The sequence below is a fragment of the Antechinus flavipes genome, chromosome 2, assembly GCF_016432865.1.
Source record: "Antechinus flavipes isolate AdamAnt ecotype Samford, QLD, Australia chromosome 2, AdamAnt_v2, whole genome shotgun sequence".
Classification (NCBI taxonomy): domain Eukaryota; kingdom Metazoa; phylum Chordata; class Mammalia; order Dasyuromorphia; family Dasyuridae; genus Antechinus; species Antechinus flavipes.
Window position 1 is genome coordinate 599,802,367 of NC_067399.1, and position 135,529 is coordinate 599,937,895.

At 34.8% G+C, this 135,529-nt stretch overlaps 2 protein-coding genes across 10 annotated transcripts; both read right to left on the reverse strand.

Moving 5' to 3' along the window:
- Positions 1-16,266: 16,266 nt before the first annotated feature.
- Positions 16,267-80,889, reverse strand: RGS10 (regulator of G protein signaling 10). Of its 3 annotated transcripts, XR_007951142.1 has the most exons (6): positions 67,054-67,159; positions 62,768-62,886; positions 60,476-60,562; positions 41,985-42,128; positions 34,828-34,920; positions 17,324-17,417 (listed from the first exon to the last, which is right to left on the reverse strand). XR_007951142.1 is itself a non-coding variant. In XM_051981536.1 (5 exons), the coding sequence occupies exons 1-5, from the start codon at positions 80,189-80,191 to the stop codon at positions 17,271-17,273; spliced, it is 546 nt and encodes a 181-aa protein (XP_051837496.1). In that variant the 5' UTR covers positions 80,192-80,889; the 3' UTR covers positions 16,267-17,270. The 3 variants fall into 3 exon arrangements, 2 of the variants coding, with proteins under 2 accessions (XP_051837496.1, XP_051837495.1); XM_051981536.1 differs by lacking the exons at positions 34,828-34,920; positions 67,054-67,159 and adding an exon at positions 80,143-80,889 and having other exon boundaries at positions 16,267-17,417; XM_051981535.1 differs by lacking the exon at positions 34,828-34,920 and having other exon boundaries at positions 16,267-17,417.
- A 22,375-nt stretch (positions 80,890-103,264) lies between these two features.
- Positions 103,265-123,431, reverse strand: TIAL1 (TIA1 cytotoxic granule associated RNA binding protein like 1). 7 transcript variants are annotated; one of them, XM_051981539.1, is made up of 13 exons: positions 122,853-122,877; positions 120,207-120,267; positions 116,042-116,138; positions 113,019-113,168; positions 112,714-112,768; positions 112,480-112,567; positions 110,525-110,600; positions 109,143-109,251; positions 108,610-108,705; positions 108,377-108,461; positions 107,935-108,058; positions 107,496-107,635; positions 103,265-106,118 (listed from the first exon to the last, which is right to left on the reverse strand). In XM_051981539.1, the coding sequence occupies exons 2-13, from the start codon at positions 120,245-120,247 to the stop codon at positions 106,001-106,003; spliced, it is 1,179 nt and encodes a 392-aa protein (XP_051837499.1). In that variant the 5' UTR covers positions 120,248-120,267; positions 122,853-122,877; the 3' UTR covers positions 103,265-106,000. The 7 variants fall into 7 exon arrangements, with proteins under 7 accessions (XP_051837499.1, XP_051837501.1, XP_051837500.1 ...); XM_051981541.1 differs by having other exon boundaries at positions 113,019-113,117; positions 122,853-122,872; XM_051981540.1 differs by lacking the exon at positions 120,207-120,267 and having other exon boundaries at positions 122,853-123,431.
- Between the last annotated feature and the right edge of the window lie 12,098 nt (positions 123,432-135,529).

The following is a 135,529-nucleotide window of genomic DNA, read 5'->3' on the forward strand; positions in this document are numbered from 1 at the left end:
ATCTAAGGAATTTGTTGTTACAATGCCTGTAAACACATAGTGCCTACTATGTGCCAGGCATTATTCCAGGGGCATAAAACCAAAAAATGAACAAGTCTGCTCTTGAAAAGCTTACGTCTTACTGGCGGAGACAACACATATGTATACATTTGTATGCCCAATGCTAGGCTTCCTCCCGGTTGCCCTCAACTCCTGTATAATCCCAGTTGATTTGACTATGGATGTGATACAACAGAAGTAATCCAGAACTCAGGTGATTTCCAACTTCTTGCCAGAGAGGCAGCTATCGTCATCCCCTGTGGGGTTGGTTACCAGCTTATCTAGCAAGACAGGAGCAACTACTATTAGTCCCACTCTTGGACAACTAGGGCAGGAGGCTGGAAAAATATGTTAAGAAAAGAAATTTTCTGCTTTTCTCCCTACAGCCTGGAGTGATAAGGTTTTATCTTGAGCACTAGGGATTGAGATTTGGTGCAGTTTCTGTTCCTAGAGACTATTTTTAATGATTTTAATGGGCTCTTACTAGTCTAATTAAACCCTTTAGGTATGAGCCTTATGTTTAAGTGAATGCTAATGGCATGTATTTATCTGAAGGAGGGTATGACCAGTGAGATGAGGGCTAGTAGAGCTGGAGGACTGGGCAACAACATAAATCCAAAAGATAGTTTCTCTCCCCATCTTGATAAAGTTCTAAATGTACTGACCTCAGCCAAGCTTGCCCATCTATACTTCCTGGTATGAACTATATTTCTCATTTCTGTTTTGAATCATAATTATATTGTATGTGATTTTCCCCTCTAGTAGACTGTAAGATCTCTGAAAGCAAGGACTTTATGTTATTCATATTTGAATCTCTTCCAGGGGCTGAGCATAGTGCCCAGTCCTTGGACTACCTTGGAGGGCGTCCAAGAGGAGAAATGCTTCTGAGTTAATATCCTTATATGCCCCAGTTGGAGAAATGAGGAATATTTAACTGGAGATAAGAAAACTCAAGAGGAACCTACTAGTTGTCTTCAAAGATTTGAAGGGCTATCACTTGAGGGAGAAATTAAACCAATCCCATTTGGTTCCAGAGAGAATTTACAATTAAAGAGAAAAACTAGAGGCAGCAGGCAGAAATTTCAAAGTAGCAAATCGAGACTTGATGTCAGAAAACTTTTCAATTAGAGGTGTCAAAAAAGGGAGCGAGTTATCCAGGGAGGTGAACTCTTTGGGGTCTCAAGGAGAAATTGTATGACCACTTGTAAACTATGTTATGGTAGGGATGCCTTTAGAGAGTGTATTGGATTAGATGGTCACTGAGGTCTTTCCCAACTCTGAAATTCTGTGATTCTGCTCTGCACACATTAGATACTTTAATGAATGAACAAATGCTATGACAGTCATTATTGCCAGTGTAAATAAAAAAGATCAATTTCCCTCCCCCTTGTCTCCAACCAAGTCACCATTTGTATTTTGAGTTCTAGCACATCATTGAGGGGAGTCTGGGAGTGTGTGTGGGGAAGCTGGAGAGTACATCAGATGAGAGGTATATAATTAACAGCATCATTTCTTTGTATGCACAGAATACAGAACAGAGCACTACCACCCATTTGATAAATTGCCAAATGCACCATTCATTTTCCTGTGAAATTTCAAAGGGTATTTAAAATGTGCCTACAGCAAGCAAAGAATAGATGCAGAAAAACAAACCATCAGCTCAATGTGCCTTGTGTTCCAAAAGTTACTTCTCATTTGTTCTACAAAAGGTTTCTAAGTAAAGTTAAGAAAACACCATCTCAACTTACATAACTTTCAAGTCAAAGAAGAGTTGATTAAGCAGAGATCTTGCCTCTTTCCCCAAGTGATAATCTAGCTTCAATATCTTAATCATCTAATCTCACATGACACTCCATCACATATTCTAGACTCCAGTGTCATTGACCTATTTACTATAGTTCCTGGGTAGTATTCCATTTTCTCTTTCCTTCCATGCCTTCTCACTATTTACTTTGTAAATATTTACCCAAAAATCATTTTGTAAATGACTTATCTGAATATACATGGTTTCTACCTCAGTGGAATATGACTTCTTTGTGTGCAAGAACCTTTGTTTTTGTTTTTGTTTTTGTTTTTTTGTCTTTGTGTTCATGGCACAAAGAAAGCACTTACCGAATAATTGTTGAATGAATAAGTGAAATTATGTTTTAGTTCTGGTTAAAAGAGGGATAAATGAAATATCTCATTGGTTCCGACCAATTCTTTCACAATATCCTTAGCTCCATTATTTCCATACTTAAACTATAGAATACAGAAGACTTCAACCATGCTCATGCAATAGTAGTAATGGCTCTTTCTTACTAAAAAATAGTAGCTCCTGACAACATTCCTGTGTGTATCAATATCCCCATTTTATAAATAAGGATCAGAGAAATTGGTGCTGTATTGATAAGGACATAAATTCATCAAGGGTACAAAATACAAATATATTTTATCTCTAAGGTAATGTAGCTCCACTAAAAGTTTTTTTTTTTTTGAGCAAGAAAGTGTCATAGTCAAATTTGTGCCCTAGGAAGATTATTTAGGTAGCTGTATGAAAGAAAAACTGAAGAAGGAAAAAGCGGAAAGCAGAGAAATCTGGAAATTAAAGACATGACATAAAATACAGGTCATTTGAATGAAAAATATGGCACAGATGCAAAAGATGTTGTGTAGGCAGGATAGAAAGGGCTTGGAATCTGGATAGAAGAGGGAGGGAGGATGAATAAAAGATATCTTTGAAATTTCAAACTTGTAACATGAAGTATGATGAAATCTTTGACAGAAATTTTAGAGGAGAAATGGTTTTAGGGGGATAATAACTTCCATTTTATATGAGTTGACTGAAATACTGACAAAACTGGGGTGTCTAAAGAGACATCTGTTTGAATATCAAAATCACTAAGAATAAAGACAGGTATTGGAATTGAGAAGAAAATAAAACTAGGTATTAGAAAGAAAGTGATTCAGTATTGGAGCAATGATAATAACAAGGATCTGAACTCAAGGAAGGAAGAATAAAAGATACCTTTGAAGTTTCAAATTTGTAACATGAAGTATGATGAAATCTTTGACAAAAATTTTAGAGGAGAAATGGGTTTTGAGAGAAAGATAATAACTTCCATTTTACATGAGTTGACTTTGAGGTACTGACAAGACTAGGGTGTCTAAAGAAATATTTGTGTGAATATTGAAGTCACTAAGAATAAAGCCAGATATTGGAACAGAGAAGAAAATAAAACTACATATTAGAAAGAAAGTGATTCAGTTTTGGGTCAACGACAATAGCAAGGATCTGAACTCAAAAGAGATAAAGTTGCTGAGTGATAGTGACTGGGGATAAGATGGATGTGGCAATAGAATGGAAGAGAAGAGAGTATGATACCTCATTCTCCTTGACTACCGTATCAAAGCAGTGAGCACTGAAAAATATTCAAGAATCGATGCCAGAGGACAGATGATAACATGTATATCCTTTCTCTTAGCAAAGAAGTGGTGGACCTTGGATACAAAATGAGGCATATATTGACAGACCTAGTCAACCCATCAGTTTTATTTTGTTTTGTTTACAACTTGGAGATTGTATTGGGAATAGTATTGGGAAATACCTGCATTTTTTAAAGAGAATATCAATAATTTTTTCCCCTTAAAGAATGGCAAAGGACACAATCACTTGAAGACATGTACTTCTGAAAGAACTGGAGGCAACTTACAGATCATGTAGCATATGATAATCCAGGATAAAACTGAATAGAGATCTGAAATGTTTTCAGACGGTTAGCTGGAACAGAATACATCTCTTGGACAACAAATCTAGCTTTGTGTCTTCCTTCAGCTGAAACAAAAATGGGTGAATTAAAGTGGCAATCTATCTTCAGAAATAAAATGTTTCCTAGAATTTAATGCAAGAGGGAATAAATAAAGTGGGTACTTGTATGAAGGATCTTGAAGACAGAGGATGCAATCTTCACAATACATTTTATAAAAGGATGAAAAGTCCTATTCCATTGAGTGATCTTAAAAATCCTCTCCTACAAACAAAGGGCATAGCATGAGACGGGAACCACATGAGACACTTCTGCAATCAGCTGAGACAATGTGGTTTGGGTACCCAGTTCTACCTCTTGGCTCTGCCACTAGCATACTTATTCAGGTCACTAAATCTCTATTTCTCTGAGTCTCAGTTCCCCATGTATAAAATAAAATCATTACAAAATGTCTTCCTTTCCTGTATGATTGTTCATCTTTTTTTTTTTTTTAAATTTTCTGAGCTTGAAAAATTTGTGGGTTGAATTGATGTAGTTTTGCTGGACAGTTAGGGCAAAATAGTGTTTCATTTATAAGTATCTACTCTAATTCAGACACTGTGCTAGATGCTGGGGATACAGAGACCAAAATGAAACATGTGTTGCCCCCAAAGAGTTTATGTTATATCAGAGGGAGAGAAACAACTTGAAACTGAGTAATACGATTTTTATTTGAGAGAAGAGGAAATGAAGTCAACAAAAATAAACAACTTTTTCTCAGAATTTAACTATGAAAGTGAGGAGAGCGACAGACCAATCACTTGAGGAATTAGGGAAAACATGCTCTTGCTGAGTCACTCTTCACTGCTCCTGACTGGGATCTGACAGTCCAGCTACTAACCTTGAACCCTGAACTCAGACCTAGACTCAGTACATTGCTCTCCCACTATCTTCATGTTCCCTCCCTGACTTTCAACTTCTGCTCTATTTCTACTTCTATTACAGAAATCTGAGCGCAGTTTTATGAAATCTGACCCGAAGCATGCAGTCTTAGGAAGCAGCAAGATGGTACAGGGAATAGAACACCAAGTCTGGAATCTAAAAGATCAGAATTCAATCTAGCCTTAGGCTCTTACTAGCTGCATGACCTTTTTGTACCTCAGTTTCCTCATGTATAAAATGGAAGTAATAATAGCACCTATCTCCCAGGATTGTTGTGAAGATCAAAGGAGATAATAATTGTTAAGTATTAGCAAAGTGCCTGGCACATAACGATCACTGTATAAATGTTAGTTATTGTTATTATTAGGGTGGTCAAGTATAAGTAAGTACTTTTTTATACATACAAGGGTATGTATTATAACAAGATTAAACTGCTAAATAGCTAATGGGCTAAATAAAATTATGCCCATTTTATAGATTTTAGATTACTATTTAGATTGCTATTAAATGGAAGAGCTAATATTCAAGTTCAGGCCTTCCAGTTCCAAGTCTACTGCTCTTTCCATTACACTGTACTTTCTGAGAAGGGATCTATGACATGTTCAAGATGTCAGAATCATAGATTTTAGAACTGGAAGAGGTCTCAGAATCCACCAAGTCCAAGAATCAACTCTATGACCTAACCCAAAAAAACCATGGCCTTCTTTCACTATGGAGCTACTTTTATTTTATATATATATATATATATGTGTGTGTGTGTGTGTGTGTGTGTGTGTGTGTGTGGTGTGTGTGTATGTATGTATATACATACATACACACACACCACACACACACCTTTTTGTGACGAGGAAAAAGAAGCCACTCTGTGCCTCATTTCTCACCTTACCTTAATCACTGAATGGGCACTTGCTTCAGTCAAACCAAAACTTGTGAAAGACCTTGGCTTAGGCCAAGATCTTCCACTGTACCCAGAGTCATCTCTGGTCATTCTGATCTATATCTGGCCACTGGACCCAGATGACTCTGGAGGGGAAAGTGAGGCAGGTGACCTTGCCCAGCCCTCCCTCACTAAAATCCAATTCATTTGCATGTCATGACATCCCCTCCCTGATGACATGGTCCTCTTAAACAAAGGGCAAAACAACAGTTTTGTTTTGTTTTGTTTTCCAGTGAGCTGACTGGTTGTAGTTTCTAGGAACACACTTCCATTCTCTTTTTAATCCTCTATCACCATGGTATCTAGACTCTCAGAGAGAAGCCCACGAGCATATCTTTACAAGAGGAGGAGTTTATGAACAACTTGTTCATATTGAGGTGTACATAATGGAAACTGTGGTGGGTGGAGGAGAGAGGGACTCAGAGACTTTAAATAAGTACTCTGCTGATGAGGCCCCTCCCCTCTGCAGCTGGCAAGCAGAATTCCCTCCAAAGCTCACCAGTGCCCCTCCGAGCATCAGCTGGAAAATTCAGGAAGAAATTTCTCTCTGTCTGGGCCCTCCTCTGGCTTGGTCATGAGAAAAAGAAAGAGAGGAATATGGACATCCCATAAATTATTCATCAGAACAGATTTTCTCTCTGGAGAATATATTCCTTAAATGACCAGAGAGAGATCTGGTCCCTTCTCACAAAGGACAGTTACAGACAGTTCTACCATCAAATCGATCCAATTGGAAGGGAAGTTGGAGTCAGAAAGAGCTTAATGTATGATCTTGAACCTCTCTGGTCTTGATTTTTCTCCAACACTAAATGAAAGGGCTAGATTGAAATCTGTTATAAAGAACTAGATTTAGTTCAAGGTTGTTATTGTTTAGTTATGACTCTTCGGGAACCTATTGGGGGTTTTCTGTAAAAGATACTAGAGTAGTTTGACATTACCTTCTCTAGTTCATTTTACAGATGAGGAAACTGAGGCAAATAAGATTAAGTAGCTTGCCCAGGATCACACAGCCAATAAGTGTCTGAGGCTGGATTTGAACTCGGGTTTTCCTGACTCCAGGCTGTGTGCCAGCTAGCTTCTTCTCAGTCAGAGGATCTGGGTTCAACTCTGCTATTTAGAATCATAAGTTCCAGATTGAGTTCAAACAGGCCTTAGAGATCATCTAGTCCAATTCCCCCATTTTACAGATAAGGAAACTGAGTTCTGGAGAGAATAAGTGACTGTGCAAGGACATACATTAAGTGAGAGAAGCAGGGTCCGAAATTAGGATCTCCAAATCTAGTGTTCCATCCATTATTCCATCTGCTTCTCCCTTATTATCTAAATAACCTTGGTCAAAATGTTTAATCTTTCTGAGATTTAGCTTCCCCAAATCTAAAATAAAAGGGTTGGACTAGGTAAGGTCAAAGTTCCAATTTTAGGGGCAGCTAAATGGCATAAAGGACTCAAGTTCAAATCCAACCACAGACACTTAACACTTAATAGATGTGTGACCCTGGGCAAGTCACTTAACCCCAATTGCCTTGCCAAAAAAAAAAAAAAAAAAGTAAGTCCTGAATAGATCCTTGATAACTTCTAATAAAGACCCTTTGACTTATACTACTCCTGATGTGTGGAGAATGTGCTCTGGAGACGTAGGTTACAATTCCCAGTCTTATCATTACTAACTATGGGGCCATAAACATGATCTTTGGCATCTCTGTGTCTGTTATCTCATCTCATGTCATATCATCATAAATATGTTTACTTTATAAAGGAAGCAGAACTAAGAAAAGATCCACAATGACTACAACAATGAAAATGGAAAGAACATGAAACAAAAAAAATTAAAAATGAATGTTGCAAAATTACACAAATCAAGCAGGCCTCAAAAGGAGAAATATGAGTAGATACCCCCAACCCATCTCTTTCTGAAGGTGGGAAACCATCAGATGTTGCACATTACATGTTTTCCATATATTTATGGATTATGCTGATTTCCCCCTCTTTTTTTTCTTTTTCTTTAAAAATTATTTTTTGAGAAGATCTAATTCAGTTCCAATTGATCAATGATGGACAGAATCAGCTACACCCAGAGAAGGAACACTGGGAAATGAGTGTGAACTGTTTGCATTTTTGTTTTTTCTTCCCAGGTTATTTTTACCTTCTGAATCCAATTCTTCCTGTGCAACAACTGTTCGGTTTTGCACACATGTATTATATCTAGGACAAACTGTGACATATTTAACATGTATAAGACTGCCTACCATCTAGGGAGGAAATGAAGAGAGGGAAAAGTTGGAACAGAAGTGAGTGCAAGGGATAATGCTGTAAAAAATGACCCAGGCATATGTTCTGTCAATAAAAATTTATAATAAAAAATATTCTTTGTTATATCCTGAGGAATGTACTGATGATGTAAAAAGTATCAATAGACACTTGAAAAAAATAACATTTGCGTTGTCAACTTCAAGGGATTGTTCAAAAGACACTTTTGAAATATTAAAGCACCGTAGAAATTGAATTATTAGATTTCTCAATAACATGTCAGATTTCTCTATATTTCCTTGAATTTTGAGGAAAAGGTAAATACTGTTTTGTATCATTTCCCCCAACTAACAGTCTATTCTTTTCCAACCTGGGAAAATTCAATAAGGTTCTTTATTTTTCTTTGTTCCTTAAATACAACATCATCCAGGTAAGTGCTGCGCATATTTCTATCTACTGAAGTTTTCTTTTTATCATTTCACCATGACCATATATATAAAAAAAAGATTAGAGATATTTATAAGGTAGCAAGTAATATTATATTTCTTCTCCAGTTCTCTTTCAAAGTGACAGAGGGAAGACTTTTGGGACAAAAGACAAATATTTGCAAATGGCATCTTCCTCTAGAGACCAATAAGAAGAGAAATTCTTTTTCTGGGGGGAAAAAAAAACAGCAAATCCATTAAGGGAACATCTGTTGCTCTTCAGCAATAGCAACTCCATAACAGTTTAAAAAACAAATTTGCAATGCTTAAATAAAAAGAAAACATCATGCCTGAATTACAAAATAGTATATAAATTATGCTGAAATTAGCACAAGGAAAACATTCATCTTCCTTAAATAATCTTGAAAATACAAACAATGTGGGCAATAGGACAGAGGTGAGAGCTGTCATCTCCCCAAATAAATGATCTTAAAGGGAATCTGGTATGGATGGGATCTCTGGATATTATGTTGAGACTCACAGACACACACAGAAGAACCCTTGGGCATAATACAAGTTTAAAATTATAATTCACTTTGTAATTGGAAAGCACTTCACAGAATCTCACAATTGGAAGGAGCTTCAGAAGTCAACCAGTCCAGACTCCTGACTGACCAAAAATCTCTCTGCCCAACAAGTGATTGTCCAACCTTCACTTGAAGATCTGTCAAAAGAAGGAGCCCATTACCTCCCAATGCAACCCATTCGATGTGTGCTCAAATTAATCGTGATGAAATTTTTCTTTATCCTGAACTTAGTTGTGTTTTTCTGCATCTTTCACTTGGTCATCCCAGTTCTTCCCTCTGGGGTCAAGTCTAATCTCTGTTTTTCATGTAATAGTTTTCTTAAAATTAAAGATGAGTTTCATTTGTCCCAAGTCTTCTCTTCTTCAGGCTAAATATATCCCTTTATTGCTGGCTCCAATCCCTTCATCATACTGGTCATACAAAATTTGGAACCCACCATCTTACAAAAATGAATATTGAAAACTAGCTTTACATGTAATTGGAAAAACAAAATCCTTTTGAGAATATATATATATATATATATATATATATATATATATATATCCAAAGCCAAGGAGACTGACCAAATGACCTATTGTTTGAAGACTTTAACCTCTTCCCTTTAGTGAAAATCAGAACTTCCTTTCTCTCATCTTGAGGTATCGCTTCCATTCTTTCTGATTTTCCAAAGATTACTCCAATTCAACAACCAACTGAGCAATTCAGTAACTCACTTTTTTTTTTTTTTTTTTTTTGGTACCCAGGAATAGTGTTTATCCCTTAGTGACAAATTCATTAGATTGTCTTTTTTATAAACTCCTTACTTATATTTTACTTTCTGTTTCTTTTCAAAGATCATTCTTTGGAAGAAAGGAAAAAAATCAGAATTCTACTGCACCTCCATTATCTATTTTTATCACCCAATCCATTTTGAGTAGCAGTTTTGCCCTTGTTAGATTTTCCTCGAGTTCTTTAACATTACTTTGAAAATATATTCTGTTGCTCTATGCATTAATACTTTCCCTCCCCCCAGGACCATGCCTTTCTCCCATGCTTTCATGTCTTATCATATATCTGCCCTTGCTTTCATTTTTTGTAAGTAGCTTAAAAATCATGGTTGATTGATGAGTTCCTTGTGCATCCACTTGATTTTTTTTTTGATGTATGGAATAAAGTAAGCATTTCTGTAACATAATATATTTTTTAAAAAGTGATTGAATATGATTTCTTTAACTAACTTCTCTTTTTCTTTCTCATTGAAATAATGTGTCTAAATGATTAGTATCTTATTCCCAGAAGCTTCCCATAAATCTTGAGCTGATTTCTCCAGTATAATACAAATCATAAAATATAACATGCTCTAGATTCTGAAATCTGCACTTCCCAAATTTAGAGTGCATACTAGCCTAAACCTGCCTTTTCTTTCCTTTTTTATCATCAGTGATCACTTTTTCCCAAATGGCCCTTCATTTCAACTTTTGCAACAGTCACCTCTTGTGGAACTACAAAAACATGGCCCATCTCTTTTCTACTTCCAAATTCTATGACTCTATCCAATTTCTGTCCTTCATGACAGCTCTGCCTTCATGATAGAAAAAGCATCCCTAATATGGTAGATAAAATAATGACTTAAAACTGGGAAAAATTCTAATCCTTCCTCTGCCACCACATTCACTCTGTGATCTTGAACAAAGCCTTTTATGACATTGGTTTCTTCGTGTGCCAAAAGAGAAGATTAGATTAGGTGATCTCCAAGGTCTCTTCCTTTTAGCTCTAACATTCTATGGTTCTGCAATTCTATAGTCTTTGTGCTTTATAAGTATTCTCAAAAATCATACTACAAGACACAGAATTGACTTCATAGAGAGAGACAATTTTAAAATAATGGAATCTTAACATGGAAGGGATCTAAGGTCATCTAAGTCAACCCTTAAATGAAACATGTTCCTTCAACTATGTCCCCTATATATATGTTCATCTAGCCTCTGCTTAAAACACCTCCAGTAAGGGGGGGGGGGGGGGGGCAAGAAGGTAAGAGAGAGGGAAAAAAATTGACAACCAATTATGCAAGATTATTTAATACTTACGAAGATACAAGCAGAAGAATCTTGGCAGCTCAGATAAGAGTAAACAATGACAGAATGTGAGTCACAGTTCTAATTTGCCTATACTTTGGAAAGCTTGTAAATAAAACATTTTTTTCCTCAATTTAAAAACAGAATTTGGCAGCCTGGACTTAAGTGAATCCACTTTAAAATCCATAACACATCAAAAAACATATGCTATAAAAAGTATTTTCTTTCAAAAGATTGTCTTGCTGGTGAAATTTCCCATTTTGCTTTCTCCTAGTCAGTTGGTATCTTTTTTATTTCATGAAAGTAGCAAGATTCACGCAATAGTTCATCATTTCAAACACAAGACTAATTTTCATTGTATTTTTTAATAATATCATCATATTGAATGGTCTGCTTAAAAAATCTGGGACCCTGTTTCTGTAGGAAGAGAAAACAAATCCTAGGTAAAAATGTACTCAAATGGCTAGCTATATGCTTTGTAGTGACAACATAAAATGTTGGAAAGAACAGACTTTGGAGTTGGAAAACTTGGGTTCAAATATAGCTTCTGGCCCTTTTTGACCAAAAAGAAATCACTTTAATTCTTTGTAGCTCAGTTTCTTCATCTATAAAATAGCAATATTCTCCACACATCTTCTCAACAAGTACTTTGTCATGGAACAAAAGTCCATATTCTGGAGGACTTAATTTTAAATCCAGAATTCCAGTATTAGCTCCTCTTCCCCTAGACTGTCCTGAAGGGTGACATGACCTATGATATATAGCAAATTCCAGCCACATTTTTACTACCTATCTCTTCATCAACCTTTCTGAAACCGTACAAATAGCTTCTATTGATCCCTTTTCAATTCTGAAACCATAATCAAATCAGTATTGTCATTGCTTCTGGAAAGGATATGTCTCTTCCCCTATGTTTGTCCACACTGTGCCTGTGTCTTTAGGAAGCCCCTCATTGAGGGGAAGGAAAGAGAAAGAAGTGAGATTGGGGAAAGGGAAACAAGGAGAGAAAGAGAGGGAAGTAGGGAGGGAGAGAAAGAAAGGGAGGCAGAGAGGGAGATAGAGACAAAGAGAGGGACAGAGATAGAGAAAGAGACAGAGACAGAGAGACTGAGATATAGAGAAACTTGTTTGTTCTTCATTCTGGAAGACAAAATACATTAAAAAAGTAAAGGCAACAAATAAATAAGACTTAAAAGGGGTGAGGGAAGTGAATACCCAAGGGTAGGCAATATCAGTTTGCTGGGAAGCAGTGAGGCAAAGAAGGGGGAGGAAATAGAGAGATGTCACCAGATTGCAAGAGCAAATTCTCCTCAGATCATTCAGGAGGGTCATGTGGCCAGAGCAGGCTCCAACAACTTATGATTATATTGCTTGTGATAGTTGTACCCTTCCCTTACAATCAGCTGGCCAAAAGCTTAGTGTAAGCCCCAAATTCTTGAGCTGCTCACTTTCCTTTTTCCCCTTCTCCTAATACTTGTCTCCCATGATTCTTTACTCTTCCTTTCAGCTGAGATAACTGCACTTCCCACTATCCTTTATTTTACTTTTCCAAAACAAACTCCCCTATCCTGAACACAGCTTCCCTGTGTTGTCTTCACCTTTTAGAATGAAAGTTAAGAATAGATACTGTCTTTGAATTTGTATTTACATATTCAGCACTTACCACATAATCATAATTTGTTGTTGTTAGTCAATTAGTCGTGTCTGACTCTTTGTGAGTGATTTCCATTTGGGTTTTCTTGGCAAAGATAGTGGAATGCTTTGCCATTTCCTTCTCCAGCTCATTTTACAGATGAGGAAACTGAAGCAAACAGGTTTAAGTAACTTGCCTAGGATCATAAAGCTAGGAACTATCTGGCAAGACTTGAGTCTTCCTAACTTCAGATCCAGCATTCTACCTACTTTATCACCTGACTGGCCCAATCACAATTAATAAATGCTTTCTTATGCCAGACACATTGTGATGGTGAATAAATGCTTACTAGCCCTACTGACTCACTTTACTATGTATCTCACAGGTTGAAATGGCAGTGCTTTATACATATAATTTTAGGACAAGGCCAATCAAGAATTTGTTTTGCTTAACTATCCATAAGAGTTTTTTTTTTCTTTTCTCAACTGGGGAGGAAAAAGTTGAAATGAAGAGAAAATAGGTTTTTAAGTAAAAAAATAAAATTAAAAAAAAAGTGTTTCATAAATCTTCATTTCAACAAATTTAATTCAATAAATATTTATTAAATACAACATATGTAAGGTTCTGTGCTATATTCTTTAAACATTATGAAAACATCAATTATTGTTTTGGGGTCAGAGCCCATAATTTCATTGTTTTAGAGAATTCCCTATAAGGAAATTCCTGCTAATTCAGATGTGACCAATTCTAAAAATCTCAATTTTAAAAACTTGCTTTTACAGATTTCTTATTAACAAATTACATTTACATTCACATTGCTTATTAATGTTTCTGTAGTACTTGAAGGCTTATAAAACACTGGGAAATGAATGTCAATTGCTTGCATTTTTGTTTTTCTTCCCAGGTTATTTTTACCTTTCTAAATCTGATTTTTCTTGTGCGACAAGAGAACTGTATATTTATACACATATATCGTATTTAAGATTTATTTTAACATGTTTAACATGTATGAGACTGCCTGCCATTTAGGAGAGCGGGTAGAGCAAGAGAAGGGAAAAGTTGGAACAGAAGTAATTGCAAGGGACAATGTTGAAAAATTACTCATGCATATGTTCGGTCAATAAAAAACTATAATAAAAAATAAAAATAAAAAGCTATTATCATACAAAATGTTAATTTAAAATAAAATAAAAAACAAAATTCTCTCTTTCCCAGTGAAAAAGAAGTAATAGCTAGAAAACTACCTGAAAGTTCTTCAATTAACTTTTAATCACCTGGTGGTTTCAGGAGATAAAATGTTGCTTCAATTTGCTACTTAACATTTGTTATAATTGCAACTTTGTTGAAGTGTTTGTGAGAATTACTTTATTTGGAATGACCATCCCAGCCCAGGTTACTTCATTTTCTATGAGCCTTGGAATTCTTCCTGAGGCTTCATTAGGCAGAACCATGGTATAATAGGAAGTGCATGGGCTCAGAAGCCAGCAGATTTGGATCCAAGTCTCTGCCATTTGTTTGTAATATCTTTGTTGTTGTTCAATTACTTTTGACTCTTCATGACCCCATTTGGGGCTTTCTTGGCAAAGATAATGGAGTGGTTTGCCATCTCTTTTCCAGCTCATTTTATATAGGAGGAAACTGAGACAAACAATATTAAGTGACACACAGCTGGTGAATGTTTGAGAAAGAGTTAAACTGAGGAAGTCTTTCAGCTCCTGGGTGCTCTATGCATTATGGCGCCACCTAGCTAACCAATAAGTCTGACCTTCAATTTCTGAATAATTCATTTACTAAAGCATAGGCTTTGGACTAGATGAACTACATGGTCCTTTTTAACTGTAATGTTTTCTATGATCATGAAAAATTTCTGCATATGGATTATGGTGTTTGTACTAAAAAAAATGGCAGCTGAAATTAAAGATGGATGCAAAAAGGACAAAATAGCAAAAAATTTCAGAAAAGTTGTGATATATTCATGCATTTCAACATGCTTCTATTTTTTTAACTACCAAGGTCTTTACTATTTTTAGCCAAGATTTATATCTTTGATAGTCTCATTCATCCACTCATCAGAAATTTATTGAATACCTACTATGTATAAAATTCTATAAATTCAATTGTTTATTAAAAATCATGTCATGAGAAAGCTTTTATGTTTACTCAAACACACAAGAACTAAAAATATTAAATTGAGAAACTAAAAGTTTTTTCTGTGATCCTAGAACTGTTGTAGAGCATGCTCCTTATGAGTAAGAATTCATCTGTTGGATCACTTCTTATTGATGATTCTTATTCCTATGCAATAGCCAACATCATCATTCTCAAACCATCACTGATATAATGGGAATGAGCTGTTCACCTAATTGTTGAATGAATTGTTTACCTAATTTTTCTTCTCATTCAATCATTCAACAAATAATCAATAAGTATCTTAGGTATGAAAAGATCAATGAGAAATAATTCCTGCCCTCAAAGAAATTATCTTCAAGAACTTTCTGTCCTACACCTTGCTTTTCTAAATGCATTAGTATCCTCTCTTGACTTTGTAATTACATCTTTCTTCCATGAGTGGAGATCTTGCACTCTTTAAGAATCATCATTCTAATGAGAAAGAAAAACAAATCATCATTCTAGAATTTGAAATATCTCCTTTCAGTGCAGGATAGATTCAGAAATGTTGAGTTTGGTTTAAATATGTAAAGACCACAGCACACTCTAAAAAAAATTTTTTTAAGGTAGGGTAGCCTGCCAACTTGTGTCGCTGGCACTTAAACTCTGATGAAATAGAGAGCAGACCACATAAATGAGAATTTTGGTTAACTGAAAGTTAGTCATAAGTGCTTTTATGATAATCTTCCATTTATGCAGTAGAAAAAGGGGCTTTTAACCAGGAAACAAATAAAAGTTTCAAACTTACCTAATTCATTTCCTGCCAGTAGAACCTTTTTTCTCTCTATATAAATATAACTTTTATCTTCAAGATCCCTTCTAGCTCTGAAAGTCTATGATTTTATACCTAGATTCTTTTGTGTGTGTGTGTGTGTGTGTGTGTGTGTGTGTGTATGTGTGTGTGTTTTCAGTCCTTGAGATATAATAAGTCACATTAAAGTAATTATACTACTGGAATTAGGAAATTATAAATGTTAGGTTGGAAAGCCCATAGTATGGTTTATTCTTTGTTTCTAAACACATGGATTTAAGGCTGGCAAGTGTGCTTAAAAAAAAAAAATCCATCCATACCATTCTGAATTAGAGAATTATTTGGGAACTATATGCATGTCCAGAAAGGAAGGTGACAAACACCCACTCACCTCCTAATTCTATTGCTTTGTCCTAAATAAGGGAGAACAGCTGGTGTGGCTAGTCCTGGTTTGGCCTGGCTTTGCTGGGCTCCACGCCAAAGCCTCTCCCCAAGTCTCTCAGTCTGATGTTAGGAGGTTGTAGGATGTGCTGGCCCCTCCTCCTTTGTTGAATTCCCTTTTCCAGTGTGAGGTCTTTCAAAAAACCATCATCTGACCTCTTGTACTGAAAAAACCTATCACTTTAAGGGAAAAAGTCTCTTTTGGGTAGGGCGGAGGGAGGAAGTTGAAGAGAGAAGAGATAGAGAAAGTAGGTAGAATTGAAGAGCATAATTTTGGAGAACCATCCACAGAGGAACAGAAAGAACCAAAAGTCACTTTTAAGTTGAGTTTGAGCATGCATTTAATATTATTCTTTCATTACACTATAGCTTATGTTGCTACGGGGACCCTGCAGTGTTTTCCATGTATATATTTATTGTTCACAATTGAGATCTTATTTCTGTCAAGATGGGCTATATGGCTAGATTTCTCAGAAAGGCTAATAGCCTATTGCATGAAATGTCATGAAACATGGAAGGGAAAAGCAGAAGAAATAATAACCCACTGATTACACACATAAATCCAGACAGAAGAAATAATAACTCTTTGATTACACAGACATATACAGCTCCCCAAATCTTTACAAGCTGTTGACAATTCATTTCTTTTCATTAATATACTTGCATTCAAGAAGCATTTAGACCCAAAAAGCATGGCTGCATGATTGATAAGCTCTATGATGACCAATAAATAAACCATCTAAACAACTAATTCCTGGACTAATTAGCAAGACAAATATGGAAAAATGTCCCAAATATCCTCCTGAGGGTATCTGGATAAAAAATGAAAAAGCAAAGTCTATCTATTTTCCATAAGCATATTATGTGGCATTAACTAGCTGTGCGACCTTAAATAAGTTCCTTCTTTTCCCTTCCCTGGGCCTTAGTGCCCCATTCTGTTTAAAAATAATAGAGAAGAAAGTATTTAATAAAAAAGATCTCTAAGGTGTCTTCCAGCTCTAATATTCTGTTATCCTAAGTAAAAACAAACTTTTTTGGAAGCATCTTAATCCATTCAAATATTGAATATGTTCAAACATCAAAGAGTCTCTCAGTCATTTGAGAAAAGCCGGAAAAGCTTTTTTTTCAAGGACACTGGGCAAGATTAGCTTTCATGCAAAACTAATGGTTCAAGCAATTAGTAAGGTACACACAATACCACAAATAGGTTTCATAATTCTTAGTCCATATATAGATAATTAAGCAGTTCTACATGCCACATGGTTCCTGAGAGTTCAAAAAAAAAAAAAAATCAGTTGCCAGTTCTCACTCTTCTCCAGATCATGTGTTATAAATTCTTGAAGCTCTTTTGGCTACAGTTTGGGAATCAGATGCATCCTCTTCCTCTTCCTCAGTTCGTTTGTGTTTTAAAAATAAATCTGATTTTAAGAAGCGGCTGTAGCTGTCATATTTCATGAGATTAAAAATCTGAGGAGTGAAAGAAAAAAAATTGATAACTATAGGTGATTGAGTCAACACATGAATCAACAACTATTTAATCTATCATTACAGTTATATTTGTTCATACATTCATTTTTTGCCTCAGTTCTTAGCTAGCCTTAATCCCTGATGGGATATCGCTCAGTCAAATTGAGACCTGTTAAAGACCTTACCTTAAGGAGGCAAGATCTCCCGCTACATCTAGGACCATCTCCAGTTGCTTGTTCCATACCTTGTTCCTGAACCCAGACAGCCCCAAAGAAGAGAATGAGGCTGGAGACTTTGCACAGCCCACCCTCACTTAAATCCAACTCACTTGCATGACCTCCCAGATGCTGTGGTCCTCTTTAAGAACAAAGAAGACAAACTACAGAAACCCATTTAAAACCTGCAAGCTCAGGAAGGCAGGGGCAAAGTCTTCACTAAGTTTATATCTTCCCCAGTGCTAAATACAAAACTTTGTTTATCATGGATACTTGAGAGATGCTTGGTCAACTGAACTCAGCATCTCTCATCTGCCTTGTTTGCGAGATACTCAGACTTTTACATGACTAATGCCATCTTCAATTCAGATAGCAGATTCATGTTTTTAGTTGGTATTCACTATCTACTTTAATGGTCACAACTACCCTGAAAGGTGGCAGGACAGATATCCCCAGCCATCTGAAAGATGGGAAAACAGGTCCAGAGAGATCAAGTGATAAGGGTGGTTACTCAGTTACTCAGCATCTAAAGCAGCCAGTGGGACAGTGTTCTAGGCCAGAAATCAGAAGACTTGAATTCAAATTCTGCTTCAGACATTTACTAGTCATGTGAATCTGAGCAAATAAGTCACTTAACCTCTGTTTACCTCATTTTCCTCACCTATAAAATGGCAGTAATAATAGCACTGACCTAACAGGATTCATGTGCAGATCAAATGAGATAATAAAGCACTTAGCACAATGCCTAGCACATAGTCTGTGCAATATAAATGCTTACTCCCTTTCCTTTTTTTTTAATCTTATAAAGGCCAGAGCCAAGATCTCAAGATATACTTTCTGACCCCAAGTTCAATGTTCTTTCTGTAAAACCCTACTTTATCAGGATATACCATTTCTACTTCTAATAAGCTTATGGCCTTTATGGAGAGAAAAGATATACACAGAGTAAAAGAAAATTGATACTCTAAGGTAATAAATAGCTTGTGCCAGAGTAAGCAGCTTCCCTGAATGCTTTTGATCGCTATGAATACATGTACCAGAATATAAAGTATTTTTTGTTGTTATTCAATCTTGTCTGTTATCCTAGTTGGGGTTTTCTTAAAAAGGATACTGCAGTGATTTGCCATTTTCTTCTCATTTCGTAGAGAAGGAAACTGAGGTAAACAGGATGAAGTGACTTGCCCAGGATCACAAAGCTAGGAAGTATCTGAGGCCGAATTTGAACTCATGAAGATGAGTCTTTCTGGCTCCTGGCTTGGAGATTTATGTACCACCTACCTCCTCACTCTAAAACTTAGTGGTTTGTAAACTTGGGCAAGCCTTTTAGCCTGTCTGAGCAAGTCTTAGTTTCTGATGTTAAAATAGGGACACTTGTACCACTTGCCTCATAGAGGTGTTATAATCAAATAAAATAATTTATAAAGCATTAAAGAACTGAAAACAAAAAGGGTATCTCAGTGGAGATTTAAAAAAGTGAAAGGCTTTGCAAATTTGAAAGCATTGTGTCTATGTCAGATATTATTACAGCTTTATTTTCATCCAACACTGATTTATAACATAGTATCAAAAAATCTTATAATACTTTCTAATTTACCTGGAAAGATAATAGAGGTCTTATTTCGCTAAATTTCTGAAAGGGTTAGAGCATTTTAGAATAAAAATCAAGGCTGTAGAAATGCTGGTCATCGTATTATTATTATGGTATCACATGACATAATGATTCCAATACTATGATGATGTCTGAGATTCCAAACATAGCTAAGATTTTTGCCAAGAAACAAGACAGTTGCATATTCAGGGCAGGAAAGCAGCATTCTGGCCAAGGAGAAACTCTCAGGAGGAATTCATTTAAAAGAAAACATGAACAGGCCTTAAACAACAAAAAACTAAGGGGTAAGACTGACTGTGTCATACATCTCCATGATGGAAATCATTCAAATCAATCATTCCATGAAAAACTAAAAGGATCTTGAATAAACAGTGAATAGATTGTCTGAGCACTGAGCTCCAGTGGAAAGTGCTGGGCTCAAGTTGGAAGATTGGAGTTCCAGGTTCATTTCTGCCACTCAGTAAATGCATCAATTCTCATTAATATAAGCTTCACTTTATAAAAAAGGGGAACGGTAACAGTTGCATTAGTTGCATCACAAGCTTGTCCAACAAAAAAAGACAGAGATTTTAAGAGGACAAGTAGAAAGAAACATTTTCAGATGATAAAGGAATGTGCCCCATGCAGGGAAAACCCCTTTTTGAGTGATATCTATCATATACCTTTAAACATGGCTTTTGGCACATTCAATGAGAAGATAACAAAGTTAAATTATCATGATGATGGAGGTAATCAAAGCCAGTTCTCTGGTTGCATCAGGTCACACACAACAAATTGAAATGCTGTCTAGCTTCTCAAAATCATAGGATCGTAAGGACATTAGAGACCATCTAGTCTGACATCAGGGCTTCTGAATGTTTTTTGTCTCATGGATCCCTTTGGCAATCTGGTAAAAACTTACAATTCCCTTCTCAGAATAATGAGGGTCTTTTTAAAAAGTATGAAATAAAACAAGATTTTCCATAACAGTAGAATATTTTAAAATGATTGCACACAAAAAAATGCAAATCTATTATGTACAAGTATCTTCCTTCATAGGTTCTTTGTAGTAAATTGTATATTTTTGTAGCCAAAATGACTCAGAATAATATTTTAAATGCTTATTATTACAAAGGAAACTGTATATTGAGTTATCAAAATATTTCTTAAAAGCCACAACTTCATGAACCTGATATTAAGACTTCTATCCCTGCATGAAGCATGAGCCATGAGCCATCCCCTAACATTTCTAACAAATAGATATCCAATTTCTTCCAGAACCCCTGCACAGGAAAGCTAGAGGAAGGAGGGGAGAGAAAATTGGTTGTCCTGAAAAATGGAACAGGACACTTTTCTAATACCCTGAATATTTATCAAATGTATGTTATTTTAAAAAAGCACAACTCTCTAAAAGTGATTATCTTAAGCATTTCCAAAGCATTTATTTTTACCATAAGATAATTCATGAAACAAGGGAGGATTGTTGTTCTTATTTTTTAAATTCCCATGTGTGTATCCTTTAGATTCCTTTCAAACCTTTCCTAACATCTCTAATAATCCTATTCAAAAGCTAGTTCCCCAATTGAAGTCCTCTTTTCATTTCCCTACCTCTTAACAGCAATTTTATCTTTGACCTTTGATAAGATTTCTTGGGATGAGAGGTAAGCCTGCAATAGTTTAATATATAATTAGACTTTGCCTAGATTGAGAGAAATGTGGGGGTAAAAATTCTTGTCAAAAAGATAAAAATCAAATGCTTGGGGAAAAAATAACCCACCACAAAAGTCTCCTCTTGCTTCAGCTCTGGGTTCTAGACTAATCACCAACTTAGCCATGAGCCACTGTTGACTACATTTCATACTTTTCCAGGTCACTAGAGCCTCCAAGAATCTGTGGATATTTGGCTGACTTAATAAATAGGATATGCCAAGTGTGACAAATGAAAACAATTTATAATGGGACAGAGAAAAAAAATTTACACACACAGAAAGAGAGAGAGGGAAGAGAGAGAGAACGAGAGAGAGAGAGAGAGAGAAAGAGAGAGAGAGAGAGAGAGCGAGAGAGAGCACGCATTCCTGTTTATACAGAAAAAGAGACAAATTTAAATTGAAGACACACAAATCAGAGAAAGATTAAGTACAACTCAAATGTTTTATAGGAACTTTCCATGTGTGTGGGTGTAACATCCTGTTTGCCTAAGGTAGATGCTGCAAAGCAACTCCCTCAGTTTAAAAAAAAAAAAAAAAAAAAAACTTTACTTGGAGCCATAACAGGTGGGCAGAAGTATGGTAAAAGGTAAAAGAGATAAAGTTTATCTTGTTTTAGTGAAAACTAGAAAAACCAGGCTAAAATGTATAAATGTTTTGAAAAAAGATACTAATGGACCAACACGACTTATTACAGCAACCAAGAGATGGAAGCTTCAAGTGGGTGTGGACCAGGGAACACAAGGATGAGATATTTCAGTCAATACTTTCTTGTGTCATCAAACACCATTTTGTCGGGCAGCTCTGGTGTACCCCAAATATTTCACAAGATAACATAAAAAACCTTGCCCGCCCTGTTTAGATGTGAAATGTTTCACTGGCTAAAAAAAAGAAAGTTTTATTAAATTAGACCTGGAGTTCTCTTCAATGCCAAATAATGTATGCGTTAATGAATCTATTATGTACATAACATTAGGCTAAGACTGCAGATAGAAAAGAAAAATATGACTATTCTTATTTTAAAAAAGAGAGAAAATACAAAAAAAGAAATGTTAGCTGCATGTCAGATGGAAAAACCCAGTGGTTGCTTAGCCCAATAGCAAAGAAGAATGTACCTTCTTTGGTGCCATTTTCATCAGCAGTAAAATTTATCTGTTTCTCATGCAGAAATAATTAAAGATGTCAGGGACTTTGGTGGTGACAAGATTCCTTTCTAGAGATTCAATAGCTGTGTCTTCTGAGAACAGAAGAGCTATAATATCTATAGAGGCATCCCCCAGAGGTAGCATGTCCACAAAGAATTGCATCCCTGGATGATGGGAGAAATGAGCTGGGACAAGACAGATGATATGGTAAAACTCTGCTGTTTCACGGCTTTGGGGATCATCCATATGAAGTAGTTGCAGTTGGTGTAGGAAAAGGAATGGTAGGGCCCTTCTCCTGGATGCTAGCTGCAAGGATTAGCTTGGAAAAAAGAGCAGGTGATCTAGTATGCACCAGTGTTGCTGCTCTTCCAAGAGTTCACAGGCTCTTGGACTTTCTCTACTAGGGTTTAAGAGAAGTTGGGGGAAGTTGAGTTTGACCCAACTGGCATGTCCTCTGTCTCCTGTCCTCTCCTCTGGTTGCCTTGCCACTTCTTTAGTTTCTATAATTCAATTATATTAAATCATTTTGCTATCAGTCTAAGACCCATATAACGTTGAAAGGAAAGATGTATTTTTATAAATAAAGCTGAACAAAAATGGAACAAGATGCTTTGGGAAGACAACAGATTTTCCTCACTTGAGGTTTTAAAGCAAAGACTAGAAAACCATTTGGAGTATGTTCTAAAGGAGATTCTTATTCAAGTAAGTCAGACTTAACTCTGAATTAACCTTTTGAATCAAAGATTCTAGGATTCTCTAAGTGTCTTCATCTTCTTGGGTTATAAGATGCCTGTTACATTCATTATTCAATAGGATCCCAAAGATCCAAAACTTCCCACTACATTTCAAAAGTTCTTCTAACCAAAGAGTTCAGTGCCTAAGCCAGCCTTGCCTGCAGGCAATATTGACAGTAAATAAGTTTCTTTTTAATGGATCTCAGAAATCCTAGATTATCTCCTGGTCTCTAATAAGGGTTAGGGCCAAGATGATGGAAAATGAATAAGTGAAGATAGCTAAAGGAGGACTGATTGGGTTGAATGCAGTTCTATCCAAGGCATCATGCTGATGGATAAGCTGAACTGATATAGTCTAAGAGCTAGAAAGAAACTAAAAGATCATATACTGACAATAGCTAAGCCCTGGACACTGAATAGCTGTGTGATCCTGAGCAAGTCACTTGCTGCTTATCTCAGTTTCCTTACCAGTAACACAGAGATAATAATAGTAACTACCTCCCAGAGTTGTTGTGAGGATCAAATAAGATTATATTTGTAAAGCTTCTGGCAAAGTTTAAAGAGCTGTTAGCATTTAGCTACTATTTATGTAGTGATTTAAGTTTTGTCATCTCATTTGATTCTTACAACAATCTTGTGAAATAGGTGCTTTAAGATGAAGAATCTGAGAGATGCAAGAGGCGAGGTTATTTTTTTCAGGGCCAAGTTTATTTTTTTCAGGATTTGAGACAGAATTTGAACACATTTCCTGACTTCTAAGTCTAGCATTATTGATTGTGCCAGTTTCCTCACGTTACAGATGGTGAAACTGAAGCCTAGAAAGGTTATACAACTAATGAGAGGTCAAGCAGCAAAACTAAGAAATGATAGGCAGATAGATAGATAGATAGATAGAAAAAGTGCATGCATGTATGTATGTAATAAAATCAGACATATATATGTATATATAATGTGTATATGGATATGTGTGTATTTATATGTGTATAAAGACATATACACACACACATATATATAGATATATATCTACAAATATAGATGTATCTATAAATATATATATCAATCCCATATAACCTAAAGATATTAGGAGTCTCTGGGTACATTGGCTAGTTCATCATTAATTCTGAACTATACCATGATTACACTGGGAAGAATGAACCTAAGAGTCAATTTACTGATTGTTGGAGGGAAAACAGAAAATAATGGGAAAGATCAAAAGGAGTAACTTGTCAAGCTCACACTAGGAGACAAAGTAGAAATATAAAATCAAAAGAAAGAGAATAGAGAAAAAAAATGAAAAAAAAATTAGGCTGAATGTAAATTGTGGTCAGGTGCCCTTTTTTTGCCAGATAGTTGTGGCCCAGAAGGGCTTTGGGTTTTGGCACATATACTACAGGCTGTTAGTGAGCTATGGGCCTGGAATGTAAATTGTTGAACATTGCTGCACTGGAATTTAGCCCTATAAGCAGCTGGAGGTTGGATGCCCTCTGCAAAATGAGAAATGATCCTTGATGTAGACATGCAACTTCTCACAACCATTGCACATCAAAAAGTGAGCAGCATATTTTATAACCCGTAGCTTTCCCCACCACCCTCAGTTTCCCTTCCCATTCTCAGCTCTGGTATTTCCCCATGGCTTGCTGCAAAATTAAAATGACATTTGAAAATATTCCTTCTCCTCCCTCCCATAATTTTTGAATACTACCTCATTTATTGTAAGAAAGAAAAATCTAAAAGTTAAATTTAAACCTTTTAAAATTCATTACTTAGTAAATAATCTTTTATAGAGATATAATCATAGCATATGGAAAATGAGAAGACTAAACTGAATGGTCCATAAACACTTAATAAAGCCCCTTGAAAAGCTCTAAGCCAAATTCACCACTATTACTTCACTTGGTTTCCTTGTTTGTAAAATCTCTAATATTCCTTCTAGCTCTAAACCTTATTTTCTGGGCAAGTTATATTCTAAGATTAATAAGAATTTAAAACTTAAAAAAAAAACTACAACGAAGAAGTTAATGAATCCTCTCTTCAAGCAACTTGTTTCCCTTTCTCTGGCGGGGGTGGGGGAGTGGGGTGGGGAGGAGATTCCTATCTGTCAAAATCCTTCACTATATTTATTTCAGGGAGATATAAGCAAGAAATGAGAGGGAGAAAAAAATTAGTAACTGAATGAGTATAATATAAACGTATTTTAACATGATTGTTTATAACTTGCACAAAAAATGTGATTGTTTATAGTTTAAGAGTAGATTGGAGCATACCTACAGGTGTCATATTTTCCAAATAAAAAATCAGGACATAAGGTTCTATAAATCATATTCTTTTTGCAGAGTACTTTCTGAAGAAAAAAAAAGAAGAAAAAAACAGCCAACACTTTCTTTTCTTAAAGTTGAGACTGTCTCAAAAGAAAAAGAAAAGAAAAATACAGGATGTGTAGTCACTATCTTTGCACTCAGCAAAGTCTTCTGACATTTGAATTGCAGTTTGAAAACTCCCAACAAACATACGTGCTTTAAGCCAAGGGGGGAAGGGAAGAAAAAGGAGAGGAACATTTCCACATAATAAAGTGATTATAGGATTGGCAGAACATGAAGGGTGCTGGTTTTGTGAAATGTAAAATGGTAACATCCCAAGATTCAGATTGCTTTGCATTTTTCTGATGTCAGGACCAAGGTTTGCTCTGGAGAATGAGGAAAAAGTGAAGCTAAGAACAGGAATTAAAATAACAAAAGCTCTTAATTCAAATTCTCTCGTGAAGTTTCCTGAATAGATCTTGTGATGGACTAAAGCAGAGATACCCAGGCTTTTTTTTTTTCCCCTGAGAGCAATTGGGGTTAAATGACTTGCCCAGAGTCACACAGTCAGGACATGTTAAGTGTCTGAGGTCAGATTTGAACCCCAAGTTCAGGGCTAGTACTCTATCTACTGCACCACCTAGCTGCACCCCACCCAGGCTCTTTTAAAACTGAACTTTCAATGTTCTTCCAAAGCGAACTGAAATCCCAATGCAAGACTTTATAAAAGCTTGTACAGAAATATTAACATGTACTGACAAAGTCTGGACAATTTTAACCTATAAAGGTAGATGCTAGAATTTACTTTGCTAATTCAGAAATCACCCCTAAGGCTGGTTGTTTTTTAAAATGCTTTCTTGTCTAGAAGAAGATAATGCTGCTTTTAAGAGGAAGATAACCAGCTTGATGTTGGAGGCCTAAGATAGCCAGATTCAACATCCACTGGTTTTCAACTTGAATCACCAAAGCAAAGGCAGAGAGATTGGTTTTAATTTGCTTCCTTTCCCCACTTTCTGTCCTAAGCTATTTATTTTCTTTCCTTTTTAAAAATACACTCTTAAAATAAAATTTAAAATTTAAAAAAAATAATAAATAAATAAATAAAGATAAATAAAAATACTCTTCTAGTCCTTTCAGCCAAGTTTTTTTTTTTTTTTTTTTAAAGGATAATTTAGCATCTGACCCTCCCCCACTGATACCCAATATTATTTTTGGTCTATAAAAAAAATTTTTTTTTTTTTGATTCTCAGTTAAGATGGCATTGGGAATAGAAAATCATAGAAAATCCTGGCTCTCCCATAGAAAATACTTGAAAACATATTCAGAAAAGCTGATGAAAGCCCAAAAAATCCTAAAAGAAGTGGAAAATCCTCCTTATAGTCCAGAACTGTCCAAAAGAATGGCCAGACACAGAAAGAGGAAGATAAAAGGGTAAAAGCTATTCAAGACAATGAGAGGAGGAGAATCAGTGAAAACTCCCACAAATGGGTCTGAAAACCAGTGGTATTCAGGCAAAAGGATATTAAAAGCCAGTGCAGCTCCAGTAACTGGGCAGATGAAAATAAATCCCAGTTCCAGTCTTTCAGAACATAAATAGGTGACAGAATCATTCCCAACAGGTCAGTGAGCAGGGAGAAAATGTCAGTCAGCAAACTCCTTGGAGTAATGAAATTCACAACAGGAGACAATATCAATTCAGCACCTAGATGCCAGCAGCACCTGAGACCAAAGCAATATCCAACAACCCACTGAGGCTTCAAAAAGCCAGAGAAAAAGAACTCTTTTCTCTTAATTGAGAGAAAACTCAACTCTTAATTGAAGATCATGCAAAGAGAAGAAGACTAACTAAGGCCTGAATCTGCACTGGGCCACCAGAAAACTGAGACCCAAGCCAAGGACTGAGGCATAAAATGAGTCCTAATGCCCACTACTCCACCCAATTCAGCAAAGCAGCAGCATCTAAACAACAGTGGGCAGGGCAAAACAAGGCCTATCCAATTGATCCAACAGTTTGATTTTAGTACAAAAACCCCAAACTATGAACCAAGGCTGCAAATATGAGTAAATAAACCAAAACACTGGCATAAATAAGAAGTAAATTGGGTTAGGAAAACTCTTGAGGTAAATCTAGAAGAGGAGAGTAATTCCATATCAATTATAAGCAAAGCCACAGAAGGGTGGATTAAGTTTGGCCTTAAGGATTTACAAGGGGATGTGGGGGGGTGGGGGGAGGATGAAAAGATAAAAAAATGAAATGAGAGTTTAGGAGGAAAACATTCAAAAAAGAATAAATAACATAGAAAAGAAGGTGGAAAACTTCATCCAAGTAGCAGACTCTATAAAAAACAGAAAACGGATAAAGAGAATTTAATGGCTAAATAAGACAAGAAGAAATATTACAATAAAATTTTAAAAATAAAAGAAAATATAAGATTGAATTTCAAAACTCCTGGAATATAGGTCAAGGGGAAATAATTCAAGAATCACTGCACTTCCTAAAAACTATGATTAAACAAAAAAATCTGGATACCATATTTCAAGTTGTCATACTTTATAATTGCCCAGAGCTCTTAGAACTAGAGAGCAAAGTGAAAATAGAAAGATTCCAACAATAATCTTCTGAAAGAAACTCAACCTGAAAACCCCAAAAGAATGTTACAGCTAAAATTCAGAGGGTCTAAGTCAAAGAAAATTAATGTAATAATCCAGTAAGAAAGAATTCAAGGACCAATGGGGTAAAATAAGAATCAACCAATACTTGGTAATTTACTACAAAAGAGAGAAAACCTGGGAAAAGATATTCCAAAAGGCAAACAAAGACTTACGACCAAGAATAACTTAACCTCCATAAACTGAATATAATTCTATTGGAAAGAGAAAGAATCTAGAATACATTTTAACACAATCTTTCAAGAGACTTTGAAATGGAAGCACAGGAGTCAACAGAAAGCCAGAAATTGAACAATTAGAAAGGGCTAAACAATGATAAAGTATTAACATGCTTCCCCACTCCCACTTAATAGTACTTTCCCCAATTGCAAATAAAAGATATTTTTCAACATTCATATTTTTTTGTTGTAGCTTTTTATTTACAAGACATATGCATAGGTAATTTTTCATCATTGACCCTTGCAAAACCTTCAGTTCCTTTCTCCTCCTTCCCCCCACCCCTCCAGAGATGGCAAGTAAACGCATACATGTTAAATATTCAACATTTATTTTTGTAAGATTTTAAGTTCCAAATTTTTATCTCCAATTCAGCAAGCAATCTTATATAAGTTATATATGTACAATCATGTTAAATATATTTCCATATGAAGTACTTACATTCTAATGGAAGAAGGAGATCAAAGTTCCTTCAGAATCTCACTGTCTTCATAGGTCACAGAGAGGGGTTAAATAAGACAAGCACCAGACCTAGGTGTGCTTTTGTTGTCTTATTGGTTTAAAGAGAGGAACGAAAGAGAGAGAAAGGGAATATACTGGAAAAGAACTAAGGAAGAATGGGAAAACTCCTATTTCATGAATGCCAGAATACAGAATTAAATATTCAAAATGTTGAGGTAAGGAGACTGAAGTTCCCACCCACCCACTCAAAATACAATATCAAAGTATTGAGGTTTTTCTCCCATCAGATAAGCATTAATGAATGGAGAACTGAATTTGCCTTCTTAGCCTCAGTTCAGGTTCAAATCCTTTACCTGCCATGCTGGAGAAGACTGGAGATTGTCTAACATTAAATGAGACAGTTGTCTGGAACAGATAGCTGCAATCTCTAAAGTAAAAAATATTTATTCTTAGTTTAGGGACACTATGACTTGACTTTTGTTAACAAAGCAAAGTGGCTATGACTGAAACCTATCATCCTGCCCTTATCATTCCAGGGTTCTAGCTATACTCTCACAGTCTAGAGCTGAGATAATTGGCAATTATAGCCTTGAAAAGGTGAAACCCTAAGGTTGGTAACAAAGAACTACTCCCAGCAGACAATTCACCCAAGAGTTAGTAGACATCACAAAACCAACAGAAACGAATAGGACAACCTATCCAGCAAACACACTGTACTCATCAAGAAGTAAGTCATTGAGAACTGTGCAACAAAATCCCCAGGTGATTCTATATTATTAGAGGGAGGAGTTTCCTGACTGCATATGTCCTCCATTCATGATCTCTCTCATGACCAACATCACTATTTCTAGTAGACATCTGTGAAAGAGATGCTGTAAGTGTGGGGAGAGGTATATTCTATCACAACTTTTCTTACCATGCTATTTCATTAAATGCCTTTGATGTTTAGCTAATTGAATTCTCTGAATAATTATAGAGAAAAAAACACAAACATATTGGTGGTAGATTCTGGACAGCAGTTGTGAGTAGACATGGGTAAACAGAGTACCTTGCATCTGGAACAGCTATTTTAGAGGAAGGTTCCAAGTACAATACTACATTATTTCAATAACTATTGTTCATTATTTCAATAATTGACTCGCATCCCTCTTCTCCCTCTAGGGTGCAATGTATTATAGCTTTGGACCCTAGAAATTATCTAGTCCAATTCTCTCATTTTCCAATTTCACATAATAAAATATTGAAGTGACTTTCTAAGATCACAGATAACAAGAGGGAGAGCCTGAACTTGAACTTACATCCTCTGCCTTCTAATCTAACATTCTACTGTTCCATGCTGCCTCTTCAATTTTCCTTCTATTTGAGTTTAAAATCTGCTTTTCACCTTTCTATCCTGATAATGCTGGAGAAAAATTGTATATAACTTGGCATTTATCCCTTTTGAATTTCATATTATTATTTAATACATATTTATTAAACACCTACTATATTCCAGGCAAAAAATAGTCCCTGGCTTCAAGGAACTCTCAGCAAACAAATATGTACAAATAAGCTATATGTAGAATAAGGCTGGAAGAAATAAATAATACAGTGGACACCAGAATCAGGATGCAAAAGAATCTTAATAGAATACTGTTTCTTAACTGGGATCTAAAGATAGATTTTAGCAGGTCCAGGAGTTTAATGTTTTAAAAATTGCATCTTATTTTCACTGATTCCTTTTTTACTTAAGAAATTATCTGAAAAGAGATCCATAGGTTTCACCAGACTGCAAAAGAATAAAGAAAGCTAAAAACTCCTTGACTAGAGCACTGGCCTGAATTTAATAATAACTATTTAATAATAATTTCTGCCTTTCTAGGATTTTTATACCTTCCTTCCCACTATATACTGTGATCCAATATTGTCTTCCTTGCTGTCCCAAGAATAAGACATTCCATCTCTTGCCTCACATTTTCTCTGACTGTCCTTCAGGTCTGGAATGCTCTAATAGGCTCATCTTCTACTGGAAGTCTATCCCAAACCCTCTCAATTTATTTTCTATTTATTCTATTTTATATATATCTGGAGACAATCTTTTGCCTCTTTTTGTATCTGTGGCACTTAGCACAGTGTCTGAAATACAGTAGGTGCTTGCTTAATAAATATTTACTAAATAATAATATGAAATTCAAAAGGGATAAATGTAAAGTTATATACTTGGGTATAAAAAATCAACTTCACAAATACAAGCTGAGGGTGATAGTGTTAGTAGATTACAAGCTCAATGTGCATCAGCAAAATGATATGGTAGCCAAAAAAACTAATACAAAAGACATAATTTCTAAAACTTGGAAGGAAATTTTCTCACTATACTTTGCTCTGGTCACTCACTTATTAAAGTATGATCTAAGTCCTTAGACCCCTTCAGAGGATATAAGAAGGCAAGAATATTTTCATAATAATATTAAGATGCATGAATTTCTATTATGGTAAATATTGATAGATACAATTCACATTTTAAAAAAGCTCTTTGGCATGCCCTTGAAAAAATTTTTAAAGAGTAAAGAGTTCCTGAGATTCAAAGGTTTTAAGGACCTTTGTTCTAGAGTGCTCAAGCCTGGGGACTGATGCAATGTCTTTTAAGAAGGTGAAGTATATCCAGAGGAAGACAACCAAGATCTTGGTTTGATGTCATAATGGGATTTATTGAAGGAACTAGACATATATGTAGCTTAGAGAAGACAGGAGTTGAGGCAGGAGAGAAGTAGGAAAAGTCATGAGGACTGGTTGCAATTGCTCTCTTGAAATATTTGAAGGACTATCATGAAGATGATGATCCCAAAGAACAGAAACAGGAACAAAGGAGCAAGTTGCAAAGAGACAAATTTAGGGAAACTTAGGAAAACTTGCTATATATTAGAGGTGTCAAAGCACTGGGCTTCTCTCCTTAAGATTTCTCGAAGCAGAGAACCATTCGTTGAGTGTTATAATAGGTATTCTTTTCCTGAATAAGTTGGACCAGATGGCCACTGAGATCTCGTTCAATTCTACGATTCTACAGCTCGTTCTTCTCTCATAACACCCAACACCCAACTTCCTAAAAGGAAGAGTTGGCAGATTTATTGATTCCTCCTGCCACTCTTGGGTCTTCTCCCTTCACCATCACTCAACATCCATCCTTCTTTCTTTGAAGTTCACACAATCACCAAACATTTATTAAGTGCCTGATTTTTGTGCTAAAGATAAAAATGAACTATTATTTACACAATGATTTGGGAGAGGGAGAGAGGTACTAAGAGCTGGAAGAGCCGGGAAAGTTTTCTTGAAGAGAATAGCCTCTGAGTTGGGTTTTGGAGGAAATTAGGGATTCTAGGAAATATAAGTGAGGGGAGTACATTCTGAAAGGAAGGGAAGGGTGTTAAGGACCATGTCTAAGTGAAAGGGCAGGTCAATTCTCCGAGAGCCTCCACAGCTGTGAATCATAACATTTGAAGGAGTTGCAAAGCAGCCTTCGCAGATGTTCCTTGTGGATTGGGAATGAAATAAATTGGAGGCAAGAGGGAAGAGAAGAAAGGGCAGAGAACAGCAACTGCCTCTCAGTCTCCTTGTATCATCATCATCCTCTCACATAAAGAGATCCATTCTACAGGTCTGAGTTAGACCTGCAGCAGCCACTGGCAGGTGGCTCCCGTATCATAACAAAAGGAAGTCTTGCCTGTGCCAGCAAGGAGATAGAAGACGGCACCGTGTGTGTGAAAAATAGCAATGTCAGACTGGCTGAATTGTAGAATACATGAAGGGAAACAAGCAATAATAAAGCTGGAAAAGTATGTTGGAGCCTACTCAAAAGGTTTTAAATGCCAAATAGGGGAGTTGGTTTGACCTTATGGGTAACTGAGGACCTCTAGAATTTATTGCATCTGTCCAGATCCTTATTGCTGTCAATTATAGTCCTTCAAGTCACCACCATTAGTCCCAGATAATTACAATACCTGAATTTGAGCTGTTTTCCATTCTCACACCCTTAGCTTTCAGTATCTCTCTCTGTTCAATCTCCATGACCTCTGTCTCCAGTTTGTATCAATAATATCTAGGCACACTAATCTCTTAAAAGGATGCTTCCTCCTTCCCAAACCCCATTCAAATGAATTGCTCCAGATGCTAAATTTCTGATTGTGAAGAAGGAAAGTTAGGAAATGATTGGTCCAGCTCATAAGGTAAGAAACAAGCTCTTTAACAAACACACAAACATACACATACATGAATATATACACATACACATATATCCTCATACACATAAACACATGTGTCTATATATGTGTTCCTACATATACATACATATACATATGTCTGTGAGTATGAACCTTCTCTTCTGTCTCTGGATTGTTGCTGATAGCAGACTCTGCAGAGGAGAAACTGAGGTTCTCTCTATCCCTTAAAAAATTGTGTGCATATCTCGATCTCTATAAAAGGGTTTATGCAAAGAAATCACCAATTATAAGCCTATTTTACAACAACAGCACTGGCAAAAATCTCTTCCTTATTCCAGAGGAAATAGTGATAGGGTTCCCTTACAGTACAAAAAGTACTGGCAAGAAAGGGGCAGAATTGGTGTTAAGTTGAGTTGCTAGTTGGACCAGGGCATTTTAAGAAAAAAGAAAAAAAAAAAAGGAGGAAAAAAAGTCTTTCACTTTTAATTCTTTACACGCATGTCACAATGAAAGCTATTTCATTTTAAAAATCCAGCATCTTGAGTGACAGACACTTACTTGGGAGACATATCTACCACCCATAATTTTGTCATATATATGCTTATTAGTAATAGTTACTTATTAGGATGAACCTCCCAAGAAAAGTCATGGAATCTTCTTCCAGTAGATTTTTGTAGCCCCTTCAATTCTTGTCATTCTACATTCTAGGCAGTAACATGCTCAAACATGCTGACCCAAGAGCAAATGGCAGTGTAAACTGACCTTCACATTTTCTTTTCCAAAGAAAACGGTTTCTTAGACTGCCTGTGACTAATTGGTCTCCTCACATCATAAAATGAACTTTCAAAATTTCCATTAGTAACAAAGGGAAATGCTTCAGAACCAGCCATAGGGAGAAATAAATTGAACAGGCTCTTTAATGCCAAATAACAACTAAAACAATCATCAGAAATTTGATGTACATATTTGCTGTATGAATATATGTTCATATAATAATGATAACAATAATAATAATTAGCATTTACATAGTGCTTTAAAGTTTGCAAAATGATTTACAAATATTTCATTTTTAATATTTTTAAAGAAATAATTGAGAAGGAATTTCACAACAGGCTAGAAGGAGAGGAACTTAAGAATGTTTACATGCATCAAAGAGAAATGGAGGTGCAAGTAGACTTTTTGTTAGCGTTAGTTCATAAATATCATCAAATTCAATAAGGATTTGATGATGCATACACATATTATTTATTGTATTTTAAAGCAAAGAAACTGAGGAACACTCAAGGTGAGTCATTTGAACCATGCCAGAATTATACTCAGAAAGCTAGTCAACTGGGGGCTGGATTTTATCTTCCTTGTTGACAATGTTGTTAGGTCTTCTCAGCTGTGTCTAACTCTTCGTGACTCCATTTGGACTTTTCTTGGCAGAAATATATTGGAGTGGTTTCCCATTTCCTTCTCTGATCCATTTTACAGATGAGGAAAGAGAGGCAAAGTGACTTGCCCAGGGTCATACAGTAAGTGACTGAAGCTGGATTTGAATTCAGGAAGATAAGGCTTCCCGATTCCAAGTCTAGCACTCTATCCACTGGGCCATCTAAGTGTCTATCCTCCTATCATATCACAAAGATCAAGGGAGTGTAAAGGATATGTAAAGGGAAAAAATAAGGATATGATTCCAAGAAAATGTGATTATCATGATTTATTTGGGAAAAGAGACATAATAATCAGACATGAGCAGGCAGTTCCATGGGCACAGTGCTTTGGGTTGTTACCAGCCTGTCTCCATCCTATTCCACATCACTCCCCTGCACCCAATCCATATTGCAAAGACACTAGACCACCTGCTATTTCTAGTCTCAGTACCTTTGACTAATTCACCTTATTTTAATTCTGAATTCTTTAGAAGTTCAGTTCAAGTGCCATCCCTTAACAGATGACTGTCTTGACTTCCCCTAATTGTCAGTGCTCTCACCCTCCTCCAATTATGTGGCATTTTCTTATCTGGATGCATGTTCTATTTCATAGGAGAAGGTAAGCTCCTTGAGAGAAGAGATTGGTTCTCATTTGTTTCGGTTTGGTTTTTGTCTCTCTAAAGTCGCCCATGTTGGCACACTTTAAATAAATATTGAATTCAGTTGAATCTATAGTTCCATGAGCTATGATAGCAAGTTAGACACTTACTGGAAAAACAGGTGATTAGCTGAGGGTCATGCAGACTCCTGACTGCCAGCTCATAAAGTCCATTTATCTTTTTAATAATAATGATGGTTCAGGCTGATGATGAGATGACAGATGAATCAGACTTTAGTATCCAAGAAGAAATGAGGAGAAAGGAGTATTTGGTTTTTTTTTTTTTTAAGGTGCCATCCTTAGTATACAAAGATGACCTAACCAAATACTTAGCGTTTTTTTCCCAGTAAAAGAGATATATTTACACTGAGATAATTACCCCTATTGAACAAAAACACATTTGCAAATCAGCTGACCAGAATAAGACCAGAGAACTGAGAAAAGTAAACTGGGCCAGGCAGTAATCAAATCCAGGATCTTGACTTCACTAACATCATTTTCTAACTGACTGAACTAAGCAAACTGGATATGTGTATAAGAGTTGCTGAAATGGCCATTGAAATAAGTGATTCTTTTAAAAAATGAAGAAAATGCTAATTGACTGTTGCTTTGGAGCTACAAAGCACAATAGATAGGTTACCAGGTCTGGTGTCTTAGTTCAAATCCTGCTTCAGGATTATTGTATGCCAGACTATGTGATAATGGCTAAGTCATTTAATCCTGTTTGCCTCAGTTTCCTCATCGATAAAATGTGCTGGAAAAGAAAGTGGCAAATCATTTCAGTATCTTCGCAAAGAAAATGCCAAGTGAGGTCACAAAGAGTTGGACACACCTGAAAAACTACTGAACAATGACAAAAGCAGGAGCTGATAAAAAATGAAATAAAGAAATAATATCACCATGAAAGTATTGGATTTAGAGTCAGAGGAAAAGTATTCAAATCCCTACTTTGCTTCTTACTACTTATCAGTTCTTGGCAAGTCCCTCAGTTTTTCTTAATCTCAATTTGCTCATGTATAAAATGAGGGAACTAGATTATGTAATTGCTAAGGTCCCTTGAAATTCTAAATTTATGATCTCATAAGCATAATTCTAATGTAGCTGGAGAACATTCAAAGAGCAACCAGGATAGTAAAGGGCCTTGAGAATTGTGCCATATGAAAATCAATTAAAGGATATTTAGAATTGGGGCTATTTAATCCTTAAGAGGACATGTCAGCCAGCTACAAAAACCCAGATGGCAAAGAGATTAGACTTCTTCTGGTTGGTCAGTAGAAGTTGCAAAGAAGGAAATTTATGTTTGAGAAATGGGGGGGCTTTATCTTTTATCAAACTATGTTGTCAAGAAAACCTCAGTTGCATTAAAAAGAAAGGACCTAAAGATTTCTGAAATCTCTTTATCAAACTATGTTGTCAAGAGAAATGGGGGGCAATATATTTCCTATCAACTAGAGCAATCCCAAAAGGAAACAGACTGCCTACACACACACACACAGTCAGAGAGAGAGAAAAAAAACTAGTTGACCATTTGTGTTCTATGTAATGGAGAGAGTTGTTATTTAGTTATGGCTTGGACTGGATGACTTCTGAGGAGCCAATTCAGAGCTTGGATAATGATGAACATCAATTAACATATGATTCTATAATTTGGTGATGCTCTCAGGGACTATTGAGCTGTGTAGGGATATTGATCGCTAATGCTAGCTAAATGACCCTGACCACTATGATTAACTCATTTATAGATCTGCTTTTTATCATTTTCCTGTCTTACATCAAAATCAGGTAGTCAGTAATCATATATTACTATTGTCAGTATTCAGTTCAATTCAACAAATACTTAGTTATCTATTAACTAGATGGAAATTGAATAAACAGGAATTAAGGAATTAGGGTATTTGAGAGGATATCAATATATATGAAAGGAATTGTAGAGGTTATTCAGTATCAACAATATAACTTTGGGCCACACACAAACAGTGGACCTCAAACTGGGGGCCAGGAAAACATACCGTTTGAATCATTCTTACTAAAATGTATGCCTACATAATAAATAGCCTCTCTCAGTCTCAGTTCCCTTATCTGCAAGATGGGGATAATCATATCCGTGATACCTCTCTTATAGAGTTGTGGGGATCAAAAGAGATAATGCTTATTAAATGCTATTAAAAGCCCTCTAAGATTTACATGCTGACTGAGCCCATTACAATTTATGTTACCGAAACTCAACTGGGTTCTCACTGCAGAAAGGCAAGCAATTCCTAACTGATTCATGAACCCACTCTCCATAGAGCTGTTACAAATCTCATCTCTCTTCAACCCGCTCTTGGCATATACTTTTCCTACCCTTTCAAGCTGAGAATTTTGCTTCATATTTCACTAAGACTTCTTCCTTCTCTCCACCTCCTAATCTTATATCATTCAAGCATTTCCCCCCTACTATCTCTTCACTCTAGTCTTAGATCACATTCCCTTCCCAATTCTCTTACAAATTTCTACCACTATTTTCCCCACTGTCTATTTTATATTCAATCTCTCCTATTAAATTGGATCCTTCCCTCCTGCTTACAAATACATCCATGAAAAAAAAACAAAAAAAAATCACTTATTCCAATTCTCTGTTGACTATAATTCTATGTCTCCTACCCTTTAAGGCTAAACTCCATTAGAAAGGCATCTATATTATATTCCATCTCTCTCACTCTCTTCTAAACCCACCACAATCTGGTTTCTGTCTCCTTCATTCAGCCAAAACTGCTCTCAAAAGTTATCGACTATCTCTTAATTACTAAACATAACAGCCTTTTCTCAATTCTTACTCTTTGCAGCTGACATCATAGATCTCCTTTTTCTCCTCCTCCTGGTTACTATGTCCTCTCTAGGGTTTCATGACACTACTCTGTTTTGCTTCTCCTTCATCTTTTGTTACTTGTCATTCTCTTTTGTTGAGTCACATCATGTCCACTAACTAAATTCTGCCTTGGGTACTCTTTTCATTCTATATTATTTTACTTAGTGATTTCATCAGCTCCAATGGGTTCAAATATCATCTTTATGTAGGTGATTCATGTGTGTGTGTGTGTGTGTGTGTGTGTGTGTGTGTGTGTGTGTAGAGATAAAAAGAGAGAGAGAGACAGAACGAACCCTAGTCTCTCACTTGAGCTATAGTAATATATCTCCAATTGTCTCTTGGATCTCTCAAAATGGATATCTTACAGATATCTCAAACTTAACATGTAATAAACAGTTCTCATTATTTCTTCCCTCAAAACTTCTTCTTCTTTGCTATTATTGTTGAGGGCACCATCACCCTTCCAGTCACCTAGAATCATGACAGTGGTATCATCCTCAGCTCCTTATTCTAATTTACCCCATATGTCCAATCTATCTCCAATTTTATTATTTCTATCTTAATAGCATCAATTCCATATGTCCCCTTATCAACACTCACATAGACATTACCCAAGTCTAAACCTTCTGCACCTTTCACCTGGACTATAAGCTTTACGATGGGTCTTTCTGCTTCAAATTTCTTTCTACTCCAATCAGTCCTCTACTCAAAATTCTAAAGTAATTTTTCCTAAAATTCAGTCTGATTTCATCACCATCATTATCAGCAATCTTCCCATGCTGCTTACTCAGCAAACTTCATTGGCTCCCCATCATCAATTGGATCAGATATGACATCCTCTGCTTGGTATTCAAAGCCCTTCACAACCTGGCCCCACTCTACCTTTCCTTATACTTATATCTTATTCCCTTTCATTCTATGATTCAACTACACTGGCCCTGCTATCCATGAAGCACAATACTCAACATCCATGTCTTTTCACTGGCTGTCATCCAGGTCCATAATGCTGTCTCTCTTCATCTCTGACTCTTGGCTTCCTTCAGGACTCAGCTCAAAATCCATCTTCTGCAGGAGAAATTTTCCACTTCTAAAACATCACACCACACATCCATCCCTGCCTAATGCTAGTGTCTTTCCTCTGGCATTACCTTCATCCACACTGTATATATCTTGTATGTATGTAATTAACTACATGTTGTCTTCCCTGTTCCTTGAGAGTTCCGGCAATTTTTTTGCCTTTTGATATATTTTTAAACTATTGTACAATGTCTGGCATACAATAAGCACTTAATAACAATAAGCATTTCAGAAGTGTCCAACTCTGTGACCCCATTGGGGGTTTTCTCGGCAAAGATACTAGAGTGGTCTGCCATTTCCTTCTCCAGCTCATTTTACAGAGGAGAAACGGAGGCAAACAGAGTTAAATGACTAGCCCAGAATCATACAGCTAGTAAGTGTCAGAGGTCAGATCTGAACTTGGGAAGATAAATCTTTTTGACTCCAGTCCCAGAATTCTATCCACTGTGCTACCTATCTCCCAGATGTGTATGTCTATGTCTTAAATAATACAGGGTGAATAAGCGGAAGCAGTCAATTTAGATGTCTCTTCATATCTGCCTTTATAAGTCTCACACTCAGTATATTTTGCTGTTTCTAATCAGATATGGGCTAAGAAATTATTTACCTACATTTGTTAAAATTCTGTTTTTTAAGAAAACAAATAGGCAATGAAAGATTTTTTTAAATCTTATGAAATTTGTGATCTCTATTTTAGCTACCAGAGAGATTTTCTTTTTATTTCAAGTTCTTAGCCACGTTCTGGATAGTTGAGGCTGTCATATAAGTAAAGTGCTTCTGTACTTGGACACCAAACTAAAGATAACCTAAATTTTCCCTGATGAGTATGTTTTGGGAGAACTGAAAGTGCAGAACACTCTATTCTGATGGCTCTAATACAAAGCCAAGAGGCCCCATGCAAAGCCAAATCTGCTGAGATTTGGTTTTATTTTAAACTACATGAAACCCATTAGTTTGAAACATGTCCCTGCTTAGTTTCTCTCTTTTACTTATGAAAACAGGACTTGTGTAGGAGGCTCTTAGGGAAAGAAAGAGAACTAGAGACCATTCTAAAAGTATATTTTGGTGGTTGCCAACAAAACTTCTCCAGAGCCAGAATTTTAGGGAAGTGATATGGGAACTCAAAGTGTCTTAGGAATCTTTGTTTTAGAAATAGATTTTAGAATTCTGATTTTTAAAGAGGGGTGCTTTTATTCATATATCCCTTTGTATTCACTGAACTTTTTCATTTCCTTAAACAAAAGGTTTTAATAAAGGAACTTAGAAATCACTTTTAGTCACTCAAAATTCCCTCCTTTGCCACTTGTATTCCACATTGCTGTATATGGCTCAATCCCATAGCGTGGGACTGAAACAAACCATCTGTTTCTTCACTTGTGCCAATATTATTATGATTATTTCAGTCTCAGTTTTGATGCCTTTTTGTATATGCATCTAGAAAAAATTTTTATCCTTCAAAATCTGCTACTCGGTCAACTGTTTAGCAACATGGGATCAGATTTTCACAGATTTTCTCATTTTTCTTTAGAATCACATAAAACAATAGCACTCTCTCTTATAATAAACATATTAGTGAGGGATACAAAGTTCTGCCCTCAGATTAAAAAAAACCCAATCATTTGTACACGTCCAGAGAGGGAGATGGAACTAGGAAATAGAATGTGTAAAGATTTCCATGGACTTCCAAGCTCAAAATGTGAATCACAAAGATCACTCAGTTGCCAATACATTGTTAAGTTCCATTAGGAAAAATATGGTAGCCAGAAAAAAGAGGCACTTATCTTACTGTGATCTGCCTTGATCTGACCACCTCTAGAATATAGTGATCACAATGGAATGCCACTTGTAAAACAAGCAGTTGGACAAGATGACTTTTAAAGTCCTTTGCAGATCTGAAATGGAAACTAAGCCAAAGGCCAGTCTTCGGAGACTGTAATGCTCTTTACACTCACACATGATGATACCATTATTAGCTGACTCTTCAAATGGGACATCACTGCTGTATTTACTTCATGCTGTATTTAGAATATAGTATAATTAATGCAATATTCTGGTAACCCATGCCTATAAGTTTAGCCTAAAATTTGTAATTTTAATTACCTCATTTATCAAGCATCAATGAGAGAATGATTTATTGCAAATATGTTTTTTCCCCAAAACCAGAAATATGAAGTCTTTTATAATGAAAAGAACACTGAACCCTGAGTCAGGAGACTTGAGTGAACACAGTGCCCTCATCTGTAAATGATGAATGTAAAAATATTTGTACTTTCCACTACATACTGTTGTTATGAGGAAAGTGCTCAGTAAATTTTGTATCAATTTACATTTTACAGCTTTAAGTTTTAAAATGTACAACTGTCCTAAGACTTTTGAGACACCATCTATGCATGGATGGATGTTACAGACATGTGGCTTTAATACTTTAGGGATATGGATGCAAATTCTAACTCTGCTTCTTATCCTCCATGTGACTTTGGGTTACGTCTAACCTGGGTTTCAGTTTCCCTATCCATGAAATGATTGCCTCTAAGGTCCACTCCTATGATTATCTTATGACTATAAGCGTTGTGCAACTTGAAGTACAAAATGTGGTCTATAATTTCTGGAGACTCCCAATGCAGGATTTTGCTTTGCTTGACTAGAATTTGTTAGAGGGTAACAAATTCCCTTCCATGGGAAGAAAAGAGGGAAAGAAAATAGATCTTTGGGGTTTTTTAAGTTTTAATTGATATGTTTTGCTTTTTTATTACAAACATTTAAAGATTAGTGCAACTTTCTTATAGGTCTCTTGTAACTAAGTAAAATTAAGTAATTTTAAGTAAAATTTAAATATTTATTAAGTAAATTTAAGTAATTTTAAAGTAAAAATTAAATAATATTAAGTATTACTTAAAGTAATATTAAATATACCAAAAAGTCATAGTTAAAGTAAAATTAAGTATACCATGTATAATTAAGTAATTTTAAGTAAAATTAAGAATATTGTGACCTCATGTGAAAATGTATGCAATATTTCATATCTTAGGAACCCCCTTAACTTCTTAATTTTTAAAAATTCACAGAAATCTCTCCCTCCCATCTCTACCCCATTAGAGAAAGAAAAAAAAATTCCTTGTAGCAAATATTCATTCAAAAAGAACAAATTACCTCAGTGGTTTTATACACACACACACACACACACACACACACAATATACACACCCCATTCTGTTTACTAAATTTGTCACATCTCTGTAAAACGTATTTCATCATTGATCCTCTATAATTATGAATGGCATCATAGATTTTTGTAAAATGAAAGAAAAAACATTTTTAAGAGTCAGTTGAAAGAACCCCAATACCTGGTCCTGCAGCTTCTGAAACATCAGAGGATGAGGTTCCTCTAGGATCTTCTCATTTAGGCGAGACTGTCCTTCCACATTAACTTGTGAGGAGGCTTTACTGGACAAAAAGGTCATGTAAATGTCTTTTGCTTTTTCCTGCATCTACAAGAAAACAAAATAAAAATCCACTTATTATCATCTGCCTACACACACACACATATACACACACACACACACCTATATCTATATATCTATATAAATATATATATTTAATTTATTAATTTATAAATATAAATAAATATCTATATAAAGATATATAAAGAGCCTATGGTTCTTTCTACAATACTTTCAGGCTTGTCAACATCTCCTAATGCTATGCATGTGGCAACCAGAAGAAACAGCCACATGAAAGAACATAATGCATCTCACCCTGCTTCTTCCCTCAGACTTAGACCCATTAATCTATACTTGTAACAGCAACTTTTAACCCTCATTTTCTTTCTGAATGACAGCTTAAAAGGGACTGACATTACTTGGCTTTTTTACTGAATACTCTTATTGATGTGGATGAGAACAGAAATAATGCCTCTAATAAATACAAGGTTTCAGGGTTAAGACACTGTCCAAATGAAGCAATGAAACATCAGATCCATGATATGATAATTAGTGAATTAGGCTAGTAGGAAATTCTACAACATTCAAAAACAAAAATTCAACAAAAACTTTATTGACTACTACATATACGGCATGGGTACTACATGCTAAAGATACCAGTGTAAATGATAAATAAATGCTCAGTACATTAGCCCCAAATGTTCATACCATTCATGAGATATTGTTGCTACATTACCAAGACCAATCTATATTTTATTTTTAGGCCAATAGGTTAAACAGTGAAAAATACAACATTTTTTTTTAAAGAGCTTTTTATTTACAAGTTATATGTATGGGTAATTTTACAGCATTGACAATTGCCAAACCTTCTGTTCCAATTTTTCCCCTCCTTCTCCCCACCCCCTCCCTTAGATGGCAGGATGACCAGTGGATGTTAAATATATTAAAGTATAAATTAGATACACAATAAGTATACATGACCAAACCATTATTTTGCTGTACAAAAAGAATCGGACTCTGAAATAGTGTACAATTAGCCTGTGAAGGAAATCCAAAATGCTGGCAGGCAAAAATATAGGGATTGGGAATTCAATGTAATGGTTCTTAGTCATCTCCCAGAGTTCTTTCACTGGGTGTAGCTGATTCAGTTCATTACTGCTCCATTGGAACTGATTTGGTTCATCTTATTGTTGAAGATGGCCACGTCCATCAGAATTGATCATCATATAATATTATTGTTGAAGTATATAATGATCTCCTGGCCCTGCTTGTTTCACTCAGCATCAGTTCGTGTAAGTCTCTCCAGTCCTTTCTGAAATCATCCTGTACAACATGCTTTTAAAAATAAAATGAAAATCTAGGAATATCCTGGGGGGGAGGGGGGAACTGTGGAATCAAATGGGAATGCTCTGATGAAGGGTTTTTCCATCTAAAAATTAAACAAGGATATTTAAAAACTGAAGTTACAGATGAATGATTTGCACACATAAAATACTTTTCAATCTTTAAAGTGCAATACAAATGTCAACTATTATTATTACTAAAAGTCACAACAGCTATTGTCATATAGTCTTTGTAACAATGAATCTTTGAACAATGTAACGATGTCATACAATCTTCGTAACTATATTGTAGTACATTGTGCTCTGTTTTAAAAAATAAAAATAAAATATAAAGCACAAAGCTCTGTTTGCTGACTATGGATCAGAAACCTCTATACCCATTCTCTCATTCTATACAATTCTTGTCTGATTCTTTCCAAAATTCTTTCCTAGTAAATCAGCTGACTAACCAAAACATAAATAGAGAGATAGATAGAGAGTTAGATAGCTACCATACAGCTCAAGCCTTTCTTTCATTCTGCAGATAAGAAAGCAAACTACTACACCAAGAGAAAGAGTCTTGGTGGTGGTTGTTGTTGTTATTGGTGTGTGTGTGTGTGTGTGTGTGTGTGTGTGTGTGTGTGTGTGTGTGTGTTATATCACATTGCTCTTGAACAAAATACAAATTTTTGTGTCAGGTATAAAGTCAATGAATTGTTTATTGGGGACGAGAAGCTATATAAATTACCAGAAGCTGGTAGATAGCCAGTCATATAGACTTCTGATTTTCAACATATTTCTGTCATGTTGGACTTAAAAAAAAACTTCATCATGCTCTTACAAAATTTTAATATCTATCACTTTGGAAAAGCTAATAGAAAACTGCTACTACCCACCTGGAATGACTGAGATACCAGACTGCCTGGAAAAGAGTTCCTCCAGTGGGAGACCCATTCCAGTCAAAGATAAAAACAAGAGAAGAGGTCACAGAATGAGAGCTTAAAGGGATCTTGGAAGTCATGGCCATGAGAGAATTGGGAAGTAGCAGGGATAAAGGAAGGAAAGGAGGATTTCCTAAAGAGGTAATAAATGGAAGAGCTGGGATTTGAACTGAAATCTTCTGACTTCAGAGTCAATCTTCTTTTCAGTATACTACATTGTCTAATCATGTGCCTCCTCTTGCTTGCAAAAAATTTCTTTGAGTTATCTGGCTAATGCAGAAATATCTTAGTTCCAGAACCCTAATAAATACTCTCAAGGAATGCCCTAAAAAATGTATCAGAAGGAACTACTACAAGAAAACCAAAGAGAAATGACTATAAGATCCTCTATCCAGAATTTCACAAGTTTTCTAGAAACCTGTAAAGATTCTATAGATCTGCAGAAAATATAGTGCACTAAGTACCCAAACCTGCAGCAGGAAATGAGAGCAAATTCAAATTCAGATCTAATCAGCCCATGTTCTAGCTTACAGGGCCTCAGTAGCACCCGGGAAGCTAGTACTAAAATGAAGCAGGTGATAGGGCATGACGAGTAATCAGCATAGGACATCCAGAGCCCATCAGTGCTTCATCAGGACAAAAAGCTAACACAGACCCAGACTAGCACCCAGCTAGCCCATGTCCAAACCATAACAAAAATTAGACTGCTGCTGAACAATAGCAAGAGCCAGGGCTAGTACAGCACCTACCAGAGCTACCAGTATCTTTTTGGGGCCAGTGACAGAGCCAGCTGCAGATTTAGACTGTGCAAGAATGAGACATAGAAGAGGTTCAGGTCAAACCTAAGGTTAACCACCAGAAATTCATGCTAAAACCAAGGAACTTCTACAGAGAATGGGGCCTGAACTTAGCCACAAAAACCAGGACCAAGCTGGGCCTACTCACACTGTCCAAGATTATAGGAGGAAGCAGATCCTGATCTGAGTTTATAATCCCAATCCAGAAAATGAAGCTGAACCTATGAGTAAACAGGGAAAAAATACTAAACATGATAAATTTTATGGATTGAAAGTAGCCTATGATATCAACTCAGAAGAGAGTGACTCCAAATGAGTCCATATAAAACCTTGAAGGAAAAAGGATTCTAAGACTAGAAGAAATCAATCAAGAGACACAAATTTCAATGCTATTTAAACATTTAAAAATGTTTAAACATTTAAAGGAATAGAAAGGAGAATTAATAAAAATAAATCTAAGTAACCAGGAAATATTAATTGCTCAAGAATAGGCTACACTAATATAATAAAAAGAACAATACTATCTAAATTAATTGACTTATTCAGTGTCAGATCAATCATACTACCAAATAATTACTTTAGACGGTGACAAAAGATAACAAAATTTAGGAAGAACAAAATGTCAAAAATTTCAAAGGGCATATGGAAAAAGATATGGAAAAGAAAGAGGCATGCCAATTCTCAAACTATACAATATCATCAAAACTATTTGTTGCAAGTTAAAAAACTGAGGCACCAATTACTGAAATAGATTAGATATACAAATCTATAAAACAAAGCAAAAATAATAACATGTTCAACAAATCCAAAGACCACATCTTCTGCAATGAAGACTCACTAGAAAGCAATATGGCAGAAATTAGGTATAAAACAACAATTCACGCCAAATACTCAAACTAGCCCAAAAAGACCCAAGGCATAGATATAAAAAATGACATTAAAAAAATAAATAAAGGATCAAAAAAGGAAACGTCTTTTGTAGCTATAAAAAAAGCTCATTACCAAATAAAGAATAAAGAGGTTCAAAGAAGATAAAATGAACAGCTTTGATTAAACAAAATTAAAGTTTTTAGAGAAGTTAATGGAGTTAAAAACCAAAAAGGAAACAGTTAACTAGAAAAGGACCTCAGCAGCAAGTTTCTCTGATAAAAGTCTCATATCCAAAATGTACAAAAATTTGATTCAATACAAAAGAATAAACAACACTATCTAGTAGATTAAGGTCAAGAAAACGAACAAGCAATTTTCAGAGGAAAACCTCCAACTTATCAATAGCCAATTCAAGAAATGTTCAAAATCATTAATAATTCAAGAAATGAAAATTAAAGAAACCATAAGACTCCACCTCCTGCTCATTTGATTGGCAAAGATTTTTTTAAAAAAGGAAAATTATGGTGTTTAGATGGATGGTGGGAAAATGGGCAACTTTTGCAGCTATAAAAAGGAAGAAAGTTCATTACCAAAATAAAAAATAAAGAGGATCCCAGAAGATTAAATTAACAATTTTGAGTACATAAAATTAAAGTTTTTAAGGAAAGCCAATGCACTAACATTGTCCAAATTCGAAAGATTTAAACATTCTGATCTATGTAAAAATCAAGCATGATTCCAGAGGACCAAAAATAGAGAAGGCTGTCTAACTCCTGAATGACTATAATGCAGAATGAGACACATATTTTTGGAAATGGCCAATATGGGATTTGTTATGCTTGACTATATTAATTTGTTACAAGGATTTTTTTTTTCCTAAAGAGAGGGAGGTGGAAGAGAGAAAAAAAAGTCTTGACAATTAAAAAAAAAAAAAGAAAAAAGAGATGATGGAAGAGATGGAATCTGAGACTTGTATTAATTAAAAAATAAAGTAAGCAGAATGCACTGGAGAGAACAACTGATACAATACCATAGTAAAGATGGTAAAAACAAACAACATTTAAAGACTTAAGAACTCTAATCAATACAAAAACTAACCACAATTAAAGAGGGCAGATGATAATATAAACTATTCATTTCTTAAGAAAGAAGTGATGAATTTGACATGTAGAATGAGCATTTTCAGAGATAGCTAATATACAAACTTTGTTTTGCTTAACTACATATATGTGTGTGTTTTAAGGGTTTTGTTGTTCTATTTTCAAAGTAGGGAAGAGAAATAAGACAGAGTAGTAATATAGTTGTCTTAAAAAAAAAAAAAAGATCATTGAAGCATTTTTTTAAATCATAGAAGAGAACCTAAGGAAGGAAATAAGGAAACATATAAGCAGAACAGCTTTGAAAGATACATGATTTAGTCACATACTTAAAAATCTTGAAAAATAGAAACTGCAATTTCACACACAATCCTTTTTTTAAAATTGCTCATCTTATTAAATGTTTGTTAAGTTTGGAATTAAAAAACAGGAAATTGCTTAAAAAGAAAAAAAAAAATCACCTTACCAAAATTGAAGTGAAAAGAAGCCCTATTTTGGAAGAGATGCTAATGAGATGTTTATTCTTAAAACAAACAAACATCTCAAGTAAAATGATTAATTTGTGACAGAAGGAAAAAAAAGACACAGATAATATTACATTAAAAAAAATCTCAATGAATCAAACTTTAAAATTAAAAAATCATAAGACCTTCCGGCCTTGCCCTAGTCAATAAAATTATGAACCCTCTTATACCTCTACCCCCCACACACATATCCTCACTACAAGATAAATTTTAAAATCATCTCCTTATCCTTAATAAAATCTGAATGTTTCCAAGTACTAGAGGACTAGCAAAGTATATGTAGGATCATCTCTCAGGATTCCAAGTAAGATCACATTTTGGGATCTGTTTATCTTATGATCTACACCATACTTCTCCATTCTTATTCTGGAGAGATCAGATTACAATAGACACCTAGAAGAGCAGTGAAACTGAAAATAAGTTAAGGTAATAGAGTAATCTAGGAGGGAAATGAATGGAAGTAGAAAGGGGAAGTCCTCCTAGTTTAGCTAAATATCAAAGGATTTTCAGAGTAGTAGTGAACATTATGGTTTGTGTGTGCATCAGGTAACATATATAGCTATATTACATATATACACACAAATCTACTCATGTGTATGCATATATGTATGTTGAGTATACACCAGTGCATTGTGCATGTGCATATACCATGTATGTACAACACATGTAGACCATACTGGTTCTTTTTTGTCATACATGTATGTATCATATATGCACGTGTGTGTTTGTGTATGCCTCAGGACTTCTCCCATGCATAACTACCCTGACATTATGGCAGTAAGTCAGGGACTAAAAAGCTTGCCCAGGCCCTTCATATTAGTTACAGCTTTGCCTGAAGCCCATTAACTTTTTTTTTTGGCCATTTTCTGCATTTTTCTGTGCTGTACATTTTGGTCAGAATAGTTTCAGTACCAGTTCTTATCTTGGCCAGGAAAAGAAATGTGACTGAAAAGGGAAACACTCAGTCAACCACAAACAAGTCACGGGAATACTCTGTGTTCAAGCACTGAACAGTTCACAAAAAAGAAGAAGCATGTCTGGCTATTTTAGTGAGTTTTCTTGTGTTTGGTTAACCCTGTTGTAGCTCCTGCAGTATTTGCTGATAGGACTGGTGTCTATGGCTTCCAACTGTACCATTGTAATCTGCCTGAGCTGGGAAGGATCTTTATGATCACCACTAAATCCAGCCCTTTCATTTTCTGACAAGGAAACAGACCCAGAAAAGAGGACTAATTTATTTAAAGTCATGCAAGGAAGAAATATAGCCAAAATAAAAACTTGGCAAATCATTCTATAAGACACATTCCATCTCTAAATTTCTGGGATTCTAATATATATTGATATATTCCCAATAATGAAGACGGTAGTTAGCTAAAAATCACTTTTCTGCATGTCATGTTCATTTCAAAATCTCAGAGTTACAAGCAACTTGAGAAGCTCTAGTGTTCAATATTTAAATTAACTAAACAAAAATGCTTTCTACTGCCTATATGACAAGTGATCACCCAGCTTTTATATAAGATTGCTTGTGACAGACCATAAGATCATAGAATCAAGTTTTGAGCCCAAACCTTGTGTTTTCTCCTCCACACCTTGAACCTGCCACTTCCCAAAGAATACACACCATTCTGCCTAGCTCTACTTGGGAAAAGATTTAGTCAAAAAAGTCTTTGTATTTCAGTCTTCTCTTTCTTTCCCTCCAACCACCTGGAAAATACAATTGAAAGTAATCTTGTCTCCAGGTTTAATAAGAATCCCTTTATCCCCAGCACTGAGCACAATGTCTGGCATATAAGAATATAATAAATGCTTGCTAATTGATTGATCTTTATGGTTGCTAGGAATAACAACACCTTATATGTGTTAACTTAACTAAGTTAAGTTGTTAGAGTTCAAATGTTGGAGTTTGTTCTTCTCAGAGCACAGCCGGTTTAGAGGCTTGGAGTCCTTCGGATGTCTCCAAATCCAAAGGTTTTGTCCTTCAGCCTCTGCCTCTGCTTTCTTCAGCCTCCAGAGCCAGCACCGCTCTTCATGTCATTCCGGTGAAATCTCGACTTGTAGCGTCTTCCTCTGAAGAACTTCTTCAACTGGCCCATTGGCCTATTTATGCTCCTTCCAGAGAGAGGGATTATGGGTTTTCTCCCATAGTGCTCTCTGGCCCAAAGAGCTTCAAGGGAGGTATGAACTCATTGAACTCCAATGAGTAAAGGTGTGAACACAAGCCTTGTATTGATTAGTTCTACTTAGTACCTAGTTTCAGGTTCTGGCCAAAACATCTTCTTGTAAGATTAGATCAACTCTAATTAGTTAGCAGTTAGTAAGGATTCCAACATTAAGTGAAGACTTTCCTCACAACAGATCTATGAAACAGGTAAGACTGTGTATTATTGTCATTTTGCAAATAAAAAACTGAGGCTGAGAGGTATAAAATGACTTGCCTAAGGTAACACAATTGGTAGGTGCCAGAGGCCAAATACATACACAGATCTCTTAATAGTAAGACCAAGGATCATTCCACTATGTCCTTCTGCCTTTCAGAAGAGAAAGGCAGCTCAGGCAGTTAGGTGGTACATTGGATAAATTTTTGAGCCTGGAGTCAGGAAGACTTGAGTTCAAATCCCACATCAGATACTTACTGGCTATGAGATCTTAGGCAAGACACCTCTGTCTGCCTCAATTTCCTCCACTGTAAAACATAGATAACAATAGCTCCTACCTCACAGGGTTGTTAGAACCATCACATGAAATATTTATAAAAAAGATAATACAATGTACTTAATAAATGTTTTTTATTACCAGGTTAACACTTTCAAAAAATAATAATGATGTAATAGTCTAGAGAGTTGTTCAGGTGGTAAGAGGTTAAAAGATTTGCCTAGGTTCATACAACTAGCATACACTGGAGGCAGAAGCAGAAGAGGTTCATTACATATAGAGGGGCTCACTTCAAACCAAAAAGTATTTTTAACCACAGAAACTCAAAGGTTATCTATTAAGGCAGAAGAGATTAAGGCAGAAGAGACATGCAATGTCATAAGTGCAATATGCTCACAGATAACTGAAGTATTAAGTTTCATTATTCCTTCTCCAAAAATGTTTGAATCAGAAGCCAAGAGTTGAAAATTATGTTCATATGTATCAATTTTATAAAGGCAATCACAATCATTTGGGAAGAACAAGATTTGTCTAAAAATGTGCAGTGTTTATTGATGCAGCACATAGATAGGACTGTAACCAATGTGTTGCTCCTTATTCACATGCTTAAAAATTTCAAAATCTTAGAGGGAGAAGGAAACTCACAGATATAGCCCCATATATTCAATTGACACAAGGGAACCAAGGGTCAAGGAATGAAGGTGACAGGAATTTGCAGGAGAAACATGATTAAACATGATCTTGTCTCCTACTCTGTTTTCCAAATGAATATAGCACTTTACAAAGTATCTTCTTCACAACATCCTAGGAGGTAGTTAATGGGGTCTAAAGATTATAGTTACAAATTAACTGGTACATGAGATGCCTATAAAGAGAGAATCCCTCACAGAAGCAGCTACACCCAAAGAAAGAACACTGGGAAATGAATGTAAACTGTTTGCATTTTGGTTCTTCTTCCTGGTTTATTTATACCTTCTGAATCCAATTCTTCCTGTGCAACAAGAGAATTGTTTGGTTCTGTACACATATATTGTATCTAGGATATACTGTAACCTATTTAACATGTAAAGGACTGCTTGTCTTCTGGGGGAGGGAGTGGAGGGAGGGAGGGGAAAAACTGGAACAGAAGTGAGTGCAAAGGATAATGTTATAAAAAATTACCCAGGCATAGGCTCTGTCAATAAAAAGTTATAATTATTAAAATAAAAAAATAAAAAAGGAGAGAATCCCTCTATCAGTTCAAGTTGGCACATTCATTATAACTACTTAGTCATTTGTGCAAGTTCCCTTAGGTAGTCTTAGAAATATATAATATAAGTGTTATCATCCCCATTTTGCAAATGAAAAAACTAAGACTTGGAGATATTAAATAATTTGGCCAAGGTCAAAGAATTAATAAATACCAGAACCAGAATATAAACCACATCTTCTGGCTACAAATCCAGGACTTTTTGCCATCATTAAAGGGTTCCACCATCTTGAAAAGGAAATATTTTCCACTATCAGAGCATTTCATGCACTGCCTATATTGATGCCTAAAAAAGTCATTTACTCATTCAACATGGATTTATTAATATCTATATTCCAAGAATTGTACTTTATACTTTTATGTATTCCTTAAAAGTATTTCTGCCTCAAGAGTTAACACAAGGCATATACCTATTTTGTAAAATCAAATAGCTTTTTATCTTTTATTATGTGGTCTGGCATTTAACAGATATTTAGTCCAATGCCAAGTCCACATGAATTTACTCACAAAAACAGCAAATGATGGAAAGATATCACATACATTCCTAAAGCCCATGTTGAAGCTAAGTCCTGGTTAACACAAATAAGGAATCCCCTGAAATAGACATAAGAATTCAGATTCAACCTATTCAAAGTCATAATTGTAGAAAATATGCTGCTTCCAGCCCAATGGAAATCTATAGGGCAAATTCAAATAATGTAACCACTTAAAGGTAATTCATTATTTGTCCTAATCAGGGTCCTAGCTTCATTGATAATAACTCCTAGCAGTACTAAATTTGTTGTTATTTCTATTACAAAAGTCTTGCAATTCTTTTCTTTACTTCTGCCTAATCCCCTCAATCACCCAACTTTGCAAGCAAGATATTAGGGGGTTGAGAGGATCTGGGAGTATTTTCTGGTTCTATATATTTTACTATAAACCATACATATTCAGCAACATTCAAGGAATGAATTTTTTTTTAAAAACCAGGACTTCCTCCATGGTTCATTAAGAGATAAAAAGTTGCTTTGCTAAATATATCCTATATGCTAACTCATGTGGAAGAAGCACTTTTAAATAATGTTTAAAAATATAAAGTAATCATAAAAATAGTCAAGCTGTGTTAGAAGGCTGACCAAACAATGCTAAGAATTTATTACATTTAACAACTTTAGTTGTAGGTGCAAAGACCTTTCCTTCAAATGGTTGCAATTGATACAATGAAATCAAAAGAAATCTATAGATTAAATCTTAATGTGTATATTATACATATATATGTATACATACACATTCATTTAGAAAAGGTGGAGAATATACACAAATAGATAAGAGAAGCAGCACTGTATAGTAAGAATCAGAAAACATAGTCCCAATCTGGCTATGTGATTATGAGAAAAATCACTTAAATCTGTCTATGTCTCAGTTTCTTTATTCTTACAAAGGGGATTTGTTAAATATATCCTACACAAATAAATTAATAAATACACACATACACCTCTGAGAGAAAGATATATATATGTACATATATATATATATAAAATATTATAAATATATACAAGGTATACAAATATCTCCCTCCCAGGTTTGCTATAAGCAAAGGAGATACAGTTGGGGAAAAGCCCAAAATTTTATTAGTAGATGGAATTCCCAAGTGAAGAAACTTTTATCAATTAATGCAATTCACCATCATGTCTCCAATCCAGAATCTCAGAGAGTTGTCTAGATGCAGGACTTCTTAAACTTTTTTTCACTAAAGACTTTTTTTTACCTGAGAAATTTTTGCATGACCCTGGGTATATGGGTGCATAAAATAGTTTTACAAATCAAACATTTATTTATACTAAATCACAATTTCATGACCCTCACATTCATTTTCGGGACTCTATATGGGGTTACAACCCACAGTTTAAGCAGCTTTGGCCTACAGAAACTGGAAACTGAATGGATGCCCATCAATTGGAGAATGGTTAAATAAATTGTGGTATATGAATATTATGGAATATTATTGTTCTGTAAGAAATGACCAGCAGGATGATTTCAGAAAGGCCTGGAGAGACTTACATGAACTGATGCTGAGTGAAATGAGCAGGACCAGAAGCTCATTATATACGGCAACAACAATACTATATGAATTCTGATGGATGTGGTCATCTCCAGCAATGAGATGAACCAAATCAGTTCAAACAGAGCAGCAATTAACTGAACCTGCTACACCCAGCAAAAGAACTCTGGGAGATGACTATGAACCACTACATAGAATTCCCAATCCCTCTATTTTTGTCTACCTGCATTTTTGATTTCCATCACAGGCTAATAGTACACTATTTCAAAATCTGACTCTTTTTATACAGCAAAATAACTGTTTGGACATATATACATATATTGTATTTAATTTATATTTTAACATATTTAACATGTATTGGTCAATCTGCCATCTGGGGGAAGGGATGGGGAGAAGGAGGGAAAAAGTTGGAACAAAAGGATTTGCAATTGTCAATGCTGAAAAATTACCCATGCATATATCTTGTAAATAAATAGCTATAATAAAAAAAGGAAAAAAAAAAAAAAAAAAAAAAAAAAGCTTTGGCCTAGAACACTGAGAAGTTAAGTGATGTGCCTGCACAGTCAGTATATATCAAAGACTGGCCTTGAACTCAAGTTTCAAGGACATTTTAAGATGTATCCCTATTTATAATTATTGAAAAGTATTTTCCAGCCACCCATAGTGTGTAGCAGCAGAAAAAGTACTTGACAAGAAGTCAGACAACTTAGATTCTTTTCTAGCTCTATCATGGATGGCACAGTAGATCGAAGGTCTGCTTCAGGAAAACTTGAGTTCAAATCCAGCCTCAGACACTTACCTGGGCAAGTCAATTAATCTTTTTTAACTCAGTTTCCCCATCTGCAAAATGAGCTAAAGAAGGAGATAGCAAACTACTCTAGTCTCTTTGTCAAAAAAACCACAAATAGTGAACAGTCAAATGTGACTGAAATGGCTGAAGCAGCTCAGCATCCAATTCTATCAAGAACTAGCTTTTACCTTACACAATCTTTTGTGGGCCCCAGTTTCCTCACTTTTAAAATAAAAAGAACAGAGCTTCCCCTATCTGCTTTTCAGTGATGCTACAGTATTAAATAAGGTAAAGGATTTGAAGATTCTTTAAAGAGTATAAGGCTCTATAAAAAGTCATGGCATCAATATTATTTATATTAAAGAGAACAGCTTGGGTGGTACAACAAAAAGAGCATTTGCTTTTGAATCAAAGGACATGTATTCAAGCCTCAGCCTTGTCATTTACTAGTTATGTGACTTTCCTCTGGGTCTCCCAGAGGATTAGATTAAAGTATTTGGATTAGATGAAAGTATTTAATTATTCAGGTGATAACAAAATGTAAATGCATCATGCAAAGCCTCCACACTCCCTCTTAAGAATGCACATAAGTATCCACTCAGCACTTAAATCTAAAGTTACACAGTACTCTCCCCTCCCACCCCAAAATACTTTTCATCTGAAATTTTCAATAAGTTGATGACTTCTACTGAAATGAAGTAGAATAATTCATAATTATCTTTGCTAATGGCAAAAATAAAGAGGAAACCCTGTTGTCCCATGTCCACTTGAGAAATTAATGACAACATTGCCTTAGATTTCTCTCTTAGAAATTCTCTTTGCTTAATTCTATGCCTAGGAAGTGAAAGAACTTTGCATCTCCCTGCTTCCCCTCCATACCGAACAAGAGACAAAGAAAAGTATCTTGTGGACATCTGTAGATTCAAAGGAGCTACGTGTCCTCAGTATTAACCATGGTTGTTTGTCTCTCCCAACAAATAAATGCCATCTTTCCCAACATGTCCCACTCTATGTGCTGTTTTTTCCTCCTTAAGATTGGCCTGATATGACTCTATTCAGGATTTCTGTGGTGACATTTACTTCATGAAAGTCTTTGAGAGAATGGCAGTACTTTTAAAAAATATCAAGGTAATTTTAAAGTCTTCTGGGTACTTTTTAAATTTTTATTTTTAATTTATGGAGTAAAACAAGTATTTTCATAACACAGTACAATAAAAAGATGATTGTCATGAACTTTTAACAAAAAGAAATTGGGATCTTATTTTATTTCCTCAAATTACTTTTGTAATTGTTAGTGACACTTTTGTAGGTTATCATTCATTAAAACACGGTACAAGTGAGGAAGGCCCTGGCTGTGAGGTGGAAGATCTAGGCTTGTTCCCAGACCCCTCTGTAGCTTTAAACTACCTACTGACTTCCCTTTTCAAATCTCTCATGTCTTTCAGGGCTGACATTTTACACGAATCTGACACTCCCAAGCTTTCCAATTTGCCTGGACTTTTTTCTTTTAGTGCAAACTTTTGGAAAATCTGAATGCCAGTAAAAAAAAAAACAAAAACACAGTCTCATCCCATCCCTCTACTCCCTTCATACTCCTGGGAGTCAGAAAGAGTAAACAAAACACTTTATGTTAAAGGGCTAGTTAACTCAACCAATGAGTACAGTTTGGCAGTTCACTGACTGGTTTCACAAGGGAAAGAAATGGAGAATTATGAAGGAGATGTGAAAGAAGCATAACTTGCACCAAACCTTCTTAAGTCTAATATTAGCTAGGTACTATAGTGGATAGAGTGCTGGGACTGTAATGAGAAAGATTCATCTTCCCAAGTTCAAATCCGACTCAGATACTTACAAGCTATATGACTCTGGGCAAATCACTTAACTCTGCTTCCATTTCTTCATCTGCAAAATGAGCTGGAGAAGGAAATGGCAAACTACTCTGGTATCCCTTATCAAGAAAACCCCAAATGGGGTCATAAAGAATCGGACACAAAGGAATAGTAACAAAAAATACTAATAATAGTAAAATTTATTTAACAATTTAAATACTATAAAGTCCATTGCAAACAGAAGGGCATCAGACCCCTGAAATTTGAAAGCAAAAAGCAGATTGGGGGATGCCCTCCTATCCCATAAATGCCACTTGAAATTCCCAGCAGCTGAAACAACATCAAATTAAAAGGCAGGAACAGAAATTTCTAAGAACTTTGTTCTTTTAGCTCTTTTAAATTTCCAGTCCTACTTATTTATTTATATTTCTTGAAGGGCCAGAAACTCCCCAACAGAAAAGTAGAAAATAAAGAAAAACCATTTTTTTCTCCCTTTGAAGAGCACTAAGAAAGAGGTGTAAAAGAAGACAGGACAGAGTATGATTGAAATGAATAGCTTTTCTAAATAAAGAATCCTAACAAAATACTTATCTATTTAGAACTGGGTTGAGCCTTTTGCACCCTTGAAACTGTGTCTGTGTGTTGGAAATGGAAAGGAGAATTGAGACAATTATCTCAACAATCTACTTTTTAAGAGACCAACAGGACAAAGCCTTTCAGTTTTCAGCTTTGTCTGAGGCCAAAGTTAGTTGCTCTTTGTTTTTTTGTTTTAGTTTGAATTTTTTTTCTTTTTGGCTTGATAATTGCCTTCATTTGCCAGTGCAGAGAAAAAAAAAATTATGGAAAAATTCCAGAGCAGTAATAAATGTGATAGGCGTAATTTTACAATTCACATGAGCCCAATTCTTCCAGTGTAGCAATATACAGAATCACAGAGTCTTAATGGCTGTATAATTCAACCGTGGCTGTATAATTCAACTGTGACTGAACAAGGATGTTCTCTAGATTCTAAAAAAACTGAAAAACATCATGGGCAACCAGAAAAAAAGCTGGATTTGGATTCTCAAAGATCTGGATTTGAATTCCTGACCCTAGCTCTGTGATCATGAGCAAATCACATAATCCTTCTCTGAGCCTCAGTTTCCCTATTTGCAAAATGGATAATTCCTATAATACCTACCCAAAGAGTTGTTGTGGCAACCAAATTGAGAAATATGATAAATGATTTTGTCAACCTTAAATTGCTATGTCAATGTCAGCTCTGAGAGTTTACCCAATAGTCATACAGACTTCACCTGAATGTTTCAGAAAGGAGAACCATTTCCCTACCCACATCTCTGTTTTCCTAACCTCAGCAGCTCATTCCATTCCTAGATAGCTCTAATTGTTCTACATTAGCTTCTTCAATTTCCACTCATTCAACGTAGTTTCACCATTTGAGACCCAGAAGAAAAAGTCATCTCTCCTCACCTTACAATCTTGAGTAATTTAAAGAAGGAAAGCATCTTCCACCATTCTCTCCCATCCCCAGATCTTTTTTTTTTCCTCCAGACCAAATATTCCTAGTTCATTCAATTCATCCTCACATAGTGACCTAAAAGCCCTTATCATTCCAGTCTTCCTCCTCCAAATGCCCTCTAACTGAAATTGTTCTTCCTAAAATGTGTGGCATAAAATCAGAGTTTTCTCCTAGTTCATATCCTAAATATTGAAAATGAGCATGTCTTTGAATTTTTTCTGGAGCTATAGGCAACTTGTAGTTTCTTAGTGTTTCTATGGTCTTTTGTAGACATACTTCTAACATTTGTTCCTCAGGTGCACACCCCAAGAAATCATCGATGTAATGTAATAACATAACTTTTGGAAATGCTTTTCTTACTGGAGTAAGAGCAGCAGCAACATACATTTGACACATAGTAGGGCTATTTTTCATTCCCTGTGGCAAAACTGTCCATTCATATCTTTTATTAGGCTCAGCTAAGTTGACGCTGAGCCTGAAAAGAAACACATGATGGGATTATTCCATACAATAAAGCTGGACTTAGGTTCATAGGGGAATTTAAAAACCAAAATATTACCTTTCCAACATAACTACTCAACTCAATCCATAAAACCTTTCCCTGAAAGACTAAAAGATTAATCTGTGGCTCTTTTTGAGGAGGCCTTAGAATTTTTAAATGTAAATGAGATTAAAGCACATATTATGAATTAGGGAGATAACATGGTTTAGCAAAAAGACCATTTGCTTTATCGAGACTACATTTAAATCTTGTTTCGGCTATATGCTATGTGACTATAATCAGCAAGACTTCTACTTTTCTCATCTGTGAAATGAGAATAATACCTCTAGTGCCTATTATACTGGGTTGCCATGAGGTCACTGCGTGAAAGGATTTTGTAAACTTAAAAGGGCTTTTTAAGCCCTTATTAATTCATAAATTCAGACCTGGAATTCATCCCTGCTATTTCTTTCTTTTTTTCTTTTTAAAACACTAGCTGTTTTTATTGCTGTTTTGAGAAAATTCCAGTTAAATGATTGCCTAAAGTCATACAGCTTTTAAGTGGCTAAGACAAAATTTAAAGTCAGGTTCTTCTGACTTCAGAGCAGGTACTCTATCCACTGAACCACTTTGCTGCATCTCCAGTGCTCTCCTACTATTTACTTTCAAATGTGAAGTGTTCAATTCAACTCTTGCTGCTCTCATGATATTTTTAAACTTCCCTACTTCTTTCCAGTTTAAAATCTGCCTATGCACAGAAACTATAAAGACAATGATAATGTATACATATGCAGTCTCCCAATACATTCTGATTTTCCAAGGCTTTGTTAGTCTACTTTTCTTAGCAATCTGAATCCATAGAACCTCAAAGTATGGCAAAAATCAGCTCAGGTATAGTCATACCTACGGAAGATATGTGATTCCTGTAGACTTACATAACTAAATTAAGAGAAACCATTGGCCAAGATTTGTCCATGGTGATGAATTCTATGATCATGGAAACCCATTTAAGGTCATGTAATACAAATTGCCTAATATATTATAGAACATTTGCCAGGAAGAACACTTAGAAATGCTCTAAATAGAGTGCATGCCAACTGCATGATGCTTCATAAAAATGGATATTAAATAATTGACAATGCATCTAACAATACACTGGGCTTTTATCTCTAAACATCTGGTTACCATTTACTATGTCTTGTATGCATTCTTAATGTAGCCCAGTAAGGGAAAGGCATCCTGGTAATTTGTTCAAAGAACAAAAGCTATAGGCAAAATCAAACTCTAAGTTACATAAAGAATAATTTTACTCTGAAATTCTGTTAATTTAATCTTCTTTTATTATGATTTTCGTTTTTATTTGGGGGACTCTAAACCCAGGATTTCATTGCAAAGGAAACGCCTAAAAAAGGAAATTACTTCCAACATAGACTACTACTCTTGGACAATTTTCTAGCCTTAGAGAGTTAACATGATTTTACATTCGATTAAATCATCCTTTTCTTTTTTAATATGGAGTACTTAGGGTCAGAAGACCATAGGCTAGAAAAGGTCTCTGAGCCCATAGAGTCCATCAACCTCTTCATTCTACACATAAGTAATATTAGGCTATAGTTTAAGTGACTTATTCAGGATAACACAGGGAGTATCACCATTTACATAATACTTTATACTTATAAAGTAATTTATAGAGATTATATGAGCTGAGTAAGACAACATTCTAATGTCCATTTTTCAAATGAAGAAACTGGCATACATACAGAGAGAAAAGCAGAATGGTACAGTAAAAAGAGCAACACAACCTGGAAATAGAAACCCAATCCTAACAACCACTATAAGCTATTTAACTTTGGGAAGTCACATGATGTCAGTTTCAGTTTTCCCATGTATAAAATGGAGATAATATTCAAACATCTTTTTTCATAGGTCTGTGACAGGAAAAACACAATTCTAAAACCGGTAAAGTGCATTATCAATATCAGGTATTATTATTACTGGTAATTTGTCCAAGAGTGAACACCCTAGTAAGTACAAGACATTAGGAGTCAAATGCCCATCTCAGGATTTCAAATACAATGCTCTTAACCCATTCCAAAATACAAGGAACACGTCAAACACATTCCAAATAGTGGGCGCCAATTTCTTTAAGCATTACAAATGTGTCCTGGCATGACAGTTACACCTACTTCAAAATTTTTTTTTCAAGGAGAGAAAAACAATATATCCCATGAGACTGTTACAGAAATTCTTGGTTGATAACAGCAGTGAAGGAAATACCTGTTTCTTATCTTGAATTTTCTTAAAGTCTTCACACGCTAGCCAAAATAACACATTTTCTTCACTAAATTCTTTTTTCAAAAATTCCTGGGAAGAAACAAAAGAAAAATATTATACACTCTCCCAACTTAGCTTCTCTCTTTCAAAAATTTCTTTCACATGGAACTGATCAACTACTCAACACTGTGCAATCACCTTCTAGCAAGTCCATAGCAAATGCCTTTGTTTTCAGTGCATTTTTTAAAATCTAATAAGATTACCTTAGATTTTATAAACATTTGGATTTGCTGATTCTGATGTCATAAGGAAAAGGAAAAACTGGGCAAGTTTCTTTAAAAATTCTCATTAATAAAGATTACCCTAAAATAAATTAAAATGGAAAATATAGTAGTTCTTTCTAGGGTGTTTAAACAAAGTAGATTCCAAGGTATGTTTCTCTAAAAGCAAGAATAGTTTTAAAAGAGAAGAAAAAGATATCAATAGATAGACCTTATCTATGAAAGAAATGATGAAGACATTTTTTAAATTGAGATGCTTTTATTTATTTTCACATGTAAAACAAAAAATTAAACTGTGCATGATCATTTGGGATGTTAATAGAACTATTTTCTTCCTCTATCAGGAGTCATTCATATATTCTTAGGTATGTTCCTGATGTGTATAAAAAACTAAGGCCAGTAAGAAGAAGTTTCAGAGGGGCAGATTTCAGTCAATTTAAGTAAAAACTTATTCATGATTAGAGCACCTCCCAAAATAAAGAGTTGCTTCATTAACTACTCAGTCACCCATCACTGAAAATGTCCAGAAAAGCAATTTGTTCCATATTTTGCAAAAGAGATTCATAATTCAAGTGAGGATTAAACTACATGATCTCGGAGGTGCTTTGTAACTGACTCAGAGTCATCAAATGTTAGAACTGAAAAGGATCTTGGGTATTCTCTAATCTAACCAGACATTTTATAGCTGATGAAACTAATTTTCAGAGAGATGAGAATGACGTGCCCAAGCTCATACAGCTGGTAAGGGACGAGAATCCCATTCTTTGATTCTCAGTTCATTATTTTCTCCATAATACCGTACCATAACTATCAAATATTTTCTCACTAAGACATACAACAGGTCTGAGGTTGCTTTATAGCTTCTAGCTGAGCATAGAGAGTAGGGTGGTATTTCCTTTATCCTTTTTGATTTTTTTAGTCAATTGACTACAAAGAGTAGGTTGGCTTAGACAGATTCTTCATGTTCTTTTGTGTTTACTTGTGGTACTTTTGATCAGTTAACAGTAGAATATGACAACTTGACCCTCAATCAAATCTTAGGAAAGATTATCATTTCATGAATGCTATTTGACAGATACCTTAGTAAAAGAAATGAATTTCACTATTTAATCAACCCATTTTTTCCTCTGCTGTCATAGTTCATAGGATTTAGAGCCAAAACGAACCTCAGAGATACTCTAATCCAATCTTCTCATTTACTATTTCCCCCAATTAATAAACGCGTATTTACACTTGTATGTGCAGGGCAATATGCCATAAAGAAAGGTCTTGATAGGAAAATTAATAGATTATCTAAGAGACAGTATCTAAGACCTCTGGAGAACATATTCAAGAATCCTCAAGGATTTTGGAAGCATCCATTGATATCAGCAATTGATATTCAAATCCTGGTCCCAACTTCTTATTTTAAATAAGAACAGGGAGGCTAGGTGACCAGAGAGGTTAAGATTCTATAAATAGTAAACAGCAAAGTCATCTTTCAAATGCAGGTCCTCTGACTCCTATTCCAATGATCTTTTCACTAAATTCTCTATACTTTCTGTGAATATTGAGGTAACTCGAAATGTACCACAAAACACTTTCTATTCTTCTATCAGTTAACAGTTCATCTGTTAAATTAAGGGTCTGAATCAGATGATGTCTAATGCTCCTTTTAGCTCTTATGGTTCCAATAAGACTTTCAGAGCAGGCACTCAGACTAGGACAGATAGGCTCATTCTCCCACCTGGAATCAAAGAGCTAGAGATTCTTTAATCACTTATAAATATTGTTCTCCATCCACCCCCACCATTATCCCAAGGCATACAATATCTGAAATGTACTATCTTCTGCTTGCTCTTAGTAAAATTCTCCTAATGAAAACATTTTCAATTCATCAATGACTGTGAAATGAGAAATTTTTCAGTCTTTCAGATATAGCACAGAGGACTAAGCCTTGGTCTTTGTTTTTGTTAAAAACATTTATCTAATCATTTAAATATATTTTGCCAATATCAATAGTAAAAATAGCAACCCTAAATCTTTTAATTCCTTCTGGGTCTTCAAGCAAGTTCTCCAAGGAGGTCGCCCATTTTGCAGTGCTTTTTACATTCTGGTGGCTGCTGCTAGGAGTCCCATCACCATCATGTATATCTTGGAAAAAAAAAAAAAAAAAAGCATGTTACAGATCATTCAAAAAGCAACAACAACACAACAACTTGAATCTTACCCAACATTATTTGTACCTACTCTAAGTATTAAGGATCCCTTCCCTTACCTCAAGTAGATGCACTAAAAAGTTTTACCATTTAGTTTTTACCATCTAAAAGGCTAGATCAGATTCTACTACTTATGAGTTATATATATATAAAGTTAGTTGTAGAACTAATCAATTAATAAACAATCATTAAGTGCCTATATATACCAGGTACTATGGCTACTGAGAAAATTAAAATGAAAGCAAAAAAAAATGAGTTTCATTCCACAGAAACAATGGCTTCCTTTGATAGTTTCCCCCCATTATTTCATGTTTTAAAAACCTTCGAATTCTACTCCTAGATTACTTTCATTTCATTGGAAATTTCTTTCTACAGAAAAAAAAATACTAGAATATTCTGTATATTTCATGAGTATATAATACACAAAGTTTTTGAGAACCATTAATGTTGGAATCTATCTTACTCAACAACTAACTTGAACTATTCTTATGATCAAACATATATTACCATTATTCTTTTACATAGCAAATTCTGCACAGTAATTTGCTAAAGTTTCATTAGTTAATTGTCTCATCAATAAAAGTGGATATCTGAGTTCATTGTTCCCAGAAGTTCATTGTTCAGGGCATTCATATCTATGTCTTTGACAACTAGTTTTCAACCCAGATTTGAGATATCTCCAGAACCTGATCCTGCTTTAAAACAAAATAAAAATAACCAAAAACAAAAAACAAAAACAAAAAACCTTAACTCGATGTTGTGCTGTCAAACTGCAACAGTCTCATAAATATATACATACAGTAAACTATCAGATAGCCCACATTTTTCCAAGCTACTGCCAAGTTCGGATTGACTAATCCGACTTCCCACTCTCTGTGGCATTAAACTAAATACCTCTCTTACCCTTGTAATGTTTCCATTACTTTGCTCATAATACTTCTACTGTTTTCCAATCCACACAACTGATTACATTTTAGATTATTTCAAATTATTTTAAAGGAAGCTATTCACTCCTGCTAAAAAAAAAAAAAACTTCACAGCTTCTGCTTATTTCTCAGAAATCATAGTTTAAAAAAAAAAAGAAATGTAAACAGATTAGCTTCCAGATATAAAACTCCCAGTGTCTTTTCTCCAGCATTAAGGAAATTTTTAAAGACTCTTTGATAAATAAAAAAAGTCAAGATTTAAAATACTGTAATTCAAAGAAAACAAGATTTCTAATGCCCATGAGTCCCATAGCTAAGTTTTTAGTTTACGCATAATAAGTACAAGGCATTATCTTGGGATGGAGTAGATGATTTCCCCTGGTAAACTGTCTTCAAACAAAGATTGTGTATCTATTTGTTAGGAATGTAATGGGCGAGATTCTTGGACAGATATATATTAGAATACATGGCTTTTGTGATTCCTTTTAATTTCTGAGATCCTATGAAAGAAACTCTTTTCCTCTGAGCAAACTTGAGAAACAGAGAGAGAAAGACAGAGACACACAGAGACAAAGACAGCACACAGAGACACAGACAGAGATAAACAAAGAGAAAGAGAGAGAGAGGAAGGGAGGAAGGAAAGGAGGGAAGGAGGGAAAGAGGGAGGGAGGGAGGGAAAAAGAAAGAAAAAAAGAAAGAGAAACAGAAAGAAAGAGAGAGGGAGGAGGGATGGAAGGAGGATGGGAGAAAAGGAGAGAGAGAGGGAGGGAAGGAAAAAAGAAAATTATAGATGTTAAAGGAGTTGTGGGAAAACAGGCACATTGACACACTCTAGATTGACTTGTGAATTGTCATGGTCATTCTGGGAAACAATTTACAACTGTGGCCAAAGGGCCACTAAACTTTGTATACATTTTAATCCAGCAATATCACTGAAGCTATTACTGAAAGTGAACAAAGAAAGAGGAATAAGTTCTGTACCAAAATATTTATAATAGGTCTTTTTCTGTGACAAAGAACAAGAAACAAAGGGATGCCTATCAGGTGGGCACCAACTATACAAATTATAGTATGGGAATATCATGGATTACTATTGTGCTATAAACATGATAAAGGAGATGTTTTCAGAGAAATCTAGGAAGAGTTATATTGATTGATACAGAGTGAAGTGAGCAGAGCCAGGAAAACAATTTATACTAAAATGTCAGTATTGTTAAAATAAATAATTTTGGAAGACTAAGAACTCTGATCAACAGTAAGGATCAGTCACAATTCTGGAGGACCAGTGATAGAGAAGATTACTCCTCTACAGAAGTAATTAACTAATATGCAGAACAAGAAACACATTTTTGGAGATGACCATTATGGGAATTTGTTTTGTTTGATTCTGCTTATTGGTTTCAAGAATTTGTTTGTTTTTTTCCGTTGGGAGAGATAAGGCGGTAGGAAAGAAAAAATACAAATGCTTGATAATTGAAAAAAAATTTTAATTTTAAAAAAAGCAAAAAAAAAAAAATAACCTTCAGACTCATCATGACTCATTGTTATTTGATTAAATTACTCTGTTAAATTTTGGGGTTATTAATTTCACCTTGTAAAAATAATTCCTCTAGAAAATTTACTAAGTGCTTATTCTTTAAGGAATTTTACAACTCTGAAACCTGTACATAGACTAATACTTTTGTTACATATTTTAAAATCTGGATTTGAAATTTATCTTAAACTATATGGTAAAAGAAAAAAGTAATTTTTATAAATTGTTATTTATAAGAATAGAAGATAAAATATAAAAGACTTTCAAATAGACAGAAAAATAAATTTAAATAATGATAATCCTAGATTAAATATATCTCAAAAGTCATCTAACCTACCTCACCCCAACTTATATATGAAGAAGACTAGGTGAACTGGTTGTGAACCTTACTTTATCTTATATGGAAGAAAATAATAACAACAACCATAAAATGTAAATATTAAAAATAAATCATTAAGTTTTCAAACATAAATGTAGTATCAAAAATTTAGAACTGGAGGTTTTTTCCTGAGTGTTTTTCTAGCTCAACCCTTTTTTTTTTTTTTTAAAGATAAAGAAACAGACCATCAAAATTAAACGACTTGCAGAAGGTCATATGGGTAGTAAATGACAAAGACAGGTCTCAAACCCAACTCTTTTGATTTCAAATGCATCACCTGTTCACACACTATGCCACCTCCAAACGTGAATTTCTTAGAAATCAAAACTCCAAAAGTATCTAGAACATTCATCAGTATAGAATTCTGGCAATCTGAACTACTATTAGATCAAGGAGCATGAGATTCTATGTGATCATCTATAGCTAAATCACTTACACGAGGTAAGTAATATTTTAATAATAGCAATATATTATAGTTTCCCAAGAGCCTTGAGTCACCTCTATATCTTATAATGATCTAGCTGTAAGAGTCTTCTAAAAAAATTTTAAAGTTAGATTGATTGCCCAAAAAAAATGTAAACCATGTACATCCCCCTGTGCATATGCATATATGCATGCATATATACACAGACACATCTCCTTTACATACATATTACTTTGCAGCAACACAGCAACAGACTGCTTTGAAATCCATATGCTCCAAAGTCTAGTCTAAGCTAATCACCTTCTTAACACATTTCGTCTTATATCCACATGGAAAAAGCATGCACTCAGACTCATAACCAAAGAGTGACAGCCTATTCAACACAACTGATCATCTATGAAAACAGCTTGTTGAGTAACTAATTTATAGAAACAAAACTTCTAAAGACTAGGTGTTAGTAGTTACAGAATCCAACTACTAAGAATAATATGCAATTCCCCTAGTAGGAAACTGAATATGAACTGAAGCCAAACTGAAAAATAAGATAAAATAAGAAATATCAATATTCAGTAGCAAAACAAAACATAACAAAATGAAATAGAAAACATCTTTTGTTGAGTGAGATGGAAGGAAATCTCTTGAAAAGAAAAAAATATCACAGGGATTATACAATCCTAAAAGGAAACCAAGCATCTAATTATTATTATAAAAAACACATAAAACCAAAGTGTCCAAAAGTAAGCAACTTCTTTCTCGACATTAATTGAAAATCCAAGCTAAAATATCAGAATAGTAACCAAACACAGACATCTAGAGATACGAGGGAAATCATCCCTTACTTTCCATCTTCTGAGTAGTATTTGAATAGCTCCCAGTTGAAATGGCTGCCCATAGACCTGCCCTTGCCATCTTTGAGTTTTCAAAGATTCTGTGTCCTTAAGAAGCAGAGAATGTATGTCTCCTATGCACCCTTTGACCAAAGAATAAGTCTCAACATCCTCTTTTGAATGGACTAAACAACAGATGTTCACTGACTTCCAGTTTGAACCAGAAGGAAGGAAACAAAAAAGGATGAGCTGTTGTTATTTGTAGTCTCCATAGAATCCTTGCTCTCCAGGCAGATACCCAGAGATTTAGACAAAAGTCCCACATAATTGCACAAGTATGTGGAGAGAAGGAGAAAGGCAGATCCATAAGTTAAATAATATAATACAATAAGTTCTGTTGGGGTCAACAATCTAAAATGTAAAATAATAATTATTTTATATTATTTAATTATTTATAAATGTCATACTATGTACATAATTATAGTTTAATTTATAAAATTTAATAATTATAAAATAATTCTATAAGAAAAAGGCATAGTATCATTCCCTAATTATGGAGAAGAGAAAAAAACTTACCTACCAAATAAATGGAAGAAATCCTTGGCAAAGGAATCAATGGGTTTGATCAGTATATAGTTATTAAAGAATTTCTGTATAACAAAAAAAAAAAAATTCTCCAAAATAAAAAGGAAAGAAAGAAATTGAAGTGGGAAAGCACTTACAGTAAATATGGCTGATAAAGACCTGATTTCTAGAACTTTCAAGAAATCTATCTATATCCATAAGAGTAATCTATATATCTTCCCACTACAAAGTAATGAAGATATGGAGCTCTATTCTTAGAGGGGTAATATAAATAATTAATCATCACATTTAAAACTATATTCTCTATTTGAGAAACATAAGTTAAAAACAGCTTCTTTACTATTAAATGCATAGAAAGAAAAGAATGAAATCCAAAGTTACTTATGGTAAAATGCTACTTAATTACACCACTAGTAAGGCTTTTTGAAAAGTAATATAGCAATCTATAAGTCACAAAATTTGTCACATATCCTTTGATAGGACAATGATCAGTAGTATTAGTTATCAAATCCTGAAAATTATTTTAAAAAATAACTGTACAAAAATATTCATGGCTGCTTTATTTTTTACAGACTCGTGGAATTTCAAAGTTGAAAGAGTCCTCAAAGGCCAACTAGTCTAACCTGTCTCTGAACAAGAATTCCGTTTACAAAATACCTGACAAGTGTTTATCAATCTTTTCCATGAACTAAGCCAAGTAGAAGGAATGGCTAGCCTTCTTCCTTAAGCCCTGTGATCTCAAGAATCAAACTTGGAGTTTAAGTCTGGTTTATTTGTCTTTTCAATTATTGGTGCAGGTAATAGAGTCTCTGGACCCAAGAATCATGACAACTTTGGAAGCAGGATTTCAATTTAGTTATTGCTGCCAGCACAGTGGGAATTATGAGAAACCAGGGGGCTAGACACAAGCCCATGAGGGCTTTGGACTAGTGGGCCCAGGTTATATAAGAATTGAGACAAGCTATGAACCTGATCCCTTTTAGCTCCCGGAAGACTGAAGTAGTGTAAGAGAAATTTTGCCCCACTATGGGGTATGGGTGTGGGTGGGTGGATAGGTCTGTGGGTGGAGTATTTATATGTTTGTTCTTGCTATGTTTTTAAAGTAAATATTCTTTTGTAAAAACCTGAACACTAAATGGTTAAATGTAACTAAGATACAGAGGACTCCTAAATAAGGAGAATCTAATCAGTAGGGGTTTTATGTAATTGAGAATGTCCCAAACTTTCTTAAGAGGAGTATTTTTTCAGGGGAGAGCTGAAATGTAACATACCTAACCTTCAGCAACAGGGAGCCAAGACAGCCACTTTTATATTATAATGACTGATTTTAGACCTGAAGAAGAAATGAGGAAATGCTTTTTTTTTTTTTTTTTTTTTGCTGTGTGTACAAATATTGTATGTACTATTAGATACAATTAAATAATTAATTAATAATATAATAAATAATTAATTAATAATAATTAATTAATACAATTAAATTTAACAATATGTTGGTTGAGTTTTTATTCATTATGTTTTCCTTTGTTACAAAATGAAGACTCACTGGAGACAGAAATGGAATATAAACAAGTATATTTAGAAGTGACCATGTTTTATTTTTTAATAATAACTTTATATTCTTCAAAATACATGAAATATATTACGTTCCAAATTTTTCTCCCTTCCTTCCAACTTCCCCCTTCCCTGTATAGCAAATAATAAAATATAGGTTAAACATGTGCTAGTCTTCTAAACACATTTCCACATTTATCATGCTGCACAAGAAAAATCAGATCAAAAAGGGAAAAAAATGAGAAAAAAAAACAAGCAAACAACAACAAAGATGAAAATACTATGTTGTAATTCACATTCAGTTCCCCAAACTGAACTCTTTCTATATGCAGATGGTTCTTTCCTTCGAAAGTTTATTGCAATCAGCCTGAATCACCTCATTGTTGAAGAGAGTCAAGTCCATCACAATTGATCAAGTAACCATGTATCAAAAACAAAAATATAAATTGAATTTTAAAATTCAGAAAAACTTGTAAGAATTTATATGAACTGATGAAGAGCAGAGTAAGCAACAAGGAAAACATTTACACAATGGTCACAGTGATGAAAAGGAAAACAACACTGTAAGATGTCAGAATTCTGACCAATGCAATAAATGAAAACTACTTGGAGGCAAGGATTACTTTCATGATTGGATTCATATTCCCAATATCTGGCACAGTATTTGATATATTTTAAGCATTTTAGCAAATGCTTGTTGATTCCATTTAGTTGACTAGTGCTGACTTTAGAGTATGAAATATACTAATTTCCTACTAATGAAATATACCTCAGCCGAGACCTATATTTTTAAATATAGCCAATGAAACATAGACAGATGAGGAGATTAAGAATGGAATTAAATTCAAAGAATTTAATTGAAACTAAATAACAAAACAAAACAAAAAAGAAAAGACCAAAAAAAAAAGATTTTTAAATGGAAAATGATGACAGAGGTAAAGAGAAACTACATTAAACAAAGTCAATAAAGAGATAATCTAACAAACAGTACCACTATTAAATAGATGCACCAATTATTAATTTTATATTAATTAATAGTATTTTATTATAAAAGTATTATATTATATTATAAAAGTATTATATTATATTATAAAAGTATATTAATGAGGTCTTATGGGAAAAGCTGAATGAATTACAAAAAGCTTTGAAAATAACCAACCAACAAATATTTATTATCTACAATGTGACAGACACACTGTGCTAAATACTAGAGAGAACATTCCTGGTGAAACCAAATTTGAGAAAACTCAGTGATTGAAACTTTTCTTTTAAATAGGTCTTTGATTTCATCAGTGAAGGAAGTGACCTCTATCACTGCATTGATACTTTTTCAGGTATCTCAACTTCTTAGAAAGTAGCTTTGTGAGAATGAAAAGTTAAATAATTTGCCCATGATTACAATTCAGTCTATGTCAAAGACAGAACTTGAAACCAAACTTTCCTAATACCAAAGCCAGGTCTCTATCTCCTATGCCACACTACCTCTCATTGATAAAGCTACTTACCTTAACTGTCATTTACTTTGAGCTTAGTGATATGTATTATAGAAGAATTATTATTATAGTAATTCACATTTACATATTGTTACACAATAACAGTAGAAAATTTTAATATTCTTTCAGAGATGGGTAAATCTAGTAGAATGATTAACAAAAAAAGAAAAATATTGCAATGATCTGATATTTGGAAAATCAAATTAGCAAAATAAAAAATGAAAGAGATAAATTAATAAAAACTACTACACTGTACAAATACCAGAGATAACAATACAATTTTATTTCTTCAGAAATAAGCCAATCAAAAGCTTCACAGAGCACTGTCAAGTGTCATCAATTTCCTAAAAGTTTATTGATGAATAGAACCATAAGTCCATGTCAGAAAATTGAGAAATTAAGAGAAATAGATTATTACTTTAAAGAATAAAATATTCAAGTTAATTAAAAATAAAAACAAAAAACCTTAAACAATCTAATCTCAAAAAAGAAAATTAAAGTACAAATAAACTACCAAAAAAACTTTATCTAGATGGATTTACAACTAATTCCCATCAAGTATTTAAAGAACAAATATTCTCTATGCTAGAAAAATTATTCTCAGTTACACAAAAAGAAAATATTCTACCAACCTCCTAATATGTAACAAATATATTACTGCTTCTAAAAAAAACAGGTAGTGAAAAATAAGAAAAAGAAAAATATAAATAACTATCACTAATTAATATTAGCAAAGAGTTTGTAACAATATAACTAATAGACAATTCACTGCAACAAAGTTGGATTTAAAGCAGGTGATATAAAAGTAGAGCAAAATTAGGAAAAAAATGAACAACAAAAATCACATGATGCTGATAAAGTCTTTCACCAATGTCTGATTAAGTAGTTACTCATTTAAAAAAAACATAATTATCGAAGAATCATTCTTTGATCAAAGTATATATTTCAAACCAAGATATGGTATCATTTTTAAAGAAGAAAAATAGAAACCTGTCCAATAAATGCAGGAGTAAAGCAAGAATATGCCTTCCACCCACTATTAGTCTTGCATAGAACTGAAAATACTAACTATAGCAATAAGAAAAAATAAAATAAGTAAGGAGAACAAACATCAGCAAAGAAGAGACAAAACTATTCTCATTTGCAGGCCATGTAATAGTTAGAAAATTTCAAAGGATCAGTGAAAAAATCAAGAGAATTAATACTTTTAATCAAGTAGTAGGATACAAAATATATTCATAAAATCATTAATAATTCTGTATAACATTAACAAAAACCAATAAGAGATGATTGTAAAAATAAATTGCATTTAAGGTAACCACAAAATGAATAAAACATAAGTGCATCAAAAACATAAAGGACTTATCGAAACAAAATTTCAAAAATCTTAAAGAAATAGACAGAGATATTCATTGTTTATAGCTAAAGTATGCCAATATAATTAAAGTAACAACCACCTATATCAATCTATAGATTTATTACTATACCGATCAACTTACAAAGAGGTTACTTCATAGAAGAAAAAAATAATTACAAAATTAATTTGAAAGAAAAAATGTCAAGAATTGCAATGGAAAACTGGGCAGGAGAGATGTAGAAATGAAGGCAGACTAGCATTTACAGAAATGAAATGATATTACAATTCAGTAAAAATAAAAGTGTTTTGGCACTGGTTAGCAAAACAGGGATAGAAAAGTGAATAATACAAAGCTAAAAGCAAATGAGTACAGTAACTCAGAGAGACCTTAGAACACAAACTATGCAGGGAAAGATGCCATATTCAACATATATTAGTGGAGAAAGAGGATAGGGACTGGAGGAGGGGATAAAAGGTAGAAAGAAGAGGGAGAGAACTGCAAACTATTAACAATCACATGAAACAATGTTCCAAATGACTAATAATAAGAGAAATACCAATCAAAATGAATTTGATGCTTTACCTTACACTCAGCAAATTAGCCAAGATGACAAAAGATATGAACAGTCAATGATGAAACAGAGGTAAACAAATACATTGTTGGGGGAGCTGTGAAACAGTAGTACCATATAAAATGGCTATAATGTCCATTCTCTATGACTCAGAAATTCCACTGATAGGCACATATCTCAAGTTTACTGATAAAAGGGAAAGTTCCATAAACAAATTATGGTACATGAATATAATGAAATCATACTGTGCTTTAAAAAACAATAAACAATATGAATTTTAAAAAGCATAGATGGACTTATTTGAACTAAAGCAAGGGGCATAGAGCCAAGAAAACAATATATATGATGACTTCATAATGAAAGTGGAAAATTACAAAGCAATTAATAAGAAAGCATTTTCCCAATACCTAGAGATGAAGAACTTGTACTGAAGAACACTGTATATTGTCAATTTTTAAAAATATATTGATTACTCATTTTTTATTTTTTTTAGAATTATTCCTTCAATGGGATGACTGGGAAAGGGAGGAGGAGAGATAAAGTAGAAGTTCAGGCTACATAAAAGCAAATTCATTCATAAAAATTTATTTGTAAAACCTACTATGGAAAAAAGGGAAGTAGTTTGGCATAAAATAGGCTTAACGTAGTATCTTTTATACTATCTAAGCATCTAAATGTAAATGGTCATATCATTTTAAAATAATGAGAATAAAATGAGTTTATCGTTCATAACCCAGGTTAGGAGAAAAATTCATAACTCGATAAGGGATTGAGATCACAAAAAAAGGATCATTTCCATTTTTAAAAATTATAAAAATTCTGTGCAAATACAATCTATGTAGAACAAATAATAAAAGCTATAGATTGTTGGGCATGGGGAAATTACATCAAGCAAATAAAAGCAGCATCATGGTAAAATGGTTGACTTTGGAATCAAAGGTCAGGGTCTAAATTCTACCTCAGACAAGTATTAGCTATATGATTTGGGGCAAATCTTATAACTATTTCAGTTCCTTGTTTATCAAATATCAGGAAGGTAAACTTGATACCCTTTAAAGTCCCTTTCACAACATGTACAAAGCTGTTTGTAGTAGCCCTTTTTTTGTAGTGGCAAGGAATTGGAAATTGAGTGGTTACTTATCAGTTGGGAAATGGCTGAATAAGTTATGTATATGGATGTAATGGAATATTATTGTTCTATAAGAAATTATGAGCAGGTTGATTTCAGAAAAGCCTTACATGAACTGATGCTAAGCAAGGTGACTAGAACCAAAAGAACATTGTACACAGTAACAATGTGTGAAAGACAATCACAATCACAAGATTATGTGATGACCGACTGTCATGGACTTAACTCTTCAACAATGCAGTGATTCGAGGCAATTCCAATAGATTTGGAATGGAAAATACCACCAGCATCCAGAGAAAGAGCTATGCAGACTCAATGGAGATCCAAGCAGAGTATTTTCACCTTTGTTTATTTGCTTTTTCTTTCTTTTGGTTTTTTAACCTTTGGTCTGATTTTTCTTGCACAACATGACAAATATGGAAATATATTAAAAGGATTGAATATGTTAGACATATCAAATTGATTGCTGAATTGGGGAGGCGATTAGGGAAGAGAAGGGAAAAAATTGGAACACAAAATCTTATAAAAATGAATGTTGAAAACTATCTTTACATATATTTGGAAAAATAAAATACTACGAAGGGAACAAAATGAAGTCCCTTCCAACTTTAAATCTATGATTCTATAAATTGAAGCAGCTCCGATAAAAGTTTGATACCTAAAGTCTACAGAGAATTGACACAAGTATATAAGACAACAAACCATTCACCACCTAATAACTACTCAAAGGATACATACTGATTCTTCAAAAGGCAAACAATCACATGAAAACAATGTTATAAATGATTAATAAGGGAAATACCAATTAAAGTAGCTCATAGGTCACTTCATATTCATCAAATTCACGAAAGACAAATAGATAATGTTGAAGGATTTGAGAAAAGATACACAATGAAGCACTGAATTAATTCAATAATTCTGAAAATAACTTGGAATTATGTGAGAAAAGTTACTAAATGATACATATTTTCTGTTCCCTCTATTGGGCATTTACCCCAAAGTCAGCAAGGGAAAGACCCCATTTAAACATTATAGCATTAATATTTGTAGAAGCAAAGTAGATGTCCACTGATTTTAGAAAGGCTGAACTAATTATTGTAACTGAATATTCTAGAATCTTCTTATGGTGTAAGGAATGACAAAGAAAAACAATTTTAAGAAGCAGAGTTATATGAAATGATATAGAACAAAGAAAGCTGAACTTGGTGAATAATACATGCAATGACTACAATAATGTAAATTATGACAATTCTAAAAGATAACAGAACAAAAACCAAATACAAGGGGCCAAAAAGTTCCAGGGGGCTTTTGTTGGAACACATTTCCTTCTGATTAGGTAAGTAGTAAATAGGTGGATACAGAATGCAAACTAAACATTCAAATACAGTGATTGTTACAGGTGGTTTTGTTGTTAATTAGTATTTTGTTCTGTTTCTCTTACTACATAAGGAAAGGTATTATTGGGAATCAGCTTGCTATAGTAAAAAATTTGCTTTATTTGAGTTAGAAATCTAGTTTTAATACTCATTTTTTTCACTTACTATACATGCAAGTGACCTAATCGTAATGATCTCAGTTTTCATAGAAGAAAAATCAAGGGGTTCACTCTAAGGCCCATTCTAGCTCTATATCTTTGATTCTTTTGGAAGAATGGCCTTTTGGGAAGTTATCAGGTTGTTTTAAAAAATTCATCAATAAAATAAAGTAACAAACTCATCAAAAAATAAAAAACAATCCTTTTAATCCTGATTAAATCTCTCTCCCTCTCTCCCTCTCTTTCCCCCCCCCTCCTCTCCTTCTCCCTCTGGTTAAGCAGGGCAAAGTCATTCCACATGATAGGATCTCCTATAATGATCCTTACTCTGGCCTGTCACTGGACAAATTCCATGACACAGACCCACCTTTACTTGGCAAAATTCAGCAAACATGCAGCCTGAAACATTCTGCAGGGAAAGCTTCCAGACCTTCACAAAAGTTATCCTTCTGCTGGTTGTAACAACAAAGATATTAAACGGCTGCATACATTGTCATCTTTAAATAAATTCTCAAGGTGGGTAATAAATCTAAAAATGTTTCAAAGTATTTAATGAGATAATCTTTAACAGGCTTCAGGGAAAAGTCAGAGTCTGGGAGGAGTTGAGAATTCTACTATGTACTTATGATTACATACTCAAACACAGTCATTAATCATTAGAATTAGAGAAGTCTTAGAAATCTGAGTATCTAACTCACCCATTTACAAGAAGTGAAATGACTGATTTAAGATCACTTAACTAAAGGATAAAAAAGCCAGAAAGAGAATTCAGATCTTCAGACTTCTAATCTACCCAGTATTCTTTTGATTGCTTCTCTGTGGGAAGAATTTATTGTTCATATTCCTTTAGGTCAGTGAATTAAGAACTGCGTTTTCCAAAATAATGAAGGTCTTCTTAGGGAGAAGTTAAGAAGGGGAGGAAAAGAAGTGAAGAATTATTTAAACCTAGCTAAGGAAAAAGTACACCTACCTCAAAAAAAAAAAAAAAAAACTCTGAAAATTACCTCCTTCCATTCTTACACAAAGAATATAGGTAATAAGAAAAAATAAATCATTTCAACAACATAAAATTTAAAAGCTTTTGCATGAACCAAATCAATACTGTTAAATTTTAAAAAGGGAATTGTTAAGTGGGAAAAATCTTTCCATCAAATGTCTCTAAAAAAAGTCCGAAATACAAGATGTATAGATCATTAGCACAAATATATAGGACAACAGCCATCATCCAACCAAAAAAAAAATCTATCAACATTCAAAAGAATTGCAAACCATCAATAGCCATATGAAAAATTGCTCCAAATCAATGACAAGGGGAATACAAATTAAAACGTCCCTGAAGTTTCATCTCACCATCACCAAGTTGACAAAGATGACAAAAAATAAAACAGTTAATGCTGGAAAAGCTACAAGACAACAGATGTCTACTGTTATGAAACTAAATAAGTCCAACCATTCTTGAAGATAATTTGAAATTATGTGAGAAAAAAATCTGTACTTGATATCTACCTTGATCCAGAGATTCCCACTACTGGGAATATACAAGAAGGTCAAAAACAAAAAGAAAAATCCCAAATAAACAAAAATATTCAGAGTAGCATTTATTATAGTGGCAAAAATTGGGAAGAAAGTGTTCACTGATGTGGCAATGATTGGACAAATGAATGAAAATTCCTTTTCATTCATCTTGAATGTAACAGAATATCATAGTACCATAAGAAACATGAGGAATTCAGAAAAAAATATAGAGAAATTTATATAAACAAATGTAGTGAGTAAAGTAAGCAGAGGCTAAAGAACAATATAAACAAAGACTGCAACAACACACTAAAATGAAGTCAAATGCTAAGTTATCATGATAAATCTTGGCCCCAGAAATGGAAATGAGAAAATATATCTTTATTTTCAATTGAGAGGTGAAGGATTTCAGGTGTGGAATTTTGCATACACTGTCAAATGTGGTCATCACTCCATGTTGTTTTATCTTAACATATTGGTTTTTTGTTGTTGTTGTTTCAAGAAAACACTCGAGAATGGGTGAGAAAAAGAAAAGGGTAGAGGATATATATATTCAGAAATATCTGTAATGAGAAAACAAAAAAACTCCAATAATATTTATTTAAAGATAAAGACAGTTTTTGAATACTGAATCATTAAAGGGTACAAGACCAAAAGCATCAGTATAGAGGGTACTTCCTCCCATCAATTTTTCAATAGAGTGGCTTGATCATCAGAATCTTAAATATAATCATATAATATGTATAGTAGACTTAAAGTTGTGGAAAACATTCCAAAAAACAAGTACCCCCATTTCTTATCCATCAATCCTTAGATAATAGAATGTTAGAATTGGAATGTAGAGATCATGATTTTGAACTCTCCTGTTTATCTTTACTTTGCTCCCTACACAATTATACTATCAACCAATGAGTCTCAAGTTCTTTCATGCTAGATTGCCAGATTTTAAGACTCAAGGTTTCAATCTAAGTATTAGGTAATCAAGCATGGAACCACAGAACTTAGTGTCAGCATCATCACTGTACATTGTAAATGCTATCAGTCTTGATATGGATTATGTGAACATTTTTTAAAGCTCAACTAACTAATATGTTATAACCAAATAAATATATTGATAGGCATATTGCTAGGAAGAGGGAGAGAGTGGTTGATGAGAAAGGGTTAATTGGGGAGTTCTAAATTAGTATATCCTTTCCAGAAAGCAATCTGCTAATATGTAGCAATAACAACAACAAAAGATAGACAACTGTTCACACATCTTGACCTGGCAATTGTGGAAGGAATATTCTCCAAGGGAATAATCCAAAAGAAAAAAAATTAATTTGTAATACAATGTTCACAGAACTGGTGTTTAGAAGAGTGAAAAATTAAAAACAACCCAAATGTTCAGCAATATGGGAACAATTAGTAATCTGGGGTACAATAACACAATAATACACATGACCTCTTTAAAATGACAAGCATAGAGACTGTCAATCACTGATGGAGTTATAATTTAGAAGGATCATCAAATCCAACTGTATCATTTACATATAAGAAAACCAAAGTCCACAGAAATTAATTAGGTGGTTTGCCCAAGGTTATATAGGTTTTCACAGAGTTGGGATTTGTATTAAGTTATTTTAAATCCAAATCCAATCACATGGAAATATTTTGTTGTTTGGCTGTTTTAATAATGGGGTCATGGATTTTTCTTGACAAAGATACTAGAGTGGATTGCCATTTCCTTCTCCAGCTCATTTACAAATGAGAAAACTGAGGCAAATCCAGTTGAGTGACTTGCAAAGAGTCACACAGCTACTAAATATCTCAGGCTGATTAAATTCAGGGCTCTAGGCTTGGTACTCTATGCACTGTGATATTTAACTGCCCTAGAAATAGTTATTCTATATAGGGGAAAAACATTGGGGGGAAAAACAGAGCAAAAGATATAAAATAAACAGAGATGACAACACAGTTGTCATCTCTGTAAATATATGGAAGATTTGAAAATCAGACAAGAATTTGGAATAATACAACATTTAGAATTTAATATTCATTAAGTTATTTGGGAAAGGAAGAGAAGAATAGGGAAAAGTTAGTTAAGTTTTCAAATTTTAAAATGCATTACTCGCATCAAGTAAGTGGGGAATATGAAAACCAAGTCAAAGCCTGAAGTTTCAGCACTCCATAGCCTTGTAATATTCCCCTAGGGTCAACCTTTTAGTGGAATCTGGCAAAAGTGAAGAGATCAAAGTGAAATAATTTCTGTCACCACGTCATTGCCTGAAAATTCACATCCAAACCCATTATACCCCTAGGTACTGACAGTCTGTGTAGTTTGTACACAGCTAAAATCAAGATTGGGCTGTTTGATCTCTTTGGAACAAGTCAGTCTTTCTCTGTCTCTGATTCCCTGTATCTCTGTTTGTCTCTTCCTCCCCCCACTTCCCTCTCTGTGTGTCTCTGTCTCTCTCTTGTCTGTCTCTGTCTCTGTCTCTCTCTCTCTCCCTCCCCCCCCCCCCCTTCTCCTTCTTTCCTACCCCTCCTCCTCTTTCCCCCTTGTCTCTTGTCTTTTTCCTCCCTCCCTATATATGTAACAAAGGCACAAGAACTGAGGCTGAAAACTGGAGATGAGATTCTGAGATTCCAGGCTAATCAGGGTCAAATCTCATTCCTCCCTCCCCCACAGAAGGTAATAAAAAGGATCCAAGAGAAATCCTCACCTACTTCTGCTTTTTCGATTCTAACTTCAACGTGCTTAAGGATTCTATGTATGCGTGTGGGTAGTCTTCCCAGACATTAAGTAAAAAGAAAACTGCTACTCTTCCTCTTTCAACCAAACTTCCTGTTCAAAGTCTTCTCTCCGAGCTCTTCTTAAAACAGCTCCCCGCCTCCACGGGACTCCAAACGAGAGAAGGACTATTGCTTTTAGAGTTTTGAAATTGTAGTCCCTGAGAAGGGAGGGTGAAAAGGAGAGGAAGAAGAATGGAGGGAGAGGAGAGAATCTTTTTCGGCCAGAGCTGAGGGGACTGGACGCAGCTCCTTAGTGCGGGAAGATTTAGATGGAATTGCGAAAAGGGGGACTCCAGACCATGCCAGCCTCCCCGCCTGAGGTCGGAGGCTGTTGTCTGAGTGATGGAGGGTGCTTTCCTAGTACCAGCTGGAGAGCTCTTCCCTCTTCTGTCAAACTTGAGCAACCATTCCCATAGGCACTACCCCAAAACACACACACTGCTCTCTCCGCGTTTGCACAGCCCTAACTTCGCGGCTCTGATGCCAACTCCTAGCAAGTTCGAGATCCGCTTGCCAGCCCTCGAACCCCAGTCCCACTGCCACCACCCCCATCCCTGGTGCGCTGGACCGCTCCGAGAGCACCCGTTTACCTGAAGGCGGCCGTTTTCTGCTGAGCCTGCTCACTGCCCGGTTAAACATCTCCAGCTGCCGACGCGAAACCCAGGGCTGCGGGAAGCCGAGGCAGCCGTGGCAGCCGCACGAGTTGGGGAAGAGTAGGAGGAGGTGGAGCGTGCTGCGCCCCAGCTCCAGTGCGAGGCCCCCACCTCTGGAGGCGCCGCGTGGCGCGCTCAGTGCGCGGCCGGCCCACTACGCGCCGCGCGCGCGGGGGCCCTTCCCGGGCTCCCTCGCCCCCCTACTCCCGCCCCTGGCTTTTCCCGCGCTCCTCTTTTCTCCTCCGCGCTCCTTCTGAAGTGTAAGGGTAGCGGTAACAGGTTGAAAGTTAACCACCTTCTCCCAACAGCGCTTTCTCTGCACTCTTCCTAGCGATAGACCTCCCTGGATGCACGACTGCTCACCGTGCAGTGCTGCGTCCAGGGCAAGGTGCAGCGGTGAAAGAAAAGCTAGAGAAGAGGAGAAGGGGGGAGGAGAGGCAGCTTGAGAAGGGTGTGGGCACTGAAGGAAACAGCTCCAGATGTTGAGCCTAGCGCTACTGCTGCTGCTGCCAACCTATACAGGAATAGCGTACCATTTTCCTGCTCCTATACTCCTTGAGACGCCCCACGGCATCTTAAGGAGGGAATGGATGAGGACAACCTGTGAGTCTCCTCTCTATTCTGTTTGGTCGGAGAGTAGCTACTTCTACCCTACTTTAAACCCCAGATTGTGTATTCGAGAATAAAAATTAGGAAGGCACTCTATTTGGGTACCGTTACAATCAGGCCGTTGGACTAATTAAGCTAAATATCAGTTCCAGCACAATCACAAACTGATCTGAAACCTTCGGGGTATCTTTTGACTTGGGGGGAAGAGGTGGGGAGATACAGGATGTTTGGTTTTCTTCACGAAATGAGAGAATTGGACAAGATGTTCTTTTAAGATCTCTTCCAGATCAAAAATTCTCTAAATAAGTCTTCCCATTTCTGTAGGATTCATTAGGATCTTCTATCTGTCCCTTTGCTCCACTTTTTTTTTTTTTTGGGGGGGGGGGGGTCGAGAGCTGTGTATTGACCTCCGGGCTAAGAAATTCTCTCTACTAATGCATTTGGCAGCTGCTTAGCAAGGCATGTTGGACAGAATCTCAGAGTGCAGGAAATGAGTTCAAAACCTACCTTACGCTCTTTCTAAGCTGTATGTCCCTTGGCAAATCAATTAGCCTCAATTTCTTTATTTGTAAAACGGAGCTTGAGAGAATCAATGAGATTATTTTTGTAGCTTGTTTTGCAAATCATTAAGCTTGTTTTATCTTTGTATCCCCAGCGTTTAGCACAGTGCTTCTTATATAAAGAGCTGAATCAATTTTTATTTATTTGAAATATAAGGAGGTTTGCCTGGAGGCACCGGAAGGTTCAATAACTTGTCCAGGTTGGAAGTATCAATATGTATCCAAGATGGGTCTTCCCTGATTGGTATGTTAGCTCTCTAATTGATCACCGTTCTTATAAAAAGTTATTGTCCTCAGATACAGTCTCTCCTCTCTTTTTCTTCCCCACTCCATCTTAAAAGGCAGTAACTACATTCTTGCAGAATTGGAGAATTTTCAAAGTACTGTCTGCGCATTCCTTCATAAGCCTCAGGGCAACCCTGTGAGAAAAGAACAGGTAGGATCCTTATTTCATAGATGAAGATGCTGTGGCCCAGAGAAGTTAAAAGATCCCTTTAGAGTGTCACAAAGCTTTGCAAAGACAATGACAATGAAGTTGCCAGAGTTTGGTAACAGAGAACTTAGTTCTCCTGGTTTCTGCCTATTACTCCTGACCGTTTTATGCAATGTTCTTTCAAAAGTAACTAATTTTTATTAGTCTTTTTGTTCTTATATCAAATTTTTGTGGAATATATTCCCTTCCCCTTACTGTAGGAAGACCAGATTGTAATTATAGACAAGTTTTATATAGTGTATCATTTATATCCATGATGTCTAGCTGGTGTCTTATAAAGACTGTTCACTGGCTCCAGGACTGTAAGCAGTTCATTTTATTTCTCTGTTCTGGACAACTCTCTAAAAATTATAAGTTGCAGGAAGGTTACAGACCTGTATTGGTGAAGGGAGCTTTCTCATTCTGGAGTTCACAGTACCAATGAAATCACAGGTTCCTCAATTATACTGTGTATATTGCTTTCAAATGATAGTATTTCCATTCAGCCAAAAAATGTTTGCTAAATATCCACCATATGTTAAATACTTTACAAAATAAATAAGGGGCACAGTAGCTATAGCACTGGTCCTGAAGTCAGGAAGTCCTGAGATCAAATGTGATCTCAGACACTTAACATTTACTAGCTGTGTGATCCTGGAAAAGTTACTTAATCCCAATTGCCTCACCCCAAAATAAAAATAAGTAAATAACAGGCCATGCCCTCAGGAGCTTTCGATCTAATAATAGTAATAATAACTGCCATTCAAATAGTGCAAAATGTTTTGAAAATTAAATATTTAACTTGTAGGTAGAAAGGAGTATGTCAGCAAAGACTTCCTAAAGGAGTCTGAATTTGAAACCTGGCTTTGACAAATGGGCAATATTTGGACACAATGGATTGAGAGGGCAGGGGGAAGCTGAGGAAATAGGACAAACCAAGCAGGACTAGGACTTGGAATGGCAACAAACCATGCTCCCCAGATAAGTTTTTCTGATATGTATCGTGACAGGTGTAGAAAGGTCATAGCATCACAGACTTAGAGTCAGAAAATATCTTAGAAGCCACCTAATCCAACCTCATCACCCATTTTATAGATGGGAAAACTGAGGCACAGAGAGGATAAGTGAAGAGTCATATAGCTAGCCTATCTGAGGCAGGGGTTGAATCTAGGTTGTCTTAACTGCAACTCCAGATCTCTATAGTCTGTACCAAGTTATAAATTTATATTTGCTGTAGCTAAAGAGATGTTGAATTCTTTTAAGTTAAGAAATGATATTTTAAGAATATTTTGCTTCCACACCATGTAAGAAGCTGTATAGAAAAATATGTATCTCTCTAGGAGGAAGCTAGAGGCACAGTAGTTAGAGCATTGGGCCTGAAATCAGGAATACCTAAGTTCAAATCCAGAAATTTTCTAGCTGTGTGATCCTATGCAAGACACTTAACCTCTAATTGCCTGTCTACCATACAAGGTTACCTTGTTGTAAGGATCAAATGAAATAATATTTCTTAAAAAAAAAAAAAAAACTCACAGCACGCACATACACACCTACATCACACACACACACACACACACACACACACACACACACACACAAACTTGGTGGTCTCTGGCATAGTAGCACTATCTAATCCTTCTAGGTGCTTAAATTCTAAGGTCATATGTCTTTGAACTATCAAATGTTCAGGAATAAATTTTTGCTTGTTTACTAAAAAAAAAATGAGAATGCTTAGTTCACACTGGCATATATTAATTTGATATTGGTGACTTTTTAGCTAAAATTTTTCTAAAAGGGGTGAGGGGGTAGGACAGATGCTTGTTTGGTTTTGTTTCTTTTGGTTTTATTTGTTTTAGTTTTTCTGCTTTTGCTGGTTCTTCTGAGGAGTGTGAATAAATGAGCTTTTTCAGGCCTCCACCTACTTCGATACTGGACCAGGAAGCCACAGTCCATATTTCCTCTGCCTCTTGGCTATTTTTAACCATGAGACATGCTGCTCTTTGGTTTTATCTCTCCATGTCAGAATTTCAGGAGGACGCTAAGTCACAACCCTGACATCAATTACTCTGCAGAGTTGGTGTGAGTGAGCAAGAGACTGAACAGCTGATTTAGGAATGCTTTAAGTATTTTTTTTTTTTTTGCTAGGATCCAAAGGTTTCTCCAAAAGGTTTGTTTAGACATTTAGAGTATGTGGGGTAGGAAAGAAGGGAGGGAAAAAGTAAAGGCTACTGTCATTAATATGTTTGTTGAAAAGCTATAATTTGACAGTGCTAGGGACCATGTATCTTACTCATGATAATAAGACACATGGAATGTACTTTCCTCAATACAGAGCCTTATAAGGTCAACAGTACAAATTTTATTATCAAATGAGATCAGGTACATAAACTGCTTTGTAAATCTTAAAACATCATATACATGTCAAACATTATCAATTCCATTTTCCAGATGGGAACAAATAGTAATTTGTTATTACTAATCTCATTTTCTAGATGGGAAAGCTGAGGCTCAAAGAGATTAAATGGATGTATATGATCACCCAGCTAATAAGTTTTGAAGCAGAAATTATTTAGGATCCAATTTTCCTGAACTCAGATCCTTTATTCTTCCTAAATGTATCATTGTTGTTGTTCATTTTTTTTCCTTTTCCAATTTATTTTACAAATGAGGAAACTGAGGTAAACAGGGTTTTTGTCCAGGGTAACACAATTAGTGTGTATCTGAGACAATATTTGAACTTGGGAAGATGAGTCTTCCTGATCCCAGATCTGCCACTCTATCCACTGGCACTACACAACTGTCCCTTATTGTACCTTTTACTTATTGCCTCTATCAAATACAAATTCATCTTTTAATTTTTTCTTTTATGCTGATTTTAGCAATCAACAAACAGAATTTGTGTTTGTGTTTTTATATAGCAGAAAAAAGTAATTCTATATGAATCTCATGTATAGTTTGTATTTTCTTTTTAGTCTCTTTCTCCATTTAAAAAAAGATGTCTCTCAATGGTCCTTTTTTTCTTTTTTTCTTTTTTGCTACCCATTCTCTATCCCTCCTTGTTCTCTTATCAATGCCCTCCCCCATTTGAAAAGAAAAAGGGATACAAATTTATCTTATTTACTGATAATTTTTTCTGGTCTTATTTTTATAGGAATGCCTTGCCTATTGTTCTTAGTTGGTTACAGAAGACAGCCATAATATTAAGCAAAATAACATTAACTAGGACTATTGAAATTTTAACAAAGAAACTGTTTCAGTGATGATACCTGAGAAATCTTGATGACAGTAGGATTTGGTTTTAAGTTATCAATGATGTTATTGGAAAAGAATATTGTTGGAAGCTAACTTCATGCAAAATATGCCTGTGATTTGGGAGAAGGAAGAATTTCAAATTTTTTAATAATTTTGAGAGTTGAATTCTAGGAAATCCCACCAGAATTTGGTAGTTTCAAATTCCTAAGATCCCAAAGAAAGCACCCAAACCCAAATATCCTGCCATGGGATTTCAATGGGAAGATCCCAAATTAACTGCTCTTCTCTTTCTCAAAAATTGGCTATGTGGAACTTCTCTAGCAGGTTTTTCCTTCTTTAGTAGTTTTAATATTGGTAGAGTCTTTAAATAATGGTCCTTATCTCATAATAATCTAAATAATTGTCGATGCTTATAGATCTGTTTTATCTTCTTTCTTCCATTTCTCCTCTTTTTCTTTTCTCTTCCATTTGCTTGGAGTTTTTTGTTTGTTTGTTTCATGAGGGATTTGCTTTTCTGCCTTTTCTTACCCCCTTCTTTGTCTATTTGCCTTTATCTCTAAGTTGACATTTATTTTTAGTTACACTAATTGCTATCTCTCTAAGCTGTTCTTTTTCTAGGCTTCCCCCCTACAAATCCCCACCCCCATCTGAATTTCTCATTGATTCATTCTTACTAGGGAAAATTTTATATCTGCTTTTCTGGACCATCCCCTCCCCTCATTCCATTCTTTCAATTGAATCTATATTTATGAAGTATAGTATTACTTGCTCAGGACAGGGATGGGGATGGGGGAGACAGAGATTTTTAAATGGTCACAAAATGGTCCCTGTCCTCAAATTGCTTTTTTTTTGATTAAGGGAAATGAGACAACTAGCTATAATACACTATGTAATTTTTTTTCTCTTTTCCTATTCTTTTATTTTTTATTTTTTTATTTCACTCAAATATGTATCTGCTGTTTCAATTGGTTTCAATTCCTCAGGAAAAGATGCCCCTTTCAAAATAAATTCATTACGTCTAAACTCACTACCACACTGCTAACTCAGAGTTTGATTGACCTCACATTCCTCAGCCTCCTTTTCCCTCTGATTGAAAGGCTGGAGGGTGCAAGTTCCTCCAAAAACCTTTCTTTATAAAGGGTAGAAATTGGCCTTATAGTCACTTCATTTTGCATCTGCTGTCCTGCCTGGTTTCAATTCCACTGAACAAGATGCTCCCACATGGAATACCCTCTCTTTCTCTTCTTTTTGTTGTTTTCCACCTTTAGATTATTTAGACATTTAGAGTTCCTTATAAGTTCCATGAAAGCAGTGATTGGCCTTTCCCTTAACTGTCTCCCCGGTACTTAGCATTGTGACTGGAATATAGTGGGTACTTAAAGGCAGTTAGGTAGCACAGAGGATAGAGTGCTGTGCCTAGAGTCAGAAAGACTGATCTTCCCAAGTTTGAATTTGGATCCTTTACTAGCTATGTGACTCTAGACGAGTCATTTAACCCCGTTGGCCTCAGTTTCCTTACATATAAAATGAGCTGGAGAAGAAATGGCAAACCATCCCAGTATCCTTGCCAAGAAAATCCTAAATGAGGTCATTAAGAATTGGATACAACTTAACATCAAAAATAATTGTTGAATTGAATTTTCCTAACCTAATATCTTCCTTTGGCTATTATTTGCCATTTGTCTCTCTTTCTCATTCAAAAAGTCATGTTTGTCTATTATATTTCAAAGGACTCTTCCTAAGTGCTGCATGTTATTTTTACTATAGAGATGTGGAAAAAGAAGGTGAAAGTCGTTAAAGCTGGAAGATAACGATTAAGTCCCAAAAGTATGATTTCTTTCTAGAGAAAATGAAAATATTCACAGACACCATTCTTTTCTTCATCCTGAGCTACGTCAACCTTTGCTTTGGTGTTAAAACATTTGAAAGTATATAAAAAAGTTTAATAATAATAGCTAACATAAAGCACATTACATACATTACCTCATTGAGCCTCACAACATCCTTGTGAGATGGATGTGATTATCATACCAATTTTATAAATAAGAAACTGAGGCTGAGAAAGTTTAAGTGATTTGCCTGCAGTCCCACAGCTCCTAAGAACCTAAGGCCAATTTTGAATTCAAGTCCACCTAACTCAAAACTGACACTCGCAGGGATCCTCAAACTTTTTAAATAAGGGGCCAGTTCACTGACCTTAGACTGTTGGAAGGCTGGACTATAGTAAAAACAAAAATTTTGTTTTGTGGGCCTTTAAATAAAGAAACTTCATAGCCCTGGGTGAGGGGGATACTTGATCTCAGCTGCCGCATCTGGCCACCGGCCGTAGTTTGAGAACCCCTGTAATATCAAACTGACTTAATTTCAGAATTAAGAAATATCCTGCAAACTTCTCTTATATCTGATGTTTATTCTTATTCAGCTCCAACTTGAAATGGAGTAAACCATGACAACTTTTAAAATATGGGTTGAAACATAATTCAAAGGTAATTTGGGATCCTAAGTGCAAAGAGAGCTGAAGGACAAGGAAATTGCTACGTGGTATCCTGGCTGAAACAAGTTTACAGATACCTGAATACTTACATTCATAGGACCCTCAAGGGGAAGGAAGAGATCAGCCTTTTTTTCTCCATGTTTTGGTACTGTTTTACTCCTGAAGTGAGCCCACTTTTCCTTTGGTTGTCCTGCCAAGGATGAGCCTTAAGTAGTTGAACTAATGATAAGTGAAAATACAAAGATACAAATGGTCAGGTAGTATAATGACTAAATCCTCACATTTGTAATCTCTCAGAGGACCTGGAATTCTCCTTTTTTAGAAAAAGTTTTAAACCCTGGTAGCTTATCCCAGTTCCAAAAGAGATAATTACAATCTTATAATGATAATGATTTATTTAGCATACATTCTCCAGAAAGTTGATCCACAAACCCAATTACGCGTAATCCTAAAAAAGAGGAAATAAGGAAACGGGCACAGGAGTGTAAAAAAGTAAGAGAGTCTATTTTAAAAGTGGTAGCCAACTCCACCCCACCAAGTCCTGAAGAAACCTAATTTGAGCTACTGTAGTGTCTATCCACTGCAGCAAGAACAGCAGAATGTTGGTGAGAGGCCTCATTGTTCTTACAGATGGTGAAACTGAGGAATAAATAGTTAAATCTCCTATAAAGAAAAAGGAAAATGTTACTTCTACAAATACTTTTTCCTGTCTTTTATCTAAATGGGCAGTAAATGTCACAAAAAAGAAAACCATCGTGGTTTAATATAAACAGGTTTTTTATGTGTTGGATTTTTTTTTTTTTAGTCAAAGCCCATATTTGGAGTCTAGCTATAAATACCTATTTTATGTGTTACAAGGTCCAAATGCTAGCCTTCCCTGTGTAATGGAAGGTTTCTATTTTGCAGAAAGTCAAGCATTAAAACTCACTGATGGTAAGGGTAAGGTTTTCCATGCAAAACAAAACAAAACAAAACAAAGCCACCTTGAAGAAAAAGCTGTTCTAAAAGTTTGCATTGCACATTCAAGATTAATCTAATTTAACAATCCTTTATTGGATACCTACTATGTACCAAACATTGTGCTAGATGTTCTAGCTAGAAAGACAAAAGAAAAGCAGCAGCTACCATTGAGGAGATTACACTCTATGGTGGAAAGACAACAGGAAGACATCTAACCAAATGCAAATATATATATATATATTTTTTTTTAAAATTCCAACAACTGGAAGAAGAGGGGATCAGAAAAAGTCTCATGTAGAAATTAGTTCTTGATCTGACCTCTGCAAGAAGTTAAAAATCCAAGAGGTGGAAAATATAGTCATAGAACAATATATCTAGAGAGAAGAGATTCTAGAGACCCCTTCATTTTATATATTAGGAAACTAAGGTTCAAGGAGTTTAAACAAATTGTCAAAAATCACCCCTTGCTCACTCACTGGTAGGAAAGAAGCTAGTAAGAGCCTATATGCTAAGGTGACATTTTCAAATGGGCCTCTTATAGGAAATAAGGTTCATCTTTATAATTTAAATGTTTATGTTTATTAATGAATATGTTCATAATAAAAAAATTATTAATGGAAAAAAAGAGCCTACGTGTCAGGTACTGTGCTAAGTGATTTTAAAATATTATCTCATTATCTCACAACAATCCTGGGAGGTAGGTGTTATATTATCCCCATTTTACAGTTCAGGAAATTGAGACCAACAGAAGACTTGCTCAGGGTCATCTGGCTAGTAAGTGCCCAAGGTTAGTTTGAACACTACTCTTCCTAGTTCTAGACCTAAGGCTCTATCACTGCATCACCAGTTGTCCCTAGTAAATGCACTTCTAGGCTATTTTGGATATTTTCTTTTTATTCTCTATTTTACTTCCCCTCCTGGGTGGCCACCATGTGGTTTATGAGTGCTTCTGTCTCTGTTGCATCAATTCTTCCTTCTTTCAGATGATATAGTATGGCTTTGATCTTCTAAGCTTCAAAAGGAAGGTTAGAATGGTGAGCCACTAGAAATCTGTAAGCAAATTTACCACAAGCTAGAGAAGGAAAATCCAGAATGACCTGTTTGATTTGGCTCAGATTAAAGGCAGATAAGAAGGAATCGCCAAACTTCATCAACTAATGAACTTGTGGGGCAAATGCTATATATAAATTGCTTTAAATCTGAATGAACTCTCTTCCTCTTCCTCTTCCTCTATGGTGGTATGGGGGAGAATGTGGGCCACAGAAATTGGGAAAATGCTTATAGTCATTTTCATTCTTGTGATGTCATTTAATATACATTTGTAGAAGCTGAGTTGTTCATAAAATGAAACTGGGGCACTAACCAATGATGGTTCACAAAATGGGGGGTTTAAGCTGGTTGAATTAAGAGAAAAAGGCATTACACCCAATCCCTCAGGGATACTTCTAAAACCCTGAGGGGAAGGTGCAGCCTGCCTCACTCTGGTCCACAGTCTCACTATACCCTTAATCCACAAGACCAAAAAGATGACTAAAATTGTGTTTTTTTTACCTTGACACCCCAACTATGTATGTTGCTATACAAGTTGAACTCTTTCTATATGTCTCTGGACATCATGGATTCTGGTGATCATGGACCTATTACCCATATTATTAGGCCCACATTGTGCCCATCTATGAAGGTTATGCTATCATTCACCTGGATTTGACTGGCCGTGACTTAACAGACTACTGAACAGAAAGAGGGGGCAGCTTCATTACCATTGTTGAAAGGGAAATTGTTCATGATATCAAGAAGCTGTATTATATTATTCTGGCCTTTGAGCAGAAAATAGTTATTACTGGTTCTTTTCTGTGGAGCAGAATGAGAAGTTTCTCAATGACCTGGTGATCACCCCTGGCAATGAAGGGTTCAGATGTTCAGAGGCTCTGTGGCATTCATGAGACCAATTTCAATTCTATCATAAAATGTAAGACTGAGTTCCAAAAGGATATATGTGCATGTATATGTATATATGAATACAATGACCCTAACATAATATTGTCTGATATTACTACCATGCATCCTAAAATTAATAGAATGCAAACAGAAATCAAAGCCCTGACAGTTAAGTACAGTGAAAAAAAAATTAGGATCCGGGCTCCCTTTAAATGCAAATATTCAACATAGCTTGGTGACTTTATTTTGACTCCTCTCATTATTTTCCAGCAGATATGGAAAATGAAGTAGAAATGTGATGAATCTGGTCCATCCATTGTCCAAGAAAATACTTCTAAATGGACTATTGGTAGATGCATAGTGTTTGCTGCATCAATATTCACACAGTATAAATTTGCCCTGGCAAATATACACCTCCTGTTAACCTCATGAAACTGGAATAAGCCTTCATTGAAAAGAAACATTGGGGAAATTTGTTTCTGAAGTTAGACAAATATTTTTAAAGTTAGCACTTTTTAGGTTGTTGAATCATTACTAATTTGACCTTTTATATGATTTGGCCTTCTATTCAAGTGTTCTGTTCATTTACATTTTTGTTGTTCAGTCGTTTCTCAGTCATATCCAATTCTTCATGACCCCATTTGAGGTTTTCTTGCTTTTTTCAGCCTATTTTACAGATGAGGAAACTGAGGCCAACAAGGTAAGTGGCTTGTCCCAGAGTCACACAGCTTGTTAAATGAGGCCAGATTTGAATTCAGGAAAATGAGTCTTCCCGACTCCAAGGGGGGAACTCTATCCATTGCCCCCATTTACAGTGTAGCATATCTTGTACATACTTTTAATGTAATCCCTGATACAAGTCACTTTTTGTGAAAGGTAAAATAAAAATTAACTTCTCTACATGGAGAATTAACCTGTAAATAAAACAATATAAGTCTTTGGTTCATTTACATGTTTTATAGTTTGATTTCTAGAATTAGATATCAATAGAGTATCTGAAGGTGAGATTTCCAACATCGAAAAGAGCTGGCTTTTCTAGAATTCCTCTCCTAAGGATAGCAAGAATGAGTTTATAAATGTGTTACATTTTGGGGCCAATCAAGCAGGAATATCTATTGATTCTAAGCTGGAGAAACTACTGCTTTGAGAGTTGGGGGATTTTGACCTTAAACTATTTTCTCCCCAGTGTCATGAGGCTAAATTATATAATCCCAAGCTGCAAAAAAACCAAAACAAAACAAAACAAAACAAAACAAAAAAAAAAAACCAGTATTTGCACAGTTGTATATTTGCGTATCTGGGGTATATTGGGTGTGTTCAGGACTAGTGGCTCTGGTGTAAGGGCCTGCCAACACCTTTCAGGGATCTTCTCTCATGTCCACTTGATTCACCACCTGTGGGCTCCAAGATGCTATAGCATGCACAACTGCTACAGGTAAACCTTCTTGGCAGATGGCTAAACCAGATGGAGGGAAACTGATGAACTTCAAACTTATCAGTGAGTTAGGAAGATGTGTACTCCAAGAATATGAAGACTTTGCCATGAAGGCAGCTGAAAGAGGTACCACTGAGCACTCAGAGAATGATCAGGTATCCACTGAATCCCTGGACATCATTAGTTTTCCTGACTTTTAACTTGCCCCTGGACTTCGATGACTCTGGGAGAGAGTAAAGTTGATGACTCTGCCTCATTTTAATTCACATAATGCATCACCTGTGATGCCATTGATTCTCTTCAAAAATAAAGGACCAAAAAAAAATTTTTTTTCGAGAGTAGAAAACTATAATTTTAAAGTCATCTTAAGAGTTGAGAATTATAATATCCAATGTACATGAAAAATAAGCATCAGAAGAGATTTGGGAATGGGCCCTCCGATTGCAGAATTAGTGCTGTTTCTGCCATGGCACACTGATGAGGGAGAACGTGAGTGAGAAGGCACTGAGGAACAAGGGTATGTACAGGGAACAACCACTCCCCTTTTGTACAATTCTCACTTGTCAGGATGAGGAAAGGGTTAAAGGGGAGGCACTAGTTTTAAGCAAACTGTCCAGTGTTAAAGAGGAGATTTTTAAAAAGTTTGGGAGAAAATATAAGAACTAGTATCTAAGAGAATGTTTGCTCATCAACTGAGTGGCTGAACTATTTGCAGCATAAAAATGTGATGAATTATCATTGTGAAGTAAAATTTTAAAAAATTATTTCAGAGAATTCTAGGTATTATGTAAAATGATAAAAACAAAGAAAACTTTGTAGAAACAACTTTGAAAGATAACTGTTTAATAATGGTCATTAAACTAGACATCTATCAGTATGATGAGGCATGTTACCTATTTCCTACTGGACTTAAGATGCAGGAGATATATATATATTTTTTGCACAGCTGGGTGGTCTCTTTTGCCTGACCATGCTACTGAACAAATTTTGATTCTCTTTCTCTCTGTATGTCTCTCTCTTTTTAATGGTAATTAGGGGTGGAAGGCAAGACAGGGATTAGCAACAGTGATGCAAAGAAAAAAAAAGTGATAGAAATAATTTTTAAAATGCATAGATGTGTGACCCTGGGAAAATTACTTAACCCCAATTGCTTCAGCAAAAAATAATAATAATAAAATAAAATAAAAATGCATAGGAGAAAACAGAAGAAAGTTAAGATGACAGTTTTGAAAATAACATAGAATTCTATGGGTTTTTTTTGTTTAAAGCATAGGTATGAAATGGAGATTCATGGTTTACACATAATCCTCTTTTATGATCTGTTATATACTAAAATGCTCTTTCTTCTTTCTGGTGTTTAAGTTTAAAACTTAAAAAAAATTTAAAACATTAAAACATGAATGAAACTTGCAATCGACATTTTTGATTAGTTCTTAAAATACAGCAGGAAATACTCTTGGAACTATTAACTTTTAAGAACAATTGAGGCAACTTTCTTTGGCTCCAAAGTTCAATATTAGTTTGCTTCTATTTGATTGCAAAAAAAAATTGTTAGTTGAAGTCATATTGTTTCTGTCTTGGGAAGAACTTTTGCATCTTAAAAAGAAAATGTTGAAATACATTAAGTTTTTCAGTCTTAAAAAACTGGGGTAGGGAAAAGTAAAAAAGTCTCACTCAAAGTAAACAAAACCAAGTTTGCAGCCATCTGGGACATTAAGAAGAGCTATTGGAACAGCATCTACGTTATTTCTGAAGAAATCTATGAAGCTTACACCTCTCTGAAAAGCAGTTATTTGTTCCACACTGAAATTACCTCTAAGCACCAAAAGCATTCCTTGAGTTACTCTTAGGAAGAGAACAGTGATATCCATTTAGCAGTACCTGTCAATTTGCGAATGGCAAAAAAAATTCATGCATAAATCTGGTCCTAATTAAAAGCCAGACTATATTTATCTTAAATGAGATAATTCCCATACATTTCTATAACTTCATAACATATTTGAGGTCTCATTTTTGAAACATTAGGATGCCTATATTTTGTATTCAGTCCATGTTTCCACATGACTTTAGGTAACAAGTAAAATTTACTTTTAGAAAGACTTTCTAGTTGCAAGAATCTTTGTAGTTGGAGCATATATCCACTTCTTCCCTCTCCACCTCCAACTAGATAAATGTTTGTTTGGTTTTTCTTTTCAGGATACCCAGGAATTCCTCTCATCTTGAAAAAAAAAACAGCAGTAAATTTTCCAGTTGCAAACATACATTTGACATTACAGGCTAAGCTGATTTACTGATGTTTTGAAGATAAAAACTGACAAATCAACACCTGCTAAATTCTGCAGCCCCTTGATTCTGTATTATCCAAGTTGATTATGGATCAATCAACAAGCACTTAAGTGCCAACTCCGTGACAGGCACTATGCTACAAGATAAGGATATATACAAACAGGAAATCAAGACAGTTCTGCCCTTCAGTAGATTTCATTCTGGTAGGTGGAATACATATGTTCATAGCTATATAGCGAGTATAAAGGATAGTGATAAAGGAGAGGCAGAAGGAAAAGAAAAACTGCAACAAACTGGAATTATCAGGATTCTTCAGGTGTTGGCCTGAGTAGGTCCTAAAAGTACAATGTAGTTATCAAGTCTGAAACTCTCACATTTTATCCAACAATCCAATCAGGCCCTCTCATCATCTGCCTGGTATTGCTGACCTGTTCTTATTCACCGGGAACAGTACCCTACTTAGGTGACCTGGGTCACCTTCATACCTGGGTCTTCCAAAATCCAGCCTTCTATCCTTGGAGAAATTAGTCTATTCCTCTTCAGAGTTCCTTTAAGCTACCTGATTGTTAACTTTCCCCCCCAACAATCCTGTGAGGTAGATCACAACACAACTCCCCCTCCCCCACTTCTGCATTTCTATCTGGAAATCCAAGAATACCACTTTATTTCTTAATTATAAATGTCCAGTCACAGATAAGTTCAAATAATGAGCATAAGTAATTAAATGGCAATACATGGTCAAAAAAAAGATAATGTGCTAGTGACATATTTTCAAGAGAAAGGAAGTCCCATGTTATAGAGTCTGATGAAATTATTTACATTTTCTACCCAATTATTTAAGACTTTCTTATGAAAGGTCTGTTACTTTATCTGAATTTCTTATTACAAATTGTTCTATTTACTGATATCCAGTTCTTAACTGGTTGCTTAATCTATCCAATAATATAACACTACCATCAGAGTATTCTTAGTATTAAAAAATAAATAAATAAGAAATAAAACTTCCCTCAGAGAAATTCACAAAATATATCATGGAATAGCAGTGAAGTAACATCCAATACGAGGGCCAATGCTAATTTAAATCTGTTATGGGCCAGAACTCTGAACTTGAAACAAGGCGTTAAGTCAGTGGAATTGATAGACAATGGTAGTTCAGTACTTGTACTTAGTACTTAATATAGTTTTACAAGATTCACACCTATGATAAGAGAGCATATAAGGTTGGACAAACTCAGCCAGAATCAGAACTAGGGAAGACAGAAACCGTGGTGGTGGTGGTGGTGGTGGTGGTCCTCCTGCCTCCCCCACAGAAACCAAGACACATTCAGGAGGACCTCAAGAAAGCTGGCCCGGGCCCCAGGCAAGGAGATAATAAAGGATTTTGGACTTTAACACCTTGCTACACTTGTGGGTGATTACTGAGCTGAAACGAAGGTTGCTCCCAGAGACCACAAGAAAACCAAATCAAGGAGAACATTACATAAATCAACAACTAAAGAGTGAGGAGGAAATCATTCATAATCTAGAGGATCCATTATTTTCTCATTATGAGAATTCCTTCTACTGGTATAGATAGTAGTATGCCATCTGTATAGGTTTGTGAGCATAAAATGTAGTTAGTGTTCAGCACACAGTAAGTGCTATATAAATGCCGATTCCCTTCCCCCATAATCTTATCTTGTTTAATTCTTAACTACATACAGGCTTTTGTACATTCTCCACAAGGTTCTATGTAACATGCAGGAATCCTTCCGTTTCACTGACACTAGTACTCCGTTGCCCATGCAGGCAAAGTGAGAAGCATATATTGATCACTTACCATGTGCCAGGCATTGTGCTAAAGAGCTAGGTTTATAAATACAAGCAAAAAGAAAGGCAGTCTCAGATCTCAAAGAGCTTGCATTTAAATGGAGGAAGCAACTGGAAAGCCTAAGCGGGATGTGATAGTATGGGATTGAACTGCTAAGAGTGTCAGAAACACAGCATGGAGGGAAATGAAGCATGACTTAGCTTGGGTTTGTCACAAAAATGAAACCATCATGCATGATATCTCTCAGCCTGGTTACATAAAGGCTGATCACTTCTTTTTCCCCATTTATTGTCTTAATGTTTTCTATTCAATTTCTCTTCTTTCTTTAGGGTTTGAATATTTACCAAGTGTTCTTGCCAAGAGGCAGTCCTATAAGATAGGTTATGCAAATGACATCCACATTTTATAAGTGCATAGATTTGAAGCTGGGAGATACCTTTGGTAACGAGTTCAGCCCCTTCAATTTTACAGATGAAGAAACTGAGGTACAGTGAGATGAAGTGCCCAGAATCATACAACTAGTAATTCTAAAGTGGATTTTGAACTGAGGTCCCATCTTTGGAAGGCAACTGGAGGGCAGTAATATCAGTTGGATTTGAAGCCAGGAAAGCCAGGGGAGGAAATGAGAGTGAATATCGCAAGCACAGTGGACAATGAAAATGCCCCAAGATGAGATATACTCATTCTAGGAAAAGCAACGAGATTAGTGTCACTGTGTCAAAAGGTACCCAGTAAGTATGAGAAAACTAGAAAGGTGATTAGGGGGTACCTAAGTCCTAAGAGACCTTGAATGCCAGAAGATTTTATATTTGAACCTGAAGGTGGTAAAGAACCATTAGGGTTTGCTGTTGGTGGGGGTAGGGTGACAGGAATGGACTCAAGTTTACTTTGGCAGTTTAGGGGAGGGTAGAATAGAGGAGAGATTTATGGCAGAACTAGCAAGATATTGTAATGGTCCAGGCATGAGGAGAGAAGGGTCTGCAGGAGGGTGGTGGTAATATTAGAGAAGGGATATATTCAAGAGATGCTGAAAGGGTGAAATGAATAGATTTTGGCAACAGGTTGGATAGGAGGTGAGAAGTGGACAAGAGCAAGATGATGATGAGGTGAAAACATATTACTGATAGAAATAGTAAGCTAAACAGTAATAGGAAAATCTGGGGGAGAGGGAGAGACAATGAAATCAATTGAGACATGTTACTTTAAAATGTCAAGACATTCAATTTGAACTGTCAAACAGGCAACTGGAGATGTGAGACTGGAGGTAAGCAGAAACACTATAGGTAGCTTTGAGAATCTTCAGCATAGAAATAACTGAATCCCAGGACAGGACCCTGATTAGTGGGCATGACCCAAATAATATCTAATTTTTATCAATTTGATAAAGATTTAACAAAGAGATTGAGAAATAGTAATACAAGTAGAAAAGCCAGGAATGAGCAATGTCCCAAAAACATATAAAGGAGAGTGATTAACAGTATCAAAGTCTGCAGAGATGTCCAGAAGAATGAGGACTGAGAATGAACAGTGGATTTGGCAATTAAGAGATCACTGGTATCTTTGGAGAGAGCAGTTTTGGTGAATTATGAGGTTGGAAGCCAGACTGTAGAGAGTCGAACAGAGAGTGAGAAAGAGGAGAGGAAGGAGAGGCATCTATCTTTGATGGACAAGTTCAGCCACAAAAGGTAGGATATAAAAAAACAGTTAGCAGAGATTGAAGTGAGAGCATTTTGAAGATGGGGAAAACATAGGCATGTTTTGTCCAGCAAGTAACCAACTGGGAGGGAAGGAGAAATTGAAAATATGAGAGACTAGAGATGAAGAGGCAATTTGCTAGGAGATGAGATAGAATGAGATCATTAATGCAGATTAAGTTCACTCACGTATCTGACATCAGGCACAGGTTGATATGTACAAATAAGCTACAAAATTTTAAATGTCTATCACAATAAACAAATTAGATTAAAATTCAACAAATCTGTTAGTACCCCACAAAGTCATACTTCTACAACGAAAGACCTATTTTAGGAAACCATCATCAGCCATTGTATTCCTAGACTGATTGGAATTCCTTTGAAATAAAATGGATCACCTCATTTTTCTCCCCAAACAAATCAGGAAAGTAAATTTCAATTTCATCTTCTTGACATTTGAAATTCACAATAACCCTGGTTAATGCTTTAGATCTGCCATTGCTACAAGCAATGATTTCCTATTTGAAGTTGAATGCAGACAACACCTCAGTTTCCAAAACTCCAAAAGGCAGGTAAACTGCATTTTACTAAAGAAGTATTAAAAAACATTTAAGAGGGAACATTAAGGTCAATAATTAAGAACACTGTTGGGAGAGGAAATTAAGTGTTACAATCAAGTTTATATATATTTTACATTTATCAATCTGTCATCCTCATCCTTCTATATCCATCCTGAGATAGGGCTCATCTTTTTGCCAAGGCATGCAATATTTAATTTTATAAGCACTTATCAAATACCTCCTATGTACCAAGCGTTAGGGATACATACACACACACACATAAAACAGTCTCTTCCCTCGTGGAACTTATAATGGAAGAGGAACAACATACATAAAATATAAAACATGCAAAACATGGATAGGTTTCCTAGAGGAAATGGCATTTGAATAGCCCTTTGAAAGGACTTAAGAATTCTATAAAGCAGAGATGAGTAGAGTATACCTTCCAAGCATGAAAAATAACCTATAGAAATGCATGAAAAATAACCTATAGAAATGCAAAGAGATGAGATGGAATGTCTTCTGCAGAAACAGGAAAGTTTGACTAGACCATGGAGTACTTGAAGAATAATAATCTTATATTAACTTAAAAAGGTAGGACAGATTGAAAAGGGCTTTAAAAGCTAAACATGAATTTGTAGTTCGTCCTAAAGACATAAGGGAGTTACTTAAATTTCTAAAGCAAGAAAAATGTTATGGTCAGAAATGTGCTTTAGGAATATCAACATCAGTTAAATAGGGATTAAATTTGAATGGAGAATTATCAGAGATGAAGTAAATAGGGAACTATAGTCTAGGCGAAGAATGAGGAGGGCCTGACCTAGTTGGAAAAAGATGGCTATGAATTAAGAATAGAGGTTAGATTGATATATAGAAGTGGTAGAATAGTTTTGGAAATTGATTAGAGGAGAGAAGAGATGGTGGAAGATGACTCAGGTTGTGAATTTGACTGGAAAAAAGGTTGGGCCCTCAAGAGAAACTAAGAAGAGATTAACATATGGAGGTTTTAGATATGGTGATGACTTCTATTCTGGATATGAGTTGAAATATCTACAGAATATTGCATTTGAAATCTAGGGTAGAAAACTGGTGATATGGTAGACCCTCAAATATACCCATATAGAGGAATGATCAAGGGTAATGAGTCTGCAAATGATATTATAAGAGCTGGTATAGAGGTAAGAAGTATCAAGAAAACCAAGGAACATCTCCCTTTCTCCATTTACTGTGATGAATTCTAAATAAATTGTAACTAAAATACAAGGTATTAGATTATAATCTTAACAGTTTGGCTCTTAAAATTGACATCTTTATAAATTAAGAAGATAGTACTAAATATACATATTAAGGTTTGTTTCCAGCAAGTTAGTGTTAAGATATTAAAATTTTAGAACTGCATTGAAATATTCATATACTTCATTGTGGGTCATCTAATTTTCTGGCACAGATCATATATCCATGCTTTTTCATCCCATGCAATTGCTGTTGATATTTTATTGTAGATCCTCCAGAGAGCCAAAATGTTAGAGGCCTTTAAATCTTTCCATGCAGTGAAGCATTCAAGCTGTGCTTTATCCCTTGCTTGACATAACCAATCCCTTTTCAATCATAAATTTTGTCAATGACACCCTTTATACCAGACGAGTAAAACACATGGCCCATAACATTCCTGAGTGTAGTCCAAACCAGATTAAAATGTAATTAGGAGATATTTAACAAATAAAAATACAGTAAAACATAATACAATTTTGCAGTCCATAGCGATCCTTATGAACAAAATCTCCCACTTTTTTTTTTTTTTAGTTTGACACCGCTACACTTCTTGCTTTACAGCATTCTTGCTTAAAACTTTGAAAACACGTTGAAGCCTACTTGGATCTATTATGCATTTCTCCATTGCCCTTTGGGTCATCAACACAAGCAGGAATACAATATCTTTAAAACTCAGGTATCTGCACCAAGAGCAACCATAGGGATCATTAGAAGAACTAATTTCCAAAATGCAATCCAGCCCACTCCTACTTTTATTTGTGAACCCAATTCATTACTTTTTGCATATACATATACCCTCTGTAAAACGTATTAATTTAACAGACTGGCCAGTTGACTAGATGTAATCTGGGCATTAAACTTTTATTTTTAAATACATATAGTTTTTTTTTTGGTTTGTTTTTTTTATTAATGTGGATTGTTAGTCGCGCTACTATTACTCTATAAAATTTAGAACTTGATGCAATTGGCATTTGAGCTTACCAAGCAGAAGCATAGCAACCAAGGGATACACATGTCTGGAATACAAACTCATTTGTAAAAAATGTCAAAAAGAACGGAGAAAGATTGCTAGTAGTTTTGCTTCATAAAATAGCCAAAAGTAGAAATGAAAGAAAAGTTCTATAACACAGATTCTTAACCTTTGTGTAATGGACCCTTTTAGCAGATTGCCTTGTGGAGTCCTTCTGAAGCTTTTAAATGCATAAAATAGGATAGGTAAAATTACATAAGAAACCAATAATATTAAGATATGGTTTTTAAAATATTTTTTAAAAGCTCATAGAAACCTTAGCATGAGATTCACCTGGGCCATACCATCCCAAGATCATTCATAAATGAATCTGGCAGATCAAAAGAGAGAAGAAATATTTAAGGTCAAGCACAGATTGAAAAAATCTGAAAGCAATACAATCTTGAAAAGCATTAAAAGAAATATTTCACAAAATTTCACAAAGAAGATATCAGAAAGATAAAAAGAAAAATTATATTACTATAAGCCTCCCTCCCCCCCAAGAAAGACCAATCTTTTTGAATTGGGAAACATCATCATCATGTTGTCATCAATAACTTACATGCCTATATTGCCACCTTTATAATTATAAACTACATCTGAATTGAGAGTACCTGGAGAAAAACTTAAGAAAGGGAAAAGCTTTTTGTAAACAATTTTCTAGAGCTGATCACAGTAAGTCACACACATTTGACTGAAAGGTACAGAAAATATAAGACACTGTTGTTTAGTGATTTTTTTAATAAAAAAAGTGCACTTGACTTGAGAGAATAAAACAATCTTATAGACTTGCACAATTCCTTGATAACTGTAGGATAGACACCCTTCAATTAAACAAGTAAGAGATAAAACAAGATGTATGCTTGCTGAGGATATTAGCTAACCATAAAATTTGCCTTGCACAAAATCCAAATGGAAGATTCCCTACAGATGAAGAGATTACCCCAGCAAGCAGATTCCCTCTATTAATGCAGATCAACAACTGCTCTTCAATTTTTATTCTTTCAAAGATGCCTGGGACATCAAGAAGTTGTGATTTGTGTCAGTATGTCACAGGTGAGATTTGAAACAAAGTCTTTCAGACTGTAACATCAATTCTCTATTCTTTAAGCCTTTCTGCCTCTCTATATTGATAGAGAGCATAAAATAAAATCTAACAATGAAACAATAAGACTATAAATATTCTTTAAAAATGATTTAGCCATTTTACAATCAAACTTGTAAATCTGGATAATTTGTCAGTTTCAAAGCATATGTCCAGTTGTAGTCAGTAATTGCCTGCAAGATGGTCTTCTATCTACTTATACAATGTCTTCTTCAAAGAGCCAAATAAAGTTGAAGCATGAGGATAGTTCAAAAACAAAATATTACTATTTTTTCAGTATTAAGTATTACTGAAAAGTACCACACATAAGTATTCTGTTCTATAGGAGGCTAAATAACACCTCTGCAAAACTGCTGCCTGTTCACAAGAATAAAGCCGACATTCCCCTACAAGAGGTCCAAGGCAATCTAAACACAGCTGCAATAGCTATATATAGTCAACTGAGTATTAACAGAATCTTTGTAAATATGCAATTACTTTTACTTTCCTAACAGCTGTCCACCAGCACTTCATTTTATTCAGGTTTAATAAATTTAACAAGCTGACTTCAAGATGGTCAATTAGGAACCATTTCCTCAAAAGAAAATCTCACACCAATTGATTATTTAGTTGTGATGGTTGCAACAATGTGAATGTATAGGATTGGCATAAATCTGGAAAAATTACTGAAATACAAGAAAACTGTTCAGGAAACATTTTTTTTTTTTTAAGTTTCTCTTTCACATTCTTGTTCGACAGTCTAAAGGAGATAGCTAGATGACAGTGGATTGAGCACCAGAGGACCTTAGTTCAAATATGACCTCAGACACTTAACATTTACTAGCTGTGTGATCCTGGACACTTAACCCCAACTGCCTCCTCCCCAAAACAAATAACATCTAGGTAGGTTGCATTAAATATAATTTTCTCTCTCTACCCAACATGTCTAATTTTTCTCTCTTCCCAACATATCCAACTTTACAAAAGTGTCAGTGTTTAGCTTTTAATGAGCATTTCATTTTATTGTATTCCTTTTTTTTTTTTTTGGGGGGGGGGGGTAAGGCAATTGGGGTTAAGTGATTTCCCCATTATAGTGCATTTTAAAAGGTTTTAGATATTTCAGATTTAAAAAAAAATCTGACATGTTTTTAAGTAGAGTTCCTCCATGGGGCCACCAGAATTATTTAGTGAATGAATTATAAGATTTGTTTGTAAACGTTAATTAACAAGTGCTATTAAAGTACATGAACATTTTTTTTAAATAAGCAATGAAGACATTTCCTATAAATTTTTGTTCCTCAATTGTCAATTTTCTCCAGATATTACAAGGATAGATTTTGACTTAAGTATGGTTCAATTATCTTGACTACTAAATGTTTTGGAATTTAAACAAGACATATTATTCTATTTGTTTTTTACATTGAAACAAGTCATTTCAAGAGAATACAAAACCCATTTCACACAGAGATTAAATTTTACTTTACTGACACTTTGGTTTTGTTTCATAAAAAATATGATATCTACACATAAATCCTACATATATCCTGATGATATAGAAAGAGTAACAAATGTTTGGATTTGAGGGTAGAAATAGGAAGAATAACAAATGACAATACAGAATAAGTCACCTGTCATACAGTCTAGTCTTTATTTAAAGACTTTTTTGAACTGTGATTTACAGTTTTGGCATAAATAGGCCAGTCATTTAGCCACTAACTGCCAACAGTAATAGAAATAAAGTCGTGGTATTGTAGGGAATTAATACTAGTAGATAAATTACCAGAGCAAAGAGAATGGCAGAGTAAAAACATATCACTATAAGACTCCACAGAAGTTTGACCCAAAGCTTTTTTGTGTGCCAAAGGCAATCTTCACTGATGGTTTTATGAACACTACACAAACAATCCTTAGCTTAAATTAAAATGAAAAAAGTAAAAACTCTTATGCTGAACCATTAAACATTTAAACCTGTATTAGCTTAAAAACTTAATTTAAAGAGATGAGGAAAAAGAGGCAAATGTTATGTCATTTGGAAAAACTTCATAAAACAAAAACTGCTAAAATCATTTTCATTAGTTGATAATGAAATCTTGCTCTTTATCCTTATAGGTTAAGGCCAAGGACACTTCAGTCATGTATCTATTTATAGTAATGAAACTGTATGCTAAATGATTTTATTAAAATTCTAGAACATTGTATCAATGCATACTGATGGCAATAACTAACATGATTAAATATCTAAATTGTCATTTTAAATTTATTTGGACACCTAAACTCAGAAGTAATTATTTAAAAGAAAAAAGTATTAAAAACTAGTGGATTTAACAAGCCTTTTTCATCTATATAATAAAAAGTACACTTCTTAAAACTCAGTATTGTTTAAGTTCCTAACTACAGAAACAAATGATTCTCACTTGGACATTCTCCATTTAAAATATAAAACTTTTTTTTAAAAAAAAATACTATCCCTTAGGATATTTACCTTAACTGGGTAAGTTTTATAACAGAAAAGCATAGCTGCTAACTAGTACAGCTCTTTTCTAACTCTTCCATTTCTAACTGAAATGAAAGAATTTTATTAATTTATCGATTTGGACACAAGAGTCACAACTTGACAAAACTTGAGGTCCTGTGAATTTGTAAGGAAAAACAGACTAGATTGAGTCAAATATATAAGTAAAGAAAAAGGAAAAAAATACATTACAGCAACTTTTACTTATAAAATTCCTATATTAAACTACATCTTATATACTCTGAAACATTAATTTAATTTTTAAAAATAGCAATTTGTAAGTGCAAGTTGTAACTTACTTGTCTGTTAAGTGTTATGTTCTAGTTTTGGGGCTTGTCTCAAGTGTATTCTGAAACATTTGCACCCCCTAGCTGTCACATCTAATATAGACAGAATTGCCTAGCATACATTCCTGTTCAGCTATAAATTTGAGGCAGTTTTAGTCAATTTATCTAGAAAATGATTCAGAAATAATCATCAATCTAAAACATCTTCATGATTTATCCATTTATACACAATACACAAACAGTCCAAGCTCTATACAGGTCTATCACATGCAAACGACTCATTAAGACATAAACTTTAAAAATAAGAAAGTTATAACTCAGCATACTGTAGCTCCATTTTCCAAATGGCACATTGAGTAGTCTAAAATAGGATGTTTTTTAAACAATCTTATTTAAAAAATTCCTGGGCAAAATATTTCCAGGCTTAAAAAACACCCCCAAAATTTTCAAAACACTCACTATACAACTTATAGTAACCCTAAAATACATTTTACAAGGCTCTGAACCAAGGTATTTACATACCAAAAAATATAAAGCAAAATAAAAATTTAATGGTATATTTAAATGCAGGAATGCATTAAAAATTTGTAAAATTAAAATTAAGGCTCTTTCTGAATAGTAATTTACATAACTTTACATAAGAACAAACTTTTTAAATATCACTCTTGAACATTCTTGTCAATCTACCACATTTAAGCAGTAGAACATATTAAGTATTACTTCCAACAGATTGCTAGTTCTGTTTGAACATGCTTTTAAAACGTTGTAGTTATTAAATATTTACAATGTAGTTTTCAATCTTTATGCAAAAGCCCAAGTTTGACTGCCTGACTTTAATATATAAACATATTTTCTAAAAATTTGCTTCCAAAATTAGACGCAATATATTATAATTCTAATAAGAAAAATACTTCTGAGATGTGCCTGAATGTGGACCACAAGTATCTGTTCAAATAAATCAGAATGTTCTTTTAGACTGCAACATTTTCTATGTCAAACTTCAGTTTCTTTGGGCATTCAGAAAATAATTAAATGCTCTTAAGTTACTTTTCAGGGTGTGTATTTTTTTTCTGAATTAAATTGTCTTGACTGAAATAACAGTTGATCCACCATTAAGAAAAAAAGATTCAAGATTCTTGTAGAACTTATAAGTGATTCACTGTATTTCTAGATCCCCAATTTTTCCTTTTAGAACAGTGATACAAAACAGTGAAGACAGAACAGAAAAAAATGGAATGGTAATATAAGAAGCAAAATTCATAACCCACTTCTCTGTTGCTATTATATCAAAATTTGTAGTCAGAATTGTCTTTATTGACTTTATTTTTGTTTTTGTACACAAAGAAAAATCATGTTCATATCCATCATGAACAAAAACTGAAAAAGGCAGAACTAGAAGACATGTGTGTCCTTCACCAAAGCAAAGCTGTGCTAAAGGTTCCAAACATTTCCATTTTAAAAATAAATATTTCCATTTCCCGATGTCTACGTTCCTGTCTTCAGAGTGTCACTGGAAACTGAAGCCTATCATGAATTACCCTTTTGTTTAAAGAGTCCCAGCTCACTGTGTTTGGTAACTCGCCATGCCATATCCAGCTTGGTTAGGTATTACAGGAGCAGCTTGTCCTTGGGCAGGCTGAGCACCAAATCCACCCATCCAGGCTGCAGATGGAGATTGGCTTTAAAGAAAGAAATGTTTCATTTAGAATTCATTTATAGTGAGATAGAAAAATCTAAAAGTTCGTTGGTAATAAAAAATTTCTGTAGAGCTGCATGTTTATTGTAAAAATTCTAAAGGAGATGGCTAATAAAAATAAACTTGTTCTACGTAAGTTTACAATCACATTCAAAATAGATTTAAAATGGTACAGACTTAAAGAAGGAAAAGATTATCATCTTTGGATTGCATGCCCCAGTAATTTACAAACAAAAATGGTTTAAATGGTAAAATTTCATATACACTAAAAGTTACATATCATAGTACATTTACTGCTTTGAGTATCTTTTATTATAGAATCTCAGGGTATTGCATACACACTGTAAAGTCTACAGGAAATTTTAAAAGGAAGGCTTAAGTTGTCTGAGACTCAAAAACATCCTAGCAACTCAGTACCCAAAGGTGGAACAGGCTGTGTCAAGGTCTCAGGAGATAATGGCCTCCTGCCCTAGAGGTTTAAAAACAAACAAACAAACAAACAAAAAAAAAAAAAAAAAAAAACAGACCCTTATCGGCTTTAAGGTGAGAGAGATGGGGAAGAAATTCCCATCCAAATGCAATTTGGAACTAGTGGTTCCTTCAAATTCTGAGATTCTGTGATATGAAAAAAGCCCAAGGTAATATCAGGAACTCACCCATGGAAACAAAAGAAAACCATAAGTGTCATATATTCTATTTGGTATCAGATAAATTTTCCTATTTATTCCATTACAAAGTAAAATCTCACTTTAGAACTACAAAAATTTGAGAAATTAACATGCAAAAATATCTAATAAAATAAAGGCACTGTGCTACCTTATGGCTTATAGATTATATCATTATACAAGTGAAACCACTTGAATTTATGAGAATATACACCAAGCTAACTACATACGACATTATTCTAACCACGGCTAATAGGCTCAAAGCTAACAAAAACCTCCAAAAGATTCTTATATGACTAAACTGTAATCCTTGAGAATTCAGAAGCAGCTGGAATATAGTGTGAAGACCACCACAATGTAAAGACATTGGTGACATTTACTTTAACTCTTTTTTACTGACCCTGACTAAACAGTGAATAATATAAAATCTATATGAATAACTTTTGTTTGGCACTATTTTAAAATGTATTAAGTATAACTAGAGAAAAAGCAACATGCCAAATCATTCACCACTTATGGATTAGGAGAAAACACTCTAGAGCAATAAGGATAAAAAAAAATTCCCTGTTTAAAATACATTCCTATAAAAGGCTCTAATGTGTTCATTTTTACTTCTTATTTAATCAACCAGCAACTCATAAAAGTCAGTATAAACTCCATGGAGAATATTAAAAAAATATGAAGTGATAACTTACTCAACTCCAAATCCTTGCTGATTCCATGCTTGCCCATACATTCCATAGGATGGCACTTGCCATCCATTAGCCATATATTGTCCATATTGTTGTGGATTTCCATATACCTGACTCCACTGGCCCCATTGACTATAATCAACCTAGGAAAATAAATATCTTTGATGAAAAATAAGAAACAAGTCTCATTCAGGATTTTGTGAGAAGAAAGAAGAGAAAGAACATAATGAGTGAAGACCTTCATTATAAGGCATTGCTGTTATGCAAATTTTTAAAGGTGACACCTGTGTAGAGGCACTAAGACAACTTCAAGTTTATTCTCTTCTAATAACATTTAAAGACATTTAAAAGTATTACAATTCTTTAGGTTTTTCATCATAAAGTTCATCATAAACTCTTAAATGAAACAGTGTGAAACTGTTTTGAACATGAACCCAATTACCTGTTGGAAGTTTTTAGTCATATCAGGAGATTCTTTACCCCAATAACACTTAACTACATGTCCTTCAATTGTCGTACCATTTACTGAAACAATGGCATGGGCAGCACTTTCATGTGTTGAAAATCTAAGAGATGAAAAACCAATATGTTAAAATTTTTATTTTACGGCACACAGTTGCAAGATTTTGTTTGTTGTAGATTTCAATTTGGATATGTATGGTTTTTTTTTTAACTTTGCACAATGAAGCATGCATGCAAAATGATAGCTTACAGATACAGTTCCTTACTTCTAAGAGGTAAATCCTATGAGCCTATGAAAAGATTTGCAATGCAAAAGAATACTAGCATATGGCATGTTGATATGGTGCCAACCAAAAACAATTCAAAGGAATGAATCAACATTTTCTTAAAGCAACAAAAATGGCTATATATGGCAACCTTACCTGACAAATGAATAACCCTTTTCAGGAAAAACTCTTATTTCCATAATTTGTCCAAACGGTGAAAATGTCTGTCTCATGAGCTGATCTATAAGAACCAAATCAAACCAAACAAAAAAGACAAAAACCCCCATAACATTTAAAGCAGATTTGTACCATGAAATGGTGTCACACCATGAAATGATGTCAATGGTACAGAAATACCCACTAAAATAAGAGAAGGAAATAGATCCTACCTGTTAACCCAGAAGCAATTCCTCCACAGTAAACAGTACAATTTTTTGGACTTGACTGATTTACCACATCTTCAAATCTCAACTGTTTAGTGTTGTCTTTTTACAGAAAGAAGAATGGAAGTTTAGGTTATATTAGTTGTAAAGCACTACAAAATTCAGCTTTTGAGAAATACATCTTATCTAAACAAAGCACTATTTTGAATTGTTATGTCAGTGTGCAAAAATGAACACAATAATTCTATAAAAATAGAAAAGAGAGGAAGGTATGATTCTTCCTCTATATAATTATATCACCTCACCTATTAATTCTAATCAAATTAATTTTACATTATTCTTAAGACTACATGCTCAAAACAAACCCCATTATTCTCTGGAGATAGTAAATTTAGGATAAAACCTAGAATTATAAAATTATTATGAGTTGATTGTTATTACTGAGAATGCTAAGACATGATGCTATGCGGAAGTCAAAAAACAGACTCCAATTAAATCTTTCATACTCTCTAACATCTTAATAACAGTAATTGTCTTACTTTCTTGTGTACTTTTAGGAGCTGGTGGTTTACGTGTTGCCCAATTGGTCCGGATTTGACGACCTCCCAGCCACTGACCTCCCATATGTACAATTGCATTTTCTGCATCCTATAAATCCAAAAAGAAGAAAATAATAATAAAAATGCTGAGAAAATTAAAACAATTACTAGAAAGATAATTACCAGTTATTATTATGAGGAACTGAAATTTTGGAGTTGCCAGGATTTAAGAAATCACATCAGTAAGTTTTAATTCACAGAGTATCCTAAACAAGTCATAGTTACAATCTGGTAAACAATAACATCAAGGTTAATTTCAACTCAAGTGATTCAAAAAATTTTTACTTACCAATTTCAAATCACTGAACTGGTAATCAAGGAATAGTTTATTCTTAAAGTAAAAACAAAAACAAAACAAACCCTGATCCAAGAAATTTTTAAAGTGTTACTCCAGAATCATTAAAATAAATTTTTCCCTATCATAAACTTAAAGTTGGATGTTTCTGTGAATAAAACTGCATATTTAAAAATAGGTTTTTAATGTAATTTTGATTTCAAGATGTAATGATACCATCTTAACATAGAATTATATTGTATCAATCAATGCATTATGACATTTAGTAACTTATGCAACATAATTAAAATGCTTCAAAGAATCTGTCATTAGTCACAGAGTTTATTTAGTCAAAATCAAGCATAATGGAATCCAACTTTTGTCTCTATTTCAGTACAAAGATTCTAATGAAATGCAAAGATTCTAATTTCCTAAAGCAAAAGTTTTAACAATTAAAAAAAATTTTTATTTCTAAAAAATCAATGTTAGTTTTTGGTTTAAGTGTCTCTATTTATATTTTACAGTTAATATAAATGTCTAGCATCAGATTATTTGAGTATTTTTGAAATAAAAAGACCACACAATCTTTTTAATTTTTCATTCAAATATTCTAGTATAACTTTAAAGTCCCAGTTGCAAAAAGAGATATTAGATGGGAAGTGGAAAGAATAAAGAAGTGTTACTTATAAAGCAGAGATAGCAACATTATTCAAGAAAATATGAAAAAGATAAATTTTTATTATCCTAATGTCAGGGCACCACTAATACCACTCAAGTGTAGTTATTATTTCAGTGAATGTTGCTATAGCCAAATTTCTGTTCTAAAACTAGCATACAAAGTACCTATTTTACCAAACTAACATTAAAAAACATTTTTCCCCTTATATTTACTAACAAATAGCACATTCTTATATTCAAATTCATGGAAAAAGAATGAGGCTAGTATATTAAAAATAAACAAATAAAAAACACTTATCACACACAATAAATATTTAAGCTAATAGAAATTTCTACCAGAAATGAACAAAAGCAGTTAGATGTTACTTACCAGTTTGTTATAAAATGATACAAAACCATAGCCTTTTGATTTTCCAGTTGCCATATCTTTAACTACTCGTGCATCCCTGTGAAAAGAAGCACAACTAAATGAGGGAAATAATAATTACTTTCAAAATAAAAACTAAAAGGAACCACACACACTGAATTGTGAGCATATTTTTATATAAATTTCCAGTTAACCCTAATTAACTATAGCCATTCCTGAACTCTCCCTATTGCTTCTTTACCTGTTAGAAAAAAGCAGTAGGACAAAAACATGTAATAAACATGCAACCTATCAAATACAGCCTGTTCTTTCTAAAACTAAATGCTCAAACTTGAAGATTAAAGGGAACAATAGTTTCCTTTTCTAATATTCTACTAACTACAGTCTTCTAAGGTTTACTGTTCTATAAATTACTTTAACAATGCTAACTACTTTACCATGCAATCTCTAAATAGTTAAATGTCTTCTGCCTAGTGATACAAAATATATGAAATATTAAAAAATTGAAAAAGAGGAAAAAAATAGGAATTAAAAAGGCATACATGGCCTGTTAACAGATTTCTTTATTTTTCTTGGTCAATTCTCTACCATCATTTTGGAGTTTGGGCAGCTGTAAATTTTGAAAAATTGACATTTTCAGAAATTTAAGAAAGGAGAATAAAAAACTAACAACAATGCTAAGCACACCAGTACGAAAACAACAAATTTACACAGAAATTTTTAGTGAGTAAGTTAAAATGATTGGAAATATAGAACTGCACTGAATATAGAATGTTAAAATGTAAATACTAAAATATGTATATATAAATAATGTATAATAAGAATAAATAGAAAATGAGAAAAAAAATCTACAACTGAGTTCCAGTGTGCACAGTTCCTTGCAGTTAGCCTTCAAGATCCTGTCCATTCTTATGAGCAATTCTGCAAAATAACCAGAATGCTATTACTTTTAATTGTGACTTGGACTTTAGAAAAACTGCAGGTCTCAGGTATAAATAAAGATTGAGAAACAGCAACCTGTATTATTCTTTTTATACTGATTTTTAAAAATAGTATTACTTACCACACTTAAGAGATTTAAAAGCAAAGCAAACATCAAAAATAGAAGATTAACAATTAAATATTTCGGTCCATTAAAATTAAATATACAGAACAACAAAAACTGTAGAGAAATGAACATTGTTGTTCTTAGCTGAATTATATTCCTGTAAAGCAGTATTAAATGTTCGTTAATTTAAATCTGTAGAAAATAAATCTACAAAATATCCTGCTTTTAAACAGCAAGACAAGGTATACTTTTAACATTTGCAAAAATTTTAATTTTCTAATACATTTGATCACAGAGTATATTGTGAACTTTGCTCTACAGCATGCGTTAGAAAAAGATCAAATGGCATTTTCCCATTTCTAACATAATCATGCATTACCAACAAGAACATTTATTCATATTTCAAAATACCTTTGACTCAGACATTTTAATACTAACAAAATTATTAGTGACTAAAATCATAAAAAGACAACATATTTTACATTTAAGCAAAAATAATCTCTCCAAATTCACAAATTCATAATATAAAACATTCTAAAATTTTACTTTACTATTACCCCCCCCTCCCAAAGCATTCATAACACAATCTAAATCACAGTTCCTTTTGTTTTTTAACTAACATATTTTTAAAACACTTACAAAATCTTGGACCTTAAGTTAGCATTTACTTATATATCAAATATATTTCTTTAAAATAGACGTAGAAAATAATTTCATTTATAAACACATTACGCAAAGAATTAGTTGAAAACAAGTCTCAAGAACATTAAACTATCATTATTTGCAGTTAAAATAATATAACATAAAACAATGCTAACTAGGAAAAGAAAAACCTTAATTCTGAAATAAATCGATCTAAAAACAACTTTCCTGGCACTACTGAGTGAGAGGTATTGATAATAATACTTACGATATTTTACCAAAAGGAGCAAATGCTGATTTGATATCTTCTGTTGTTATTTCTGGACTTAAATCTCCAACAAATACATGGAAGTGATCTGGAATCGAAGCATTTTATGATAAAAACACTCATGAACTTAATTAGTAGATCTCAGATTTGGAGAAATTTTGATTAAATTGGGATTTATAAAAATGTTACCATATTGATCCCTGAGGTATACAATAAGAGCTGCTATATACTTACTAGAGGTATCTTTTTTCTGGCTACTTGGTGTTGTTGCCCAGTTTACTTTGACCTCCTAAAAATAAAGATTGCATTTAATACAATTAGTCATTTCACTGTGGTCACTAACCTACTTTTAATTTGGAAGGTTTTTTTTTTTTTTTTAAATGAAGTATCAGACTGAATAAAACAAAAACAAATTATGACTTAGGAGCTCTCTAGATTTGAACAGTCACCAAAAATGAACACAAACCAAAAGTAATTAGCATGCAAAGAAATGTGTGTGGGGTTACTTTTAAAATGTACAAAATGGTCTTCAAACTTACCTTTCCCAAAATTTTTCTCCCATTCATAGCCGCTAATGCAGCAGCTGCATCTCTGTGTTCATAAAATTCCACAAAGCAATATGGGTCATTGCTTGTATGCTGCAAAACAGAAAATCCAACAGAAGAGTTGACCCTTCTGCTATCGGGTTGCTGAGAAGAAAATCCAGGAAAAAACATTACTGATAGCTAGGAATTTTAAGTGAGACTGCAAATAGCTAATGAAGCCTAACATTTTAAAAGATAAACTTTAAACAGTATGGTATTCATAAAGAACACTGAAAAGGCTTATAACAGCATGACTATATACAATTTTGTAACTTCCAAATAATTTAATTTTATATCAAAAATTATTTCTGATAATTTTGTTGCTAATAACATAAAAATAGTGTTCTTTATTAAAATTACTAGTACATACCAAAGTGCTTGAACATTTATCATTGGTGTTACTTAAAAATAGTGGACCAATGATTAACAGGTAATCAACCACAACGTAATTAATGAGAAATATATAAAATTCAACTTCTACAAATGAACTATTTCTGAGATTTTCTATTTTACCAATAATTTTCAAAACATAAAATTGGGCACACCAAATCTGAAATGACACTGAATCAGATGTAGTAAGGCAGTGTTGAATACTGGAAAAAGGTGGAGTCAGAGAGACTCCAATTCTAGTCCCAGGTCCACCACTAATTTTCAGGGTGTCTTTGAGCAAGTCATTTTGCTTCCCTACTTCTCAGTTTCCTCATCTGTAAAATCAGGGATTTGGACTAGATGATCTCTAAGAGTTCTTCCAACTCCAAAAGTTAGACCAAAAAAGAACCTGAAAATTAGAATAGAAGGGTGAAGATCACTAATTACTGATGCTTCTCTCCCCTATGTATATTTGAAATGGATGAGTTATACTTATGCATTACACCCTTGCATCTTCTGGAGTTTCGTGAATAGAGGGGGAAAAAAATATAGGATAATAAAAGCATAAAGCCAAGTCTTTTTCTCTTTTTTACATTTCTGATCAGCACTACAGGAAATTTACTATAGTACTGGTAAACTAGATTACATGATTTTTCTTTTTTTTGTAAAAGGAAATTATAAAGAAAAAGAAACAACATAGGAGGCCTACTGAAACAATTTTTCTAAGATTGAGCCTTCCTAGAATTCCACAAATCTAGTGTTTCATAAATCCTCCCCCCCCCAAAGAAATTGAGGTCTATCTACCAATTTTGAATTTGATCTCAGCAATCAAATTTTCTGAAAATGCAAATAAACAACATTTAAGGAAATGCCTACCATTACACATTGTAAATTTTAAAAATTGTTACAAAACTATTTTGCAAAATTAGATTCTAAGTTAATTTATAATTGTACACATATATATAATAAACATAAGAATCAAAACTCCCCCTAATCATTATCAAAGTCACTGAATTAGTGCACATATTTATTTCTAGATGAAGTGGAAGGGACCAAAACACCATAAGATTTTTGACCACAACCGCTTTCTTGTGCTTGTAAAAATTTCAGTAAAATCATGTAAAAATGGGACTCTTAATTCTCTAACCTGTCACACAAAATCCTATTGTTGGAATAATGTCAACATTATTCTTACTTGTAGAAACTGAGAGAAAAGAATTTAAATCTCAAATCAAATTCAAATGAGATAATTAACAAATATTAATAATATTTATAAAAAAGGAAAGCTAATTGACATAAAAAGCTAAAATTCTATGGGCGCTATGTACTCCTTGCACTCTTTCCAAAATCTGCTAGTATACTTCTTTCATTTCCTAGTACTATGAAATACCAGAGTTATCTATCAGATTATTAACTGTAAAAAAAAATATAGTAGCCCATTTCTGAAAAGTTTTGGGAAAAAAAAAAAGTCTCTATTACTTATTAGCTAAAAAAAAGAAAAAAATTGCTCTAGGCTTTTGAAAGTAAAAGCATTAGGCTATTTGCAAATACCTAGCTAATTTCGTGTTTATTTAGTGTCTATAAAGTGTGTCAGGTTCTCTAAGGTAAGCATTCTAAGGCACTAACATTTTCAATAATTTTTACTGTATTATGCTAAATTGTTTTTTTTAAGATAAATTATACCCAACAAGAAAAATTGGTTCAAATTCATTTTGCAATGTATAGTACCTTCTCAAAAATAACAAGATTTTAACAGAAAAATAAGATTTTTCAAGCTTTAAAATAAAACTACTTCAAAAGTGAAATAAATTACTAGTTGTTCAAGGATCTTTGGATTCTTCTACTTCTACAGCTCTACAACTTTAAAAGGCATCACTAAGTAACACTTGAAACAACAATAGAGAATTGTTTCCCTTACACTTGTTAGTGATATCATCCATTATTGTTAGATGATGGAAGTTGCAAATTTAGAAGACAAAAGGAAATTTAGAATTATACAACTTAACCTATATACATCCAAATGAATACATAAGAGAATTTAGACATTTTAAAAGAATATTAACAAAGAAAGAAGGAAGGAAATACTGTTTATAGGCTTTGTTCAGATATTTTCCTGGTAATCGCTTTCAAACCTATGATAAGATTTAAATTTTAAAAGTGTAGCCCTACCAAGTTGGTCATTATTAATTAGTTTACTAAACTTTCATTAGATACACTGTATAATATTAAGTATATTACAATTTCATGTGACTGCATACACTAGGACTTTTTAGCTTCAAATTTTCACTTAACATTTTTACTTTCAGATAATTTCACTCAAGTTTTCATCATAAGCAGATACAGTATCAAGAATACCCTTTCATATTCAGCATTTTGTAAAAACAATTATAGAGTATGGAACGTGATTTTAAATGAAACTTATTTGAACTCATTTTGACAAAAGGATCTAAGTAATACAACCAATGCAACAAAACTTCAAACTCCTTCTGACAAAGCCCTTATTTCAAGAGCTTACAGCAAAAATCCTGATTCATCAACACACACATCATTGCATTTTTAAAATTAAATGCTATGATAGTTGATGTCACATTTTATTGGGAAGATCTTACCTCTGTTATCATTTTACAGCTTTTACATGGTCCAATTTGACTGAATAATTGAAGAATAAGGACTTCTGTCACATCCCTGGAGAGATTACCTACATAGCTACACAAGAGGGGGAAAAAAAAACATTTTCACAAATATATCTTCTTATTTGCCACTGACAAGCTTTTAGGTAATTTAAGATATATCAGTATCTTGATAAAATCTTTCCATTTCTTAATGTTGCGATTTATCCTACGAATAAAACGTGAACATCTGCTTTTTTATAAGCACCACAATATTTTCTGTCACTGAAGTAGTTTTTGGGAACTCCAAGAGCAATTTTAAGTTGTGGTCTTATAGTTTATGTAACTAAAATTATTTCAATTCTTTTTCATCTGCAGAACAGGCTCTTTATTTTCATAAAATATTTGAGAGGGGAAAGGCAAATGTCCCAAATTAAGATCTTTATCACAGATAATAACTCAAATAGTTACCTGAATTATAAATACCAACCTCCAATAATTAAGATGTTAATAGGCCAAAAAGGGAACAAGTTATAAGGTGGGTCTATTTTAATGCCTAAAACAACATTTTGGGAGAATTTCAATATAAGTATATAAATATATACATAGACATATACACATATGTACACATGTCTTTTTAAAAGATATTCAATGTCACTGGAGACTTATGGGGATAAAAAAAATGAAATTGAATTTGGAAAAGAAATGTTAGATTTTTTAATTAACTTAATTTTGTATTTAACTAGATTAAAATTTTTATGAATTAAATTAATTTTTAAAAGTTACTATATATTTTTATATAGCCACTTCACTTTTATTTATCTAGCTATACTTTGCATCAAAATCCTTATTAAAATTGTTAGTTTTGAATAAAGTAAATTTGAACATTAATATTCCTAATATCAAATATATACCTTTTCTGGGAATGGGAGTGGGTAACTTGGAGGGAGAGAGAAGTAACTGGGGGAGAGGGAAGATCCTAGGAGATTCAGAGAAACAAAAAGGTAAACCTAATATACCCTCTGTTATGGATTTTTAAAACTGCTTTATCACCAGAATTTATAAGTCGTCTAGAATTCATTTACAGGGTAAAAATGACTATCGTTTCCTAAAAAACAAAGAACTCAAATGTAAACAGTATCCTTCAATCATATAAATAAAACAATACAAATAAAATATTAGCAGGCTTTATTTTTGCTTTCTGGAAGAAACTATATAAATTCCATTGTCATTATAACATATAACATCTGAGAAATTAAACAAGTTTCTAGATAAAAATGAGTCCTACAAACATAATAATTAGATAGTTTTAAACCATCTAAATTTCTTTGAAATACTGAACTCAAGAAGAGAAAATGACATAGGACAAAATAAATGTAAAATTGTAAAAATCTGATCAAGAGAATAAATAATAATTTTTAGTTGTATTAAAAACTTTACAGTAGAAACTATTAACATACTGTTCAGAAAAGGCCACAAAAAAATCAAGTTATATTTAAATGACATGTTTCTAATAATAAATTTCATACAAAATTTTTCCAAAACTGATTGCTCAAACAAAACCAGCAACAAACTTTACTTGATGTCCCATGCACTATTTTTCAAATACAACAAAGTCACTATTCTAATAGAAGACCACATGTTGTACTGCTTTTTTTTCTAGCAAGTAATGTAATGGATTTATGAATTATCCCTATCCATTTGCTTGGAACCAGTATTTATTTGTGAGTTCCCTATAGTTAGGGACCACAGTTTTTTTCTGTGCAAAGTTATGGGGGCTGTACTGCAACTGAACTCTGAATAAAACAAATCTTTATTTAATCAAATTAACGTTGAATTTTTAAGTTAAAAAATGAGACTAGATCCTTGTAATGGTTAAAATTAAATAGGTTCTATTACTTTCACTTGAGACTACTTTGTAATTAATACAGAAGGATATGTATTAAAGAACTATGTTAAAGTATTAAAAATTCTAAGGAACTACATAAAACTTTTTAAATTTAATATTTAGGAAAAGATATGGTAATTAATATTAGCTTCAAGAAGCTATAAAGTTATTCTAGGTCCACTTCTTTTTCTAGATCATTTGGCACTTAATCCCAAAATGGAAACTTTATTTCTCAATATACATGTATTGTAAAATACATGAATATATATAATAACAGGTTTTAAAGAATTCCCTAAATGGACAATTAGATAAGTGTGTCCATTTTTAGCAATGAGACAGCACTAAATTATGATTTTCAGATCAGTTCTTGTTATCTCAGAATAGAACATAATTTATAATGTAGACAACTGATAAATGTTTCTATATCAGATTTCTCAGCTTTACATCTAGCCTTCTACTCCCAAAGGCCTCATATTTTGTGTGGAAAAATTAACTCCCTAGTCTTTATGTTGCACATAAATGTTAGCAGTGAACTTTTAGTTTCAAAAAAGTCACCATTAAAATCATTCCTAGGACATTAACATCGTAATGTTAAGAGAGTCCCAATATGGTCTCCTAAATTTTAATAAAATCTGATTGTCAGTTTTTATCTATCACAGCATACCCTTTAAAAAGTCACATCAGTCATATATTATAAAGTGTTTAAAAAAAAATAAAGGTGGGCTATTTGTGTTGTATTACTATTTATTAAAATAAACCTGTACTGTATTCTCTGATTTTACATTATCACAAATTAAATTTTTCCTAGAAAATACTACAGTACCATTCTAAGACATTTGTAATAGTCAGCTCTCTAAATCACTTGCACTTAAAAAATATACTGTATAATGGGAAAGGCAAGCTACCCTTTTCCTTAATGCCACAAAATACAGTTGTCTGGGTGTTTCCCCAGCTCTTATGCTGATTATGTGAAATATTTATTGGGAAAAAAAAATCTAAAATACTGGAAAGATTCAACATTGTAAATCCTTGCATTTGATGGGAAATTATGCATTGTGCATATGAAAAATTTATAGGAATTCCAAAACAAGTCAATACAAGGGTACACCTGATAATCAGACTGCAAGAAAAAAGGAAGGGCATACCTTAGAGCACTATTTTCTCTTCTAAGGGCAGGAACTGTAGAAATTGAAAGTATTAAACTGAAAAAGATATTTTTTTTATCTCTAATATCAGTGTTAAAATCCAGTTCAAAAGCTGAAGCAAAGTTGTTTAACATTAAGACTCTACATTATCAAACTACCTATATCTGTACAGTTGATGGTACCTATTTTAAAACATTATTTTATGGGAATAGATGGTGGTCAATGTTGTTAGCAACTGAATGCAAAGGTTATGGAAAGACAAAAGACTGAACAATAAAAGAAAAACTTCTCCTTTGTTCTTACCAAATAACCAGAGATCATAAAAAGAGTATCCTTATGTAGATCCTTCATATGTCAATTACTCAAAAGTTTCATTTCAGACTTGCTTCCATACACTAGATATAACTATTTTATTTGGGAGAAAGAGAGTGCTGCAGTGAGCATACTATGTTATAGGTTTTGAAATAGTGACTAGTATACACAATACATTTAATAGAATTGGTTTGATAATATAACCAAATCTTTGAAAACATGAGGTTCTGAAATAGGCTCCTAAGACATTTTTTCCTATTAATAACACTGCATGTAGATTTTCAGACTCTTAATTTATTCCTAGTTATGAGGAAGAGTCAAAATAAAGCTTCCTATTTTTCTATATTTATCACTGATTCAATTAATGAAGTATTTTTCTAAATCCTAATTCTTTTAGAATCTGGCACCTTAGGCAAATGGCAAAATAAGCTAATATAGTAAATAGAGCCTCCCCTATCATAATGAAACTTATTCCACATAGATTCAGCAGGCATATAATACACCAAAATTTTTCTCTCTTCCCTGTAAAAAGCTATATTTATTTAGTATTAGCCTGGATAATGCAGTCTTATGAGACAGGTGTCAATCATGTTTCCATACCAATTATAAAGCAGTTTCCTTTTATCCTATATGGAAAGTTACCTACTATTTATTAAACAAAAATTAATGTCAGATGAAAACAATAAACATCAAAGATAATAAGCATTTCATGTAGAGTATGGCAAATATAACACTATTCTCAGAAATGCAATCCTATACCACTTTAAGCACTGCAAAATAAATAAATAATACTGTAGGTAATTAATATTTAAAAACCTACCTATTAGCTAACACCACATTGTTTTCTGAAGATAGAACCATATGTCTTAGCTTGTGTGTGTCTGTAGGGAAAAAACCTCACTAGTAACACACAGGCATGTCAGGATAACAGAGAAGTTTTGGTTAGAGTACATGATTAAAAGCATACTAACTGCTTGAAAACTTATTCCATAGATCACATGATCAAAGTAATTATGGCAAATAGCCAGATACAGTACCTAACATTAATTCTTTTGATATCTTCAAACTTTATCACTTGTGCCTGAAAATATCTTTTTAAGGAAAACCTCAGAAGGTACTTCAAGGAAAAAAAAAAAATCAAACCCATTCTTTTTTTTTCCTGATATAATACAAATCTAGACTTATTTTATCTTATTTTTTATTAGTGACTTCTATGATAGTATTAAATAGAAAAATGAAATGCATCCTATATGAAATAAGGTAAATAGTTCTATGAGAACAATTTGGATTTTTTGCTAGCTATATTGATTCAATGAAAGATATGTAATCAATATAAAACAGAGCAGAAAATACATAAAAGACATTGTATAAGGCATAGAAGGGAAGGAGGATGAAGTGTGAATAGAGTCAAAGAAAAAGGGAGACAGGGTAGTCAAACATGAAGTGATGAATAAAGGTATGGACAGAGTTTACAGGATTTACTTATGTGTGTGTGTGTGTGTGTGTGTGTGTGTGTGTGTGTGTATACACATATATACACACAGATGTATACACTTACACACACTCATATCACATTTGTACATACCTGTAAACAGATCCATGTTTAGATGAATGTCAGAGCATAAGATGAGGAGAAGAGATGGAAGAGAGGGGTAGAAATAGATGATATAAAAGAGGTTAGCATATTAGGTCTGACAAATAAAGTCTAATGAGACTTGTGGAAGTAAAAATGTGATGCTGTCAATATATTATATGGGATGATTCAATGAAATCCCAGTAATAATGCTCTTTCATTCTAGAGGAAAACATTTTTTGGTCTAAATAGTAATTGGCAACTGTATCATTTAAGAAACTGTTATTTTCTTCAGCACCTGTTATGATATAATAACATTTCAGATTTTAGACACAATGTAACTTCTACCTTGTTAAAGAAATCCCGGCTAGGAGTTAAACTAAATTCTTCCCTATACATCAAGTCAAAGTACACCTCACTAACTAAACATTAGAACTTGGCTTCAAATTTTACGATTGTTACAGTTCTCTTTCTTAAAAGGGAAGACCAAATAGGAAAGACAACACAAAATGTTAATACAAAATTTTCACCAAATGGGGCCTTTCATTTGTATATTCTGTATGCGTAAGTGGGCCCTCATTCTAAAAATCTAAGATGGAAAATAACTTCTGAAAAGATGGTGAAACAGTAATGGAAACAGTTAAGTAAAACACTGTTCACAAGAAATTAAATAGTAAAAAAGGAAATAATTTCCAAATTAAAGTATATTACTGGGCCACTTACTTTTTTGGTTAGGGTAAACCAATAGGAAGCCAAATGTTCAACTTGCTTGTATAAGCATCTTACCCCCACTTCAAAGAAAGCAATTTTTCCACAAGATCATTTGGTCTATTAACAGGGACAAGTAAAGTAAACTTACTTTACTTTACTTTAAATTTAACTCAAATCAGAAGTGCAAAGCAGAAAGCTAAGAAAATAAAAGATACCCAACAAAAACAAAAGATAAAAATTATATTCCCTTTCATAAATATTCAGAATAAACCAACACAAAAGTTAGAAGAGAGAAAGAAAGGAATGCCACAACTACAGGGAAAGGAATACAAATGCTGAGTCATCACTTCAGAAAGGAGACAATAAAATTAAGTCATTTTAAAGAAGAATCATTCATCCGCTGGCGTTTACGTGTAAGAAGCAATAGCAAAACAAAAGAAAACACCAGAGCATCAAATTAAAACTCCGAAGAGGCGTCCTCTTCGTCCCTCTCTGAAAACTTGGGGGTGACACAGATTACAAGTGCCCGTAGAAGGGCGAGCAGAGTTCAACAAGTGGCTATCCATCTGGAAGAGGCGGCTTTCCAAGGGAATGGCAGAGAAAGGACAGGATGCTGCTGGGGAGACAAGTGCACAGAAACGAGGTGACACCTCGAGTTGAGAGGTGCCACCAGAGGGCGAGGTGGGACAGGAGCGGAGGGAGAAGGCGCAGTGATTGACACACGAGGTTCCGAATTTGGGGTGCAGGGGATGGAAGGGAATGAGACAGATGCTCCGCTAACTAGCCTCGTGCACCCGGCTCCGGGACCCTCTCACCCTTTCCCTCCCCGCCTTCCACCCAAACCCTGAAGCCAGACCCTCCTCCCCAGGTCCCCCAGTTTTGACTCTTTTACTCCTCTGACCCCTGAACCCTAAAGTGGAGAGGAAAACAAGGAGCGGTGAGTGCTCTGACTGCCTCATCCTCTCGGATATTGGGACAAGGGATGCAGATAAGGGGAAGGGGCAGCAGGCTCCGGGATGCGGTGGGAGTGGGAAGGTGGAGGAGGCGGCGGCGGAGGAAGAATGTGTACGTGTCCGCCTCAGCTAGAGGCCGCCGCCCCGGCCCGGTCTTGCCCCCCGCCCCTCCGGCCCCTGGGACCCAGGCCGCACGGCCTCCAGCATCCCTGCCTGCTCGGGTACTCACAGGGTCCGGGGCTGCCCGTCGTCCTCCATCGCGGTGGGTGAGACGGAGAGATCCCGGGACCGGGGGGCAAGGGGGAGGGGGCAGGGGGAGGGGAAGAGGGCAGGAGCGGGGGAGGGAAGGGGGCGGGGTGGGGGAGGAAGGGGGGAGGGGGGCGACGGGCTCTGGCGGGGGACAGAGGAGAAGGCGCCGAACCCTGTTCTCGGACTCTCGCTCTCCCCCCAGCCCGCTCCGGACGCTGCGCTCAAAGCAGGAGGAGCAGGAGGAGGAGGAGGAGGAGGAGGAAGAGGAGGAGGAGGAGGAAGAGAAGGAGGATGGACAAAATGGCCGCCGCCACCAGCCAGGCAGGAAACTAGGCAGTGCGCAGGCGCGGCCCGCCCGCTCGCAGCTTTAACCTAAGATACCGAGGGCAGCGCGCCGGGGCAAAAGGGGTGTTTGAGGTGAGGGAGAAGATCGGGAGGCTGGAGAAGCTCTGTGCTCAGTTACACCTGATACAGTGTTCCCGCTGGATTCGCCGGCTGGTCCACTCAGCCCGCCCAAGAAGGAAGCGACGGAAAGGGTACTACAGGGTAGCTGAGATCTCTGGGAATTGTGGTCCTAGACACTAGCAAAGGAACGCGTTCTTCCCGGAGACTTCTGGGAATTGCAGTCCTGACTCTCTGACCAACGCGATCGCCGTGGAGTGACGTGAAGAAGGGCTTTCTGGGTAGGGTAGTCGCACGTCAGGACCAGAGTCCGACAGGAAGTAGTAGTCCCTGGAGGACGCGACGTGGAAAGACGAGGAAATAAAAGTAGGAGAGGAGCTGTTCAGAAAGTACACTACAGATCCCAGAATGCCGTGTGTCACTTCTTCAAGCTTCTTGAGAGCCGCCTTTGGCAGAGCGCCCGGAAGGGCGGAGCATCCCATGGGCGGTATCTGGGGCGGAGTTTCCGCTCTCTCCTCCCCTCATCTCCATGGAGTTTCTAAAGCCGTTGAGTCGCCAGACTTCGCGCTGCGGCAGCTCGGTCTTCTGATTACTGGGTCATCGAAGAAGGGAAATATGTCGAGGGGCAGGGCGTCGTTCGTTGACCCCGTTGAATTCATCAGACACTTTTTATGCTCCCACTTTTTGCAAGGTTCCCCCCTCCCCCAGTATCTCCGTCGAGGTACCGAGACCTGCCACCTGGACCTTGCCTTCTTGGACCTTCCCTTCTACTGAGGAGGAATGAAGCGCCCGCATCCGCGTGATGCCGGAGAGACAGATACAAGTGGAGGGGAAGGAGAAGCCGAAAATGCTGCGAGGAACGAGAGCGCTGGCACGAGGCCGGAGGGGGGTGGGGTCGGGGGTGGGTAGCGGGGGGCGGGGAGGAGGCTGGGGAGCCGGGCCTGGAAGAAAGAGGACTTGGTCGGAGGTGGCCGGGATCGGAAGGGCCTTTCCTGGCTGGGGGATGTCTAGAAGAAAGCACTAACGAGAGCCCACTCGAGACAAATGCAGGGGGTAGCTTGAGGTAAGTCAGCTAAGGAATCTGCGGCCAAATTTCTAACTTTGTGACCCTGGGCAAGTCCCGTAATCTCTGTCTGCCTCAAGACTTTTCTGTAAAAAGAGGATAATAATAGCACCTCTTGGGTTTACCTCTTGGGTTGTGGTGAGAATCAAAGGAGGTACTATTTGTAAAGCACTTGGCACAGTTCGAGGCACACTGTAAGGCTTAATAAATGCTTTTTTTTCCCCTTGAAAGTGTGAAAGAATGAAAGAGAGGCAAGATAGTGATAGCTTGTAGAAAATTTTGCCTCTACAAGCAAGGTTAAGAGTTTATTTGGTAAGCAATGAGGATGAATGATAGGAATAGAATTAATTTTCTCACACTTAAAACAATACTTTGGGTATATTTAAGTGTGTCAAAATATGACTTTTATATTCAGAGTCAGATTCAAAATTTAAGCACTTTGTAAGTTGTACAAAATTTAGGTAAGGCAATATTTGCCCTTGAGGAACTTAAAGATTAGTGAAGGAGTGGAGCAAGATCTCTGGTTTTTCTCAATGTAGATAATCTTTTCAACCAATTGGGCTCACAACCCTTCAGTGATTTAGTAGATAGCCTTCAAGAGCTGCTAGGGCTAAACAAACTACCCTGTAGCCAGTCTATTGATGAGTCTTTCCAAAATTGGTTAGATAGATCTTTGGAAGATAGATAAGGCTTAGCACCTGTGTTCAAAACTTTTTTTAGTTTGGTAGGACCTGCCAAAATTTTGAGAATCCTGAATTGTCTTTATGTCATGATGAGGACTTAAGTGAAGATGATCAATTTCTTTTCAACAAATAACTAAAATATATGCTAAGGGCATGAGAAAAGTAAGTATAGAGTGCTGTATAAAGTCCTAAGGAGAAAGGTCAAGAACAACTGGTGTTATCAAAGAAGACTTCTTGGAGAAGTTGACATTTCAGTTGGACTTTGAGAATAAGTAGGAATGTCAGCAGGAAATGAGGAAGGAGAGCATTACAGATGTGAGGGATAACCTGAGCTAAGGCTTGAAAGGAAGAGAACACAAGACAGGTTTGAGGACCATGAGTTGTCCTTTTTTGGCTAAATCATAGTATGGTTGAAAAGGAACTGAATAAGATTAGAAGGATAAGGTGATTCCAGGTGTAGAAGGTCTTCATTGTCAAGACAAGCAGTTTTGACTTTATTTGGTAGGTAGTAGGGGACCACCTAGCTAAGTCACTAACTTGTGAAAGTGCACAAACTTTAGATTTTACTTGCAGGTAACAAACACCAAGAGTACTACTAGTTCGTGATCAAATTGATTTCTCCACCTTTTAGAAGATTGATTTCTCCCCTGGTGTGTGCCAGATTGTCCATAGAGTCTTTTCAGATTCCTGATCACTCTTAAAAAAGTTTGGGGCTTCTCCCTTATTTGTAGCAGTGCCAGTTTAACCATCCTTATGGCTTTTCATTGAATGGTAAGATTTAGAACTGGAAGAGACTTAGAAATCATCTAGTTCAACATGGTATGACTAAGATCATGAGTCTAGAACTGGAATTTCCCACTCCCTCATTTTACACTAAGTAGCAGAGAGGTTAGGACTTGGAGGTAACACAGGTACCTGAGAGCAGAACCTCCTTTCCAACGGTCAGGGTAACTTTTCATAGCCGTTAACCATCTAAGCCAAATTTTCTTTATCTGTAAAATGGGTATGTTGCCTGTACTATTTAACTCATAAAGTTGTTGTAAAGTTGAAGTATGACTAGTGTATACAGTGTTACATAAATGTCAGCTACTGATTGATAGATTTTCTAGAAGTGGCCACAAAATGGAGCTTTGTAGATTTCTTCTCCTCCTTCCCCCCTCCCCCCTCCCATAAAAACATTTCTGTTAGTAGAAGCAGGAGCTGATCTTGCCCTGCCCCAGTTCTTGCAATAACAGAATAAAAGAGGGGTGAGTAGATGGCAAATTAGATAAAGTGCAGGGCCTGCAGTTAGGAGGACTTGAGCCCACATCCAACCTCAAGACATTTGCTATGTACCAGTTTTGTGACCCTGGGAAAGTCACTTAATCCCAACTGCCTCACAAATACACCCCAAAAAGAATAATAGATCAGATATTAGTAAGTTGAAACTTTTTTTGCCTTTTTTTTTTTTAATCCAAACTATGCTTGGGTAAGTGTATATGTGTTTTAATTTCAAGTAAAAACAGCCTGGATGGAGTTGTAAGAAGGTGGTTCTGTGTGTTGTTTTTCATTCTTTAATATGCTAATTAGTGCATATTATTTGTGATTTCAGAATATTCTCTTTCCTAAAATGTAGTTAGATTAACATGAGAGTTTGCAGATGATATGATTGAAAAAGACTTTCTCCTTAGAAAAACCTAAAAAGCTTTGTGCCCTCAGAAAATTATAACACTATACCTTTAGGGGGAGTTTCAACTTCTTTCTCTGGAGATTTGAGGATCCCAGAGGCTCTTCTACTAGTTAGTCTTCAAATTTATTTATCAGACTTCAGTTTCTTCCTCTCCAAAACAGAAGCAATATCTATTCTGATGATCTCACAAAGTTATTATAAAAATCAAAGGACATATAAAGTAACTTTTTAGCAAAAATATAAAATGATGGGCAGCTAGGTGGCATAGTAATAGAGTGCTGGACCAGAAGTCAAGAAGACTTTTCTCCCTGAGGTCTGATTTGAACTCAAATTCAAATCAGATCTCAGACACTTACTAGCTGTGTGACTCTGGACAAGTCACTTTATCCTATTTGCCTCAGTTTTCTCATCTGTAAAATGAGCTGGAGATTTTTGTTGTTACTCATTTCAGTCTTTTTTTTAATTAATATTTCCCCCCAATTATATGTTGAAATAATCTTTTAAATATTTTTTAAAGTTGTTTCAGTCTTATCCAATTCTTTGTGACACCATTTGGGGTTTTCTTGACAGAGATACTGAAGTAGATTGCCTTTTCCTTCTCCAGCCCATTATATAGATAAGGAACTGAGGCAGAAAAGGTTAAATGAATTTCCCAGGGTCACACAACTATATCTGAGGCTGGATTTGGATTCAGGAAGATGTTTCCCTGAATTCAAGCCCAGTGCTCTAGCCACTGTGCCACCAAGCTGCAACATGAACTGAAAAAGAAAAAGGCAAACTACTCTAGTATCTGTGCCAAGAAAACCCCAAATAGAGTTATGAAGAGTCAGACACAATTGAAATGAATAAACAACAGAAAATATAAAATATCATATTGCTATGTAAAATATCCTACTCCAGTGCCTCATTCTGAATGGAAGTGATTCTGTATTTTCCAAGGCTATACTAGTGGAGTGAAATCTGCAGGTTATACCAAGCTGGAAAGGCCTTCAAGTATACACTTAACTATTGATGTGCTGTTATTCAAAGATAGAGATAAATTTAAAAAAAAAAAAAAAACTTATCTTTAAATTGCTGATTGTGACATTAACAAATTTCTCAGTCTCCACAATTTACAAAGAATACCTGCAAAGATGTAAAAGTATTATATAACCTATACTGGACTGGGAACGCACACTGATGAAATCATGACTCCTGGAACTACTAAACTATGTATAATTAGCAATAATTTATTATTGCTAAGATAAATATTGTTCTGTAACTAGGAAGGTATCATAAAGATCATATAGTTCAACTTCCACATTTAACAACTAAGGAAACTGAGGCCCACTGAAACATAACTTTTCCCTGTAATGCAGGGTATGGCTCTTATCCCCTTTTTCCTTAAGGATATGGAGGCAGACAGAGGTAAAATTACTTGCCAAGCTCACACAACTAGAGCATATTGAAGGCAGGATTTAAATTCTGCTTCACCATAGAACTGGGACAAATTGTATGAATGCTTTTTGCTTTTTTGGTTGTTGTTGTTACAAAGTGAAAAATGACAGTGATATAAAGACAAAAATGTTTTAGAAGTCAAAATCTGAGGTCCAAAGAAATAAAGTAATATTCAGAATTTCAGAGTTGATGTGAAACTAAAATTTCATTTTCCTGACTTTTTGTGAAGGTTTATAGTGAAATGAAATGGTTTTTTCCTTTGATTCCCAAGTACCATCTTTCCTTTGACTATCAAGAAGAAAAGGCCCTTTGGGGCTTAATTAAACCCAAGATTACTTTGTTGCAATAAAGTTGCCTAATTTTTGTATAGTGAATTAACTTGTGAAAAGTGCTTTTCCCACACAGTAAACAAAGAAAAAGGGTGTGTGTGTGTGTGTGTGTGTGTGTGTGTGTGTGTGTGTGTGTAAAAAAGATGGAGAGGTATAAAGGACAGGTTTAACCTACATTGCTATAATGTCGGTGTTCATAATGCCTTTAACTTGGGAACTATGTGTAACCCTATGTTTCATTTTGCAGTGTGTATATATCTTGGCTCACAAGTGATATTGTAAGCCAAGGACCAGGATTTAATATTTTTGTGTTTAGCACAGTACCAGAAAATAGTAGCCAAGCTGGATAAATAATTTGTGGCCTGCTAAGAAAATCTTGTTCCCAGCCATTGAAGGTAAAGACTAGGATAGTTGTAGGAGAAAAGCAATAAAATCTTACTGATCTTCTTCACCCTTTCTTAAAGCAAATCTAGCCTTTAGTTTATGAACCAGCCAGTCCTTGTTCATCCTTGATCCGGAAATCTATTCCAGTCTTTCTGATTACCAAATTGAAATTCTTCTCTGATAATTAGGAGATGATTGGGTACAAGATCCAGAACAATTCTCAGTTAATTCAATTCTTTGTTGACCACAGTTCTTAACTTTTACTTCCAGCACTTTCTCTTCAATTTTTGGCAAGTTTTGAAATGCTTTTTAACCCATAGGTACCTGCTTGAATTTTGATTTAGTACTCACCAACCATATTCCAGACACTGGATTGAATGCTAAACATTTCAGAGAAAACTAAAAACAGCCCCTGCCCTCAAGTTAGGGAAGACAACAGATAAGAAGAAACTACAAAGTTGAGATAGTACCCCTGTGGAGGATATGAAGTCTTGCATTCTTATGGGAAATGATGAAATTATCTGCTCTGGATTTCTTCCTTAGAGGATTTGAGAGTAGCTTTCTGACAATCCTTGCTCTCAAAGAATTTATCTTCTAATTGGGAGAAACAAAATATACAGATTTCTATTCCATCAGATGGAAAGGCACTGTGGTTGTTAAGAATACAATACCAAAGTAGGGAATAATGCATCTTTAGTGCCATTTTAATTGAAAACACAATATAAGTTTCTGACATTTATTTGAGAGCACAAGGATTTGGATAAGAATTTTCTTCCCTTGATCAATGCACAATATGAATATCCTTTGTTATCATTTTAAAGTGATTTGCCCTTGGCCCACACTTAACACCGCACACCAAGATAATATCAAAATGGGTTCATGATCTAGGCATAAAGAATGAGATTATAAATAAATTAGAAGAACATACGATAGCTTACCTCTTAGACCTATGGAAGAGGACGGGATTTGTGACCAAAGAAGAACTAGAGGTCATTATTGATCACAAAATAGAAAATTTCAATTATATTAAGTTAAAAAGCTTTTGTACAATAAAACTAATGTGGACAGGATTAGAAGGGAAGCCATAAACTGGGAAAATATTTTTTACAGCTAAAGGTTCTGATTGAGGCCTCATTTCCAAAATATAGAGAGAATTGACTCTAATTTATAAGAAATCAAGCCATTCTCCAATTGATAAATGGTTAAAGGATATGAACAGACAATTTTCAGATGAAGAAATTGAAACTATTTCTAGTCATATGAAAAAAGTGTTCCAAATAATTATTGATCAAAGAAATGCAAATTAAGACAACCCTGAAATACCACTACACACTTTTCAGATTGGCTAAGATGAGAGGAAAAGAAAAAGACAAATGTTGGAGGGAATGTGGAGTTGTGAACAGATCCAGCCATTCTGGAGAGCAATTTGGAACTATACTCAAAAAGTTATCAAACTGTGCATATCCTTTGATCCAGCAGTGTTACTACTGGGCTTATATCCCAAAGAGATCTTAAAGAAGGGAAAAGGATCTATATGTGCAAAAAATGTTTGTGGCAGCCCTTTTCATAATGGCTAGAAACTGGAAACTGGGTGAATGCCCATCAATTGGAGAATGGCTGAATAAATTGTGATACATGAATGTTATGGAATATTATTGTTCTGTAAGAAATGACCAGCAGGATTAATACAGAGAGACTTGGAGAGACTTGACATGTACTAATGCTAAGTGAAATGAGCAGAATCTGGAGACCATCATACACTTCAACAACAATGCTATATGATCAGTTCTGATGGATGTGGCTCTCTTCAAAACTCTTCTCAACAATGAAAGGATCCAAATCAGTTCCAATTGTTCGGCTATATCCAAAGAAAGAACACTGGGAGATGAGTTATAGACCACAAAATAACATTTTCACTCTTTCTGTTATTGTTTGCTTGCATTTTTGTTTTTTCCGGGTTATTTTTACCTTTCTTTCTGAATCCTATTTTTCTTGTGCAGCAAGATAACTGTATAAACGTATACTGTATTTAACATATACTTTAATATATTTAGCATATATGGGACTACCTGCCATCTAGGGGAGGGGATGGAGGGGATAGAGGAAATGGGAGGGGGGGGAGTGAAAAAGTTGAAAGTTTTTGCAAGAGTTAATGTTGAAAAATTACCCATTAAAATAAATAAAGTGATTTGCCCAATGTTACATAGCTAAGGCTAGAATTTATCTTCTCAGACTTAAAGCCTCTTATCCTCATTAAATCATGCTACCTTTGATCAAGAAAGTAGCTCCAAAAAAGAAACTGAAACCAAATGAGAATAGAAAGATACATAGTGGTGGGAACTTCTGATAGATAGTGACAGACTATCTCTTTTTTTTTTTTTTTTTTTTTAATTTTATTTTATTTAATAATAACTTTGTATTGACAGAATCCATGCCAGGATAATTTTTACACGACATTATCCCTTGCAATCACTTATGTTTCGTTTTTTCCCCTCCCTCCCTCCTCCCCCCCCCAGGATGGCAAGCAGTCCTATATATGTTAAATATGTTGCAGTATATCCTAGATACAATACATATTTGCAGAACCGAACAGTTCTCTTGTTGCACAGGGAGAATTGGATTCAGAAGGTAAAAATAACTCGGGAAGAAAATCAAAAATGCAAATAGTTCACATTCATTTCCCAGTATTCCTTCTTTGGGTGTAGCTGTTTCTGTCCATCATTTCTCCAATGAAACTCAGTTAAGTCTCTTTGTCAGAGAAATCCACTTCCATCAGAATACATCCTCATACAATATCGTTGTCGAAGTGTATAATGATCTCCTGGTTCTGCTCATCTCACTTAGCATCAGTCCATGTAGGTCTCTCCAAGCCTCTCTGTATTCATCCTGCTGGTCATTCCTTACAGAGCAATAATATTCCATAACATTCATATACCACAATTTACCCAGCCATTCTCCAATTGATGGGCATCCATTCATTTTCCAGTTTCTAGCCACTACAAACAGGGCTGCTACAAACATTTTGGCACATACAGGTCCCCTTCCCTTTTTTAGTATCTCTTTGGGGTATAAGCCCAATAGAAACACTGCTGGATCAAAGGGTATGCACAGTTTGATAACTTTTTGGGCATAATTCCAGATCGCTCTCCAGAATGGCTGGATTCGTTCACAACTCCACCAACAATGCATCAGTGACAGACTATCTCTTAGTGGTAATTAAAACCTGCTATGTGCCAGGCATTGTGTCTATAAGGATCAAAAATATTGGAGAGCTGGTGCAAGAATATCTACACTGACAAAAACAAAGTATTTAGGATTGGGGAGCACTTATCACTGAGGAAATCGTAATTGCCCTTGTGTAGGAAGTAGTATTTGAACTGAGCTAGAGATTCTAAGACAAGTCAAAGTGGTGGGTAGAAAGAGAACCAAGGGAGTAGTATCATGAAGGGGGATGTTCAGAAGGAGAGATGGTGATTAACAATGTCAAAAACCATGAAATCAAGAGGATGACGATTTTTGAAAAAGTCAGTCTAGTGGTTTTTGGTCTTACTAAGAGATAACAGTGACATCTGTAACAAGGGAGTATGAGAGACTGAAAAGTTCTAAACAAAGATAGGTAGATTCATCAAAATGATATGAGCCTCCTGATCAACACCCTTATTTTCTTCATAGAGGATCTACATGTATAAAATGTAATACAAATTAGCAAATAATGAAAGTGTATTTGATACAAACAGTGATGTGAAATCATAGGTTCTAAAACTAGAAGGGGCATTAAAGATCTGCTTCTTTGAGTCTAAGTGTTAAGGATTATGCCTAAGTGTGAAGGGGCTAGTCAGTTCCCCAGAAGGTTCCCACAGTTGTGAATCATAACATACTTGAAGGAATTGCAAAGCAGCCTTTATTGAGGCAGATGTTGCTTGTAAATTGGGAATGAAATAAATTTGAGACGAGGGAAGGGGAGAGAGGTCAGAGAATGCAATTGCCTCTGTCTCCTTGTATTGTTATCCTCTCACTTGAAGGGATCTATTCTGCTGGTCAAAATTAGATCCCCAGCAGCCACTAGCAGTTAGTTTCCATAACAGTTAAGAAAAATGAAGGGTCTTGTGCCAAGTTCTGTAGGTAATATGGAACCAAAGCAAAATTCAAACACCTGTCCTTCATCTAAAACTTTTTCTTAGCATAGGTTATGCCACCTCTGGTTATCAGGATAGACTCTACAAAGATGGTGATATATGAATTGGATAGGGAAAAAGATAGGATGCAAGCAGATGGGAATGAAAGAGGGGAGTATTCTATGCAGAAAGAATACCATGAACAAAATTTTTTTTAAAAGTGTTCATTAATAATAAGTATAGTTTAAATGAAGCAAAAATTATAGTAGCTGATGTTTATCTAACACTTTGAGGTTCATAAAGCATTTTATGTGAATTGTCTCATTTGCTCATCAAAAAAAAAAAAAAAAAAAACCACTGTGAGGAAAGTACTCCAGGTGTTATTGGCCTCTTGAAGATTAATTGAAGTTTAGTTTGAGTGACTTGTCCATGGTCAGAGATGGCATTTGAACTTACAGAAGTAGAAATTTGACTCCACATTTAATGTTCTACTATAGATAAAATTACAGTGCATTGAGTCAGATTATGAAATTTTAGATTCCAGACTAAATAGTACAGACCTTAGTTGATAGCCAAGGGAGCACCATTGAATATTTTTGTACAGTCAGAAATCATGATTAGAACTGTGCATTAGAAAAATTAGGTTCCTGATTAAGGGCCTTTTCCATGCCTATAATGAAAACCTTACACATCCAGTTTCCCAAAGACAAAACTGTGAAATGGGGGTGAGGGAAAATCCCTGGTTCAAATGAAAGCCTCTGAGTTTTTTCATATTGAAAATTATATTGATGGGAAAGGACACTTTGTCTCAGTTTCCAGTTAGCCCCTTTTGTCATGGCATGACATCACATAGCAAAATGTGATTTATGTGTACTAGAGCATAATGTGTTTTTCTTGTCTGACGTAAATTTCCAGTGAGTTGTAACTGACACTGTTTCCAGTATGAAGAAATTATTTCCAGGATTTAATTTGCAAGATTGCAGAATGTATTGTTCACATTGATGGGAAGAAGCTGTAATTTTTCCCTGTATGTATATACTGGCCTGCATAATGCTGATCTTTTTGGTTTTTTTTTTTTTTTTTTTGTAATGTGGTACATGCCCACTTAGAATACAACAAACATTGATAATATAGCTAATCTAGATTAGGCTAATTGGGTCTTTCTTTAAAACATGGCTTTAAATCCATAGAGCCTTTCAGTACCCCAATTTCCATAAAGGAGGATTATTTGAATAACTGAAAAGCTGCCTGTCACAAGAAAGATAAAGCTTTGCTCATTAGATTTATTATAGAAAAAATTTTTATTCAAGAGTAGACGAGATCAGGGCTTCTTATACTTTTTCCATTTAAGACTGCCTTTTGCCTGAGAAATTTTTATGTGACCCCAGATATATAGGTATATAAAAAAGATATATAAGTAAAAAATTTACTGATAATAAATTATAAAGAAATTTATTTTAAAACAGTTCATTTGTACAAATATAATTCTGCCATTTATTAAAAAATGAATACAAATTTGCATACTAATGAGATGGATATGCTTATTTATTTTTCCATAAAAAATTAAATCTTGATAGAATATTTGATATCTTTTACTGTTGCCAAATTTTTCATAACCTATATAGTCAGTTACCAAACCCCATTATGGGGTGGCGATCCATAGTTGAAGCTTTGGACTAGATGGCCACTAACATCCCTTCCAAATCAAAACTCACTCATTCTAATCAGAAAAAATGCCACAGGTGTCATAAATTGTTAGAATTTTAAAAAAATTTTTGGTTTTTTTTACAGATGATTCAGAGCTGTGAATTTAGGAGAAATAAGTGGTTTCTCTGAGATTATATAATTATATCCGAAGGTAATTTTCAGCTTTAAGTTGATAAGGCAGTCTAACGCAATAAAAAATATTTAGAATTAGAATAAGAAGACCTAGGGGTTCAGATTCTAGCTGTGTGACTTTAAAGTTTACTTAACCTTGAAATTAAATTTCTTTCTACATAAAATGAGGGAAATGGTCAAGATGACCCTTAGTTAATATCCTTTTTAACTCTGACAATCTTGTGATCCTAGTCAGAGTTAAGTATCACCATATGCAGCTTGGCTAGCACAGTGCTTGCAGCCTGAGATATTAAGAGATCACCTTTCACAGTTGAATTTATATCTTTGGGTACTGAAAGAATAGGCAGATAAAATTATTGGGTCATTGTTTATAATCTTTGAAAGAATTTATAGTAAAGGAAGGAGGTTTAGGCCAACTACTTGACTTAGAATCCAGGAACAATTCTAGAATGTGTATGTTTAGTGAACATCTAGAACAGGTGGGTCACAAATTGCCTTAAGAATTGGTCAGAGCAAATTGACTACATTTTCTTCTTTTGATAGTTACTAGATGTGGGGGATGATATATATAAACCTAGATTTTGGCATAATATTTGACAAAGACTGTCTTGCTGTTCTTATAGACAAGATGAAAAGGTGTGGACTAGGGAGTATTCCAATTAGATGGAGCCAGGATTGGATAAACAAATAGAACTAAAGATTTGTAGGTTTGTTACCTTGTAAGTTTTCAGCTGCA

What these genes read in the sequence shown, in the direction of transcription:
- RGS10 (XM_051981535.1), bottom strand. Translation starts at nt 67,123, where the DNA reads ATGGCAAGGGCAGGTCTATGGGCAGCCATTTCAACTGGGAGCTATTCA. An exon ending in TACTACTCAGAAGATGGAAA is followed by an intron (nt 62,887 to 67,053) that starts GTAAGGGATGAT and finishes TTTTTTTCCAAG; the next exon opens with ATATACATGATGGTGATGGG. An exon ending in AAATTCAAGATAAGAAACAG is followed by an intron (nt 42,129 to 60,475) that starts GTATTTCCTTCA and finishes GTTTTCTTGTAG; the next exon opens with ATGCAGGAAAAAGCAAAAGA.
- TIAL1 (XM_051981539.1), bottom strand. Translation starts at nt 120,247, where the DNA reads ATGGTTCTATCTTCAGAAAACAATGTGGTGTTAGCTAATAG. An exon ending in AATGTGGTGTTAGCTAATAG is followed by an intron (nt 116,139 to 120,206) that starts GTAGGTTTTTAA and finishes CCTCTTGTGTAG; the next exon opens with CTATGTAGGTAATCTCTCCA. An exon ending in CCAGAAAAAAGATACCTCTA is followed by an intron (nt 112,568 to 112,713) that starts GTAAGTATATAG and finishes CTTCGATTCCAG; the next exon opens with ATCACTTCCATGTATTTGTT.